The sequence below is a fragment of the Maylandia zebra genome, linkage group LG15 (genome assembly GCF_041146795.1).
Source record: "Maylandia zebra isolate NMK-2024a linkage group LG15, Mzebra_GT3a, whole genome shotgun sequence".
Taxonomy (NCBI): domain Eukaryota; kingdom Metazoa; phylum Chordata; class Actinopteri; order Cichliformes; family Cichlidae; genus Maylandia; species Maylandia zebra.
The window spans coordinates 15,713,521-15,827,504 of NC_135181.1; the positions used below are offsets into that span (position 1 = coordinate 15,713,521).

A 113,984-nucleotide genomic window follows, 5' to 3' on the forward strand; every position below is an offset into this window, starting at 1 on the left:
CCCCAGAAGCTATCTGAACCTCAGTGGGTCATCTGAGTTGCCCACTGAGTTGCTGCCATTTGATTGCTGATTAGGTATTTGCATTATTGAGCAGTTAAAAATGTACATCTAATGAAGTGGCTGGTGAGTGCGCTTTAAACTAAGCACATTCATTACAAAGAGCATACTATCACTTATTTTAAGCCATTCTCAAATACATCATTGCAGTTCTGTAAATGTTCCTATTTTGAAGAAAATGTGCTAAAAGCTTCAGCTTCATTTTGTTGAAAGAAAAAGTTAGAAAAAGTTAGAGACCCATATTTAAAGTCCATGAATCAAAAATGGTAAAAGGTCTGTATTTGTACAGTGCTTTACTTAGTCCCCAAGGACCCCAAAGCACTTTACACTACATTCAGTCATTCACACACTGGTGATGGCAAGCTACATTGTAGCCACAGCTGCCCTGGGGCGCACTGACAGAAGCAAGGCTGTAGGCCTTAAAGCATTAGGCAATGGGTAAAGTGTCTTGCCCAATGACACAGCGACCGAGACTGTTGGAGCCGGGGCTCAAACCGGCAACCTTCCGATTACAAGACGAATTGCCAACTCTTGAACCACGATTTCACACAGATGTTTGCACATAGATATTTCTGGTCAGAGTCTGACATTAGAAAGCCATTTAAACGAAACGGGAAGCCTTGTTTATGGCTCAAATCAAATCTGACAGCAAGCTATGCACATACACGCATGTTCAGAAGCCAGTTATTTTCCCTGACACAAGTGTGATGAATTATAACCTAATGTCTTGGCCAATGGTGTTATCCTCAAAGTCCATTTTTACAAGTCATTTTAAGTGCTTCCTGTATATAATGTTGCTATTATTGTACAAAAGCTCAAATTTAGTAGATTACATATTAGATCGAGGCTTCATAACTTCCATTCAAACAGAAGAAGTAGGCGGCTGTGAGATTATTCACTGTTACGCTGTTAAACACAGAGCTAGTCAGTGCTCCTTTCAGCAAAAGAACTTTTGTAATCCCACATTTTCTGACTGGAATTGTTCCAGACCTCCATCTTTTGTGCTTTTACAGCTACAAAATATTAGACTCAGCCCAACCCCTTTCCTTTCATCTAACCTCCTCTCAATCAGGCCCCCCAGTTCTGTTCCTCACCCTTCTGTCAACATCTATCAGCATCCCTTCAATCAGCTGCTGCACTCTCTCCTCAGCAAGTTGTTTCTGAACATGCTGATCCAAGAACAGGTAATGAGGCAAAAGCGAACAATGGGTCACTATGGTGATTGAGCTGCGGGTGGTGAAAAGCCTCCCGTTTTCTAACAACGTGTTCCTCTGATTGACCTGTGGGCAGTCTGTTATAATCTCTGAAAGCTTTGGCTCACCTCACGGCTCAACTGGCACAGCAATATGCTTTCTCTTTCTCTGTCCCTCCTACTAATCCCTCTCTTTTTACCCCCCTACATTCACTTGTCCTAATCGCAGCCTCTCCGAACCAGACTTTTTCCCTCCCTCACCCCCCTCCTATACTTCCATTCAGTTCATCCCTGCAATTCAATTTCATCTGCTATATTAGCACGGGGCAGGAAATCCTTATCTTGCCACAACATGTATATAGGAAATAAATTAAAAGAACATGAAACAACAAGGCCATAAATATGAATAAGGATTAAAGTTGGTAAGCTGTCAAATTTACTCAGCCAAGGTTGGTTTCGCAACAAAGGATTCATATTCATGAAGCCATATGTGCCACGAGAGCTAAATATCAGTCCCTTGGCTGTAATAAACAACGCTGCCTTTTATATTCCGCTTTATCAGATACACAATCAATATGCAAATTATTTTTAGGGAGCTAATTCTGCCAAAAAATACAAAAAAAACCTCAACATGCTGATCTAAGTCTAGTTTTATCCTGGAACGGGCCCCCTGTCTCTCCACACAGAGTGCCAGGCAGGCTTTTAATGCTCTTCACCACCTCCTCTCATATCAGTGTACACACACACACACACACACACACACACACACACACACACACACACACACACACACACATTTGGCTTCTAAATGCCAAATGCCTGCCTAATGAATACAAACACAAATGCACTAACACAAGCCTAATGACATGCAGCCACCTTCTTGTGCATTCCACTGAAACCCACGTTTACACATTCCCTGACTACAAGCAAGCCAAGGATGCATGTGTCAGACTGTGTGCTTGCCCATATCCACCTCACTGTTAACCTCCTATACTACAGTGTATCGAGAATAATGCTTTTTGACCATTTCTGTTCTTATCTCTGGCTCTTTATCATCCCCCTTTTTACACACTTTACCAATGGCCAAATCGCACCACCTGTGCACTCAGGCCCTGTCCTGCTGTACGTATAGCGTGTTGCTGCCCTGGCCCAACGCCACTGCAGATGGGAGGCACCAGAGAGGAGACGTTACAAGTATGAGCTTTGAAATGGTAAAAAGATCTGTTTATAGTGCAGTGCAGATGAAAGTGAGCCATAAGGAGATGCACAAGGCCGAGGGGGGAGGGGGGGGGGGGGGGGGGGGTTGTGGCAGGATGAGGTATATATGGAAGGAAAGAGAGGATAAGAGAGGCTTGTTTCTGCAGCCCGCACACACCTCAGCTAACCTACTGCCACTTGGCACCTGGAAGGATTAACTCTTTCTCTGTTCGTCTCCTCTTTATCTCTCATCCTTGATTACTGCTGTCATATTGCAAAAGGATAAAGAACATGAAAGGTTCAGGTGGAGGTGAAAATGAGATGTATAAAATGCATTGCATGGACATGCAAATCTGAATGTGCAAAGGTCTGTGTTCAGCACAAATCTACATTCCCCGTGTTGTATATGAGCATTAATATGCGTAACAGTGTGTACTCATGTGCATTATGTATCCGTGAAAAGCAAAAAGCAGAACACTGCGGCCCTCTCCTCTTTACTTACACTGCATTGCTATGTTTTTACACGTTTGTTACACTACACTGCCCAGTCTCTCCATGCAGATCACTAAAGCTTCATCTCACTGTGCTGCTTTAGGTAGCCTCAGTCACATGGGCTCTGCTGAGGTATATAACCCTCAGTGAGGTTTAGTGTACATATTGATTTCAGTGAGCCAAAAGCTAAAATATCAGTATCTGTGAAAAAGTTCAAAGTGAGATTTCAAGGTTTCTTTGCTTTACATTTGAACTTTTTTTTTTTGAGATTAAATATTTCATTTGACTCTTTTCTGTGTTCTGTATGTATAGAGAACATTTCACATGAAAAAGTGTTTTAGTTCAACTGAATTTAAACTACGTAAACCTTAAGAAACTCTGAATAAATCCCAACTCACCTGGTCCAGACAGCTGTGCAGGGCTGGGCAGGCGCGGTGACATCAAAGCACAGCTCAGAGCAAACACAGAAGGGAAGCTGGGGGGGAAATAATAACATGAGGAAAAAGCCTGAAAGCGAGAATAAGCAAGTTGTGTGTGGAGAAAACATGAATAATGGATAGCAAGTAGAAGTCATGCAGATGAGAACAAATAGACTCCCAATAAGAGGGGCATTAAAATAGACTATGTGACACACAGCACTGATAAAGACTTTTGTGGTGGCTTGCACATACACACGTATATTAATGTGAACCAAACAGAGGAACAATCTCCTGATGTGTTTGACAGTAATGAGGCAGAGGCAGAGTGCTGGTTTTGAGGAGAAAAGCCTGCAAGCAACAGACAGGCAAGCAGAGCATGTCAAATCACCCTTATGTGGGACAAAATCATTATGTCACCACAGTCTAATCTGGCAGCTTCAAACCTCAATTGGTCTTTTGGCAAAACAAGGGTCAGTGGCAGATGGGCAGAGGCTGGAACTGTGGAGCTAGCTGCCGGCCACACAAATGCACTGACTGAATCTCTAACCTCATTTACACCAGTTTCTGTTTGGCTCCCGGGGGCGCAACCTAAGTTCCAAGCCCAAGTAAATTTAGGCCAGGCCAGAGGAGACTGTAGCATCAACGCCTTTGGTCACTGGAGGGTCGCTTGCAGCTGTCGCAGCATGCACATCAAGCGTTAAAAGTGCACATTTGCTGCAGGACTCAAGACTGTTGAAGGAATGTGAGAGTGAAACAAAAAAGCAGGGAGTGCAGCATCTGTACAGTTACTTTGCTGCAGAGACAGAAATGCAGGCAGAGATAACAACCTGGGGGGAAAGGCCTGTGCTGGAAGAAGAGCCTTTTATTTGGTCCCTTTAATTAAGATGTCATAATTAAGTCTGTGTTTTGGCAATAAATTAAACAACTGTTCAAAGACTAAAACGCTTTCCCCTTCCTTGTGAATATGAATGAAGATGACAGGACAGGACAAAAACGTCTGCAGCCAAGCGGCAAAAAGTCATCAAATGTTTAATTTTCGCAACACGACAACTGCTCCATAAAAAAGACGCATTATCACTACTATTACTCTTATTATTAATACTTGTCTACTGTAAATCTGAGACTTAAGTAGGCTGATTTTATTTAAATACATTTTTAAAAAGACCCTTAATAACATCAAGTCATTTCAAAAAGAGACATTTTCTTTTAGTTCCTTTCTATTAAGGTAATCACACCTTTTTATATGCTAGTCAGAATTAACAAATGTCTAATTTACCAGCGAAATGCATTGCTAACTCAAATCAATAGATGTGTTAAGATGTGGGCCTGCATGACTGAACCTAATTTTCAGTGTTAAAGAACTTTTGAATTATAGAAAAGGCAAAAATCATTTCAAGATGTAAGTTGCACAGAATTCTTTTTCTATTCAAAGTTGACAAAGCTGGCAAAGTTCCAAGAGAGTGTGTTATTGAAATCTTAATTGTATGGACATTAAGCCTTCAACAATTTTAAAAAAGTGGTCTTGTTTGCAGCTATTTGCAAACTTTTTGGCACATGAGGGGCGCATACCAAAATATCTAGTTACACAGAAACTGCTGCTTTTTGCTGTCTGGCAGAAGAAACTGAAACACCCACATACTTACCTCAGCGAGGCTGAGCCAAGGCTTCTATAAGGGACAACAGATTTATTTTCATCTAGTTCAACAGTGCAGTGCTTTCTGATTAATAATGATACAGATATTTTATTAGTATGTTTACCCTCAAATGCCAGGAACTGTTAGAATGCAACAGTGCGTTTTCTCACTTGTGTACTTAAGTACAATTAAGATGCACTTTACTTAATTGATGCAGCCCTACTTTGTGCTACTTTACATTCTTAATTCACTAATCTTCATAATTTTATACCTTTTGTATACAAGGCACATAACAAGCTAATAAAATATGATACATTAATCTTTTGTTCATGTGTTATGTTCATTTATATATCCGTATTAAATCCTGTTAAAAAAAAAAACAGAACACATCTAAAATGCACATAACCCAAACCATTTACAAACAGGGGTGGAAATCGACAACCACTTTCAGTTAAGACTTCCAAATTGTCAAATCCTCTGGCTTTGTACTTCTCTAACTTTATCTGTCCCTTTCATCAGTGCTGGCATGTCTTACCGACAGTTGCGCATTACAAAACAATGACATCAAATTCATGACGGTTAAGCTTTTACACACTTGAGCCATGAGTTTTTGATTATGATTGGAAACCGTGTTCAGGGATAATAAAACAGCTGTGCTGACAAACTGATCAGAATTAAGGAATTTGGCTGTAAGCCTGTTCTTGTTTGCAGTGGCGATAGACAAGTTGATAACGTGGATGAAGTCAGACAGGAGTCTCAGTGGGCTATGATGTTTACAGACAACATTGTGATCTGCAGCGAGAGTAGGGAGCACGTAGAAGAGAAGCTTGAGAGGTGGAGATATGCTCTGGAGAGAAGGGGAATGAAACTCAATAGAAGCAAGAAAAAATACATGTGTGTGAATGAGAAGGAGACAGGTGTAACTGTGAAGATGCAAGGAGTAGATGTAGTGAAGCTGTCACTTGGTGTTCGCTCGCTCTGCGGTAGAGTATCACTTCCTGTTCCTGCTATCTGAACGCTACTCCAACAGAGGTCGATTATCTTGTTAATAATTTCACCTCCTCACTACGTACGACTCTGGATACTGTAGCTCCTGTGAAAACTAAGGTCTCTAATCAGAAGTACCTGACTCCGTGGTATAATTCTCAAACACGTACCCTAAAGCAGATGACTCGTAATCTGGAGAGGAAATGGCGTGTCACAAATTTAGAGGATCATCATTTAGCCTGGAGAAATAGTTTGCTGCTTTATAAGAAAGCCCTCCGCAAAGCCAGAGCATCTTACTATTCATCACTGATTGAAGAAAATAAGAACAACCCCAGGTTTCTCTTCAGCACTGTAGCCAGGCTGACAAAAAGTCAGAGCTCTTTTGAGCCAACCATCCCTTTAACGTTAACTAGTAATGACTTCATGAACTTCTTCACAAATAAAATTTTTATCATTAGAGAAAAAATTACCAACAATCATCCCACAGATGTAATATTATCTACAGCTACTCTTAGTACCATTGATGTTAAGTTAGGCTACGTTCACACTGCAGGCGAAAGCGCATCAAATCCGATTTTTTTGACCCTATGCGACTCATATCCGATCATGGTGTGACAGTGTGAACGGCACAAATCCGATATTTTCAAATCCGATCTGGGTCACTTTCGTATGTGGTACTGAATCCGATACATATCCGATGTTTCAGAAAGCGACTGCTGTGTGAACGGACAAGTCGCATTAAATCCGTCTTTTACGTCACTGACATAAGACAGACGCCAATTATCAGCGCCAGAGAAGCGCCCGAGAAGACATCGCGAACGCTTCCTGGTCATCCGGTGAGACTGCTGGGAAGACAACGTTGGAGAAATGTGAACATTTTATTTGTACTGCATAACCTGCAGATTCTGACAGAAATCTGCAACTATCCTTTGAAGCACCGCTCCTCTAAAACAGCAATAAGGATCATTATTAGGTTATTTACATTATTATGTAAATAACAAAATAACTTAAAGCAAAAATTGGGAAACATGAAGTCCGAAGTCTTTATATTAAGGGCCATCAGTCAAACAATATAGTTTGCTCTGGGTCTAAACAGAGCGCGTTGTGTGTGACGTCTTCTTTTGCGCATGCGGGCCACTTTGAGCGTTCACACTAGAGAGCGTTTGCTGTCGCATTTTATTTGTAGTGTGAACGAGCAGACAAAAAAATCGGATTTGATCAAAAAATCGGAATTGAGCATTAAGACCTGCAGTGTGAACGTAGCCTTAGACGCTTTTTCTCTAATTGATCTTTCTGAGTTAACTTCAATAATTACTTCCTCCAAGCCATCAACGTGTCTTTTAGACCCCATTCCTACAAAACTGCTCAAAGAAGTCCTGCCATTAATTAATTCTTCGATCTTAAATATGATCAACCTATCTCTAATGATCGGCTATGTACCACAGGCCTTCAAGCTAGCTGTAGTTAAACCTTTACTCAAAAAGCCATCTCTAGACCCAGCAGTCTTAGCTAATTATAGGCCAATCTCCAACCATCCATCCATCCATTCACATCCGCTTATCCTTTTCAGGGTCGCGGGGGGCGCTGGAGCCTATCCCAGCTGTCATAGGGCGAGAGGCGGGGTACACCCTGGACAGGTCGCCAGTCTGTCGCAGGGCCCAATCTCCAACCTTCCTTTCATATCAAAAATCCTTGAAGGAGTAGTTGCCAAACAGCTAACAGATCATCTGCAGAGGTTTATTTGAAGAGTTTCAGTCAGGTTTCAGAGCTCAGCACAGTACAGAAACAGCTTTAGTGAAGGTTACAAATGATCTTCTTATGGCCTCTGACAGTGGACTCATCTCTGTGCTTGTCCTGCTAGACCTCAGTGCAGCATTCGATACTGTTGACCATAATATCCTATTAGAGCGATTAGAACATGCTGTAGGTATTACAGGTACTGCACTGCAGTGGTTTGTATCATATCTATCTAATAGACTCCAATTTGGGCATGTAAATGGAGAGTCCTCTTCACACACTGAGGTTAATTATGGAGTTCCACAGGGTTCAGTGCTAGGATCAATTCTGTTTACATTATACATGCTTCCCTTAGGCAGCATCATTAGAAGACATAGCATACATTTTCACTGCTATGCTGATGACACCCAGCTCTATCTGTCCATGAAGCCAGATAACACACACCAATTAGTTAAACTGCAGGAATGTCTTAAAGACATAAAGACCTGGATGGCCGCTAACTTTCTGCTTCTTAATTCAGATAAAACTGAGGTTATTGTACTCGGCCCTGAAAAGCCTAGAAATATGGTATCTAACCAGATTCTTACTCTGGATGGCATAACCTTGGCCTCCAGTAATGCTGTGAGGAACCTTGGTGTGATTTTTGACCAGGACATGTCCTTCAACGCACATATTAAACAAATATGTAAGACTGAGTTCTTCCATTTGCGCAACATCTCTAAAATTAGAAATATCCTGTCTCAGAGTGACGCTGAAAAACTAGTTCATGCATTTATTACTTCCAGGCTGGACTACTGTAATTCATTATTATCAGGATGTCCAAAAAACTCACTGAAAAGCCTTCACCCCTAATCCAAAATGCTGCAGCAAGAGTACTGACAGGGACTAGAAAGAGAGAGCATATTTCTCCTGTTTTGGCTTCCCTTCATTGGCTTCCTGTTAAATCCAGAATTGAATTCAAAATCCTGCTCCTCACATACAAGGTCTTAAATAATCAAGCCCCATCTTATCTTAATGACCTTGTAGTACCATATCACCCTATTAGAGCACTTCGGTCTCGCTCTGCAGGCCTACTTGTTGTTCCTAGAGTATTTAAAAGTAGAATGGGAGGCAGAGCCTTCAGCTTTCAGGCCCCTCTTCTGTGGAACCAGCTTCCAGTTTGGATTCGGGAGACAGACACTATCTCTACTTTTAAGATTAGGCTTAAAACTTTCCTTTTTGCTAAAGCATATAGTTAGGGCTGGACCAGGTGACCCTGAATCCTCCCTTAGTTATGCTGCAATAGACGTAGGCTGCCGGGGGATTCCCATGATGCATTGAGTTTTTCCTTTCCAGTCACCTTTCTCACTCACTATGTATTAATAGACCTCTCTGCATTGAATCATATCTGTTATTAACCTCTGTCTCTCTTCCACAGCATGTCTTTTATCCTGTCTTCCTTCTCTCACCCCAACCGGTCGCAGCAGATGGCCGCCCCTCCCTGAGCCTGGTTCTGCCGGAGGTTTCTTCCTGTTAAAAGGGAGTTTTTCCTTCCAACTGTCGCCAAAGTGCTTGCTCATAGGGGGTCATATGATTGTTGGGTTTTTCTCTGTATCTATGAAGCGCCTTGAGGCGACTTATGTTGTGATTTGGCGCTATATAAATAAAACTGAATTGAATTGAATTGAATTGAATAGATGAGTTTAAATACCTGGGGTGCATCCATCCAAAGCAAGAGAGGTGAAGAAGAAAGTGTAAGCGTGGTGGAGTGGATGGAGGTGAGTCTTAAGAGTGATATGTGACAGAGGGATAACAGCAAGAGTGAAAGGGAATGTTTACAACACAGTAGGGAGACTTCCTATGGTGTATGATTTGGAGACGGTGGTGCTGACAAAAAGACATGTGGCAGATCTTAACATTTTTGTTGGGAGTGACCAAAAGTCAGTACATCAGAGTGACATCTCAGGCTAATAGCTTTAGAAACAAAGAAAGAGGAAGACCGCAGAGAAGGCTGTAATGGATGCAGTGAACGAGGACATGGAGAGGGTTGGTGTGATACAGGAGGATGATACATTGTGGCAACTCATAAAGGAAACAGCAAAAAAAAAAGAAGAAGAAGAAGAAGGGAAGACGGTAAAGAATTTATTGGCAGTGTTACACTATATTGCACAAAAGTATTCACTCATCCAGCCAAATCAATAAATTCAGGTGTTCCAATCACTTCCATGGCCACAGGTGTATAAAACCAAGCACATAGGCATGGAATGGGTCGGTCTCAGGAGCTCAGTGAATTCCAGTGTGGTACTGTGATCGGATGACAGCTGTGCAACAAGTCCAGTCATAAAATTTCCTCTTTACTAAATATTTCAAGTCAACTGTTAATTGTATTGTAACAAAGTGGAAGTGATTGAAAAAACAGCCACAAAGTGACAGGCCAAGTAAAATGACAGAGCAGGATCAATGGATGCTGAAGCACATAGTGCGCAGAGGTCACCAACTTTCTGCAGGGTCAATCACTACACACCTCCAAACTTCAGATTAGCTCAAGAACAGCGCTTCATGGATTGGGTTTCCATGGCCGAGCAGCTGCATCCAAGCCTTACATTGCCAAGCGCATTTTGCCAAGTGTAAAGTTTGGTGGGGTTTTTTCAGTGTTTGTTCTCTGTCCTGTAGTTCCAGTAAAAAAAAAAACTCTTAAAGCTTCAGCACACCAAGACATTTTGGACAATTTCATTATCCCAACTTTGTACGAACAATTTGAGAATGGACCCGTCCTGTTCCACCATGACTGTGCACAAAGCAAGTCCTGACCTCAACCCGGCAGAACACCCTTGGGATGAATTAGAGCAGAAACTGTGAGCCAGGCCTTCTCATCCAACATAAGTGTCTGACCTCACAAATGTGCTTCTAAAACAATGGTCAAACATTCCCACAAACACACTCCTGAACCTTGCAGAAAGCCTTCCCAGAAGAATTGAAGCTGTTATAGCTGCAAAAGGATGGGCTGCCGTCATATAAAACCCTATGGATGAAAAATGGGATGCCATTCAAGTTCAGATTTGAGCATTCTAGTGTATCAGCGCCATCTATACAATAAAAATAAAAACCAAAGTAAAAACCCACAAGCATCATGTTGCTCATGATAATGAAAAACTGAAGGTTCTGCTATGTTATAGTACATAAACTAGGGGAATTTTGCTCAACCACAGTTACAGCAAAAGGGTTCACACAATGAAGCATTTGTTATAATAGTCCAATGTGCTAATAATATCATTTTCAAAGGGAGACAATTTTCTATATTGTTGCAGATAACTGATTATTTTTTCACCGTTGTTAGATACATTGTTATTATTAAAGTATAGATTAGAGGTGCAAACAAAGGCAATACTTTGAGCGGTTTTAAAAAATACTCCTTTCAACAGCTTTCTTTAGAGGCTCTATTTTGTTCCTTACCGCATTCAGCTGCAATAATAGGAAGAATTGTCAGTGCCAGTTCTTTTGTAAGGATCACATTCAGTCACTAATCACAAATACAACACTGATCTAGTCTAAAGAGACTGCTACAACTCTGCTGCTACCTGTTACAACTCTATCAAACACAGGGCACTACATTGTGGCCATTGTGTCTCCTGCTTTATTTGTATTTTGATGTGGAAATGAGATTGGCCAACCTTACAGTGGTACAGACATTCTAATCTTTACTGTAATTTTAATGTATTATAAAGTCTACACCCACAGTTTTAGTGGTTATTTGTACACTTCTCTGTAAAAACAAGACATCCCAGATAATACTGTATTGTGTTAAAAAATGTGTATTTGTACTCCATATCGCCATGATAATTATAGCAGTCCGTGATGACTAATTGGTGCTAAAGGAGACTATAATGGGATTCTTTAGGAGTGTATATAATGTTCTGAACTTATTTGCATACAAAAAGGCCCTGGTGGATTTTTAAAGTGCTGTGATCCGACTGTGGCTTTCTTTGAGGGACTGCTAAGTAAAGAATAGCTATTTGTATCAAATGAGTATCTGCGGCACTTGAAATTCTTCTGCAGTCACACAGGTAGCTCCAGTCAGCGGCCTTTATAGTACTCACGCCCGTATGATGAAACCAAGCATTACACAGTCAACTACCCCTCCTTAGCAGCTGGTTTACAATCTTTCCCACACCCCACAAAACACGAGGAAAACAACATTACATAACGCTGAAGTTGGAGCTAGAGTCGACTCAACTGTCGAATGAGGGGGTGGTGGGGGATCCTCAATATTTAACACACCTCATCCTACATTCACTTTGACTTGGGCCGAGGAATAACCTTCTGATCTCATCCATCAAAGGTTACTCAGCCAGTCACCTCACATCTCCCTTTATACCCGAGTCTAATCGGCACTGATTGGCTTATGAAAACCCTAATCACTGAAAATTACTTTCAGTGTGATGCCGGTATGTGTGAGTTCTGAATAACTTTAAAATGACGAGTGACTCCAGGAGGGTTTTTCTGTGCCTACTTGATTTTAAGTAGCTGTGCACAGTCACTCTATGGATGTGGTTTTGAAAACTAATGAGACAGAGCAGAAAGCTCTCCTCCACAAAGATGGGGATAGCCAAATCCCTGATGAAAAAACATTACAATGTTCTTGTTGCAAACCTCACAAGCACGGCCTATATACTGTGTATGACACCTCAATCTGGACTTTAGTTGTTCTTGAAGGCATCTTTATCCATACGCCAACTATACTATGTCCGTGTAAACTGATATGGAGTTAGTGACCTTATTCTTTTTAACAGTTTTAGTGCCTCATATTAGCCTTGTCAACTCAGTGGAGAGGACTCATATAAAGGTTTGGACCCAGGCAATCTCATTCCAAGTCTGATATTGCTAAAGGACAACCGCTAATGCATCCAACTAACTCGGCTGTGAACTCATCATTTTATCTGAAGGTATTATGTAATATACTTCATGTTTCATCTGTCTCATACCGTTGTCTGCTATTAAAGAGTTATTTCAGTGACTAAATCATGGTTAACATTTTCACCTGCATGGCTCAGTGGATAGCAAATTTAGCTTGTCAACCACTGTGACTCAGATGTGTTCTTTTCTTTTTAGCAAACAATCATGGACCCCAGAGGATGGGAAACCTCATGATGTTTTATCTTAACACCACTTTGTGTTTGACCTTTGTAGTTTTTGGTTAATTGCTGTAAAATTTTGGGGAGATATCCACGGATCCCAGTGGATCTTAATGGCTTTGATCCTTCTCGGTCTGGATCATAGTTTCTACTTAATCAGTGAAACACAGCAACATACATGGGAAGGGTGAGCAGATAGTCATGGTTCCCAGAAAATCCAGAAAATGCATCCTAATAACTCTGGTAATTAGCTGGCAGCAACACAGTGCATTTAGGCATGCAGAGACGGCATGTGACCTGCTAAAGATCACACTGAGCATCAGCATGGGACATAAAGGTGATTTAAGTGACTCGAACGTGGCTGGTCTCAGTAATTCAGAAACTGTTGATCTACTGGGATTTTCCCACACAAGCATTTCTAGGCTTTACAGAGAATGACCTGAAACCGAGAAAAAGATCCAGTGAGCACCGGTTCTCTCACCGGTGAAAATACCTTGTCAATATCAAATGTCAGCAGGGAATGTCCAGACTAGTTTGAGCTGATAGGAAGGTAAAAGTCACTCAAAGAGAATTTTACAGCCAAGGTTTGCAGACGAGCATCCCCAATGAGACATGGAATCGTGAAGCAGATGGGCAGCAGAAGACCATGTCGAGTAGCAAAGTGTAGTTCAATTGAGGTGAAAGACAAAAAGCAAACTGTGCTGACTGCAAACTGATGCAAAAACTAGACGACAAAAAAAAAAAGAAAAGAAAAGAAAGGGACAAATCTTGAAGAGATACAATAAAACTAGCTGAAAAACACCAGATGCCAAGCTGAAACGCTTGGCATCTGGGTTGAATAAAGACGATCGGGCACTGAACCAAAGAGAAACAGGGGAGGTGACTGATTAGATGACTAAACAAAGGCAATACTAATTGGGGTGGGGAAAGTAATCAAAAGGCAGACAAAGAAAGTAAGTATGAAAACAGGGGCACAAGAAGAAGGGAACAGAGTAATCTGGGAAATGACAAACAGAGAGACACAGATAAGAAAACAGGAGGCGAGTGGAAAGAGAAAACATAAGGGAAGAGAACTAGGAAATAAAGCATGATCTTAGATCAACTAGAACCCGAATCCAGGACACACTTAATGTGAATAATATTAGTCTTTTACTTTCACTCCACACAGAAGGCTTTTTGACTTCACATACTGCAGATAATGAAACACGCTGACTTGATGAGTGTCTGTGTCCTAGCAGTGACCGCATTTTATCGGTGCTCCCAAAAAGACTTTGCCAGTTTATAGTCACACAAATCTCAATTATACTTGTAACACTAATTCTTATAATACTGTTATTCAGACACCTGCTGCCATACCTATTCTAATTGAACCCTCCCTCAATTCCCCCCTTTCCGGTGTTGATGTGCTACTAAAATTTCCTGCAGAAAAACTGTAACACTTTTAAATAAAAAGGGGGCAAACACACTAAATGACAGGACAGGAGGGGCCCGAAACAGATGGCTGTTCCCTCTACATAAATAAATTGACCATAAATTCAATTCATTTCTCCCTGGTGTGTGTGTGTGTGTGTGTGTGTGTGTGTGTGTGTGTGTGTGTGAGTGTAAGAGAGAGAGAGACTTAGAGAGCTTATAAGCAGGAGGAGACTTTTTCTTTTTGTGCACAGTCGCACTGAATTAAATCAAATTGAACGTTTCTTTATCACATCACGACCAATGAGGCTAATTCCAAATGATTTTCTGTTTAAGAATTGGCAGTAATGTCTATTGTAAGCTATACAATACTGGGATACTGGTTTCCTACTTGTCACTCCAACATATTAGAACTGAACAGTGATTGATAGAGCAAGGAGAATAGGAGAGAGAGAGAGAGAGAGAGAGAGAGAGAGAGAGAGAGAGAGAGGTGGTTAAGCCTATCCGGAGGAAGAAGCAACTAGCCAAGAAGCCTCAGCAGTTACACTTGCCAAAACGGTTCTATTTAGCCAGCAGGCTACACTTGCAGCATTCACCGTTTAAATGTGAATGAACAATTTTGCATACGTGTTCGAGCCACAGTCGCTCCGCGTCTCTTCCTGTCTGCGCTGTGCTGGAGAGGCAGCTGGGAATAGGATTTTCTTTAACATAACTTAACGGCGGCAGCAGTTGTTGGACCGGCGTTTTTCTTTTTTCTTTTTTCCCCGGCGCCTCCTCGCAGCGGATTTACAAAGCCTCTCCGGAACCCGCAATGAAATTCAGCACCCTGGACAGAGACTAAGCGTTTCAGCACCCGGGGCAGCGATTCACCGTCCAGTGGAGGTAAGCCAGCAGGAGTTAGCAGAAGCCCTTCTGCCTTGTATCTTCACGGTGGTGACGGGAAAGAGCAGGTTATTAAAAGGAGACCAAATGACTCCTGAACGTGCTATCACTTGTCTCAGCGCTGCTTCGGAGCGGGATGTGCGCACATGCCAGACATTGAAACGGTGATGCTGAGAGGTTGAAATCACAGAAAGCACAGTTTCCTCGCTAGTAAGTTTAAAAAAGATTGGTAGGTGTAAAGCTTTCCCAGTTCTGCCACTTTCCCTCGTTCTTGTTCAGACTCTTTTTGGGGGGCTTATTTTAGGCGCTCCTTTAAAGGAATTCGTGCTATGTGTGTGTGTGTGTGTGTGTGTGTGTCGGGGGTGGGGGGGGGGGGGGGGGGGGGGGGGGGGCTAAAGTAATTGCCAAGCATTACTTGTTTCTACAGCTATTTGAATGATTAGATTTGTCGCCATGCTTCGATAAGCAGGGGGCTTCCGTCCCCCCCTCACCCCCTCACCCCCGCCGGTTTCCATTTAAGGCAGCTGTTTATTTTGAAGAGTCAGCGCGTGCCCGGGCGGCAGCGGCTCGTGCCTCCGGTCTGCGCGGAAAATCAGTCCATCCGTGTTCAGAGGCCCCCAACAGCCTCCGTACCCAACACACACACACACACATAGACGTTCACACCGCCCCCACAGCACGCGACTGTTAATCCTTACGACCCCTGTGCTTTCCCACCTCATCGATATTTGAGCCTTTCTATTTGATAATGGGCACAAGAAAGAAAGGTGCTCCTCCCTTTTAGCACACACGCATTTACTTCAATATTTCTTTCTTTTTCGGAGAGAACAAGCCTCGGTTTCAATTTCTCGCCTCATTTCTGAGTTTTTAAAGCCACCAGCCGTGGCTTTAACCAGATGACTCCAAAGGTTAATCTTGCAGGTGTAACCACTGTGAAGCTTCAGATGATTAAAGTGTGTGTTAGGCCGTATAGTTATAGGTGTGTGATAACCAGTTCCTTTAGCTACCAGTCAGAACTATAGTTTGGTAATTATTGGAGTGTATATAAGAGGACAAAATCAGTCCACGAGCTCAAACTGTAAACCTTTGAAGTTTGAATACATGCTGTTTTCCTGTTATTGTATGTCATGTAACAGTAAGATGTTATTTGGGGGGTGGACTGTGTGTGGAGCTGAGACTAAAAGGCCTTTTTCATAAACTTTCTTACGCCTCATAGATTAAAACAATGAGCATATTAATCATTAACCCACTCATGAATAAAACCCACAGGCCTTGTGTCAAGTGATAGCAAATATTGTCACATTAAAGGTTTTCTCTTTTTTTTTAATACCCATTTAATCTAAGCAGCACATTAGCCATTGCTGGGATTAACCACGTGACCTTTTAGTTTCCAGACTGGTGCTTAAACTTGATGTGACCACCCAGCTTGTTCACTCCATGCATTGCTTGATCTGTCGGCTGCAGCTCTTTTGCACGAAGAAATTAGCTTTCAAAATGTGAAAGAAGAAAAATGCCAGTGTCAGGGCTGCTTTGAATAAGAGGTGACCCCTGTGGTTTTTGGTGGCTTTTTTTTTTTTTTTTTGCCTGCGGCACTCCAACAGGCTCTGATAGCCCTTCAGACACACTCTCACACACATGCATACGCTCTAACTGTGTGTAAACTCACAGTGATGTAAGCCTCAGTTTTTAAAGCCTTGATTTTAATGATGTTCATTAGGATTTTGATTACACTGAATGTGTGATAACTCTCGGCACTGCGTTAAGTGTGTCTGATATGTCGGCTCAGACTCTGAGTGACAAGAATTAAGTGGGAGGAAGCAAGAAGTGTGAATCACAGCGGAGATGTTGCCACGGGGCTCCACTCCTGTGTCCTTGAAAGAAAGAAAGCATATATTGATATGCCAGTGTTGCCTCTGGGTTATTAAGCTCTGGGCACCACTGTATAGAAATTGCTGCTCTATATCATTGGGATGAACTAAATGCAAATTAATCTTTCATGCTCAATTTATTATCCAATAAACAGACCATGAATTTGAATTTTAATAGTGGCCCTACAGAGGGCACACCCCAGAATTGCCTTTTACCTCTCTGTAAACTGCATTTATTTTGTGAAAATTGCAGTGGCTGCAGTGAACATGAGATGCTCTGAGTTCAGGGCAGTTGTCCTGAGGCATTTCATTTTCTTGTACCATGAAAGCAGTGCCAGTTTAACATTCATTTCCCACCTAGAGGGTTACTTCTCAACTGGGGTTGTTCACACTGTCTCAAACCATGCCTCATTGAGAAACATGGCACGGCACAACCACAGCCTTAGGGTCAGCAGTTGGGAGTTCACACTGGCATCCACAACACAGCTTGTTGATGGGCTTTGCTTTAGATTTTTCTTCTTTTTTTCTTTTTTTGCATTACATAGATTGCAGAACCGCGTTGCTTTTCATGAGTATGCATTTTACATGCTCATTGCACAGTGGATCATGTTTCTGCATGCCCGGAATTCCATTTGTGGAGTCTCTTAAAATTCAGGCCTTTGCTAGAAATGCAATTAGATCCCATATTGCTATAAATACACGATGGGCCGATCTGAAGGCCACCGAACAGGCAGAGGCAGTGAACACCCACTCACCCTCCTCACTCCACATCACTCCCCCTTCCTAATCGAAATCCTCTCCCCCTCACCCCGCCACATGGTGAGTTGTGGGCAATTTGAATGGTCAGCAGAAGACAGTCAGGAAGCAATGGCTGTCACACAGAATACTGGGCCACAGTGAGCCTCATCAGTATAAAATCTACATGTCCGCAGAAGTGTGGTTATTCCCTCCTAGGTGTGTTTCTTTTGGTCCTGTTGCAGAGATAGAAACTGGATTCATGAGAGTGCTCTGTCTTTCCTGTGCTAGGCTCTACTGGGCAAAGCGTGCTACGCTAAACTGTGTGGTTCTGTGTTGTGCCTTGCTTTGCTGTGCTCAGTGTCGTTAGCCGAAACACAGCTGCTATTGCATCTGATGCAGTGAGCACACAGCTCGTCTCACCGGTTCCCTGCCACTGGTTTTGCACTCATGTATTGCTATGCTTCGGAGGGCTATAATCTCACTGACATAATGGCACCCACTCCAATCAATAGCCAAATGGCACAGTGAATCGATAGCTACAATACTGTACAATAACGTGGCCTGGGAGAGACAGAGGAGAAAAGCAGCATGCAGCCATCGTGTTTAACTCTGAAAAACCCTTTGAATATATACTCCTTAATTATGGATAAAAAATACCAGCCTTGTTAACGATCCATGCATTATGGATTGCTGCATGACCTACGCTAATATAAGCACAGCAGTTGGAAAAATACTGGCACCACTTTCCAGGCTTGCTTTCCTCACTCTCTAATCACCACATCCCACACACAAACAGCACAAAACTGGAGCCTGAACTACTGTAAAATATAGAAGTTTGCATAGTGCACAGAGGAAAGTCGTGAGTAAATATTCATCATTTGTCGTACTTGGAAGCTTTTTTTTTTTTTTTTTTCAGATTTTCTTGAAAACACAAACCAGTGGGTGTCAATATTAGGCAAGGGGAAAGCATTCACACATTTAGCCTTTTCAATTAACAGTTGTTGGTTTTCCCTGAGGACCCAGAAAATTCATTTGGTTTTTAAGTATTAGTCAAGCTTTTATCTAAACCTAGCTTAAAGAACTGTGCGATGGGGGGAGTATATTCAGAGGTTTATCTGATAGAATCCAGCTAGTATTTCAAACTGTAGAAAAGGCGCCTTTAAATGATCCAGTTTTAAACGTTTTGTCTGCACCGTTCTCAGAGATAATGTTATGCACAGAGAAAAAGACCAAGACGGCTCTGGGAAGAATACAAATTGCAAAGGTAACTAGGTAAGGGTCACAGCTAGAGCTAAATAACGGCTGTTATTCCAGCAGAGAAGCAAATTGCCCTGAATGGAAGATAAGAAGTTTATCTTTCTGTCTGTTCCACACTTTAACACTGCTAGAACCAAGATATGATTAGATCCAGCCTTTAAAAAAATCACTGCCACCCTAAATGGCACTTTCTCTGTTAGAGGGCAATTTGGCAATCTGCTCAGCATCTCATAAAGCAGCTACACTGGACGTTTATAAATCAAAGACTTCAAATCTCAGAGTGTGGCTAGAGGAGAAAACAAATGTACCCATGTGAATTTTTAAACAATCACTCCAAGCTTTGTTGTGGTAGCATAAAATTCCACCTGCACCATCCGTATGGTGGTTAAAGGTTTTATTTTAGTTTTTTTTTTATCTCTGCTTTGACTGTGGATGTTTTTTTTGCTCGCAGCTCACTAATTTGCTCCAGTGGAGGATTGTTGACCAAAAAAAACATAAAGGGACCTGTAGCAGGAGCAGAATGCAAATCTGCCTCTTGTCCTGCGTATATGCAGAAATGTTTGGCATGTCATTACCACAAATGTCACCATGTAACTAGCAGCTAGTGCTGTTCCCCTCACACAACGGCATGCACAGCACACCTACATTTTTTAATGCCACCCATATACCCACCCACGCCCCGCATATACACATGCTTGCGCACTGAATGCTTTAAAGAGAGTGTGATTGTGCGGGTATATAGAAGTGAAATATTGGAGCCATTGCAGCCCTCCAGGCATGCAGTTATCAGGGATATAGAACTGATGGGAAATCAATCAGCTCAAGTGGAGTGGCCTGGCCTGTGCTGAAGAGAATCTTGTCTTTTTTTAGGTGCATGCCTTGATGTCTGCAGCTTACGTTCTAACCACGGGTAGATGTAGAGAGATTTGTTCTAATATATGGTTAAGTATGGTCAACAGTGGTTAGAAAGGGCCAAGAACAGATTGTGGTTTGGGTAATAATGTGTATATGTGAAGCTTAAATAATTATTGGTCTTTCGCAGAAACAGGGGTGGAGGTACTAATGTTGTTTACTGCTACAAGACCTCAGGGGAGCAGAGTGGATGTTGGGGGCATGTCTGTTTTTTTAGAAGACAAACTGCAGTTTGCATCCCATTTCCTAATGTTGCTGTGTTTTACAAATAACGCAGTCGTTGTGCCAGGCTTTGTAGAAAAGTCTATGTATACGTTCTAAACGTATACTTCATATTTTATTTAACCTGTAAACTACTCTATTTAAATTTTATTTTCTGGCGCCTCAGGATGGAATAAGAGTGAGGGGTTTGTTTTTCTTTCGAGAAAAAAATGAATAGGGAAACACTCATTTCTTCAGACCTTGGTATGTGCTTAAAGACATTTCTAAAACCTGTGCGTATTTTGCGTGCATAAGTTAAAATATAATCTTTCATGACTTCAGGGGGCACAAAGAATATGAAAAAGTAGTTTGGTTTAAATTTATTATGTCCAGATATCCTTGTAACCAGCCTAAAAGTAGTGTTCCTTTATCCATGAGCCTGATGAAGAACTGAGTGAAATGCAGTGCTTTTGCTCTGAGTCCTTGATTATAGTTTTACAGACTGAGTGCGCAGTATCTACCGCAAACACTCATGGCTAGTTTATTATGAATATGTTCTGGTCTTGAAATGAACTATTGTGCATAAATACTGTACATGTTTTGCCCTCTTTTTAAGATTCTTTTCCTCTATATAAATATCTATCTCTAACCTTACCTATCCTACAGCCATATTTACTTGCCGCAATATGAGGGGAGTGTTGCAGAATGAAACTCGGAAGATCTGTTACATCTCTGTGTCAACCTCATTTCTAATTCATGCATGTTATTGTTGCTCTGCAGCTGCATATATGTTCTCTGAGGTGCACAGGCCAAACCTGAATCACATACAAAAATGAAGAGAACAAGGTAATGTGCTGTAGCTAGAGGCTCTAGAGGATTTAAGTGTCCATAAACATTAATATGCTATATTATCCCACTGAGACTGTTTCCTTTATGGTGATTTTAAGTAGGAGAGTAAACCCATTTTCACATTTTCATGCAGACTTCTCAATGGCTTTATCTTGTGAGGAGGTAGAGACAGGAAGTGCACGTCTGTATGCGTGTTCCATTTTTACATTTTTCAGGGCACTTATAGGAAACAGCTTACAACATGCACAACCTCGCTCGTTTAAATGCTCGGACTGTCAGCAAAACAAAGATTCACATTAATCTGTCAGCATGTGTGTTTGGCTGTGAATGCATTTGGCCACATACACACGTCCATGGATAACGAGGGTGTCACAGCAATGCTGCAGTTTCTGCTGTGTAATACTATTAAAAGGGAAATAAACAGCAATATTCCATGTTTGTCCACATTTTGAATGTGTTTCACATTTCCATCTTATTATATTATTACTGCGAGTATGCACACTGGATAAGATGCTTTCTGTGTATATTTCTTTACATGTGTGCACGTGTGTATTTTCTAGATGAGTTGATTTCTTCTAATTTGTGAATGCGCGGTATGTGAGTACTGTATGTCTGGATTAGTCTTAAGTGTTTGTTTTGCAGTGTGCGTGTGTGTTTTTAAATGCGTGTTGGTTTATGCCTCTGTGTGACAGTAGATGTTTGCATTTGTGAGCAAAGAGGAGTCTACGAGTGACAGCGAAGTGTCAGCGGGGATATGATTTCAAGAACCATGAATCACTTTGTGCTGCTTTTAATTTAGCATTACTGAAGGCAGGAAAGGTTTTAGTAGAGAAGAGAGAAGGCATTTCTCACATTTTGGAGTTCTGTTATTACACTAGTGAGGGATACAGATGGGTGATGAATGCAAAGAACAGGAATGAGAAAAATGGCAGATGCTTCCATTTAAGATTAAGAGTTGGTAAATAATGTGTAGAGTGTGAATCAGTAGAATCAGTAAGGCATCACTTTTTATTAGCTAAAAAGCAAACCTGGAGCTACGTGAAACAGAAGCTGCCCGGTAGTTCAAACAGCCAAGTTGATCCTCCTTCACACCCACATGACATACTCCCCTAACAGCAGCGTATATCCAATGCGCCCTTTCAATCATGGCGGTGTACTTAAGCTGTCAGTGATCTGCTCACTATTTGCTGCCACACTGCTCACCTGAAACCTATGCTATCATTCTGTGCATGAAGCATTTAAAAGCCCCTATAATCTATTCCACAAGCTTGGCTAACTGAAATGGTTTTCACTCAAGCTGCAACCTCCAGGGCTGAAAAATGAATCCAAAACGCTCAAGTGCCAAAAAGTGCAGTTCCTGATGAGGCCACTTGAGGAATCCCTATAGACTTCAGCCATGAAATCAGTCCCTGTAGTTTCTTTCTCCCAGCAAAATAACCAAATCCCATTTGGATTTTGCGAAAGATAAAAATCGCGAGTGTTTTCTCATTGCCTGGCGGTTGTGCCTACACAGCTGTTTGCTGTGCCACGCCTCTACAAATTCAAGTCACCGAACTGGACCTCTGTTCGTTATTGCTCTTTGTGTCAGTGCCTTTTGAAGCAGTTATCTGACAAACATTATGTGCTGCTTCGAAGTAGAGCACATCCAAGAAGTTTCTGCTCTAGTTTCAAACACTGCGATTGTGTTATTATCTTAGTCTGAGCCTCTTATCACTAATCAGCATTTGTTTCTATCTGTGGGATACAACCATACATCCATACGGTTAATGGATGAAGTCTACTTAACAAGTTTGCTAGTGTTTATATTCATCTTGAAATCCAAATTTTGTCAGTTTAGGTTCTGAAAAGCAATGTTCAAAATGTGGCTATGTACATCTTTTATATACAGGCTACACAGGCTGGCTGATATACGCTACATTTGCTGCAGTAGATTTCCACTGACAAACTATATGAAAAAGTATTACGCTGCACCAACTGCAAGATGGTTTATGTCAGCTTTTGCCTCATTTTTTCTCATTTATAGGTTCACACTAAAGTTGACTTTTTTTTCTGTACTTAGCAATAGTATTTTGCATCAGATTGCAAAAGAATGGTGAACATTAATAATAGCTTTTAAGACATTTTTCATTTGGGTTGAAGAGCTGTTAGCAAGTGAGTGACAGATCAGTGTACCAGTATGACAGGGAGGCTTGCCTTGCTGGTTGACTTGTCTGCCATTGCTGGTTAAGAAGCAAAATGAATTGAGATCATCTGGAAAAACAAACAAAAAAAGACTGTCTGAAAATCTGCCAAACACAGCTTGTGGTGTACATCAAGGGCCTCGTTATGTGCGTCTATTTCTGTATTGTGCAAAGAGTCACCCTTTGTGTAGATGTCATCAAGTTGTTTTCAATTATGTGTCACCATATGTCTGTTTGTACAGCTATATGCTGCCCGCTCATTATGGTGTTGTCTAAGTTGGGCAAGGGCTAGAGGTGCACATGAGACAGATTTCACTCCACTGGAGACATAAAAAGATTATCAAAGTAGCCACGGCACATTTTGCTGACAGTCTCCTGCTGTTCTGTTTTTTATTTGCTCCCGGACAAAACCAGTCAGGGTTATATTGGTTAAGGCGGTGTCCAAACCAAATATATACAGTAGATAATAAGGGAACACCGCTAGATCGTCCTCTAAGCATCCTTATTAGTAATTTTAAACTGTTCCTGTAGGGAACATTGTTTGGACAACCTTTGTAAAGCTGGCAATGCTGTGCAGGTGTGATTGTGCATAATTACAGTTTGTGCTTTTTTTCCTTGTAATTAAGTCTGGCCCATCGAGTCAGCACCCAAGCTAGCCTAGGCTCCATGTACAATGCAACAAAACAGAGGCTTACGTGATTTAATTACCGTACAATCACACAGTTCACACACATGTGCACACAAACAACAGCAAGCCAACAAGGCTCATACTCTCTTCTGCAGCTCTCTGTATTCCCCTCTCGTTTGTCACTCGCTGCCCTTTGCCAGCCCTCTACAAATTCACTGGGTTTGTGAGGTGCAGGAGGATAGCCACCATGGCAGGGAATTAACCCTGCTGTATGGGGCCACCTGACCCGTCTGTAAGACATTATTGCCTGTGTGTTGTACGTTTCAGCCCACCGAGTGCAGTAACTATTGTGTATATCATCATCGATACAGATCAAGCCTGACGAAGGGAAAAGTCAGACACCCTGAGCTGGACTGGAGCCAGGACTGGTAGACTGATTAGTCCATAGTGGCTGCTGGTAGATGTTGCTGGGGGGATAAATTCAGCTCCATATGACTGTTACTCCGGCTCGGAAAAGCAGAAGCAGCTGCTGCTGTGTCACTGCCCCTCGGCTGTGGAAGGAGACTCTGGAGATACAGGACAACTCTCCTCCCCTTTTCCCCAAGCTTGCTTTCTCCCCCCTCTCTGCCGTTACTCTTTTCCTCTATCTCTTCCCACTGCACCTCCCCCTCTCTCCCATCTTTCTTGCTTCCTTTCTCAGCAGCACTTAAACACCAGCACCAACAGGCAGTAGATAATGCAAGGACACACACACGCACCCAACAGTGATGTACTCTCACGTGTACTGCTTCGTTTTCTGTGTGGGCTCAAACACAAAAGATTGGTCCTTCTTATCTTTCCTGTTGTCATACTGCCCAAATGTGTGTGTGTGTGTGTGTGTGTCTGTGTGTTTAGAAACGCACACTTGTGTATGGAAGTGCACTTTTGAACAAAGCAGATGAGAATTTGCCTACATACAAATGTGTGTGAGTGCTTGTGTCTTGTTTTCAGTGATGAGCACTTTTTTTAACTAGCCTGTCTCTCAACTCAGCACGGCACTAATAGGCATTCAGCAAGCCACTCTGCACTGCAATTAGCCGAAAACCACGGGAAAAACATTGATAAACAAAGATGAAACAATTTACGCCCTGCCCATTGCAAAACCCTCAATCGAAGTCAAATGCTATTATCATCCCGGCAATATATTTCGGCAGGTGGAAGCCCGCTCTGCCAAACAGATACTACTATACCCTTGAAACACATCAAACAAAAGCAGATGCAAGTGCCTGTTTGCTCAAACACTTATTAAAATCCCATATAGGCCACTTATGTGGGTGTTGTTACTGGAATCAGAGTTAAAGCAGTGGTGGCTGTTTCATCCTTGTCCCCACAGTGCTATGGCAGAGAGTATCAGGGGCTACTAGCCATAGTTTCATGTCAGAGCCAAAGTCAGGGAATGCAGCCACCATCGTGACTGAAAAGCTCCATCATCCAGCAAACACGGTCATCTATCCTGAGCTGACTGCAGAGCAAAAGAGATAGCTTGAGGAATTTAAAACAAAAAAAATGGAAAAAAGAAAAACATGAATTGTTTGCTCTTTCTTTTCTCATTGGCTTTCTATCTATACCATCAGCCATTGCTATAGATTTCTCTCATTTCGAGCTATTTCTTAGCTGAAAATGTTTACACTTAATGAAACAGACCAGCCCACTCCCTGATGCCTGATGCCTTTGAACATTATTCTTAGCCTCAGCAGATCAATATCAACTATGTTCCCTGTCGGTCTGTTTGCAATCACTAAAACTTGGTAGTAATGAATTTTTTTTTCACCTCAAACTCTCTGGAGCTGTGTGATGAAACCAGCAGCATCTCCATCTCTTACTAGGCTTTACTTGTGAATGCTGTCAGGCCAAATATCTCTCATATCTTGTTGTTTTTAATCTCTTGCCAATAATTGAAGCATGCCAGGAAGGAAATGCTTGTATTACCAATCACAGCAGCCACTTACATTGATGCAAGTTGTTGGAAACCAAGTGGAGGTCGGAAATTGAATAAGGGGCCGGACTGTATCAAACCAGCAGACAGACAGATGGTCTGCACAAATATAGTGGTCAAACAAGTGGTCTGCTGGCACCCTTTTTAAATCTGAGACGGTCAACAGGAGTCAAAAATGTTGACTGGTGCCTTGCATCACTGGACACTGGAGTGAGTTTTACAAGGTCTCAGTCAATGGCCATGACAAGCTACAAGCGACATGTTTGCACTCTAGACGGCACTGGGGAACCCGTGCATCTATATTCTGAAGCTCATCTGTCTAAGAAAAAACAAATTTACAATTCCCACTAGCCCTGAACAGGAGTATGCACATGTACACAGTGAAAATATACTAAAAAGAGGGATAAAGTGCAGCCTGAGGACAAGATAAAGACAGTCTACGTATCTAAAATGATAAAAACTTCAATATTATAGGATTTTACTAGATAAGCCTACTAAACACAAAACATAATTGGTATATTGAGGATCAAAACAGCAGGATTTCCTTAAAAAGGGCAGAAAAAATAAAGAAAAACAGCTATAAACAGTGATAAGAGGACTGAGGAATTCAGAAGGGTACCTGACCTAATGTTAAAACTGTGGCTGTAATTACTGATAGGAAAACCACTGTTATATAGTCATTTCAAAACCACACAGCTAGTTTGCTATAAGCAGTTGCAAAAATAATATGAGCTCACTTCATATGTTTGTGAAAATTTAAAAAGAAAAGAAAATCCTTCATAAAGATTGCATCAGTTAGTTTGATCAATCAATCTCAGTTTTGCAGGTTTGAGAAAGAAGATCATCTGGGCCTATTTTAGGGAAGATTGTGGTATGAGAAATATTTAATTATTTAAAGTTTTAACATGGTGATGCCGTGGTTAGCGCCGTCGTCTCACAGCAAGAAGATCTTGAGTTTAAATCTGCTGCTCTGCCGGAGCCTTTCTGTATGTGGCTTGCATGTTCTCCCCATGCGTGTGTTCGATCTCTCTAGGAACTCCAGCTTCTTCACACAGTCCACAGGCATGCATGTTAGCCTAAATTAGCAGCTGTCGAAAGGTCTGATTGTAAACATCAATGATTGTCAATGGTTGTGCACCACCTTTTGCCCTATGACATCTGCGATAGGCTTCAACCCCACCGATGACCCTAAATTGAATAAAATGGATTGGTGGATACCTCAAATACAACACAGAAAAAATATTACACAAAAATATCAACATCATAGGACACTGTGAAATCATCTTTGATCCAATGAATCCAGCATTGTCTTATTTTTGAAAATGGTTTTTGAAATTGATTCGTTTCTGAACAGAGGTTTAACTAAATTATGCTTTCGCTTTCTTGGTTGCAATGATTGCACTTCCCCACTTTCTTCATGATTATGACATGAAGTATACTTACTTTTGAAACACAATACTTACAAATTCAGCCTCGCTAAGACGATTTTGAGTCCAGGAAGATAAAAAATAAAGAGACACTTTGTTATGAGATTGGTCAGGCTATCGTTACATCCTAACCCACAACTTATGTAACAATATTATTAGTAGTAATAATAATAATAATAATAATAATAATGAATAAATAAATAATATTGAAGCAGAAAATAACAAGTGTTGTAAATAATTTGGGTGTTTTAGACGAACTGCTACTCCCTGCATTCAAAATTCAGTTCTGAATTCTGACTGTTTAATTGTATTCACAAAGTATTCGACAATAACATGAAAAGTGAATAGTGAAAGAGTGAACGGGGTGATTTCAGACAGTCCTGGACTGTACGGTTTGTCTTTGGGCTTTTTATAACCTGCTGACAATGAACAGGACCTACAGATTGTTGAAATGATTGGCAGGGCATCACGGTTTCATCACTGTCACCATTTTTCCTGCCTCTGCTTTCAGTCAGTGGGTTTAAAGACTACAGTCTATTGTTTATTTTTTATCTGAAATTTAGCTAAATCAAATTAGGCTCTGTTATGTACAGTGTGGGCTGGGAGCGCTCTGTGTCTGTATTAAAAACTATTTTGCACAGATACTCATCCCATTCTTCATTCCAGAGCAGAGTTAACATGATTCATGATTATTGTCTAACAGCAAGCCCTGCTTTGTGTCCCCCTCCCCCATTTCTAGCCCTGCAGACTGCTGTGGTTTCTGCCTGATCAATGTGTGTTCTTACCAACTCCATCTCTTTCTAATTAAGATATTTCACTGTGTTCTCCATAAGGATTTCACAGAAAGGTCAAGCTGACTATTTTCCCATTTGGGTCTCAGCACATTTGCAAAGGTCCTGCTCGCCATGACGACTGATCTACATATTTCCACGTGACAAAATACCAGCAACTGATGGCATTACAGATTTTGGGAGGTGTGAGATGTTGGGCTGCTCCTTGTTCAAGCCGCTTCAACGCCATCGGACTTATTTACTGGCATAATCGCCTAATGTTTCATCAGCGCTTTCCGATGGGACAAATGATCTCTATAAAACACAAGGAAACAAATTAACCACCGGTGTCAAGATTTTAATGGTTCCAATTAGTCAACACTTTGGGGAACGTGTATTATTAAGAATGATTGCATGCCACTTACAATCTGCAAATTCCACCTAGTTTGTAGCAGTCACAAGCAATCTTTCCAACAGTTTCTACACTTGTTTTACAGGCCTAACATTACTGTAAGTGGCGTTGATTTAGTGCGGTGAACATCATCTGAGAGCGGGGTATTCAGTCAGGCCGACATTGCCACCCTAAGCCCAAGCACACACAAATCTCCACATGCCAACAATATCAGAGCGGCTTATCCTGTTTTCATGTTGAAAGGGATAGAAGCTAAATATTCAGCCTATTATATATTTTAGGTAAACATGTTTTCTCCAGTTTGTGTCTTTCCTCTTAAGTGTTGCCCGTTCGTAATGATGCCAAATGGGTATTTCACACTTTAACTTTCTATTTATTTTTGGTGTTCCTATAACTTTCTATCACAACTGAGGGCTGTGATTTAAATGCAGAGCTGCCAGTAACTCCTGACTGATTTGTTCCCAGATTACATCCTTTGGAACATTATTCTTTTGGCAGCAACTCGTTTCTCTGCAGTGGTCTGATTCCAGACAGAGACAGTAACCAATCAGTTACCCTTAGCAAGCTTTCCAGAATTTTGTGGAGCCAGCCAGAACAGCTTCTGTTTTCCATTGTTGTATAGATGAAAACAATCCTTTGCTCACTTTAGTACTTTCCTCTGCAAGTGAAACAGCACTTTGCATTTCAAGTGTGTGCCAGCATGCTAGCAGGCTGCAATGCTTATGCTAAATAGAGGTAACCAAAGTATGAAATAAACTGAATTTCTGAGTGTCTAAATGGAGTAGATGACAAGCTGGATCACCTAAAGTTTATGAAAAACCAAGAATTAGTGTGACTAACTTCATGGCAAGTCAACCTGTTGGAGTAGTTCTGGAGAAATTATAGTCTGAGTCGCTATTGTCAACCTACTGATGGCAGTAGAGAAAAATTCAGGAGGATGACTAAAATCATTCATGGTCCTCAGAGATCTGTTTATGTAAATTTTGCCCTGCTGTTGGAGTTAGATAACAATTCAGCAGGTACCAGAGTACACTGTCTCAGCTGGGGACAGAGAATGTTGAGCAAAACTTCTCATTTATTGCATATGCTGGTATGTTATTCATATAGCTATTAGCTTTCATTTACAAACTAAAATAATTATTCCTTGGTTGTAAACCTTCTTGATATGTTGCACTTTACTTCCATCTCTCCTTCTGTATATCTGAATATCTGAATATCAAACAATAGCTGGTTTTCCACTGTTGTTTTATGATGTTCCAATAACGCTCATTGGTCACTTAGGATATTAATTCATGGTTTCAGACAAATGTGTAAAATTTTATCATTATTCTTAGAGATTCACTAATACACCAGGTAAATATCAATAATACCTGAGGAGCTGAAGTATCTCAGAGTCTTTTTCATGAGTGAGGGGAGAGTGGAGTGGACTGAAAGAAAGATTGTTCCAGCGTCTGCAGTGATGCAGACCCTTTACTGCTGTGGTGAAGAGAGAGCCGAGTGTGAAAGCTGACTGAAGTTCAGTTGAAGTTGTCAGTTTACTGGTCAGTCTATGTTCCCACACCTACTTATAACCAGTAGAGACCAAAGGACACCTGTGGAAATTAGCTTCGTCCACTGAGTGTCTGACATACGGGTCTCAGAGTAGAGCTGCTACTCCTCCACATTGAATGCCAGTTGAGGTGGTTTGAGGAAGGATGCCTCCTGGGCATCTACTAGGTGCTTCAAGCATGTCCTACCAGGAGGAGGCCCCGGGGCAGACCCAGGACATGCTGGAGAGATTACATCTCTCGCAGCCTTGGGAATGTCTTTGTGTCCTCTGGGAAAAGCTGGAGTACGTCGCCAGGGAGAGGGAGGTCTGGGTCTCTGCTTAGACTGCTGCCCCAGCTGTGGAAAATGGATAGATGGATTTATCACTGAGAGTGGCTGATTTTTATCTGTTGTGTCACATTAAATTTACAGTGGTCAAATGTTCAAATGCGAGCTGAAAGACTGGAAAACAGTTCAGTTGTTTTTACAAAAAGAACGAATAAATGACAACAACAAAAAATTCTGCATCAGCGATCAGCCAAATTGACCATCGTTACGTCATTATTAGCCTCCTTAATCACTGATGTATGAATTTTCATGCACATTAATTATGCAAGATGTGTTTTGTGGGGCTAGAATGACCTTTGACCACAAAAACCTAACAATTTCATCCTTAACCCCCGTGAACATCTCTGCCGTAATATTGGCAAGATATCGAGTTCACAAGAATAGAACAGATGGGCAAACAACTCAAGCACATAATGCCTGTGGCCACTGCAGAGGCATGTAAGAGAAAAAACAATGAGACACAAAAAGAAAAGCATCACACCACAAAGAGAACCAATTAGAAAAGAAAGAAAACAGACATATATGAATCAAAATGATAATTTAAAGATATTTAAAAAAAAATAAAATAACCAGCAGGAATTGAATGGAAACATTCAGCAGGGAGAAAAACAATAATAAGAATTCAATAGACAACAGTAAGGCCAATAGAAGAAAAGAAATGTATTGTCTTTGTAGAACTACGTACATATGTTAAATAGATCTCTCATTCCCTGCCATTGCTTGAATCTGCCAATTTATTCTTTGGATAAACATTAGCATATTTTTTCTAGACATGCTGGACCCGTGTTAGCAGAATATGAGTAATCACTACCGCTGTTTACAGGAGATATTACACACCAAAGGCTCATTAACCAAACGGCTCCCAGATAAATGCCTGTGCTCCACTAAGAGTCAGCTGATTTCGGAAAGTCTGGAAACGGCAGGACTGCAGAGAATCCATCTGACCTGTCCTATTGATTGTCACAAAGCATGTTTGCCCACATCAGGTCTCAAAGCTAAACTCTAGACTAAGACCGTCACCTCATGCACCCCTTAGCAGCAGTAATTGCAGAGCTTTACACTTCAGGCAACTGAGGCTTTGTCTTTCCAGCCCCAGCCCTGCTCCCATTGCCTGTCTTGGTGAACGGGCTTGCCAACTTGCTATGTCACCATGGGATCTTAGAGAGTGAGGTGTTGCTTGTCCTATATCAACCCTCTCCAGCCCCACCTACCTCTCATTTTAGGAAACAGAGGAAGTGCAGAGCAGACAGACAGTAAGCAAGCGTGCGTGCATACGATAAGGGGAATGTGAGTTCTGCTTGTGAGACCTTGTTTTTGTCTTTCAGAGTTCTGGCATGTTTGCCTCCAAATGAGAGGCATGGTATGTCAGATATAAGTAAAACTGCACAGAGATAAACAGAGAAAGAGACTTAAAAGCACGCCGCCGCCAAAGGTGTGCGCCTGTGTGTGAATGATAGAACGCTTTTGTCGCTCATCGTCTTTCTGCTCACGGCTGCGGTTAATTATTCACCAGGGTTGCGCTGCAGAGATGAACTGAGGGGCTTTGGGATAAAGGCATTGGAGGAGGAAGATGAAATTATAAAATCCTAATGACGGAACTCCGGCTGAATGGTAATTTCTTAAATTGATTTTGAAGAGGTGCCCAGACAGAACTGGCATGGAGAGACATTGAGATGGAGCGAGGGAGAGGATTCCTTCCTCGCTCTCCTTGTTTCACTCTCTCTCTGGACATGTTCCAGCCCTCTACACCTCTGGCCTCAGCCGCCTTTTTATCCTGTACTTAAGTTTCATCGCCACACATCTGTCCTTTTGTTTCAATCTCTCCTACTTAACCTCAACTTCTCACCTTCATTTACACAATCTGTTCACATATCTCTACGATGGGATCATCTTATGAACTATTATCCCATTTTACTCTTCACTCATATATATGCAGGACCCCAAATTGCAGGTCCCTGTCGTCTTTGAGGTGAACTGGAGTCTAAATTCTTTGGACTGAGAATGCAAACCGAACTTAAATGAGCATGAATGGATTTCAGTAAGGAAATGGAAGTTGACATCTCATGGTTAATGGAGTAAATCCAAGGACAAATCTGTAGTGATCTGTAGTCACATATTAAATTATACTTTTTCAAAGTTGCAGTGGTCTGAAGAGAGAGAGAGAGAGAGAGAGAGAGAGAGAGAGAAAACAACCCTGTGTATTGCATTTGCAGTATTATACCAAGTTTATTTACATTTTTGCATTTTTCCACATATTTGCTGTTTAGAAGAAATGTTATCGATGAAAAACAGCATAAATATCCACATAAACAATATCAAAGATATTCACTGTCAAACTGAGGGCCCTTGCACCTTATGTGCATGAACCCTTATTAGTCATTATAACTCTGGAGGGTCTGTAGTTGACATTGACCAAATACAAAGAAAATAAAATCCCCGGGAGAAGTTTAAAAAAGCTGCACCGGTCCGTCGTGGTGAAGAGGAAGCTGAGTGTAAAAGCGAAGCTCTCAATTTACCGGTCGATCTACGTCCCTACCCTCACCTATGGCCACGAGCTGTGGGTAGTGACCAAAAGAACGAGATCGCGGATAGAAGCGGCAGAAATGAGCTTCCTCCGAAGGGTGGCTGGCCTCTCCCTTAGAGATAGGGTGAGAAGTTCGGCCATCCGGGAGGGGCTCAGAGTAGAGCAGCTGCTGCTCCACATCGAAAGGAGCCAGCTGAGGTGGTTCGGGCATCTGACAAGGATGCCCCCTGGGCGCCTCCTGGGTGAGGTGTTCCAGGCATGTCCCACCGGGAGGAGGCCCCGGGGCAGACCCAGGACACGCTGGAGAGATTATATCTCTCGGCTGGCCTGGGAACGCCTTGGTATTCCCCCGGATAAGCTGGAGGAGGTGGCTGGGGAGAGGGAGGTCTGGGCCTCTTTGCTTAGGCTGCTGCCCCCGCGACCCGGCAACGGACAAAGCAGATGAAAATGGATGGATGGATGGAAGTTTAAAAAAGTATAACCCCTGAAAATGACAAAAATGGCATCAAACTTTTCTCTTCAAATCAAACTTCCTTTGGGGTTTAGGTCATGGAGGCTTTTTTGTCTTTTCTGTTATGTGTGTACTAGAGATGGCACGATACCACTTTTTTATGTCCGATACCGATACCGATATCATAAATTTGGATATCTGCCGATACCGATATGAATCCGATATAGTGTTTTTTAATCAACAAAACTGTTTTTTAAAATATCTTGCTGCATTTTGCAAGTCTGCAAGTTCATACTCAAGTTTAAAACAACAACTACACTAAAGCTATTCTGTTATACCTGTATACAAAAAAAATATTTCATAGTTCAGCAATACTGATCAATCTAATAAACTTAAACCTACACCATCCTCCCTATTCTGGTATTTTAAAGAGTACTTAGCGTAAATATTAAGCAACCTAACTAATAGGGTTCCAACTCCCAGCAACAACAAAAATAAATAAATAAAAAATAGGGAACCACCCCTCACGCTCCACCTCATGATGCTTAATCAACGTAATCAACCTTAATTTGATGCACTGTGAAAAAAAATGCACAGAAATCAATTATTTTTCAAGAAATATTAAATAGATTCAACATCTTTCTTCAACAAAATTGCAGACTGCACAGATGGTACCTTCCCAAAGGAAAATGTACTATAGCTTACTAGGGTATATATATTAGACTTAATAGTCACTATATACAGTAATTGACTTCTATTCATTTTACATCAAATTAAAACTTTGGGTGTCAGATAATTATTTATTAAAAGCTAGACATTTTAAATGAGAATAAGAAAGAAAAGTATGTCTTTGTGCCCCCTTTTCCCAGTTAATGCCCTATCGGCCCCCCTGGCTAAACTTTGCTAGATCCGCCCCTGCACAGTTACCAGCCGTCAGCTACGTAGAAAAAGATCCTGGTGTAGAAAGTAATATTAAATAAATTGTAACAACAGCTTATCAAGCTTAAACGTGCTGCTGTTGTTCAGCCGCTGGTTTGCTCTTTCTGGCGCAAAGTGGACCAAAAACAAACAAGAGAGACTCACAACAGAAAAGCCGATCAGCTGATCATTAGCAGTTTCAAGATTGAAGTAGCAGCCGGAGAGCGAGAGGCAGTCGCTCGTTAAGCTTAACGTGGGAATGCTTTACAAACATTCAGAGATGGACTTACACACTTGCTTTACTTCTCTCGGGGATAACTTTGTCGGAGATGAAATGCCAGGTTGCTAGCGAAGCTCCAAATGCTATCCAGACCACCGACAGGTCTCGCATGCCACAGCTGCTCTATCACGTGATGCATACTGCTCCGACGTTCTGAGGCGAGTTACGGCGTGTTGCAAGTTTTGTGAGGTGCTTTCGTGATATTTAGTGGATCGGATTACATTTTTTATTTTTCTCCGATATCCGATCCAGTAATTTAGGTCAGTATCGGACCGATACCGATACGTAATATCGGATCGGTCCATCTCTAGTGTGTACCAAATTTCAAGCACAGCTCCTGTTTACGTACATTCCCTGTACTTTCAAGAGAGTATATGTCCTTGTAAAGGCTGCAAATAATCCTACTAACAAACTGGACAGACATAATAGAGCCTCTACACTGTCAGCACTCGGGCCTAAATAAAGAATATATCAACCAGGATAAAATTCTTTTGCATTTTTTATCAATAAATAAAAACCAGATGAACTTTCTAATAAAAAAAAAACATTGGAATGGACAAATGGACTATGCACTGTTTAAAGTCTTATTCAGTGGTCTGCAGCATCTGGAATCCCACAGTTCAGCTCCTGATTAGAATAAGCTTCCTACTGCTATACTGGCATTAATGAGAGCCTACTTACATTCATTAATGTGTCTGCCTGTGTGAAGTTACTGGTTCTTGGAAAAACAAAGTGGTCCATGAGCTTAACTCGTTACATCGAAAGAAATGCCAAGAAACAGCTAAGGGAAGCTATTACATGCAAACAGCATCCTAACATTTGTAAAAAGGTATGCTAATGTTAACTCAACACTGCTAAATGTAGTATAAGTGAAGTGGATTTAATGTGCTTTCAGTTGGACATCTTTTGTGTTCCCGTCAGAAGAAATTAGCCACCTCCAGAATTAATAACGGCACTCCATATAAAGTCTATATCATGGGTGCGAAAGCCTGAACCAGCCCGTCACAGGTTTCAGTCCTGCCGACTGGATGGCTTTGTACAAGAAACAAAGAGGGCATAATTTTCCCCCCTTTTTTCCCAGTCTTAATGCAGCGTTGTGTTGCATTAAGTATGGATCACCTCGTGAGAGTGAGAAACTGTTAATTTCATAGGAGCCACAGGTCTGAATCATCATCAGTTTTACAGCCTTCCTACTGTCAAAGACATTACCCACGGCCTGCCATCAGCTCGCAAGTAAGATGGTTTAAGCCAAAGAGCCGTGACGGCATGTTTTTGATTTACCACGCTAGCATTTCTTTGTAATGACACTAGACTGGCTGAATGTGGAAAAAACATTTTTAGAGTATAGCTGTACTTTTTCATAAGAAAAGGAAACATTTGGAAGTTATTTAAATAAGTCATTATGCATTGGCTTCACCGGTTGGGCCCACTTGAAATCAAATTGAGCTATTTGTGGTCCATGAGGTAAATGACTTTGACATCGCGGCTCTATGTGACGACTAAAAAAATACTGCCTCTTTTTTGCCATCTCTTCCCAAGCTAAACCAAACAGTAAACAGGATTTCAGTGAACAAGTAGGCCAAATGAATCATCTTGTGAAAGGTGTTGCCGCTCTGTAGTAGAGAGGAAGTGTTGTTGCGGTAATGCTGATTCTAGGCTGAGCAGGGCAAAGAGAAAGAGAGCCGTTCTGCTCAAGAGTGTGAATTATATCGTCAACGGGATACACTGTGGAAAGTGCATCAGTTGAATCAGTGCCGAGAACTGAAAAAGAGTATTTTCCACTACCCTCGACAAACAAGAATAAACCTGTAGCCTTCGTAACATCAACAAGGACAAGGGTTTCCAAATTTTTGATAACCGAGTACCAGTTAAGGGAGACAACGTATGATTAAGCTCCACACAGGAAAAATTCCCACTTCAAACAATTTTTAGTTGGTGTTTGTTCAGAAGATGGTCCTTTATTTGGGCTTTTTTCTTTTGACTTTTAGGGGGGGGGTTGTTGTTGTTGTTGTTGTTTTAAGAAACCAGCTAAATTCCTACATCCTCTGCCTCCTGTATTTTTCAGTTTCTAAAAAGGCTGTCTGATGGACAGAACAAGAGAGTTGCAATTAAAAAGAAATTTTGCCTCGGTCTCGTTCTGCAGTGCTATGTCACTGTGGAACTGCAGATGGATAAAATGTACAGTAGTGCATTTCAGCCAGACATTAAAGCACCATATGAGGGAACGATCATCTCTTATCACACCTGACAATCATCGACTCATCGAATAACAAACTGAAAGAAATGATGATGTATGTACGGTGGCCCTGAGAGGCCAAACGGACTGCAACTTAAGAAAACACTAGCAATAAGAAAAATGCTGCAAAAGCACACAAAACACAACAGAAATAGGAAAAAAGAAAACAGAAATAGGAAAAACAGATTTCCAAAAGTTCAAGGGAAGTGTTTCTGGGGAGACAATAACCTGACGGACCAGTTGCAGGAACCAAAATAAGAGTGGAGGATCTATCGGTTTTGTGAGGAAAGAAAAGATGAGAGGTAAGTGTGTTAGCCTAACTATTAGCCTAAAAATCTGTCATCAGTATTATATGAATCATGATAAAACACACCTACCATCTTTTGGGTTCCTGCAACTAGTCCGTCGGGTTATTGTCTCCCCAGAAACACTTCCCTTGTGTTTTTTCCTATTTCTGTTTTCTTTTTTCCTATTTCCGCTGTTGTTTTTCCTATTTCCGTTGTGTTTTGTGTGCTTTTGCAGCGTTTTTCTTATTGCTGGTGTTTTCTTAAGTTGCAGTCCGTTTGGCCTCTCAGGGCCACCGTATGTATGTCATAAGAATAGAGATTGTCGAAGTTCTGCATCAGTAACAGGTCAACATACAGAAAACACTTACAGAATAAACTAAACCCTGAACATTTCATAGAGTCTAGTGACTATAACCCATACCCATTATAAGAAAAATGACCAAATGTCTTATTCTGTGCCACTGTGCACGATTGCCCACATAAATAAACTGATTACCCCAGGACGTCTGATAAGGAATACAAGACATCTCACTAAAGACAGATGAAATACTGAAATAACGAGAAACACAAAAATTGCTCTTTTAATCCTGCAGGATACATTGTTTGATGATATATCCAACAGGCCTCACTTGGAAGAAGCCTCCCCTCTCTATTGTTGCCTTACTTCAATACCCCTGAACCATACATAGCAAACACTATGTCCAACAGAATGGAAAAACTGTAGCTATGTGAGATCCCTCGTTATTATTTCTAATGTTACTCTTGTCTTCTCAAATCTCCAGTAGTCTTCTCTGCATAACAAAATCAACATGTTATTAACTCAACTACATACTGCATGTGGCCCTGCATGAGATTCTTTGAAGGCTTTTGGGGTTGTGGTTGCTTTAATTGTGGCATCATAGTTCACACAGTTCAAACATGGAACATTTCCAGGGGAAAGAGGACTTGAAAGATGGGACTTTAAAAATTTATCTCTGAAATTACTCGATTGCTTTGAAGCGAATACTGGAGAATTAACAAACTCTTTGACAAAAGTAGGGCCAGTAGACAGGATGTGCCAGTGTTTTATATAACAACATTTGTAAGAGACTGGAGGATGGGTGAATAAATAGAGGTCAAAATCACAACTAGAATTTTTTATGAGTAGGGGGACGAGAGTTTATTTCTGTCCATTTGCATGACCTTAGATAGACTCCTGCTTAAAATCCTTTGATCATATTTATTTTTCTGAGAAACAGCAACACAAATCATCAGATTTTTCTAAAACCCTTCCTCAGAGAACAAAGTATTTTTATCTGCGGTAGTTGAGTGCAAGATAAAACCTTTCCTTAAACTATGTGGATGATAACTTGAGGACAAAATAATTTGTATTAGAAATGCCGAGCAAAGCCACATGCTGATTTCTTTCTCATGTGATGTAATATTAGAAATAACAGGCTCTGCATATGTTAGGCTGTTTAAACCTTTTGAGTTGGGCCGCGTCTGCCTTTTTGTTTAGGTTACCACCTTCAGCCCTCATGTTACAAGCTCAGCTGAGCAAAGAGTGTCTCAGGCAAAGCTCATATTTAGTCATTAATCCTCTCGTGTCACTCGCTGAACAAATCCAAAGCAATGTTTAAACATATGAAAAGCAGCATTCCTCTTGTCAAATACAGTTGTGCTTCTCAAAGAGAAATTCAGTGTTGAACTGAATAGTGGCAATATAATGGGACATTTTTAATGAAATCACAATGCCCTTTTAAGCCAAGTTTTTACGTTTTTATAATTGTTTTAATATATACATTTCTTATGGATGGAGCAGTGAGTCCAAAGCTCACTATCTATAGGAGATTATCTATGAATTTTGATGTGATTGCCCAGGATAGTGACATCATTAGCATGTTAAACCAAATTTAACTAGTTTTTGCCTGTTTAGTCCCATATAAACATATAAACAGTAAATTGTGGTTGCAATTGTATCATTTTATTTTAGACTTGGCAGTATCCTCAAGGGTAAATAAATGCTCCTGTGCCTGACATCCATGAGAAGAAACTAGAAAAATGTGGGAGGAGAAGGTAAATACACTCAGTGCTGCTCTCAGTCAATAGCTGCTGTTGAGTTACCATTGAGCAAAGCACTTAACCTCCAACCGAGCCAGCGCATTCGCTCAGTAGATCTGTATAGATGGATCTTCGAAAGCTAGGCTTACTTGAATTAAAAAGACATTTTCCATCCTTACCTCCACTTTTACAGTTTTACACCACCCTGTGCAAGCACAGCACACTCACACCTGAGCACACACGCAGTGACATACAAACACACATCGTTCTGATCCTTCCTCTAGTTCTGTCAGCCCCCTGAGGCGTTTCACCCTCTCGTTCCTGTCTCCATTCGTCCTCATCCTCAGTGACACCGTGCCGTCCTGACCAGGCCTGTTACCCTGTTATCCGTGCAGCGGGCCGCAGAGGAGAGCAAAAGGCACTGTGATTGACAGAGATAAGGCCTCTAATTAAGGCAGTGATTGGGGGCTCTGGAGGGGGCTTAGCTTCCTGGCAGGCAGAGGAGAGGAGACGTATCCAGGGCGCCCAGCCCCTCTGCAATTAGACGCACATCTGCTATCAGCGATCAGCTCGTTGTCCCTGGAAAAGGGAGACTTTCTGGAGCACATTGCCTGTCAATGTCATTCATTGTCCCTTTTCCTTCCCTTGTACAACCTGCTTCCACCACACCCGATAGACTGTGAAGATACTGATCATGCCACGCAGACGCGAACACAAACAGTACAGGAGAGTGCACTGAACATTCACAGAAAGTTTTTTAGTCCTCATACAAAAGCAGTAGCTAGGCAAATACCCATTCATGCATATACTTTACAGTTTATTGTGCACACATGTGTTCAGTCATCATGGATGAATACATGCAATCAGAGCTAAGATTCCTAAACGCCTCTTGTTTTAGGTCTTTTAAATCCTGCATATATAAATTCATGCAGACCTCATCAGAGGATGTGTTTGAGTAAATAGGATAAATGCACGTACACTACAAATAAAAGTGAACACACCCAGTTGTACTGTGGCCACAGACACAAATTTACCATACCATTAGCATGCACAACCCTGTCTCAGTGCTCTTACTGCAAGCTTTGGATTTACACTTTGAAAGCATGATCAGCCTGTGGAGATTTTACAGCCTGGGTGAAATGTCAGATCATCTAAGCACCAAGTTTTATGACTCTAATCTGGACAGCTGACACAGACACAGGGCCTACTAGCATGTTCGAAATGGAATAATAGTACATTATGACACACAAGAGCATACATCACGGGAGTTCTTTGCTGCTGGAGAGGGTTGTCGGATCGGGCCAATTTATGAGCCGATATGTCTACAGCCTAATTCCAAATATGAGGGAGCCGTCATTTGAATAATCTACACCGAGAGAGCGGAAGGCTAAGAGATATTTAACATGATGAATATGCCTGAGCTGTACAACTTGTGCTATCTGCTGAAGTCTTAAATCTAGACTCCTCGCGGGGTGAGAATATGGATGGAGCAAGCTTAAGTCAGTCTACGGCTTTCACAAAGAGAAAGGAGGAGAAAGGCCACACACTTGAATTGAAGAAACTTCAGGAGAGAGACACAGGGGGCCAGTTACGCATAGTCACCAACTAAAGAGATTTCTCAACAGAGACGTCTGCTGAAAAGGCAAATTAGTCTAGGACCAGGCATAATCCTTGTCTGTGAAACTGGCCACGAGTGTTTTCTCTACAGGGAACCAGGTCTTTATTATATCCTTACTCTTCAATATTGCACCCCAGACTGCCAGGAGACAGGTCGCCTCTGCAACAAAGGAATTTTGCTTTGACATGGTCTGTTAAACACCCTGGTTGGCTCCTCTCATCTGTGCATGACTGTTTTAAGTCATTAAAAAAAGTTACTGCAGGTTGTGTAGGTTCAGTTGGGATCCCAAGCAACTGTTCTTGGTGTCTTGGAATTTACTGTTAACATGAAGAGAGCAAACTTAGCATTGAATTAAAGACGCATTGCAAGGTGTGCACCGAGAATGCTCAATATAATTGGGAGCACAAGAAAGTCCGTTGGCTCTGTGAGAAGAGAGTAAGGGAGAGATGGAGCCCCTCAGTGCAGGTCAAACAGGTTCTGTGAAATAAGAAAGAAATCAGGACAAGGGAGATGAAGAGGCAGAGAGGGATCATAGTGGGAAGGAGGGGAGGAATCTGTGAGCTCGCTCAAGGAGAGAAATGGGAGAATTGGAGCATTTTCCCCTTGTGGATACTCAACGTTTATGACCAGACAGACAGAGACAAAAGAAGAGAGAAAAATATATATGTGCATTCTTTATACCTGCGTTTAGCCCTCGCATGGCTAAATCCTTCTTCTAATGTTAACTCGTTAAATTTTTGTCCTGCCTATCAAGTCCAGCTGTCAGTCAAGGCAGAATTGACCTGGATTAAATAATAAACTCAACATAGATCTGACACGATCATTTAGAAATACACAGCTCCTTGGCACTTTTCAACTTTTCCTTGAATGTCTGATTTAGGATCATAGATCATATTTAAACAAAGGCACAGTTTGGTAAGCTTTTCTGATTTTAAAGCTTTGAGTTAACCATCATGGTTCTCATAATGCTATATTTTTAGAGCCAGAAGTGACTACAATTAGCAATAATTGTAGTGATCAGCTAATGCTAGCAATGTTGATTAGTAAGCATCCATCAGTTGTAGTGGTGCATCTGCTAATTAGTGTTAAATAGCATACAAATACAATGGTAGCATTTCAGTCACCATAACTGGAGCACAGATGGCTTGGATGGCTGTAGAGCTAACTGCAAAGCGTGTCATATTACTTGTTAGATAAGTGCATTGAAAATTCTCCAAAAGCACCAACACCACAATCATGGCAGAGAGCACGTTCAGCCAGTTGTGAGTTGTTGAGTTATTTTATGAATACTGATTTTGCTCCTAAAGCAAAATCTTTAGGAGCAAAATTATGCTACTTCTGTACTGTAAGGTCCGCAAGTCTTATTTACTTATTCAGTAGGTTTTTAGACTATAGCCTCCATAATGTATGCATGTGAACTGCACATAAATATTGTTAAAATATGTTTTCTGTACTGACATGCCTTCATTGCATTTAGCTTTTCTGTCTAAGGTGATCCAATTATTCCACAATATAGTGGCACACAAAACCACTTTGCTTCAGCATTTGCAGCATTACACTCTGAAAGTGTCTTACTGCTGCATGCAAACTGAATATATCAGCTCTATGAAAGTCTCATTATTATAGCCGGGGAGCTCATGCATGTTCTGTTGTTAGCAGGCACTTTGGTGCTGCCTTCTTCTAGCTTCTGCTCTTTTTCTCTTGTCAAGATGCATTTTATGTCTCTAGCATTTTTGTGTTGTGATAATTTAAAGCATTTCTTGTGATATGCCGAGGCGCCGGAGTCTGATAGAATCTGTGAATGTGAGGCAGAGTGAAGGCTGAGTATTTATGAATGGCCTTTAACAGCAGGGGAGAGATGAACTGCTGGATTTTCCCTGCTCTTGTTTCTTCGCCTGCTCTCTCCTTCTCCCACCGCGAGTCAGTGCGTGCCGTCCTATTGTGCACAACATTCAGGCTTAGTGTGAAAATCAGCAGATGGGTAATTTTGTTTGTATGATTAGTGAGGACGCGTGGGTGTGTGTGTTTCTGTCTGTGTATGAAGAAAGAGAGCGGGTGAGAGAGAGCTAAGGAGCAGGGAATAATTTATGACCGCTGTACCCTATAATTAGCAAAAACTAAATTGCGTGTCAATGTAGGAGGCAGTTAAATAGGGCTCAGCTTCTGTCAGAGGACATTACAAACCTCAAAAAGAACTGCAGTAGCAAACAACACTGTTTCCACTGACTACCGCTCTAAGCTCAAACAAAAAAAAAATGTGTCTGTAATAGGAGCCTATGGCCTGAATGGTTTCAGACCCAGTTTGGCGAGACCAAACTGCCAATAACTTTCTGATGAATTGCTAATTCTGATTACTTTTTTTGCCTTTAATCTGTTAATAAAGGCAGAAGGCACAGCCCAAAGGCGGAATCAATTGGAAAACACGGAGAATATTCTGGAGAAAAAAACACCAATTGACGTTTTTTAATTCTTCCTCTATACACTCTGTTGCCTATGAAGGTGCAGGCTTGCCCGAGGTGTGTGTGTGTGTGTGTGTGTGTGTGTGTGTGTGTGCGTGCGTGCGTGCGTGCGTGCGTGCGTGCGTGCGTGTGTGGTATGCACCAGCGTAGCATTTCCACAGATTGAGGCTGTTCACGTCTGAAAGGGCTGACAGCAGTTGGCTGATTGATCAGATTGACTTTTTAGCTTGCAACAGCACCACCTCCCACCCACCCGGCTTCGTCTGAGACCTTGAGTTAGGATGGGACAATATTTTTTCGCACTGTTCAAATTGATTCACAAGGCAGTGTTCACAATAGAGGTCAAGCAGCATAACATGTAATATCTAAATCAAAACCTAAATTGATTTGTGTAATTCTTTTGTCTTGCTGCTCAGCGGTTCAAGAATGGGATTGTTTGGTGAATTCAAAAACGTCAATGCTACCTATGTAAAAATACAGCGTGTACCTTAGTACAAAAAATGAAAATGGCCATGATAATAAATGTAAACCTGAAACAACTGATCAGTGTTGTTGTTCACACAGTGCAGTTCAAACATTTCTTATTAAAGTAAAGCAGCTTTATAAATCCAGTTAAATCATGAAATACAGTGATTTTATCTTAAAATTAAGAAATATGTAGACGACTTAAATAATTCAATTGAGTTTAATTTTATTTAGATTTTATTGGCACCAAATCACCTCAACATTCACCTCAAAACCCCAACAATAGGATGATCCCCTTTCAACAAACACTTGGTGACAGTGGGAAGGAAAAACTTCCTTTTAACAGGAAGACACCACCAGGAGGCTCAAGGAGGGGCAGCCATCTGGTCATAACCAGTTGGGGGAGAGGGAAGGGAAGGCAGGACAAGACAAACTGTGAAGAGAGAATAGAGTAATAACAACTAGTGACTGAATGTAAAGTGGTGTAAAAACACATAGAAATGTTCAGCATTTCATGGCAACCCCCCAGTAGCCTAGACCTATTGCAGCATAACTAAGGGAGTCTTCAGGTTCACCTGATCCAGCCCTAACTATCAGTCCGGACCCAAATGCAGGACTCGAAGACAATGGAGTGAAAAAACAAAGATACAAAAAAATCCAAAAACTAATACGAGGTGGAAACTAGAACAGAGAGACTAAGGAACTCACAGATAACTCCTGAAAACATAGGATGAGGAGATAACACAACAAAAAGAGGAAGACAGAGGACTTAAATACACAGGATAACGCGAGGATGGGAGGGAACACAGCTGGAACTAATACAGACTAACAGAACATTGGAAGCAAAACTGAACACACTGAACACCAGACGAGAGACTGTCAAAATAAAACAGGAAGTACGGAGACTAAGACTAAGACACAGGGGCTTGACACTGAGACCAGGTTGAAACAGATACAGGGACCTGAGTGACTGGGGAGACAGGAAGGGAGCACCGAGCGCGGAGACTCGAAATACACAAACATGAAAATAAGACTGGCTAAGCGTGGAGCGTGGATCACAGGCGAGGCATGGAAACAGAAACCTAAAAAATAGATGAAAAATCTGAGATCAGAAAAAAACTAATATTACAAAAATCTGATACAGAACTAAAAGAACCAGAACTGTTCTGTATGTACTACAACAAAATCCAAAGTATTTCACCACAGAGTATTTTTCTACAACAACATAGCGTTTTTTATTACTCTATATTGTATTATGACTTATTATCAGATGCTGGTTGTTGAGCCAGGAAACAGCCCTTTAGCATTCACTGGCATCCTGATGTCCTAAGACAGAAGGCTGACAATGATTAAGGTGGCTGGGCCTTGGCCAGCTTAGCCCGCCGGGTGGTTGTATTTTCTGTCTTGATAAAGCGAGGCCATCAAATTAAATCAACTCCACAAGTCATCACTTGCAGTCTGATATAACTTTCAGGCTTTTTATGAAAGTTTCTCTCTTCATTCCACAGCTTAATTGTCACGTAATTAATACCTCAGATTGAAATCGCTCGTCTTAATGGCGCCTCTGCATTGTTTATGAGCATTGTTTGAAAAGCGTGACATACCAGAAGTTTATTAGTGTGCCCCATCTGTTTGCCGGGCTCTGCGTGTACATGAGACAACCTGATGTCACTCTTTGATGCCTTTCTTCTGATCTCCATAATTAATTTAAAGATGCCTGCATTAAGTGAAACAGAATATGCTATTTAAATAGATGCCACTGTTGCTTGACAAAGCTTCTGCAGAAACGTGGTGGTGCACCAGCTCAAATTGTTAAATTAATTGCTCCCTTAAATTGTATTAATGGTGCAATTAATCAGTTTTATTAATTCCATAATATTGCACCCACTATAATAAATTTTAGATTTGACATGATTATTTTCTAAGCAAATAATAGAATACTTGTGCACTAATGGTTTCTCATTGACTCTAAGGCTTTCCATCACAAAGCACTATGTCTGGCGGTAATGAAACATTTAGCTGTGATTGTGGATAGGGATTCACAAGTTAATAAAGCTAATTTAAATTAAAAAGCCAGGTCTTCTTGCTCAGAACACTCATAGGTAGTCAGTATCTTTTTTGTAACTCTTCTTTAACAGAAATATTTAAGTTTGTGGTGTTAGCCTTATGACTTTTACACCAGGTTAGAGGAGCTTCTTTCCCTCTAATTCAAGTAATTTTCAAAGTAAACTGCCATGAGAAGCTATAATGTAAAAACAAAGTATAAAAATATAAAACAAGTGAAAATTAATTGCTGTACCTTTATGCCTTTTTAAAAAAAATCTGCTAACATATTTTACATGGGTTGTTCTCCAAAACTCTAATTGGCGGTGTGATTACCACGCCACTGAGTTGAGTTAGTTTGTGTACTTCAAACAAAGGGGACTGATCTGAGCTGTTACGTTGGAGTCGGTGCTAATAAATGTTGAGCAGCAGTTTCTTTCGCTGAAATGATTGCAATGGCAAAAATAGAGAGCACCAATCGAGTCTATACACAGACTGGCAGAGCTTTGAAAACGAGGAAATAGCAGATGGCTACGGCAGCAGATTACCGACTATTGCGTTAGCATTATGAGGAAGCCAGAAGCCGCAATTACATCCCATTACACGTTAAATTTTATTTCACAGAAGAAATATCTTTGAACAAGTCAGTATGTTGTGTTTATATTGATTTTCACGATTGCATGCCATATTGCTACCAAGCACAGGACAGTTGTTGCAGTTTGCATGGCGACGATGTTTACAGAGAGAAGCGCATCTGGCTTAGGATTGGACACTCTGCACGAAACTCCCTGGGCTAGACAGACAGGTCATAAAGTCACATGATTTTCAGTGTGGCTGTTGAAACTGAGATCACATTGCAAGACATAGGATCTGTGTTTGGATCGCATATGGAATCAGCCTAAATCAGAACTGGAAAAGAACAATCTGATTGCATGGGATTTGTGTTGTCTCCACTGCACTAAAAACAGATCTGAGTCACATATGAGAGAGGGAGAAAAAAATTCGCTTTGTGCCATTTCTGCCTGCAGTCTGGACATCAAACAGCGTGAACAGACCCTGCTGGTGTTAGATGAGTAAAACACTGAGTCACTGTGGATGTCAGAAGATCCTTAATTCAAGCAGTCAGTGTTTGTCAATGTTTGCATCCTGGTTTACACTGTTTAGCAAATAGTCCATCCATCCATGCTCTGACCACTTCTCTGACTAGAGTAGCAGAAAGACCTGAGCCTAACCCAGCTGACTTTAGGATACAGAAGGCTTGCCCCCTGGACAGATCAGCAGCACGTCAAAGGAAGCAAGCAGTCAGTGTGCACAGATTCTCTCAGTTGGTTGGTTTTTTATGGTTAAATTAAGCATTAATCTTACTGGACACGTACGCACTTAGAGGCATTGGAGAGTGCAGCAGTTAAGACCTTTTTTATTCACCATTCATAGTCTTTATATGTGAGAAAACTGAAATATAAATAATTTTGCATTATCACTGATCATATCTTGTGGTCCATGATTGTAACTTTTGCAACAGTAAATAAAGGGTGTAATGTAATGAAGCTGGAGATGTTAGCAGAAAGTTGTAGGCTGGACAAAGTTTTATTGTGAAACAGTGTGTGCCCATAGCACACCTACATTCTGGAAATTCAACTAAAGTAACACACAGCAAATATAACTTCAATTTAATTTTTAATTTATTTTTTTTATATAGAGCCAAATCACAGCAACAGTTGCCTCAATGCCTTTATATTTTAAGGTAAAGACCCTACAATAATACAAAGAAAACAGAAAATCCCAACAACCATATGACCTCTATGAGCAAGTAGGCGACCGTAGGAAGGGAAAGAAACCTCCAGCAGAACCAGGCTCAGGGAGGTATGGCCATTTGCCAAACGGTTGGGGTGAGGGAAGGAAGACGGGACTAAACACATGCTGTGGAAGAGAGCCAGAGACTAATAATAAGTAATGATTAAACGCAGAGAGGTGTATAGACACATAGTGAGTGAAGACTAAACACTCAATGCATCATGGGAATCCCCCAGCAGCTTAGACCTATTTCAGCGTAACTTAGGGAGGATTCAGGGTCACCAGATCCAGCCCTAACTATTTCGTTTCGCAAAAAGGAAAGTTCCTTCCTGTAGTGAGTGATTTTTTTTAAAACATAAAAGTTTATCTGGCATTGCTGTGCTAGTGTTTGTTCTTCAACATCACACTGATCAAAGAAACACGATTGTACCTGACCAGTCAGGCTGTTGGGGCGCCACAGCTGAAGAAAAAGTACTAAAGTAAGCTTCACTTATTAGAAGTAGTTGTACAAAGACGGAGGAAGTCTGTGCAGGTGGATGAATGGGCCGAACATTTTATTACTTTTAGACTTACCTTGTGCTTTTGTCAGGAGTAGTTTTAGTTTTAGGTTTTGGAAGAGATCACTGATGATAACCACTTCTTAGTAGGTTTTTAGGCAGAAAGCTCTTTTTTTGTTTTTATATGACCATAACATTACAAGTTATATTAGTCACTTAAAGTGAGGGAGTTTTTCCTCAAGTTCTCACTGAATCATATAACATACTCAAAATCACCTGTGTGGATCTGCATGGTTGTTACATATTAGTGTAACATGATTAACCTTCATACGGCCATCCAGTAATGTTGGTAGATGGCTCGTTTTTTGTCTCATAAAGAATTAAATGAGAAGTTTTTATTGGAGAAATGGATATTGAGATGGATTCACCAAAATAGGTGAAATGTATTCATGTCTCGTGTATCTTTTGCGCACCTGTGTCTTCTAAGCTGGCTAGCCGACTACTTGTGGGCATGTCTTGCAGAGTTACCTGAATTTCATTCAGACTTGAAATATCTGTGAATCCCAGAGCTTCTGGACAGATTACAGATAACACAGTTGAACTCTGGGCAGTTTGTTAATAATAACAGCTCTTCCTCCCATGTCTTTGAAATGAAGGTAGATCAAAGCTGGTCCTCCTGTGCTTCTCAGGGAGTTCAGCTGTAACTCAGCAGGGGAGCCGCCAGGGCTGTAGCCGGCACTATCTTTCCTGCCATCGCACTTTCAAAGGTTTGTGGTCAGCATCTGTCCATCTTCAGTTTTAGAGGTATTAACACTTGTTAGGAAGCTTATAAAGCACTTAACGGAGGCTAATACGGTGGCCTTGAGTTGCAAACAACAACAACAAAACTAAAAACACAGCATTTTTGACTGCATTTTTTTTTTAGGCATACAAGTTCTCGCCAACGCCGTCTCTCCTCTCCTACTCTTCACCATCCCCCAGCACACACATACACACACAAACACTGTGACATAAACACAGTCAAAAGAGAGGAGAGAAACTATCACAAGGGTAATTGACAGCAAAGGCTTTCGCATCCAGATGAAGTGCAACAAGAGTGCATAAATTAGATAAATAACAAATGAAATGTTTTGGTTTATTTTAATTTACTGCTTTTTTTTGCCTATTTGGAGGTGAATCTCTGGAGCGCTGGAACTATTGATCAGCAAGATCCCTGTACACTTTAAGCTTGTCACTTTAAAGCCACAGTCTTCTTTTATATTTCCAGGTAGCCTGCTGTTATAGTGGTTCGGAAGAGGTTTGAAGACGCCTTTGTGTGATTGTTAGTAATCTGAGTCACAGGAAATAAGTACTTGCTTTTAGTATGCTGTGTGATACTGCAAAAGTTGCAGTCTTTGCATTTTATGTGCTCTTACTTTCCGTTCTCAGCTGGAGGATGTGTAAAATGGACATTTCTGCTATGAGAATAGCATTTTGGAGTGCCGTGTACAGTCACTAGGGTACAATAAGTACTCACCATCTGAATATATTCTCAAGTAATTTTCCCAGCATTGTCGTAATTGCTTATGTCCAGTGTATGTGAAGGCTAAAAAGCTCCAGCTTCACAGTTGTATTATCCCATTAAAAATTGCACACTGCTGTGTAGAGTAATAACAACATGCCAAAAGCTGCAGCAATCTCTTCACAATGAAACAACTAATAATCACTAGTAAACCTTAGTGAACAACAACCACGGGGAATGAAGACGAGCAAAATATAAGGCCATTTAACAGACAAAAGCAGCCGCGGCAAACAGATTAAGTATTTCCGATTTTCTAAAGTTATAGTCAGTAAATATAAATTGCGTGAATCCTTCACTCACGCCACGCATAGGCACTTGTGAGCACTGAAGTCATGCCCAAACACACCTCGGTATAAAGCAGCTGCCAAGAAATTCGACACCTCTCAGTGTGTCGCACGGCAAACAATTGTCTAATCCTGAGTGAAATATTGTTTTCCATTTCATTATCATAGAAAACAGGTGCAGCCTTCAGCAAACACCGTACCCATGAGACTCATTCAAAGCTTTGCAACATTTTGTCAAATACCGCTTCAGTCATAATAGAAAGCACACGAACAGAATCTAACAAAGATCCTCTTTCTCTGCCAAACTCCTCTTAAGGTAAATGATTTTATATTCCATTTAAAAAAGCAATCATCCTTAAAACTGGGGACATTTCTCACATCATCAATAGATTTTCTCCACTTACTTCATGGCAAATTATTTTTTAAGACTGAACGTTAAGATTAAATGACTTGTTGAAAGGGACAATTTTTCCTGTTTTTTTCCTCCCCCCTCTAATCATGAATCCCTAGCTGCTAATATTTAAATCAGATTCTTCTGCAAAGGATATCCGATTTAACTCCTTGCTCATTAGCAACACTTCAAATCCTCCCTGTATCACATCTCTTTTTGCTTTTTAGTCGATCCCGTGGAACAGCAACCCTTGCTCCCCCCTGAGGACAGCGCATGAAGGTGACTGGCCTTGCCCTTTTACCTACCAACGCATATCTGTTTTATGCAAAGTAGTAGCAACAGCAGGTTGAGTGGGTGTTTAATTGAGATGGACAACAAAGTAAGCTTTACTGGTTACACCGGAGAGAACTATCAGGATTGTCACTTCCTACATTTTAGCCAGTAACGTAATATAGGACCTGTGAGGGTTTGATGTCTTTGAGATGTCATTTTCTCCATAAGTGGGATAAAAGCAAACAGAACAGTGCTTGTTCTGGAATGAAGCATGACTGGAATGAAGCCATCTCCCTTAGGGTGGCCAGATTAGAAATTGCAACACTGAACACACGGGGAGGAATTGCAAAGCATGGCAAAAGAGTACGCTGAAAAAGGGAGATGGGAGCGAAAGGGGGTTGGGTTATTGACACAAAGATTAAATGGATCTCCCTGTAAAACTGCTGGATGAAAATCACTTCTTTCCCTGGTTGATCACACACCCAAATGATCGTTACTGAAATAAATATGAGAGTTTGGATCACATGGGTAAATCAATATGCTTGTTAGACTCAGAGACATCAGAGAATTAAAAGCTAGAGGAGTGCGTAATAGCGTGTTACCAGGGTACAGCTTCAGTGCCATGCCACAGATGTTTGTCTGAGTCTCTGTGTGTGTGTGTGTGTGTGTGTGTGTGTGTGTGTGTGTGTGTGTGTGAAGAAGTGGGGTAATGATAATCACTGCGGTACTTTATGCCCTTTTGTGGCCCTCAATTTAAAAAATTAAAAGGGAGTCACACTATTGCTTAAAGGGACAATCCAATTATCAGCGTGAGAGGAAGGAAAAGTGCTTGAAGGTGTGCCTTAAGAAAAAACGTAATTATTCAGGAATCACTAATTGTTATTGCTTGGCTTTAGTTCCACAAAGCCCAAAGCTGGGGGATTTGTGTGCAGGATGGTGCTGCTTCACTGACTGCCATTTGGGAATTTTGGAAAACTGAGAGAAAATGAGGGGCTATATCTTTAGGGATGAGGATGCGTTTCTTTGATTAAAACTGACAGCAGCATTAGAGGTGAAAGCACACTTGGGTATAAGGTATATTTTGCAGGTCAATTCAAATGTCCTAAATCACCAGTATAACCAGCAATATTATTTTTGGAAGATCAAGTTTGAACAGAGAGCAGTAATGTTGAGACCCAGTGGATTTTTCTCATTTTGTTCTTTGGAAATAATGGAAAATGGGGTTCTCGTTCCCTGCAGACAAAGTATAAGCTTAAAAATGCCATGCAAAACTGGCAGAACATTGCATTTTCACCTTAAATCTGTTTTTATATTAAAAATGTAAAAAAGAAATGGGATCACTTGCATTGACTTTCACTATGCACTTCAGAGACGTTTTAGTTTCTTTCTCTTCATTTTTTTAGTTTTCAGTTTTATGACCCACAACTTTAGTGTTTGTTTAATTAAATTTAACATTTACTTTGGCAGACAGCTTGGTGTATCCCGCGTGGTATAAAGCGTACTTGTTTCTGTTCTGCAAACAGGAAAAGACTATAGACTAAACTAACTACGTAATTTCATTCTATGCACTGCTCTGTATTAAGCACAATATGCTTAATTGGATGCACTTCTTCATTACACTCTATTCCACTTCCTGTCAGCTGCCAGTTGAAGACAGGTTACCATGGTTACCCACCCTCGTTTGAGATGAACCAAGTAATGATTAACAAATTTCAAAGTAAAGTATATTATGCCTTGCAACATGAAGCCAATTAAACTCTCAGAATGAAGAGTTATTCACATTAGAGCTCAGCTGCCTTGATCACAGTCCAGCAATAGTCCACATTTCACTGTGGGATATTTATGCTGCCATAATGTCCAGTGCTGCTTTCCTATAAATATAATGGCCTTTGCACAGTATCAGTCACACATTGAGGTTCCTGACATATTAAAATATCCATATACTCATTAGTACATGACTACGGAATTTTACAAGGAAAACTATTCTGCAGCCTCTAACACTTCACACACTATTTCAAGGCCTTAAACTTCAAGGGTTTGGGTGTCACATGTTTGACAGACTGAGGCTAATTGAGAGGTGGGGTATAAGAGTACAAAGTTTTAAAAAAAGAAAAGAAAAAGAAGCAGAGAGAAAGAAGTGAACATTTTTTTCCCGTGGAATACTTTTGCTCAGCTTACTTTTTCCTTTGTCTAAAAACTTAAAGCTTTATATGTTGCCAACATTTCATTTCATCTTAAATTAGATTGTATCTACTACTGTATATGCAATACACTAACAAACATGTTGGCATGATTTTATAGTCTGACTGCTATTACAGAGGCTACTAACAATACAAGGTGGCAGGGAGGTGCAGAAGTCAAACCTGTCAACTCACCACCTAGGGGCCCTGTTGTGTGGTGTTTTCATGTTCTCCTTCTGCCTGAGTGGGCTCTCTCCAGGTGCTGCTCCCACAGTCCAAAGACATGCATGTTAGTTTAAATGGCAAATTCTAAATTCACTGCAGGTGTGAATGTGAGTGCGAATGGTTATTTGTCACTTTGTGTTAGCCCTGCGAATGAGACTGGTGACCTCTCCTGTGTACCCTAACTTTCACCCTGTAACAGCTGGGATCAGCCCCAGCACCCTCAAGACCTCGCAAGTGGCAGAAAGCAGATGGATAAAGTTACAATGATATTTGTTATTAACTTTCAAACTGTAATTTGATATCATGTTCATACAAAGGCAAAAACTGAATCTCACTCAGCTTGAGTTCCGCATGAAGATTTGGATCCGTGTCTCTGAGGTACTTTGATATGTTTGAGGTTTTTACTTATTGCCTGAGTGATTAGAGATAAATTATCTCGATGTATGACTCGTCTCACTCGCTGTACTTGCACTTACTCCCCAATCTCTCCAATCCGTGTGGTACCTATGATAACATATGCACCCACAGTACAATAGAAAAACACTATCATCAAGCTTTTATTGATTTGGCACTTTTGCCATCTATATTGTGAAACACCAATTACTTCGACACATTTAAATTGCACTGAAATCAAATTTTCACCAATATTAGTCACACTGAGTAAAAATAAATGCTGTAAGCAGCACAAAATTTCCAGACCTACAATTTCTTCTTCCATAAATGATGTCTGTTAGCTCAGTTTCCTGTTGTAATGATCCAATTTCATTTTTATTATGTTTCGGGTATTATTATTCTTATTTTTTAATTAATTTTTTTGTCGATTTCTAACCAAAAATCAACCAAAATTTAATGGCGAATATTCCTTCTAAATTTCCAAGTACTGCAGTTTACCTTAATATCATGATCCTGCATCCGTAATAGGAAAAAGTTTTATTGATGTTACACAAATCAGTTATTGTTTATCTTTGTTAAAACGAAAAATGATAGAGATGGGCGGCATAGCCGATCAGTGGATAACACCGTTGCCTCACAGCAAGATGGTCCAGTCTTGGGCCTTTCTGTTTCCATGTTCTGCATGGGTTCTCTCCAGGCATTCCAGCTTCCTCCCACACTCCAAAAACATGCATGGGATTAGGTTAATAAGTGATACTAAATTGGCTGTAGGTGTGAACGTGAGATGAATCGTTGGCTGTTTATATATGCTAGCCCTGAGACAGACTGGCGACCTGTCGAGAGTGTATCCTGCCTCTCCACCCTGGTTAGGTTCCAGCGCCTTGCGACACTGAAATAGATAATCGTTAGAAAATGCATGGATGCATGGATGACAAAAGACTAGACCTCAGAATTCGCCAATCAGAGGGAATTAATCAACGATTGGCTCTTACTTCTGCCAGAACTTTGAAAGTAGCACAGTAATGCAGTGTTTACATTTAATATGATCCCTGTCTAAACTGGTTATAGAAGAATTACAAGAATATCAGGTTAAGATGTTTGACGGTAATGACCATTTAAACTGCATCTTCTTTGGACGGTACCTCAAGTGTCTTGTGTCTTGCCTCACGTGTATACATTAGGCAACCAGTCATCTTCGCCCCCTGTGTCAGTGACTAAATGCTGGGTGGGATGTCAGAGGGCTGCTCTTCACTTTGATGATGATTCACTGTGGCATGGTGCCTTTGATCCTCTCCCCAGCTTTGTGAATAAAGAATACACTTTGATTGACGCTGCGCACATTATGGCCGTTTGAGAGTTGGCAGAGGAGAAAAAGACATGTCTGTCATGTTGAAAAGCCCCTTGTCTCTGCTGCTAAGGGCCAAGTTGGAGGAAAAACACTTTTGAGCTGCTTTCAACATCTAACCCTATACAATGCCTATTATTGGAGCCTATCCTGCACAGCAGCTATCTATCCTTTGTCATGTGCAGCATGTTTGATTCAATAGTGTTTGATCAACACCCACGGCTATTTAAAAGCAGAGACAGCCCAAATACAGATTGGGTTAGTTACAGTTATGGGCTGAAATGAACCCTCAGTGCTTATCACACACACACAATGTGACATGGCAAAGTAGAATAAGGATCAGCCTTAATCAACCATAATGGGTGATAAAATGAGCTTAGCTACTGCTACAAATCACAGCCTTCTTCTTAGTTTCAGATCCTTCTCAGTATTCTAACCCAGTGCAACCTTATAAGCAATCACAAGCATATTATACAGGGATAACAAGAAAACAAGAGAATAGCAATATAAGAGCAGCTAGTAACGTACAAACCTAGTGTATTGTGTTTTGACTAACTGATGTCTCTGCTTTGAATTGCACAAAATAGATGGAAAAGGACTAAACCTGCCAAAAATGACAACAGAAAGCAAAATAAATGTGTTCACAATTTGAATTCACCACCACAGCAATTCATTAGGAATAATAGAAATACACTGTAAATAATGTATCGCACAAGAGCTTAAGCCTCTGGTGGTTATAGAACATTGTGTCACACGGAGTCTTCAGCGTAAATGGGGAAATCAAGCAGTCAGCTTTGAATGCAGCTGGGTTTGTTATTGGTCCCAGTAGGGAACGTGAGACACGTTTTAACATGTATTCAGGGATCTGGGGATTTAATACCTTTCTGTGTTATAATCAGCGCAGGATATATTCGATCAGTGTGTGGTTACCAAACATTGTGAAGCTGTGAAATACGGGATAAAGGTGTGACCTAGAGATTGCAATCCTTTCAGCAGCCTTTCAGGCAAGAAAAGATGGAGTTTTCTGAGAGCTTTCGTGCGTTTGCACGTGCTCACTCACATACACAGTGCATGTGTGTTAAGTTACTGTGTGTGTGCACAAGCATTTGTTCAGCTGAGCTGTGCTGAGCTGTACCCTGTGTACTGAGAAAATTCAAAGCAATCTGCTATCTCTCCTCAACCTAGCCAAGCGCTGACTGTAACACAAAGGACAGCGCAGAACACCTGCTGAGATGATGGAGATGGCTTGCAGCCAAGACAGCATATGGGTCTCATTCTGGTCCTAATGAAGACAACCTGACATAAATATCGGACAAAACGGCCCACTCTCGAGACCTGCGCTGTCCCACTGCAACGTTGCTGACATCGACGTAAACATTTGATCATCCTTGAGGTTTTGAGGCAGGAGGAAGCATGGAGAGACAACGACACTGGCAGTGTAATGCGATATGTTTAATGCATAACAATACAGTTTCCAAAAAGCATAAACAGCTCAGTGTTCTTTGAAACCTACAGGTAAGGGAGAACGCCATCCACTGTCGCAGGATGAAATGTTTTTGCTGCTGTAAACAAGTGCAAGCCCACAACCTTTACTGAGTGTATGAAGTGTCAGAACACCTCAGTGTTAAAAGAGAAGCTTCTCGGAGCTTGAAAGACTTTACTTTTCTCAAGCTCTGAATCTGTGTCAAAAAAAAGACAAACATCAATCCAGCAGGAACATGGGTAATTAAGTGAAGTCAGAGCTTGAAAAGGTTCTGTTTTCAGGCTCATTTTCAAAAGCAGCACCTGCACACTACACCATTTAAAACGAGTATAGGGTTTTGAATTGATTTTTTCTTCTGTTTTGTTTTTTTCCACATGGTAGAGAGTGAAAGAATCCTGTGCCAATGTGCTGTTCTTGCAGCTGCACTGCCCTGTTCTTTGGCTTAAACTGACCTCCTTCACTGATTTTTAGGACAAACAGAACAGCAAAGCAAACATGTCACTTGATGCCCCAACCTCTGGTCCTGTTGTGATCAGTGTGGACGTCTGCAGCCAGTCAGAGAGGCTAACTGTTAAAATAACTGCCTGACAAGGAAGCTCTGGCTGTTTAGAGAGATAATGGCCTGGACCACAGACACAATAATAGCCTCCCTCTGTGAAGAAATGTTGTCCTGCCAGTTCACAGCCCCCCGTGGTGCCTATTTATAGTAAACCATAATTAATACGCAGTATAATTGAAGCCTCTGAGTAGAGCTGAAACATACAGACTCCTATAAATAGAGGCCCCCTGCGCCAAAGGGAGGGGAGGAAAAAGTCATGCAGAGATGTGAAATCGCAGCTGTCAAATCTCATATCAGTGGACATTTCTTTTCTTTTTTTTCTAATTCAGCGTTAACTAATCTTCAGCCTTGAGAAATACATTATAATTCTGAACGGAATATGCTAAGCAGAGCAGTGCGCCTCTGTCATCACTTCACGCAGACAAAGAGATTTTTTCACAGTCTGTGGCAGATGGGATTAATAATAATCTAATATTGTCAAAGTTCATCAGCTTCCTGCTTCGTAGGGCGCACCAGCAGCAACGAATCACAGCGATGACATCTTGGGATCCATGTTTCGCAGCTCAAGTCATAATTCCTCCAAGGTTCAAACCATCCAATTTGGCACTCTCATATTATCACTCCGGCCGTAATCCGTTCATTAGCGAAACAATCTCAAAGTCTTTTTTGATAATTAATGGCATTTAAATGATGATTCGATGTACGGTATATGTGGAAGCAGTCTTCCTTATAGCATGTTAATGATCCACAGCATTCTGCTAATCAGTCAATTAATCACCATCTTATGAATTTAATCTCTTACTTAGGCCCTGTTCTACATAATGGGTTTTAAACATTCAAATCCATGCTTGGATTACAAATGAGGCGCACTCTGGTACCGTGCACTCAAACTGGGCTTCCACTGGCAGTCCTTGATTTGACATGTTATTAGATAACATGTTGTTTTTGTATTCTTCAACGAAATGGGGGTATAACCCAGTGCACCCTTTTAAATTCTTGCAGGGGTGCCATTAAAGCTGTATTTTTCTGTATGTGCTTTTAGGGTGTACACGGTGCAGTTCATGTTTTCTAAGGGGGGTATTTTCTGATGAAAAACAACCTCTCTGCAATCTTTGGATCTCATTCAAAAAGCTCAAAAGCCCATTTTTGCTTTAGTGATTTCACACAGCGGGTGTGAAAACAAGCTCATGTTTATTTATGTCATACTTAAATCTCTCATATCAAGAGCACAGTTAGTCAAACTAGGAGTAAAGTCCCAGTTTCTAAATTACAATAGTAAAGTCCACAGTGGTGGATCACTTTTAATGCATGTCTCGATTGGCTTTTTGCAAAGAAGGTAATCAATATCACTAAAAGGCTTGCCATTGTTTTGCTAAAGTGGTCAGAAAGTGGCTTGGGCAGGAAATTTAGGCTTTGACTTTCCATTTTTGTTAGAAACACAGTTGACATATTTGAGGTTGGAGTATTTCTTGTTTTAGTGTTTTTCCAATTTTGGTTCTACTTTCAAAGGCAAACTTTTATTTTAAAAAAAGACAGTTTAAGAGTGGCTGTTGAAAGCACTGCTTTTACTAACTATTTTATATCATGTAGGCTGTGTGAAGGGCAAAGGCAGTACCCAAATGCAGGACTCAGAATAACATTACCAAAACAAAGAAAATCAAACCTTCAGCTCAACAAGGACCACATACTGCAAGTGAGGACACAACCAGGAGGGACAACATAACAAAGAGGAAAGGAAGACTTAGAGAATATATACATACTAGGTAATTAGGGAAATGGGAAAACAAACACTGAGACTAAGACATAAGAATTTGACAGAACTAAACAGGGGCATGACTGGAGAGACAGAGACATAAACGAACAGGGAGACTTTTCACAGGAGACGCTGAGGACAAGACACAGAGACAAAACTAGGGCACGAAAAGAAATTAACATAATCAAATATGAAACCATCAACTAGAAATATATAAATAACAAAACTCTGAGGCACTAGGAGAGTACATCATAGACAGAAGGTCACGGGACTCAAACATAAACCGTAAAGACCTATGATAGAACATGTGCACAGAACTATAATACAACGATAAATAAAAATGAGAAAGACCTAGAAAAAACTCAAACTCAAAACACTTGGTCAATAACTCAGGGACCATGACATTTTCATAATGATTTACTAATGCATTATACACTCAAGTTGCTATTTGTGTTAACGAGCAGTTGAACAACCCACTACCACCTCTTAAACTGCTCATAAACCCAATAATCAGGTGGCTGTGGGAGAGCGAGTCATCTACTAATTGCAAGGTTTGTGGGTCAGTCCTCTGGCTTCTCCAGTCTACATGCCCAAGTATCCTTGGCCAAGATGCTGAACCCCAAGTTCCTCCTGATTTGTTCATCAGAGTGTGACTATTGTAGATAGAAAGCACTTGGAGAAAAAGTGGCTGTATGAGTGTGTGTGAATGAGACATGTTGTATGGAAGCACTTTGAGTGCTTAAGTAGAGTAGGAAAGTCCTACTTACCATTTACATCTAATCAGTCAGCTCAGTACTTTAAGGATGTAGTAATGCTTTAGATGAGTTGCTAAAGTTCAGAGCATTAGATGATTTATGTGACTTCAAACGTGGCATGGTTGTTGGTGCCAGACTGGCTGCTGTTGTAATGCAATTTTCCTGCCTCCACATTCACCAAATCTCAATCCAAAGGCATACCTTAGGGATTTGGTGGGATGGGAAATTCACATCATATCCAGCTTACAAATGAGCAGCATTTGTGTGATACTATCATGTCAATATGGAGCAAAATCTGCGAGGAATTGTTCTGGCACTTTATTGAATGAATGTCAGAAGAATTAAGATGGTACTGAAGGCTTGAAGTGTGTAGTACCAAAGAATATATATGACCCAACAACTTTTAGGTGTCCAGATTTGGGAGAATACTAAACAAACCAGACAAAACCTACTCATCAATAACATAGTAAAGTATATAACTGAAGACCTAATGACTGAGAACATGAGAATTCATCAGTTCACGTATTACTTCTTTATAACAACAGAAAAGAAAAACAATCAGTATCGGCTGGTACAATCTTTTTCATTTCTATGTTATTTTTTTATTATATTGACATTTGTTGAAAATTTAATGATGCAAAGTAAAATCACACCAGTTGTGTTTTCTGTTTTCCTGACAATAACAGGATATTTTCCACACTGCAGAAATTTTGAGTTAGACTTGCGTTAGCCAAACAACTTTTGTTTGTACGAGCAGCACATATTGAATGTTGCAGTCGTCTTGATTTGAAGCATGCTTGGGCTGACAGAAACACTAATGTGATTTATGTGCGTTCTGCCTGAAGGATCCGGTGACAGGAGTAGGCAGAAATGAACAGAACAGAGCGACAGATAAACACTAGTTCCCGCTCAATGTGAAACTCGACAAACTCAAACTGATTGAGACGTTTCTGCTCAATTAGCACATTTCACTTTCTTTTCTCAAACCTCGATTTTTCCTTTTTTTCTCTTTTCTCCACGCTAATATTTAGACTTGTTGAGTTATTTATGGATGAGGTCAGTGCAGAAGTTAAGCTCCTGCTGGCTAGTTAAGTGCTTGGCATCTGTTTTTTTTTTTTTTTTTTTTTTATTAATTTTTTTATTAATTTTTTTTACTTTTCACAGATGAACACACAGCCTCCCCAAACCGAACCTGTCACACGCTCCGACACACACATCAGCTCAAATATTAAACAGGTCAAAACAGAAACACCTTGAAACATCATTCAGCAAAAAAAACAGAGTGTGAAGAGTAATTGTAACTGGAGCTTAAACTGAAGGTAAAATGAAACATGGACAGGGTTATTATTATCAATATCATTCATGATGCACTTTTTTTTACACAGAGAACGCATGAATGATAGCTGAAATCTGTTCTGCAGTCACTGAAACAAAAGTCACCATAGCCGCTAAAAAAATCCTGCTGCATACATGCTGCAATCGCACTTTCCTCGTTTCCTTGAAACTGCACCGAACTGACTCAGTATATGTGCAGGAAATGAACTCTTTGCCGTCGTTTATCCCATTTACCCTTGCCTAGGAAGAAAATGCAGTGCCAAGCAATGTTTAAAAAAAAAGAAATAAATGAATGGGGGGGAAAAATGAAAGAAAGAGGCGTAGAGCAGTTAGCTACTGTGTGTGACTTTAAAATTGGCTTCTACAAGTTTCTGTAATAAATCCTCTATTAATTTAGCTCCAGAATTAAACTACAGGGTATTATGGCCCCAAATATGCTGAATATATTAACATTTCCACGGAAGCATATTAAGTCGTGCAACCAGATGTCATGTGAGATATCACAGACAATAGAGAGGAAATAACATCCTGAAGCAGTTTTACATGTGCAATATGCTCTGTCCCATCAATAGTGAAACGGGCTATATTTGAGCCAAGCTGACACATTACTTGGCTCCTCATATGTGGAAGGCCGTTGGCAATGAAACTGTGTTATATGGCCCAGTAGTGCTGACAGGTTTCTTTCTCCTTCTCCTCTACCCCCCCACCCCCTCTTTATTTCTTCCTCCTTTAGGCTTTGGAGAGGCCGGCACGTGGCAAGAAGAGGAGGGGGTAGGATGGATCTTCAGCCCGGTGTAAGAGCCTCCCCCCGGGGAAGCCGGCGTCAGACGCAAGACCTCACGGGCCGTTGACCTGCTGTCTCCGTGATTTATGGCGGCTGGGGGCCTCTGGCCACTGCAGACTCCTCTCCTCTCTCTCCTCCACTTCCCTTCACGCACACTGCAGGACCGCAAGGAGCCACACACACTGCACCACCGTCCACAGGAGCATTCAAAAAGGGATTCCTTGCACATGCCAAGCTGCACCACAAGCGTGCATATATCCACTGCATACAAAAATAAACACCCCCATAAACATTCCTACACTGCGGCACCGTGCCCCGCCATCCAGTCACATGTCCATTAGACAAAGCCTGCTCTCAGAGTCGGCTCCATTTGACGGCGTGTGGATTACGATCAGTTATGGTGTGTCAGCTGTGGAGCCCTTGGTGTAGCTACTGCTCAGGGGCAGAGTTGGATCAATGGAAGTGCGTTGAGTAACGAGGAGATGTCCCTGTTTTCGCGTGGTCTGAGAGCAATCAGCAGTTAGCGTCGTACCCCACACAGAGCTCTGCTTCTACGCTGCAATAATCATCGTCCTCTATGGACTATTAGTGCAGTGACTTATTTTATTATGAAATAAACTGTAGCAGGATATCTGCTCCTGTGCACACAACATCTGTCAGAGCACCTTAAATACCATTTTTCCCCCTCCAGCCTTAAAGGTTTGGAGTGTCCAGATTACTTTATTTTTATTTTCACAAGCTGTGGCCTGACAGTGAGAGCCAAGAGGTGCCCTCGCCATGGTGTTGCCACCCCCAGACAAACGCCACGTTTGCCTGACCACCATCGTCATCATGACCAGCATGGCCTTCATGGATGCCTACCTGGTGGAGCAGAACCAGGGTCCCAGGAAAATCGGTGTGTGCATAATAGTGCTAGTCGGGGATGTGTGCTTTCTCATAGTACTACGATATGTGGCAGTTTGGGTCGGTGCTGAGGTGCGCACCGCCCGACGAGGATACGCCATGATCCTGTGGTTTCTGTACATCTTTGTGCTGGAGATCAAACTCTACTTTGTCTTCCAGAATTGCAAGGCTGACAGGAAAAGTCTGGAGACAGTAGCACGGAAAGCATTGACGTTACTATTATCCGTGTGTGTGCCTGGGTTATACTTAGTTTTAGTGGCTCTGGATAGCATGGAATATGTGAGAACTTTCCGAAAGAAGGAGGACATGAGGAGTCGTCTCTTCTGGGTGGCTCTGGATCTTCTGGACCTGCTAGATATCCAAGCTAACCTGTGGGAGCCCCAGCGGACAGGCCTGCCCATCTGGGCTGAGGGCCTGATGTTCTTCTACTGCTACATCCTGCTGCTTATTCTGCCCTGTGTGTCGCTCAGTGAAATCAGCATGCAAGGGGAGCACATGTCACCCCAGAAAATGATGCTGTACCCAGTCCTAAGCCTGGTCACCATTAACGTGGTCACTATCCTAATACGTGGTGTAAACATGGTGTTGTTTCAGGACAGTCGGGTCTCCACAATCTTCGTCGGGAAGAACGTGGTGGCCATCGCGACCAAGGCCTCCACCTTCCTGGAGTATCGCAGACAGGTGAAAGAGTTCCCCCACCCACAGAATGCAATGGCACTAGAGCTGCAGCAGAACTCAGTCAGCCACACACAGCCACTGCCCAACGCCACCAGTTTGCCACACGAACCCTCACCGGCGCAGGATGTCATCGACACATGACCGCCAGCGCTAGACTCAGCAACAGTACAAAATAAGTGAAAGCTCTAGGAGTGGAGGACAGAGAATAGAGAAATCAGCTGCATGACAGGATGATATTCTGCTCTTGTCAAGCCCACACGAACTGCTGTGAAACCATAAAAGAGATTTCTAGCATCACCTGCCTGTCAGAATATACTGTAAACCTACACTTGACTGAGTGCAGCGAGCAGACTTTTCAAGTCAAAACAAAAGTTTTTATCGTGCTGTTGTGTTTTTAATTGTCTCAAATGTTTTAAAAGTTCAAACTTTATTTAGAGACAATCTCCACACGGCTCTGACCAGTGACATTAAGTCGTGTAAAATGGACAGCTGGTTCCCCTTCAGTGAGTATCTTGCATTTTTTTTTTTAAAGGTCACTTTTATGACAGTGCATCTGTGGCATTTCCTTTGAATTCCAGCACCAAAGGACATACCACTCAGCGTGAAGCACTGATGGAAAAGAGGAGCAGAGAGTGACAAGGGTCATTCATGAGAGGCGATCTGTTCTGGCTATCTGTGCTAGAGCAAGGTTGATGGCTTCTATGTTTGGGTCTGCTGAGGAAGGTTCTCTGTGGGAAATGCTACAGACCAAAAGTCTGATCAAAGCACCGGTGCAAATCACTATACCATCCACTGCAGGCATCCCAGAGTGCGTTAAAGTGAAACGATATGTGTTTGTGTGCATGCGTGCACGCGTGCACGCGAGAGTGTGTATGTCTGAAGGGCTTGCGTGTTGACCATGGGAGGTTTAGCCTATTTCAAGCTGTTTTGGAGCAGATGAAAGTGTTTGATGGGTGTGACGAACTGCAAATGAAACAAAAACATGTAGATGTCAGAAGCGAAATAAGATGGGGAAAGATACTCCTTGTTTCCTGTACTGTACATTCCTTTAAAACTATCTCAAGCCTTGAGAATCCCAAGTATGCCTCACAAGAGAATTGACAAACATAAAGAAATAAAATAACACAGAAAAAAGACATTTCAGATGTTATTCAGTTCATTATTATTATTATTATTATTATTATTATTATTATTATTATGTACATTCTTTACATGTTGGAGGTCAATGATGTTTTAATAAAAGTAGAAATTAATAATAACAAGATGGTGGTTTCTTTATTCGGTGCTGAGTATAATTAAATAAATATAGGGTTTTTTTATTCAGTTAAAGATTATTTGGTGCTTGTGTTATATTTTGAGAGCAACAGCTTCCTAACATCAACATATTTTTCACAAAACAATCCACACAGCACATAAATATTTAGACTGTGCAGCCTTTTTCTGGGATCTTGGAGCATTTTGTCCCTAAGGCTACCAATTTTGGGGGAATGCAGTCAATGAATTTATTCTCAAAATGTGATAATAATGTATGAACCTTTTGTCGGTTTCGCTCTTTTCCTCCCAGTTCTCATTATCACCTTCCAGCTTTTTTTTAAATTTGTTTTGTTCTATTACCAGTTATCACCTCTTTATTGACCGGGTATCAGTTATCAAACAAAACTTTTTTCAGCCAACGAGAAGCCTTCGTGTCTCCATAGAGACTTGTATCAAAGGATCGGGGTGTTTCAGAAGAAGGTGGAGAGGTCAGCCACATGAGGAGATTCATTTTTTACCGTCATCAGGTCATCTAACTTCTGTTAACTGCTGATCTCAGCTCAAAGGGACACACTCTCAGACGCTGAGTGGCCCAACTCAATTAACGATAACTGTCATCCGCAGAGTCGCAAAGAGACTGAATGGCATTTTCTTCTTACAGTTTTCAGAAAAAAGGTGAGAGTCTGCGTAAAATGTTAATAAAAAGGAATACATGGTTTTGCAAAGTAATTAAACTTAATTGACGGCAACATGTTGAAAATGTTGAAACTAAGAAATCTTAATGCTCTCTGATTTTTTTATGCCAGTAAAAAAGTCAGTGCAAGGACATGTTTGCCACTGTGTTGCATCACCTCTTCTGCTAACAACACTCTGGTAAGCGTCTGGGAACTGACGAAACCAATTGCTATAGTTTTTAAAAGCAAAATGGTTTCCCATTCTTGCTTGATGTCGAATTTCAGCCACTTCTTTTGTCATATTGTTTTATTCCATGATGCATAATAGATTTTTTTAATTTAAAAAAACATACTTATTCCATACCCGGTTCTCAAATTGTCCTTTGCGCAGGTAGTACTATTTTAATAAAGCTAAATCAGATTGAAATAACTGCAAAGACCAAGATAAATATTTGTATTGATGGTATTTAAGCTTAATTACAGCTTAATTCAAAAATGGCATTGGCTAAAATTCCTATTTGAAATTACTATTTGCTAGCAAGGACACACTCCACAAATATGAATGAAAAACAGTTATTGATAATGAAGCAACAAGGTCAAAGGCTGCGATTTGGGCAAAGCCTCACTGAGGATTGACGGGACCTTTGAGAGAAGGTAGAGAAAAAAGCAGGGAAGGTGCGGCACAAAAACAGGAACACAGAGGTGTTTTGCACAAGCAGCAATTACAGGCGTATCAAATTCAGATCAATTATCTGTGGAAAGATGTAATTTGCTTTGCCTGTTGCGTTACTACAAATCCCTTGCAAAGCAGCGGTAATAATTCTAAAACTCAGGTAAAATTGTGCTTGCTTTGCAAATTGGTACAAGTTGTGCTGCATGTGCTTGCATACTGACTAGGGCCTTGTTTTAGCAAAATATACAAAATACGCAAAAAGGCAGTTTTCCAACTACTGTATGAAAAAAAGCAAAAGCTATTTGCAGAAATGCTTAATTACTTTCCGATTTCCTGTGTTGTTACTTTAGATTCATTACTTAATACAGAACGCAGGGTTCGTATGTGACTTACGGTATTAGTTGCAAACTGACAGTCTCTTCTCATGGATTCTCCTCTGTAGAAACATATTGATTGTTCTTGCTGGTAGAGTATGAAATATTTCTGAGACGTGGAGCACGCCCACTTCATTCTGGTTGAATGTTTTCTGTTCAGCTCCTGTCTGCATTATTAAGGCTGACAAAGAAATGTTAACTTTGACATGGTGTGTTATTGCTGTTATTGGCAAGCCATTTCTTAATCTAATGGATCAGGTGACCCTGAAGCATCTCTTGGTTTTGGTGCGACTGGTTCAGTCTGCTGGGGGGCCTCCCATCATGCATTGAGCAGTTCTCCTTCACTCTCCATGTATTTATGTGCCACTGTTGCATATCAGTAACTTTGTGATTCCTGTCTTGTAGCTTGTACTGTTTGTTCTGTTATGCACATCTGTGCTTTTTTCTCTGCCCCTCACACAGCAAATTGTTGTGGAAAATTGCTACCCTCCATGGGCCTGAATGTGCTGAAAGATACTTCCTGTTAAGAGAGATTTTTTCTCAGCAGTTTAGTCAAGTGTTTACTTTAATTCCTTCTTCAGCATTTTAGGGTGTTTATGTAAAAATAGATTAACTACATCTCCCACTGTTTGAGAAATATACTATATGCTAGACCTGCTAGTGTGTTTAGACTAAATATTTATAATCATAAAAAGCAATCATTTGTAGCATATTTAATCAATCCATTATGAAATTATTATGAATTTGGTGGAGGGAGGAGGCTTGTCATCCATAAGCCAATGTGCTCCTAATGACAGTGTCAAGCCAAGATAAATGGGGAACATGGGAAGGGTTGCAAATGCCCAGGAAAGGCATTCGGTATCAAATCTTTGCCAAATAAAATATGCAGATCATTGACAATGAGATTTCTATACTGGATCTGTTGAAGCCTGGGTTAACAAGACTGCCACCAGTGCTGCTGATCAGCAGGGTGTCAACGGAAGCTGTGCTATTGTTAGGCAAAGACAAAGGAGGAGAGGGGGAAAGCATGCTCGGATGGAGAGAGAGAGTAGGATGTCATGCAGGAGGGCATGCAAGAGGGTTGGTGTGACCAAAACGGATTAAAGGTTGGGGTGAGACAGAGGCACATGATCCTCTGTGCCAACCCCAAAGACATCAGCCTGAAAGAAAATTACACTGAAATATGTCGTTTCTCATATTTTTACAATCAAAGTGTCAAACATCACTTCCTAACAGAGACGAGCCAGCTAACTTTTTTTAGATAGATGTGGTAGTAGAGCGGCGCTAAAAACTACTACAAAAGTTTACACTCAACAACTGGCCATTTCAACAAAATTAATTGTTTGTAGTCTCAGTAATAGCTCAGACCCAACAAATCGAGGCAGTCAGCCACATATTACAAGCTCAGCCGCAAAACCACTGGAATTATTTCCGGAGAGCACAAACTACAGCAGCAGCAGATTTTCAGGCATGTTTTGCAGTAAAAGCTTAACTTTACTTCAAACCTAAATACACCCACCTCCAAAACATTTGTGGAGGTTGCACTTAAAGAAGGCTGACAACATCAATTTCACTGTGGCGTAATGTGGAGGATAAGTTCAGTTTTCGGCGTCTAAGAATTTAACTTTAATCCTCAAGCCTTCTGGAGCTGAAGAAAGCACGAATCGTAGGGAGGTTGATGATTGTCATCGTTTATATTTTGTTCCAGTCACAGCAGCCTATAGTCCTTGCACTGTAGGGTGTGCAAATTATTGCATTTTTAATGGGAGCTAGTCTTAGTTAAACTATCCTGCTTAGGAAGCATCTATCGCAGCTTAAAGACATACTGTACTTATCTTCTGTTTCCCACTGCAATGAGGGATCATTTTCACATTTTAACATACCAGCATGCTAATACACATGCTAGGTGAATCTGTCTTGCGCAAACAGTTTGCAGTAAAATATCACCTTACACTGTTTACTGACAATCACCTGTCACATAGCGGAATAAATATAACTCCCCCCAAATCAATAATCCTTCAAAATCGTGTCACCTTACACTCTTTAATGTCATATCCAGCTTCCCATATTCACAGCATGCTTGTTAGCAGGGACAGCAGTTAATCGAGGTTTGACACCGCTCAACATAAATAAGGGGATTTCAAACATCTAATTACACACCTCATGTACTGCAAAATTAATTATTGCATGTAAACAGACCATTACTCTAAGTGTTGGAATGACACTGCTGTTATTTTCTTCAATTTGAACAGACTTCTAGATGCCTTGTTGGCTTTCTGATGCAACTCACGAAATGAAATCTCCACTCGTGTTTTTTACACGGTAGAGTCAGAAGAATGAAACCGAGAACGAAATCCTACATTTAATTAAAAACATCCTCCTGAATATGAACATAAGCTACAGAACCGTTCCACGGTACTAGAACTTTTATATGTATGTCCAAATCTTTTTTCTTTCTTATTGTTAGACTTACAGCATAACAGCATAATGCCGCTATTGTTTGAATAAATCTTGTCAGCGCAAGTGGTTGGGGTGGGGGGAAGTAAATGGCAAACTTGGGAATAGAATAAATTACCTGTGCCTGCCTCTGCAACAGATCACCTTTCCGAGACCCTCTGAGCGAGAGACTCATCTATAAATCACCAAGACTGCACATCAGGAATGTAATTGTGCTCTCTCCATATGTAATAAGTTGGTAAAAGTGCCTTTTCTCTCTCTGCATCTGATTTACTGTGTATCCACGACTTCCTGCAGCACTTAGTCTCAGCTAATTTAAATCAGAACCAATAAGATGAGCGTAGCATTACCGGTACTGCAGAATTTCTCTGAACCACCTTTGTATTTGCTGACTTGAAGGAGTTTCTTCTCCGGTGGCTCTTTCGGTGTTTTACTTGTTAGTAAATGTCTCTGTTCTCATTCCATAGTCACTTCTGTGGCTACACAACGCTGCTGCTGCACACCCCATTGTGCACAGTAATCTGTATGTAAATCACTCACTGACTCCACCATATAACTGCACTGTATTTATTGCCCACTGGACAACAAACAGTCACCTTCAGTCTTGCAGAATCATGCTAAAAGTTTTGCAAGTATTTGTTTAATACTTAACATTTGCTTAATTCACAATAGAACATAAAAAACATCAGATTTTAAAACTTGGAAATTTTGCTATTTCATGAAACATTTTAGCTCGTTTTGAAGTATTTTGAAGTCATTTGGTAGTAACTTGTCTCAAAATAGCCAGGATAGGGGCCTGGCTGAACCAGACCTTAACTAAATGAAAACATGACAAAATAAGCATGAAATACAACAATGTTCCTCTTTCTTCTGGTCCATCAGCTGGTCTCCTCATTTTTCAGATGTTTCAGTCTGTTGGTAAAAGAAGAGGGGATGCCACACACTAAAATATGGATCTATCCCAACTTTTTTAAGACATGCTGCTGCCATCAAAGTCGAAATTGCCGTTTTTTTTCTATCAGTTAAGTTTTACATTTGATGTGTTTTCCATATTCTGTTGTGAATAAATATGGGTCTGTCCCTGCATTTCTCAAATTGGGGTTTGTGCCTCGGATATTCATCTTTCTATCAGAGGTCAGTTTGAACACTTTGTTGAAGTCATCTAATAAACTGGCAATTAAACTAGATTGCAAGTCAACATATTCATTCAATGATTTGTATTGCCTTTAATGGAAACGTTTGACAAGAAAATGATTGGATATGTTTTTCATTTCATGGCTTTACATAATTTTTATACCTTCTAATCCTTTTTTTTTTGACAAAGTAAATATTACCGTATTACCAGAAACTCTAATGTTGACTTACAAATTCATGAAATTTGATCTGCTTTCATAGGCCAACCGCAGCCAGTGTTTAAATAAAGGTTAGATAATTGTTTGTTTAACTACATGCAGCCAAAGTCCACTCAAACATAAACCAGAAAAACAGTAAAAATATTGTCCATTGCATACAGATTCTGCAAATGAATATCCAGATAACTGTTCATAGAAATGAGTCAGACTTAAATACGGATACAAACACGCAGGTTTCTAAACTTACTGTTGAACATTTAAAGCCTAAACTGTGAAAATAGGATTTAACCATTTCCATAGCCACCCAATCTGTAAGCACATGCCCCCTCGTGTTAAACAGACACACGGCCCAGTGAAATTCTCACAAAAAGCCAGCACTTTGCTGCTACAGTAGCTGGTGAACACACTGGAGCATTTAGCAGCTAAAGAGCCAGATATTTCCCTCAGGAGTTCATGGAAACCAAAACAAAATTTCAAAGGAAGTGAATATTGGACTGCTTGACATTTGTAAAGTGGACAGAAATGCACTTGTAAATGAGCGCTAATGCTGATCAAGGCTGCTCTGTGTTTAAGCATGTTTACTGTAGTAAGAGGTGAATATGCCCGTCACAATGTGAAAAAAAGATGTAAGAGGGAAAAAAACACAGCAACTGCTACAAAGGAACACTTAATAATTACTTAATGCTAGTGTCCTTGTTCAAACAAATAAAAATTAATTGCACTTAAATACACAAATAGAGGGAAAAAATGAATGGAAAAAAAGAAGAAATAGTTCTGATTTATTTGTTAATCACTTAACAAGCTGAACAAAACATAATTTTCCAACAAAGGAGGCTGTACCCCATTGTGATACCCTGAATTATGGATGTGGTTTCTTCTGGCAAAAAAAAAAAGAAAAGAAAGTGATGTATCTGAGTCAGCTTTCCTGTTTTTATTTAAAATTAGATTTGACTCTGGGTGTGAATCTATATTTCAGGCAACAAATGAAAGCCTTGGACTCCTTCCAACACTAATGTGCTCTTTTAATGATTGATCTCTGCAGAACGGCCTAACAAAAGTCCTCAACACTCGGTGATCTATTACACATACTGATTCTAACCTTGATTAAAAGGGTTCAATGCTCACTCGCCATTAGTGGATGTTTCTAGGTGGTCTTATCAAAACTATCAGTCTTCATTGCAACATTGCTGGCGTCACCAAGGCTGGCTACTTAATATTCATACACAGATAGATAAGAAGGTATTGTGTTACCTTCACGAAGTGTACAGCGTGTGCAGAATGGATTAATCACTGAGTCACAATGCACAGGGGAATAGACTGTGGGAGCTGTCATAAACAGATAAGCATAAATGAAAGCTGAGCGTGCGTGGCGGTAGAAAGTCCTGCTGCTAGTTGTGAAAAGAGCTGACTGTCCTCTGAGTTTATGGCTTGATTTCTGTGCTTTCTTAAAAGTGACTTCATTATCAGGTGGATTGCTAAAAACAGCCAGTGACCGCAGGTTATGGCTCTGATAATATCACTGTCTTTATCATTATTCAGTGTATTTTAATTTTATCTAGTTATAAAGTTTGCAGACGATTTTAAATACCAGGGAAAGGTCACATGGTTTTAGTAGAGTACCACAGCGATGTACCACTTAAGGGTTGTGAACTGTTAGCTTAAAAATGTTATATGCCTCCCCCCCCCCCAACAGAGACACAAGGGAGTCAAGGATTCAAAAAGACACTAAAGAAAACCATTACAGTCCAACTTGACACATCCCAGTGACTAAGAAAGGAATTCCTCTTAGAGGGAGGGGTCTTTACCTCCTTCTCCCTGGCCACTTTCTCCAGCTATTCTGTCACTAAGGCATTCCCAAGCCAACTGAGAGATATAATCTTTCCAGCATGTTCTGATGCTACTCTGGAGCCTCCTCCTGATGGGACATGCCTGGAACACATCACCTAGAAGGCATCAAGGAGGCATCCTGCTCCATCTCACCTGGAGTCAGAATCTTTTGTGGTAAATGTAATTGTCCCTGCGAAGTAGCCAGACTCGAACGTCAAGGAAGGTGGTAGGGAAACAGACGCAGACATTTCAGTAGTGATGTGACGTTCTGTATCGAGGCTTCGAAGCTTGTGTCGAGTAATGGAGGGGGCGTTTCCGCGATGCGCGTATCGAGGCTTGCTTCATTTATGGGAGGAGCTGAAAATGATGACGTCCGAAGCCTCGCTGCCCGGCTGTACCACGCGACTGGTTCAGGAAGTGGTTCGAACTTTGCCGCGAGATATGACAGCGATATAAACCCCTCAGACTTCAATCAAAATGTGGGTGTTTGATGGAGAGTTGCGGTTAGTGAGAGTTTGGAGACCGTTTGGAGGTTTATGAGAGTGAGGAGAGAAAGTCAGGAGAGAATGGAGCCAGCTAAGAAGAGGAGGATGTCCTCCCCTGTGTGGGAACATTTTGATCTTATTCCTCCCAACAAGGTATGTAAATTTCTACAGAAGATGTATTTTCATAATACTGATGGTGCAATACAATTTATGTTAAGCTGTTGTTACTTTTGTACAAGGTGAAGTGTTTGCTATGTGCCAGGGAGCTGGGATATAACAACAACACCTCATCCATGCTTAGGCACTACAGAGCTTTGCATGAGAATAAGGGGAACACCGATTGTGGAGCAAGACCAGCTGAGCCATCAAATGCCATGATAATATAGCATGCAGTAATGTTACTAAATGATATAACAATATTATACAGCTGTTATAAGTTACATGTGTGATATTTATATTTGTGCTTTGTCTTTATTGTCTTTCCTCAGGAGAACAATCTCAAATAGATGAAGACCTGGTTACCATGGTGATTGAGGACTCCCAGCCATTTAGCATTGTGGAGGACAAAGGATTCAAAAGATTTGTTAAATCATTAATGTTCTCCCCACTAAAAGGTCATAAAAGCAGTAAAAATGTAGTTTTTACAGAATAAAATGGCAGGCAGGACTGAGGCTCAAAGCCTCAGTGTGTAGCTGTCCATTCCTCAACGTTACAAAAGCACAACTACTGTCCACACCCCAACCACACCTCACCTCACAGTAAATGATCATTTCCATTTTAAGCATTTCCAAATATTCATTTTCCATACTGCCAGTATAAATATACACAGTATACTGCCATCACTACAATATACATGTTTTACACACTCCTTTTGTTGTTGACATTTACAGGCTGTGTGCAAAATGCCACACTCTTCAAATTCATGCCAACTAATATTTTTACATCCAGTAGGTGTCCTACTAGAGCAAATGAAGCTTCAAGAAGCTTTGCGCTGGGATGAACCAATTGGATGAAAAGCTTCAGTGCTTCATGACGCTTCATCTGCCCATCACTACATTTCAGGTTTCCAGAGGTACGCAACACTCCTCTCTCCTCTGAATCTGGCAGAGACTGGCTTTAAATAGGGCCATCAATTTCCCTTCAATTAGCCCAGCCAGTACCACTCACTTGAACTGAGGGATCTAAAACGCTACACAGATGATTAAAAAGACACAAAACCTCTTCACACTTCTAATTGGCACGTTTAAACAACTGTAAACTAAGGCTGTATTAACGAAAAGAAAAAGATCCAACAAATCCCTTTAAACCTTGAGACAAACAAAAGGAAGCATTTCTATGGACAAAGAAACCCCTCCACTTGGTTCGACCTGCTGATGTCATGTGTGACATCATCAGGACTTTAAAATGAGGAAATGCTAGGCGGGCGTTTCCCCACACCTGACCCTGAAGACTGAAAAGAAAAACCAAAGTAAGTATGAACAAATGACTTAATCTGTAACATAATAAAATATAAAGAAACATGTAACTGAGTATTTGCCTTAATTTGCAGAATGTTTGATTTGCCGGCAACAGAACGCTTACACAAACAAACCCGGGATAGTGAGTGCAGCAATGTTACTGGACAAATAGCAAATCATAGCAAATAAATAGAAACAGAATAGTGTGTATAATGTGCACAGAAAAAAAAGGTCAACACATATGGGACAAATGGAGAGCATTGCAACTGCTCATCTACTTTGTCACCGTCCCCACCAGACACAAACACCTATAGAGGGTTGTAATCTCTGTCCGCAGCAGCATAACCGCTAACCTCACCTGACACAGTAACGTGCAGAAAAGCTACAAATTAATGCCTAAAAATGCCGCAATTTAGGAGTCTGATGCTCACACCCAGACCGCCCATCTTCTCACTGATTTTAAACTGACAACCAATAGCAGTATTACTTTAGTGGTATAATAATGTTCCATGACTCCAATAATTTAAAAAAAAAAAATTGGCTGATCTTCTCTACAAGGTAGTGTCCTTGAACACACCTGGCCTGGTTCCAGCACGCCTGCTGTTTTTACATCAGTCCCTGAAAAGTCTTGTTCGGGCAACTTGCGTTTTAGCTTCTGTGATGTCTGCTGGAGGTCCTCCACTTATAATTAGAATTTTGTTTTTCTACATCGCAATAAGTCAAGTCTGGCAAATAAACTAAACTGATGTTCCTAGATCTAAAAATACCATCCAAGCTTGAAGCAACCCAGAACTGCACGTGGAGATGGTTACGAAAGAGAAAAAGTCCAAAGTGAAATCAGATTGTTTTTAATTTGGCATGTGCTGAGTTTCAGAATTCTATATTCACACTCCACAAACACTAATATTGAAAATAATATATATGCTAATTTAACACTGAAAAAACTTTAGAGTATCTGAAATCTTATTTTCTTCTAGGTCTACATGTCACTATGTGGACAAGCTCAGGTCAGCCAGATGGAATTGTGATACTCAGGGGGAGCATGCAGTGATTGTCCAGTGAAGAACAGACATCAATTAAAATGTACCAAAGTGAAAATGGTGGGTTTTGGGGTTTTTTTTTTCTTTTTTTGCAGTGACTATTGTCTCTGGAAGCAGGCTCGACTATGTTTCCATTTAAGTCAACTTCACGCATTTACATGTCAGCAAAACTACAGGATTTAAGAAGAGCTATCAAACTGTGTTTGTGTTAATATTTAGTTAGCATTAGCAAGTAAACAAGCTTCTGTGGCTAAGGAGCAAGATGTGAAAACGGGTGTGGATCACAATCAGCCAAGGTTTCAGGTGAACCTATTGTGAAACCTAGCCCCACCCTATCATGTGATTTACTGAGGTCAAATGGCCCAGGATGTGAGTGGGTGTGAAGTCGTCTGATCTCAAAGCCGAATTATAGATGACATACAGTTAAAAGACAATCAGCTCAGAATCATAACATGGTATTTTTGGCTTTTTATCTGGATCTTGTTAAACAATTAAGAAAGATTGTTTTTTTTTTTGGGGGGGGGGGGGGGGGGGTGTCTCTGTTTGCCTTTTTGTACTATGTATGCCACTGGACTGGAAACTCATGGCAAACATGGAGACTACATGTTTTTTTTTTAAAGCTACAGTTTTTTCAAAGCTGTTTTTTGTCAAAATTGTTCACAACAATGTGTGCGGATTATGGAAACCAGTGTGTTTTTGCAAGAACAACAAACTCCCATATGCCTTCATTTAATGAGGCAGGGATGGTGTCTCAAAACTTGGCCAAAATAAAAATCTGCTTGGCTGTTAAATATGACTGGGTAAGTTACAAAAAAAAAAAGAAGCTTCTTTTGTAATTTGGGTGCACTGTTCATTAAACAGAAGTTTATGGTCAAGGTTCAAATGCTAATTTTAGTATAGGGGAGTACAAACCAAACCTGAGGCTGTAGAAGCAACGTACACCCATTGACATGCTAAAGAATGGACGTAGTCACCTCAACATTACTTAGTGGTTTTGGCCAAAGCCATGTTTTGTTGAAGCTAGGAGTGGCTTAATCTGCCTCTTATCAACATTATTAGCCAGAGTTTTCTTCAGTTCCCAAATTCAAACACTGCAGCATTACTGAGAGTTAAAATTGCCTCAAATTCTTTCATCTCCAGTAAATTGTTTAGTGTGGCTGCTCTCCTAAGTGCTACAATACAGTTTAAGATACAAACATTAATTAAAAAAGGCAAATTACAAAGTTCAACAGTTACAAGTTAGCAGGAAGTTAGCTCGCTAGTTTCCATCTAAAGATGATATACCATGTTATGACCAGAATTTCTAAAAAAACTGGAACATGCAGCCCTGCTATCACCTTGGATAAATGAAGACAGAAAAAGATGGAAAGCAAAACAGCATCAGTCTTTGTATGGTTATTGAAGTAGAGCTAGTTGGCATATAATGGTGTGCTACCTGGTAGTTAGTAAGCTGCATACATAAATTATGGCAAAAATAAGGCAAAGACACGTATTGGCTAAATGGATCCAGCAGATCACAGGAAAAACACCCAAGAGCTCTGTTCAGAAGGACAACCAAGATGCTGCACAGCATCCTCAATCTCCCAGGCCCGACGCTGGCATTGACGCTCAAGGATGTTTTAAAATAAAATAAAATAAAATACTCCAAACTATCTATGAAAGCCAAAACTGCTTTTGACAAGAACTGCAGTTTCTGGCACTCTCGCTTGGCTCCTGAGGTTACCATTTGCCCACAACACCTTGCATTCAGCAGTACAGGATGCCCTTATGAGCGAATGCAGCAAGCAGCAGCAACCCAGTTTGCTAACCATCCATCACTGCAGCACAGCCATTTACCCAAACAGCAACATGGTGTCAAAAATACTGGCAAAGCACAAACAAGGAAAGAAAATGTCCCCAAACTATAGCTGTGGAGGCGGCGGGTGAACAGATAAACAACTTTTCAAAGCAGGATTATGGTGCTGTATATGTCAAGGCCAGGATGCGTGGGCCTTGACTCTAAATGTGGCACAGCAAATGGCGGAGAGCTAAGCCGGCATTCAGGGGAGACACAGAGTAGCTGCCCAAACGGAATTGTTAGGGGGCAAAGAGGGAACTCATCAGTGCACAAGATCACGGCTGACAGAGGAGCTTGTTAACTGTAGTAGGGTAGCCAAGAGGTGGCTCATTAGGGAGAAGCACCAGTCGCCTGCATGGGCCTTGCTGGCCTCACCAGATGGCTGTCCGTCTGGATGAAGAAGGTTATCGACATCCATCATTAACAAATGATGCGCAGTATATTTTTTGTGATGGAATAGTATAGAAGGCACTCATTGTGTGACTTTGTCACAATTTGATAACTGAAACTTTATATCATAGAGTGCCAAAGTCTAATTCACTGGGGGGAGAAGAGCTCTATGTCAGTTTATCCTGAGCTTCTGTTTTGCAAAGTTTGTTGGTGGCACTGAAACATAAATCCTGTTGCAACATTGCCCCCTACTGGTGCTACTGACTGTAACTCCAGATTAATGGAGGAGAGATACAATCAAAATGGTTTTTTCCCCGTCACTCGCCGCTCAATGGACTCTTCACATGTTGCCAGCTGTCATTGTAAATAACACATTGTTTGCAATCACCCTGTCTTAATAAGTACAGCCCTCTTCAGCTTGATTATCCCACAAGACAAGTTTCAAGTGATGACCAATAAATCATTACTCGTCATTCACTGAAGGAGAAACACACGCTGCAGCAGCTACATCTATATCAGAAGTGGGACTCATTCATTTAGCGATTCTTTGCAGGGATGCTTCAACCAAGTAGCAGATGATTTATTTGCTTTCTGTCTGAACACATATCCCAAAATAAAGAGTATTGTTGCATGTTATTACTTTGAGGGTTGATTGAGTGTGAATTTATCAACTGCTGATGTGACTGGAAGATGCTGGAACTTAATTAAAAAACTGTGAATTCTGTAGTGAGGAACATCAGTGAGTAAGATGTAATAATTGAGAATGCAATCAAGCCATAGTGATGTAGCCGGAATAATAAAGAGGTTTTTTTCTCCAGACGACCACTTTTGTTTAAAAGAGCATTAATCGTGGTTGTGCAACAGCAGCTATGAGAACTACAGAAAAAGTCTACTTTTATCTTGAGGGGTTTTTGAACAAGAAAGAATCATTATATATGTTAACTGTGGAAACTGCACTTATACAATTGGCTCTTGGTTTAAGGGGAAAATGTGATTGATTCAGCAAGTCTGAAATCGTCCTCAAGTGCTGTCACTTCCAGTTAATTAAATCTTATACCAAGAAATTAAAATGAATTACTGGAAAATCATTTTATGCAAACTTTCCAAACCTTAACTAGAAATAAGACATCTTCCAGAACAAATACCAGTAAATGCAAAAACATGTGAAACTCGATGTGATCTGATGAGGGTTAAACCAAGCATCAGAGTGGGAAAGAAAGGTGATAGAAAATTATGAGTAGAAGTTTACAGACACACATCAAGGGCATGAAGGTCATGGTGAATTTGGGCTTTTGCTAATTTCTTTGAACTGTTCTTTCTCTGGGCTAGATCTCTTGTACAGCATACAACTTCAATAACTTTCTAAAATATGAACTGGGCAAACTTCTGACCACAACTCTAAGTGTCTTTGAAATTGGCATGGTTGCTGGCGCCAGATGGGCTGGATTAGGAATTTTAGTAACTGCTGACCTGCTCGGCTTTTCCCACATAACCATCTCCTGGGTTTACAGAAAGTGGTCAGAAAAAAGAAAGTATCCAATGAGCAACGGTTCTCTGAGTTAAAATGCCTTGTTGATGCCAGAGTGCTTTGAGTTGAGAGGAAGGTAACAGAAACTCAAATAACAACTTGCTACAACAAAGTTGAGCAGAAGAGTATCTCTCAGTGTTGTGCCAATGGGTTACAACAGTGAAAGGCCACACTGAGTACCAGTCCCATCAGCTAAGAAGAAACTAAATCTACAATTTAAACAATCTCACCGAATTGAACATCGGAAATTTGCCTGCGTGATGAGTTTCTGCTGCGACATTAAGATGGTAGGGTCAGAATTTGGCATAAATGTGAAAGCACGGTTCCATCATGCCTGTATCAACTGTTCAGGCTCCTGGTGTGAGGAATATTTTCCTGGCACACTGTGGTCCCCTTAGTACCAACTGAGCACCATTTAAAAGCCACAGCCTTGCTGAGTGTTGTCGCCTACCGTGTCCATCCCATTATGACCACAGCGTACTTATCTTTTAATGGCTGCTTCCAGCAGAATAATGCAGTATGCCACAAAACTCTAATCATCTCAAAACTGGTTGGTGTGGTGGAATGGAAGCTTCACATCATTGATGTCCAGATGGCATATTTGCAACAAATGTGGGATGCCATCATCTCAACATGGACCAAAATCTCTGAAATGTTTCCAGCACCTTGTTGAATTTATGCAGAACTGGGGCAGTTCTGAAGGCAAAGGGGGTGTAAGTTAGTACTAGCGGTGATCCAGATAAAGTGTACCTAACAAATTAGCTCATGAGTATACAGCTGAAAATCTAGGTGAATTAGTTTCTCAGAAATAATCATTACGGGAATACAGTATAAAATAAAGTGGAAATCCTCAGTACAACCAGTATCATCACCAGTGTGTGATAAGCGTTATATAAATGCAATCCATTATTATTATTACTACTACAAGGACTTTACAGCGGGTCATCATTAACATGCTCGTATTAGGTCATCTTGACACCCGATACAAGCAGACAAGTAAAACTACTTCTGTTCGGCCCATTTTTCCAGATAGTGATTTATCCCTTCACTGTGTGCAGGCTCTGCAGGATGTTAGCACCTGACCAAAATTGGGACAATACTGTAAAATACATTTTTGCTAAATATCAGGGGAGTATATGCAAGTATTAATTTTCCACAGAATGAGTAATCCAAGCCTTGTGATTTGTAAAATCCTGAAATAATATAACAAGGAAACTGTTGTAGCTGCTTGCAATCTACCTCATTCAAACTACTACTGTTCTGTCCAGTGGCTCATGTCCTAGCTGCACTCTCTTATGAGTGGGCACATAAGAAAAAGGTTCACAGAAGCACCACTTAATTTACTGAACAGTGGGTACAAACAGGCAAAAGGCCCCTTAATTTGAAATTTGAGTTCATGCGGCGAGAAACAGAACAAGCATCAGGTACATGTACAAGTGGCTTCATTTAATTAACGCATTTCACAAACAGTAACTTCTGAGACAAATGTACAGGAATTATTTTGCCATTTTATTATTTTTTTCCTCACATTATTGCTTTACAGTAAAATGCATTGGTTGGATATGTCCAGTATAGCAAGACAATACATTCATATAAGTTATACAGATGTCCTCAGTAATGTTTTGTAACTAACTTTACATTAAATATATTTGTAATCATTATTACTCTTGACAAACAACTCCCACGTCACATTGAGCTCACAGTGCATCAGGTCGCATTCAGTCAAATACACACAAGCCGTCTCAGTCTGTTAAATGTGTGCCTGAAAGTTTGTGCACTTATGTCCCCCCCCCCCACAGGATTTCCATACAATCTGGATTTTCGCAGAGCTACAACAAATATGGCCTCTGAAGTCTACTTTCATCCCCCCCCCCCCCCACTTCCTCCATTTAAAAAAAAACAAAAAACCAAAAAAAAAAAAAACCAAAAAAAAAAAAAAAAACCAGAAAATTAATGAGAATGTACACCGTGTCCAACAAACAGATGAGCTGTTTAACCCTGGTGCGCCCTTGCCCACTTAAGTGGGCAAAGACTATACACAGAAAAAGAAAAAAAAAAAAAATAATTTCCGAATCAACCCAAGTACAGTACAAATATGCCTTCTTCAAAGAAAGCATAAAAAATATAAATTAAAAGAAAACAGCGGCTATGTATATATGTACAGAGTTGCCACTAAAAGTGTTGGGAGGGTCAGAGGATTGTTGTACAAGGGTAGGTGATTGGCGGACTCCCTGTGTGGTCACCTCCAGCTGATCCACAGTCATTGAACCCTGACAGACTAGCAGCTTTTGGGGTGGGTCTGACTTTTATTTTTTAAATTCTTTAAGAGAAAAAAAAAAAAATCCTTTAAAGCCTGCTCTCACTCTGGAATTTAAAGGGGGGGGGGGGAACAAAAAAAAAAAAAAAAAAAAAAAAAAAAAAAAAAAACCAAAACGACAACAACTGAGAAAAGCCATTCATGCCACCATCCCATGTTCGCTGCTGCCCCCGATCTCCTCGAGCCAGGGTTGGCGAGGAGTTAATGCGAGTGGCGAAAGACGACAAAGGATTGTGTGTAAGAGGAGACACCAGACTACCCACAAAGCCACTGCTCCAGACACTTCCACCCTTTGCACCGAGTTCCTCAGCTGTCACAAACACACTTGTGAGCTCACACATCAAGTACTAGTAGACAAACTGACATCACATCTTCAAGGTTCCCCCCTCCATCCTTATATGGCATTCTTGCAGGGGGGAGGGGGTCCTTCTGTCACAAATTCTTTACATTGAGATTGCATATACAAGTGCCTGCTGCCAACAATGGGGCAGAGGGATATTTTCAACACTTAACACTCTCCACGAACATAGTTTTTAAGTCTCTGCGCCTCACTTGCGGACTCCTCACAGGCATTTTTGCATGATGTCAAAATGTCTGGATTGCAGTGTGGCTCGTAGCTGCCGTTTTTTGTAAAAGTGGGCAGGGCGGCATCCGTTGACATGCCCAGAGGCCCTCAGCCTTTCGCTGTGCTGTGGAGGAGCTGCTTTAGATGTCCCAGCATGCACTGCAGACAGGTGTGCTCATGTTGTTAACGAGGTCCCGGTCTGTTTTCGAGTCCGGTGTGAGAAACGTAGCGTGGGCCCGCACACATGCACTCAATGTTCTCTGGCACACACGCACACAGTCACACGGACACTTATACACTGAACATACACACGCACATAAGGAAGCACTAGTTGATTCAGAATGAGAGGACGGCTGTTAAAGTGCAGTATCTACATGTAACTCAAAATCAAGAGACCATCACCATCTCCACCTCTGTGTTTCCCTGATAACTGACAGCTGTGGTTGCCCCCCTCTGCCCTGGGAAGAGGAGCTGCAGTAGTCCCTACTGGCCAGAAGGTGATATAGCAGACAGTGTTGAGAACCATCTGGTTTCTTTGCATTTTCTGTTTGGTTCTCTTTTGGAACAAATATCTTCATGCGGATGCAGTCTCAAAATGAGAACGCCACCTGATGAGAAAGATCAGATGTGGAGCCAGTCGTCCGTTTGTCTTTCTGAACTTGTGCGGAGGGAAAAGTGGATTGACACATTGCTAAACTAAAATAAAGCTGGAGTGGAGTCGCCACTGCCAGCCAGTACCTCTGAGTGGTCAAATCTCCTTACAGCAGAAAGCAACAAAAAGCATTTCCATGTGCAATTTGTTTCAGTGAAAAACAGGCAATGTCCAATATTTGCAACAAGCTCTCTTCTGTATTTCATACTAAACAAAACCTTGTTTTGAAAAAAAATACAAAAAAAGTGTTTACAAATTTACATTGTGCAGTGCTGCATATGCATAACACCTCTCACAGTCATCGGATCTGGACTGTGATACAACTTGACACAAAGTGTCCAGACAAAAAGGTCTTTTTTTTTTTAAGAAAACAAACATTTGATCAAGCAGAAGAGGGTTGGGAGTTGCACATGGCAAGTGAGTGAAGTGTAGCACTAACTGTAGCTGCTCCCTCATGCCAAAGGCCATGCCAGGAGAGTCAGGTCCAAGCTGGAGGAGGGGAGCTGCCAAGGACAAGACCCTCCTCCAGAAAGCTGAAGAGCGAGTGAGTCTTTGGGTTCTTGGGTAATTGGTAAATCTTTAAGGAATTACTTTAAGGAAAGCTCTCTGTGAGGGTTTAGATTGGGATCAAGGTTTGTGGTTTGTTAATTTTTTTTTTTTTTTTTCCTTTTTCCTCGACAGACTCTTTTGGTTTGTGGAAAGGCTTTGGAAATGGTGTGTGAATCTCTACAACGTGAACATTGAAAACACACCAACAATTAACAGGGGCACTTATGATTTCTGAAGGTCCCCAACATCTAAAGGCATGCTAGATGGGTAGAAAGATAGCAGGCGCACAGAGGAACTAAATACTTTACTGCAGTAACAGGCAATGCCCCAAATAACGGGCATTAAGGACCGGCACTGTGTGACAAGGAGACAAATTTGAGACGTACAACGGCATCCATTCTTACAGCTTACTGCCTCGTAAGTAAATTAGATTCATATTTGGGACAAGAGGATTACAAAGAAGAGAGTGCAAAGGAGGAGGAGAACAGTCTGCTGATAGGTCCGTGTTATTGTAGAAAAGAAAATTGAGGGTTGCTATGGGAGCCTTGAGGTTTTGGTATTCGAGGCATGCTGCTGTGCTCTACTCTTCCATACACATGGGAAGGTTGACAAAAGTGAAGACGTTGTATTCTATCATGATAGAGAAGCAGAGGAAAACGGCATACAGGACGAGGACGTACACGCCCAGCTTTAAATCCAGCCGCCACTTGTTGAAGTGGATCCCCAGCACCTGTGTATACACACACACACACACACACACACACACAAAACATCAAAAGGCTCGTTACTGAATCCTGAGCATGAGAAAAAGAATTTCAAAATCAGTTTCTCTACCAGATAAAATGAAAACAAAATTTCTCATTTATGTAGCAGCATTATCTGTTTAAACAAAACCAATTAAGCAAGTTTCACCAACAGAAAGTTGTATTTTTTTGCTGGCACTACAGTAAAGAAACAATCTACACCGTCTACACCTGATCAGTGTTTAAAGCTCACCATTAAGCAAATAGAGCTCTAGTTTCCACTCTTTCCTTTGTTTACTCACTGCAACGATTTCCACTCATGATTATGTATTTGTTTACATGTGCATGCTGACGATTACTAACATAAAATGTGCTAAAGTGGAAAAAGACACACACGCACCAACAGCCAGAACTCTGCTGTGCACAAGTGATACTGCTACAGAAAATCTATATGGAGGGGGACCACGCACACATTTTGTAATAACTACAGTTTGTAGAAGTAATATTTGTTTACCACTTACTGTGTGGGGACTCATGTATATTTGATGTCACACTGTGAAATTTATGAATGTGTCTGACTGGAGCTCAGAATTTTCAAAGGATATCAAATTTCAAATTATTGCCAAATGCAGCACAAGGTTATCACATTGTAGAATTCTAAATATTGAATGAACCAATTATCACAGAACAGAGACAACACTAACCGAAGTGCGATCTTAATTCTGTAATATTACTTCAGTTTTATTTAAAACATGTACAGCAATTAACTAGATCATCTTTCTAGAAGAGAGCAACGTGTGAACACAACATGTAAGCATTTTATTCTCACCGTGAGGGCCACAGAGCCCAGGAGAAGCACCACTGAGTAAAGCAGCCCCTGACTGTTAATCATCACCTGAAACACAAAGAAGACTCATGTGCACGATTCACCTGGATTTTGGTGGTTTCATCCATTTAATAGAACAGAAACGATCAAGTACAAACTCTTGTAGAGCAAACTAGCCTCTCACCACTGATCCATAGTTAACGCACATGGTCTGCATCGCCCAGGGAACCCCAAGTCCCACTAGAATATCAAAGACATTACTGCCAATGGTATTGGACACTGCCATGTCTCCCAAACCTGCAAGAAAAGAGACCAAACAAAGTTGTTTAAAAACTTAAGTTTTCTCTTCTAGACTTTTGGGTAAAATAAAAATGCTTCACTTCCAACAATTCTGCTGTTCTGTAGCTTCTGGTATTCACAAGGGCCCTAACCTTATTCAGCAGTGACGCATGCCTGCAGAGTAACATCTATAAACAGCGCTGTACTATTTCCTCTTGTTTCTGTGATCTTGAGTACTTCTCCACTTGGAAAAAAAAAAAAACCTTGTGTCTATGTACATAAAAGACAACTGACAGCTTTGAACATATACTGCACTAGTTCCTATATCTAGCTATTTACCAAAAAAAAAAAAAAAAGCAGTATTTCCAGCTTTGCATTTCTAAATTCACGCCTGTATACATGCAACACATACAGCTTCCATCTGTGGGTTTCATACAATTCTACATGTAAATAGATTACATCCTTTTTAAAAGAAAGGGGGGACATATTAAGCATCAATGTAAAAACTAAATGTTAAAGATGTTATATTTACAAAAGTGTCAATTCTATATCTGAGCAGCATGTTTTTTTAAAAAGTTGAGAAGGGTAACAGCACTGGAAAAGTTGCTCACGGGGTTGTGCGTTTGAGGAAACCCCAAAATAAATCAGAGGCAGGACTGGGCCCTTAAGTGCAGATGGGGATGGATTCATCATTGTGACCGAATGCAAGGGCAAATATTTCAATTTAACAATGACATTTCACAACAACAAAAAATGCAAAGAATTTAGAGCTTTCTTCAAACCCAATTTAAAAAAAACAAAAAAACAAAAACAACTTATTGACAATCCAGGAACCCTGATGCTTTCTCTGAGAGGTGAGATGAGGTCATGTAGCACAGTGGTTTTGATGCATGTTGCTAGCAAATGCTTATTCAAATTTTCTTGTATGTTCAATATACTGTCATGGTAAAAAGTCCTCTTTAGGTCTTAAAATTAGGTAAAAGCAACCAACATAATGCACAGTCATTTTTAACAAAAACACAAATGAAGAAGCAGAATTTGGAAAAACTTCACAAGTCTTTGCAGCATTGCTTCGGTTCATTGAGGTTTCCAGGCATTCATAGATAAACAGCATTTCAATGAGGCTGATGTCTAGACAGTCATTTTTGTAGATTTGTGATCACTTTGTTACATAATTCACTGTACACTGTTCCACAGATTGCCTCATATTCAACTCTACAATCATTTGGGCACCTTGTAGTAATCAAGTTTAACATATACTGCTCTGTATACCAGAGGACTGTTCTACAAAGCAATTTCCAAAAAATACTCAGGCAATCTTTCCATTATCCTCATAGCCAAACTTGGGGTAAGTTAATCAAGATAAGTTATCAGGGTTTTCACTGTGCATTCACATGAGAGGGGTGGCACTGGCAACATCAATTATGGTTAAGTGTAATGCAGGCAGAGCAGCTGCTTTTAGGATTGGAAAAGAGCCCTTATATGAATAAACTTGAGCCCATTTAAAAACCACAGAAGAGGTGAAAATACCTTGCCGAGCCACGATGAGACTAGCTATGCAGTCTGGGACGCTGGTTCCTGCCGCCAAGAAAGTAATGCCCATGATAACATCAGGAATTCCCAAAGTGTAGCCGATTATGGTCACCTGAAAGTATACGTGGGAGGCAGTGCTCAACAAATGGCAACACAAAGCAAGACAAAAGATAAATGTCAAAAAAATATGTTGAACCTTAGTATGAATCTTCAGTCCGTTCAACATTGTTAGGAATGATTTCAGTTGACTATGCTGTTGCTTATATGGTAGCTAGACACATGGCAAGAACAGTTAATATAACCAGTAGTGTTTGCTTAACTTTTAGCCTTTGTAAAATATATACATAAAAAATATCAGCTCCCCAAATGAAATCGGAGCATCATCTTGTATCTATGTTCCTTGGATTGCAAGTGTTAGATTGCTGCTGACCAAGCTAGCAAGAAGCCATTCAAAGCTAGCATGTAAGGGTAGTCCAAGACATTTTTAGGTTAAAATACAATTTAAAACGCCTCTATTCTCATAGCATAGTTGTGTTGTATTAAAAAGGGGTGACAGCAGTCTTATCCAAATGGAAACCTTTCGAATTTATGGATTGCAGGCTACTAAAAGCCTCAGCTTAAAACAGGACTTTAAGTAAACTCTAAGTAACCCTATTTGCTTTTGTAGCTGCCTTCATGGTTGCAATTTATGCTGCTGTGATTCATCATATTTAATTTGGACTGGATTTGGAGAATGTTTTGGGCTTCCACTCTCCACCATTTCACCCCATAATGGGGGCTTAAATTTCTTTGCGTTTTATTTTCCCACAGCAATAGAAATTCCACTTTCAATTACATAAAACACAGTTTACACCAATTTTCACTTTTCTGCTTTCATATTTAACAGTTTGGTTTTTTTAATCAAATAATTACTTCAGCAGCAGTCAAGCAAAATTAAAATGTTTCACTTTGTGCTTTGCAAATGATCTTTGGCATACAAATATTACACTCACCATCCAGACCATAAAGTAGGAGAAGACTGCAATCCAGACAGTAGACAGGATGAAAGAGAGCATGAAGTATTTCTCCCAGCGAGGCTTGGCACAGTTTGGGACCGTAAAGAACAGCAGCAGGAGCAGAGGCCACGAGATCAGCCACTTAAACTTACTGCCTATACCCCCTGCAGTGAAACAACAGCAAGAGATCAAAATTGTCAATTTATTTTGGCCAGGCTTCATTTATAAAAAATGAAAAATAATTATTAGCTTTAGCATCACATGCCAACAAAAACAAATCCATTCCGTTTAATGTTTTTTCCTGGCCTTTTTTCAAATGTTTACACCTTTCGGTGAATTCGGTCATTTTTTGCTTTGACCTTCAAATTATTTGTGGTATACTTAGAAATACACATCACTTACAGCGTTATATGAAGACTGTTACACGTACAGCCTAAACAGTCTGCAACTGCGAATTATTCAGCTTAAGGTCACACTGAAAATGACTGTCAAAACTGTAGCTCCATTTGTATTCAGTTCCTCTTTGGTTTTACTAGTGAACATAAACATGTTGCCTCATCTGTCATTTACCACAAACACAGAGCATCAAGCTTCATTTCTTTTTTAAATGAAGCTCTCATACTGACAGAGCACTCCATTTTGAGGAAAAAGATTTCAGTGTGCCTTAAAGCACCAAAACCTTTACTCTTCCATGTCATTTATAATCTAACAAGATGCAACACCAATTCCACCCACTTAGATTCGTCCGTTTCATGATAAATCAGGATAATCAGATTCAGTCTTTTCACATGAGCAGACACTGACTGATAAAAGGGCAGCCCTGCTTAGAGATGTCAAAGAGGATAATCATTAGTTGGTATACAAGAACCTACTGCCCAATTTAAGCAAGGACATCAATAACTGCCGAAGCAGAAATAAATTCTTGAGCAGACTGAGCAGCGCCATCCAACTAAGCATTCCTCTAAGCACCAACAGCACCTCTAGTTTTTAAAAATCTATACCTACAGGAGGCTGCATAGCAAGTTTTGAAATATGACTGGCATGTCTGTGTGTCCCCAATTACACGCGTTCATCAAAGAAATACATCAAGCACGTACTTGGAATATGAAAAGGTGAGATGGTGTCATTTTCCACCACCTCGCTGGGTTTGTCCTCTGGCACGTTTCCATTCTCAATTTCAACCTTCCCGTCGATCACTTGTGTCTCCACACCATTGGCAGCTTGCACCAACTTCTGGCGCTTTCAAAAGAAACAAACTAAGTCAAAGAGCACATGAGCGAACGTGCTACTACTTCTGCTTTTAAAATTGATTTTGTTCCTCTAGTTGTACAATAAAATTATGTAAGTGTATGATGACATAAAACCCTTCAGGCCTTCTTAGAAACACAAAGCTGAAAATAGTTCCCACCTTTAACCTGTAAAAGGCAGCTAAATCTAGTTACTGGAGCACCAACGGCCAGCTGTACCTCTGTAATGATGAGGCGACTGGCCATGCGCAGGCGGGTCTTGGGTCCAAAATGGCTGGTCACCATGACACGGAGGCCAGCCTCTGGGAACCTGAACTTTGAAGGGCTTGCATTCATGATCTCATCCACCATCACCACAGAGCCGCGGCTGTAAGCTTTGCTAGGCTTGACTAAAGGGGTAGAAGCACACATTACAGCAATAAATACAAGACAAACCAATAATGGCCCAAACCATTACAGCATATTTAAAAAAAAAACAAAAAAAAAAACAAAAAAAAAAAAAAAAAAAAACCATCTGCTATATAAATTTGTAGTCTCGAGACTTCCAAGCCAAAATAAAGCATTACTGAGAGCTAAGCTGCCATTTAATTAGTGTCAAACAGAGCTGCACTAGACCATATTATTATTCTACCACTCCCCAATCAGTGTGAAGGCAGTTAGATGTCAAATATATCAAGTAAAACCATCCCAAGATGAGGAATACCTTGCATCTACAAATCTGGATGCCTTCCTTTTCGAAAAATCCATCATTTCTTTCAAGCCATCTTTTTCTGTTGGTGCCTTTATGTCACCTGCTCTCTCAGTGACAGGGTAAGTGCTTCTCTGAATCCAATTGTAAGGTAACATTGTTGGTTTGGAGCACCAGGATGCCAATCTTAGCACATACAGTTCAGTTCAATTCGCTTCAAATGGGTAGACTGTAAGAAAATGCCAAATTTGATATTTCTCAGACAATTCAACTCAACTTTTTAGATTATCCAATCATATTTAAGTGGATTTACAGAGATGAAAGTTTTATATAAAATTGTATACAAAATTCTCCAATGTGAAACTACAATAAAGCTATATAGAAACTGATCTCAAGTTGGTGATTTACTGACGCCTCAGTCAGACACGTCTAGAGACCAGTTGGTGCCCTCCTGGCTACCCCCGTTTGCCATGGTAACAAAATGTGTACTCCAAGGCAAACTACCTAGCAAAAGAAAAATAAGAATTTGTGTTTTTGAGAGTTGAATTTTTTTATTTTTTTATTTTTTTTAAACTTGTTTCGATTCAGATTCTTGCATCACCACTTAGGAATGATGAATCCTATCAGCATTCCTCTTTCCTACATTAGTTTTTGCACATTATGATATTTCTTGGATATAAATGGATGGAAAAAATGTAAAACTATCACTAAGAATGTGTGTGGCACATGCTAGAAAAGCAAGGGCCCATTACAAACGCTTCTCCATAAATGCTCGTAGTACAAAAATATGAATTTTTTGCCTTTCCTGGACTTCAATCTCAAAGTTACTTGGTAGAAGAGGAATGCTTGTGGAGAAAAGGAGATGTTCAAAAACCCTTTGATTCCCAAGTGTTTCGTGCTTCTGGAATATTGACAGGAGAGTTTTACACAGCAACTGGGTTGGTTAAAATAAGTGTGCAGTTCATATGATTTCTGGATACTGAACTTCAAATAGCTCTCCCATATTGTCTTGTAAAATAAATTTTTTTTAAATATTTAAAACTAGCAACCAAGACTGATTTCAAAGGGTGCATCTTTGAACATGTAACCGCAGGAACCTTTGACTCAACTCTAGCTGTAATTTGGCCGACACGTTAAACAGTCCGCTTCAGACTTCAACTCGGCCTGCTTTATTGGCACCCAGCAAATCCACATTTGGTCTTTGCATGCAATTAGTACTAAGATTCAGTGTGTGGGGAATTAAAAGTTCTACAGTCCACTTATTAGTTTTACTCAGCCTTAATTTGACTTATTATACATGCAAGAATGCACCTAAATTAAATATGTAAACAGAGCTGGCATAAACATTTCCTCTTGTGAAATTCATTACCACTTCAGGAGCGAGTGGGTCTACACCCCAGAGATCAGCAGAAGAAAAGTAGTATGCAAGCAGAAAGAACTGGCACACAGCAGCACAACACTGTTGACAACAAGCAAGAAAAACTTTAGTAAGGCTAAACAGACAGGCATGTTAGCACTAATGCAGCCAAAGTAGGAAAGGTTAGGTCTCTCAGAAGGGTTACATGTCTAATTAAAAACCTTTGAGAGTTCAAAAAGAAGGAAGAAGTAGAGGACTGTGGCTATAAAGTACTGTAACATGACACCAATGGTATTATTTAAAAGACTAATTTTTCTCCCAGAATAACCTTGAGACCTAAAACATGTTGTGTGACATTAAACTAATCTGAAAAGATTTTTTTGAACTTTATTATGTTGTTGCCCTTTTAAAACTTCATTTTGTGCCTGTTAAAAAGCTACACTTGGTTATCACCCAAAGGAGAACTGAGAAAATGAGTTTTGGAGGGGGGTTTTGGACATGACAAATCGTCTCTTGTGAAGTTTGCTTGTTGTGCTTCTGAAGAATTATTAAAAGAAATAGTTGACATTTTGTGAAATGTCTTTTTGATTCCACTCATGTTTATATGCCAAATAAACTCACCACCCACTGGTGTACACCTTGCTAGTCAGAGTTGCTTCCGTTTTTTGACCGCATATCCTTGATATGAATCTTCATTCCGCCGCATCCCAAAGGGACTGAGATCTGGTGACCGTGGAAGCCATTTGAGTACAGTGAACACATGTTCAAGAGAGCAGTTCGAGATGGCGTGAGTTTTGTGACATGGTGCAGTATCCTGATGTAAGCAGTCACCAGGAGATGGGTACATTGTTCATAAGGGGATGGACATTGTCAGCTACACTACTGAAGCAGGCTGTGACATTTAACATTCTTCTGCAAACCCTGGTTTTAATGAGCGGTTATTTGAGTTGCAGTTCCCTTTCTATCAGCTCAAAGCAGTCTGGCGATTCTCAGACTTCTGACACCCAAAAAGCATTTTTAAAATCACAGAACTGTAGCTCACTGGATATTTCCTTTTCCAGTCTCTGTAAAACCAATGTGGGGAAAATCCTTTCTTCACCATTCTGATGCTCGTTTGGTCGTCTTGACCGCATGTACACGCATAAACGCATCAATTTGCTGTTATGTGACTGTGATTAAATATTTGCATTAACAAGCAGCTGAACAGGCGTTAATAATGAAGTGGAAGGTGAGTGAATGTAGGTACAGCTGGGATAGCCTACTGTTTTACAAGAACAAAGAGGGCAGATGGCTATGTGACCACTGGCTAGCAGTTTTAGTTTGTAGGCTATAGCTTCACATTCTTATGAGTGATATTGATCTTCTCATCCAACCACCAAGTTGTAAATGAGTTCATTTCACAACATGTTTAACTACTGTTCTGGGCATATTTTTAAAAGAACAAAGCAGAAGCTGAAGCATTTCAGGTTAGTTAGCCAAAAGGAAGCAAAGATCAAAGCCACAGCCCTTTTATAACAGGAGGAAATACCCACAGTCTTCCATAGGATTAACCACGTTGTTGCCTTTTCAACATACAGTCTCTCATTTAGCAGAGACTAGTCATGGGTATGCAGCCTGTCTGATTAACCTTACCTGGAAGTAAAGGCGATGACGGGTCGTCATCCCAAACATAGCCATAACTAGTATTACCGTCCTCCATCTCACTGCTGGCTGCCGCGTTGCCATTTGCCACATTTTTGTTTGACTTTCCCATGAAAAACTTCTGCATGCTGGAGTTGAATCTAGTAAAAAGATTAAACATAATACATGAATCAAAGATAGTGCAGGAGAGAAAAAAAAAAGTCACAAGATTGATCTGCAAATGGGTTTATCAGCTTTAGATGAAAGGCACCAATTTGTTTGAAATATAGCACGTATTAATTAGCCGGAATAATCCTCTTATTTCTCCTATACAATTTACAACTCAGGTGGCTCACTTTCTAATAAATATCAGCACATTACATTATACATAATGAGCTGCTCTGCATTGGCGTAAGAGAGAAAGAAAATATCCCCAGAAGGCATTAACAAGCTTTTCAGCCTCAGACTCTCAGCAGGACCATTTGAGTGCCATTACATAAAAATGGATCAAAAAACAACACCGCTGCCTTTGAACATAATTTGCGTAGAGGTTACACTGGCAGCATTACAAGAGCTACTCTAGCCCCTCGGCACCTTTGGAAACATTAAAAATTAAAATAGTTTGTGATTATAGGCTGCAGTTTGCAAGAGAAGATCCAAGGGTATCATTTTTGTTTTTCAATTTTTAAATTGTGTTTTCTGTGTTGCCTTTTTCCCTCTCAAATGAACTGAGGACAGAATGGGAATAAAAGACTACCTGAGGACATCAATAAAAAGCCCTTCTAGTTAAACACGACATGTTGGGGCAAGACATTTTCTCAAACATTCAACAGGTAAAAAGAGGCTTTGTGCATATAATTACAAGCTCATGCACATACTTGATATGTGTAATATACCATAGTGCATAACTACTGAATAACTTTTAAACATAATCTTAGCTTTCAAGGACAAATGACTAATTACATCTAATTTAACAAATCCTTATAAATGTTAAAGTATTTATAGTGATTTATTATTCTTACATTTTATGCACCTAACTTCTCCATGCTGTCATTTAGCAGCATGTGTGCAGCTTGCTTGTGAAAAATCACAGCCGTGCACTACAAGGTCACCTCAGTGCACAGACTGTGCTATATAAAACCCACTTTATTCCATTTCAACTGGAATAACATGACAGCATATCCTAGAGTAAGCACTTCTTTCCTCCAAATGAGAAAGAAAAGGAGTGATCTGGTTAAGCCTGTGCTCTTAGCCACTGCAGAGGGGGGGGAGAGATTAAACTCTTATGGCAGCGAGAGAGCAGACTGCTGCTGAGTGTAACACAGATTACCAGCTGGACAGAGAAAGCAGCAGAGGACAACCTGGTTGGCATTATTCACTTTGGTCTGGAAAAACAAAAATTGAGTGCAATGAACTCCAAAATCTGAAATGCCTATGATTCCTTTCCTTTTCTCAAGACAGCATCCTATAAATAAAGCTAAAATTTAGACACATTAACACTGTTAATTGTAATTTGAGCAAGTTTTCCTCCACAAAGCTCCCGTGTTGAATGAGCTTGTAACACTAGTCAGACAATACGAGTAGCTGGAAATCCGCTGCTCATTTGTGCACGCACGGTTGGTTATGCAGGTTGTTAGTGCATAAGAGCGTGAAGCAGAATGTGTTATCATGATTCCAGCCTGATTCAACAAAAGCAGCTGTAAGAAGAATTTGCAAGACTCACTTCATGACGAGGATGTATCCTGCATACATGAGCACCAGCACCAAACTCTCCCACCTGATGGAGAGACAGGATGAGGAATAAAATTAAAATGGCTCGACTTGTATATAAGAAGTTAAATAGGAATTCAGTAGGCTATACATTTTAGCTTATAAAGCTTCGAGGTATTACATGACTGTAATACAGCGGCCCCTCCCACTTGCTTTTCAAACCTGCCCTATGAGGGGAAGCTAATCAAAAGAAAGATGTCTTAAAGAAAAGCAAATAATGGGTGTACTGAGGAGCTACACCAGGGACGTCAAACTCATTTTACAGCATCACACATACAGCGCACTTTGATCCCTAGACCAGTAAAAATCCCATCAAGTTTAGATGCACATTGAATCCCAGCGATATTTCAAAATAAGGAATAGAAATGCAATTTCAACATGATAAAGACATGCTGCTCTATTTTGATGACTTTAATCGTAAGAAATAAATGTGTAAAATTATGGGGGGGTGAATGCAATAACAGCAATAAGACAGTATGAAGCAGAAATTTTTTCTTAATTCACAAAAAAAAAAAAAAGGTGTAATATGAAAGACTGTGGGCGAGGTTTTCATGAGTAAGACAACAGGAAAATCTATGAAAATCCAATTAAAAGTCCAAACTGTACGCTCTCCTTCACATTTACCAGTAGGCCGGACTGGAGTGGGACGATTCCGGCCCCTGGGCCTCATGTTTGACATCCTTTGTCTACACCAACCACCAATGTATAACAGCAAAGGATTGTTGCAAACTGAATCAAGCAAAGCTGTCCTAACTGAAAAGAACTGAAAAGTTGGAAAACTTTAAACAACCTCACTATAAATATGGTTAAATGCACAGCTTACCAAACTATCTTCTCATCATAGATGAACTGAAAAATAAAAAGAAATTATTTTTTGATTACAGCACAGTCATGGCAAGTACTCATTAATAAACACATGCAATAACTTACTGCAATCAGAGCCACAACAGACAGGATGTAATAGAAGGAATCCCTGAAAACAGCCCACCAGGTCAGCATCACCACCTAAGAATTCACAGAAAGTATCTCTTGAGTTACAGTTAACATATTTGCAGAACACTTTCTGATTACACCTGCAGTTTAGTTCTCCACTTTCACTAAAACCAGTTCTAAGAAAACTGAAGCAGATTGCTTCATTTCCCCTCAAATGCGACACATGTGATGCTCTGCAGTCTATAAATAAACAGAACGATACAGTCACAGCAGTAAGTCACTCCTCTCTCTCGCACACACCTGTCCAGCAAAGATCCCGCAGACACCAATGATGCATAGGATGTTGAAGACCGCTGAGCCAACGATGGTCCCCACCCCCACATCACCGTGGGTGATGAAGACACCTGCACACAAGGAGGCAGCCAGTCAGAATTAGTGGTGACACCGACCATCTGGGAACGTCTGAGTGGGTGCACATACTGCTTGTATGTATATGCATGAGTACCGATGACAGATGCAAAAAGCTCTGGTGCAGAACTGCCAGCTGCCATGAAGGTGGCTCCTGCGACATCTTCACTTAGATCTAGTTTCTGCAGGAATTAAGCAAAGATGATTGGTTTTACATACACCGTAAAAGTGTAACTTGGGAAGAGAGGATGACAACCACCACGTACCTCACAGATCTTCTCCAGTGATGTCACAAAGTATTCATCACATGTTATAGCAAGCGCCAGAAACATGTAAAGAGCCTGGAGATGGGGGGGGGAAAAAAAAAGTTAATTTGTAGAATTTTTATGTGACAAGGGGCAAGGATATAGTAAATAAAGTGTGCATGGGCTTAATGGATATATCCTTAAATCTGCAGAAATTAGCTAAGTTAATAAAGCACCAGTTGCTAAAAAACAGCTGAAGGGGAAACCGCTTTAAATTTTAATATCAAATCAGTTTTAGGAAAAAAAATATAAATATTCCCCACCACCATTCCTAACAGGCGGCTGGACAATGTATAAATTATAGATCATGTGTGACATCATCAGGGCCTGGCAGCTCTGACAGGCGTGCTCTGCTCTATGCTATCCACAGGGGGCAGTGCAGGACTGCAGTGTGAGCAGACTCTCCACACATTTACTTCTCAGCAGTAAAGTCAGAATAGACATTATTAGTTAAATTTAAATGTGTAAATTGAAGCTCAGGAAAATTAAAGAGGTTATGAGTGTATTGTCTTGACTGCAACTCAAATCAGTTTTGAAATATCACTTTTAATCAAATATGCTCAGACATTGAGAAATCCAGCAGTGATAATGACAGAAGCAATAAGACAGTATGAGCTGCTCTCCATATCTAAAATATCCCAATTCTTTGTACTAAGGAAAGCTTAAGCAGGAAGCCCAGTTTCAAAGCAGCCCTCCATCATTATTTCTTTAAATCCAAATACAAAAAAAAAAAAAAAAAAAAAAGTTCAAAAGACACCCTAATCAGAGCATAGTCCTCTTATTAAATGTAAAAAAATAAATAAATAAAAAACCCACTTCAGAATTCCTGTGACCCAAATTTTAAATTTCACTTCACAGATTCCAGTCCTGGGTGTGTGCATTCACAAGTGCATAATAACAAGCAACTCTTAAACTGTCTTTATGCAAAGTCAGAGACATCATGACTCACTGAAGGCAAAACTTTTTAATATGGAATAATAAATAAAATACATTAAAACGCACATGCATTCTTACGAATGATGCCAATGTTAAAGCTTGGACCAAAAATACAGCACTGGCATATTTATGAAGCTTTCCATGCACACTCCTGAGCAGGGACACTTTTATGACATACAGAACCATAAAATGAAATGACTGCTCCAGAATCTTACTGTGTGCATTCGACACATTCAAAAGACAGTTTGACATATTAAAAGGCTGACCTATTAATGTAAATTGCCTTTTAGATTGTTTACCAAATTATAAACCCTAACAGGAAACAATCTTATTACAATTGGACACAATTCAAGGGTACTTTGCAACTTTTGCAAGATAATCCAACTGCAAGGATTGTTCAGATCTTTCACTGTTTAACTTTAAAAAAAAAAAAAAATGTTATATTTGACTAAAGTGTCCTTCTATGTCACATTTTGGATTATCATCAGTTTTTGCAACCATTGTTTGCAGTTTAAGTATTTGTTATTTTTCTGCTTCCACCAACTGTACAAATAGTAAAGCGACACTGGAAAAATACATTTAAAAGAACATAGCACTGATTTGACATTATAGTAGAGCAAAAATGTGACGTGTTTTACACTTTAAAAAAAAAAGTTTATCATGTTATTCCCTTATCCCCTTTGTTCTGAGTATATATATATTAAACTATTTCTGAGTTTGAATTTAAAGATATTTGCAGAGAAATGGGTGCATACTTATTTTAAATAACATGCACTTGAGCTAAAGAAAAGCACCTCTGATCAGTTTAAAATCTGGCAAATCAAACAAGCCACCATAATCTCCCTCTTAACTTTCAGGCTTAGAAAGCTGAAAACAGTAGTCGGCTATGTGAAAAGCCTCCAAATCTTCCTACAACCAAATGAGTCACCGACTGGAGACTTGTCATGCAGGTGCAGATTCTTTTAAAAAAGTAGTCTTACCGCCGCAATGTGCAGCAGAATGGCTCCACTCTTCCGTTCATCGTTGGTGAAAAAGTCGTCGGGGAACTCGTGTATTGCTGAGAAAAGAAGAAATGTCACAATCACCACACATCAGCAGCTTGACTGCGAAGTACACATCACTGTCCCATCTTCAGATGGCTCACACTACACTACGACCACGTTATTCTTTTTCTTCCTTCCCTTTCCCCTTGGCTACCTAATATCGAAATGTGTCTTCCATGTTTAAAACTGGGCAGCTTTCAAGACTTTGTGCAAATGAAATAGTTTCTGATCACCAGCATCCCAGAACAGCTTTAAGGAACAGGAATAGCTCAGGCAAAGGAATAGTTCAAAACACCTTCAATATCACATCACTAAGGAACCAATTATTTCATACCTACTCAAGGGGGGTGGTCTCAATCATCACGTCCTCTTATGATGTGAAAAGCTCGGGCTATGATAAGAGGCTGAAGTCATACAGAATTAAAGCAAGCAGGCAGAAAACACTCCCATGCTGAGGACTCGTCATTCATCATCCAGAACTCCAGCTGGCCCACAGTGTGATCACGATACGAGCATAAGGCTCAGATAGGGGAGCACGGCCACTCCACGGTGCACCTGGCTGAAAACAGAAGCTAGCCATCTCCCTGACAAGAACAGCATCTGTGGGGGGGAACGGCCTCTGTCCGACCCATCCCTGCTGGACCTGAGCTGCAGGTTCACATCTCAGCTTGCAACAAGCCTGCTGTATTCCAAGTGTAATACTTACAAAACTAGAGCATTCCCTAAACTCTGTATACTGCAGGTGGGAGGCTAGACTGAGTTGGAGCAGTGCTTGGAGTAGATGCTAACACATTGATGTAGAGCAAGGGTAATATTTACATATTTTTATCCTATTAAGTTGAATACATTAGCAAGCTAAATACTTAATTCAGTAATTAGCACAGTACAGGTGAGACTGACAGCGGCACTGTATGACAAAGCCACCGAAATTGATCTTGAGAAGGAACTTAACAGACATTAAGTGTTATTTAAGGGACATCAATGCTGTTGAAAACAGGGTTTTGCCCCATTCATGGTTCTCTGCCAGTGCTGTGAGCACATTTTGTTTGTGAGGGACAGCCAGTCAGAAGAGGGCTGGGCTAAAGGCTCATTAAGAGGAAAGAATGGGAAATCTTGAACTGTGAATCAAGCTAAGCTACTCCAGTAGAGTCCAGGGATTTAAGAAAAAAAAAAAAAAAAGGAATTGGAAAGTAGTGTGATATAGGCCAAAATTAAAACAAGTAAATGTACAAAATTTTTGAAGCGATTATTTTGTAACAGTTGATACATTTCACTGTGCAAGTGAACACCAGTGAAACTAGGGAGTGTATGAGAACATGGAGGCCATCATTTGGATCCTTTGAATTTTTTTGCTGTGAAATTCAGTCAATCTGCATAAAAGTGGTGCTTCAACTTACAGACCATCCCTACATCCCTAGAATTGGGAAAACACCTGATTGGGTTACTGCAGTGCAGTAATCATTGCTCTATCCTTCAGTAATCCAAATAAACAGGTATTGTTAAAATAAAACACTACAATCCAAGCCTGCAGAACAATGCCGTGTAGAGCAGAAAATAAGGACAAAATTCGGGCCCCTGTCACATATGGAGTCGTGAAGTGGAACAGTGCTCACCTGAGACTTGTCAATGCATCTGTCCCAATCTCACAGACATCTTTTTGCAATGATATTTTATTGTGTGCACATGTGACTGAGTTAGCATTTGAAACCGTGCACAGGGAAAATCAAATGCTGTGCAGGATGCAGTCCAAGACCTCTTAATCAACTGCGTGCTTCCTTCTTTTCATTTAATTACATCACATGACTGGTAATGTTGGTTCATTATGCATCGGTGTGTCGTACAATAGCTCCCTTTAGTTGCAAAATGAAAAAAAGAGGCATGGCCCAAATAAATTACTTTCAAATTAATCAAACCTCGATTTGTAGATTTTGAAATTTGGATAAATGCACCCGATTAGATTAGTATATATGATAATAAAAAACTGATTAACCTAGAGTGTAATATAGACTAACATGATGTATAATGAAAAGCCTAAGGTGGCATTGAAATCCAACAGTGGCATTGACTATGTCAGGAAGCTTTAGCTCATTTCATTTCTGACAGCTTTATATGGCATATGAAGTGCACCGGAAAACTGGCTGCCTCGAGTAAAGGTGCAATCAATTACAGGATTTGTCAGCTGTGCCTTAGAGGTGATTGAAAACAAACTTATGCCTTATGGCTACAAACATCATTCTAGCTGTTGAAGGTTACCCATTAAGCTTCTGAAAAGCATGGAAAGGTGTGAATTTCCCAGTCCTTCCATGTTCAGTTGAAACAGTCAATAATTAAGTAGTTATTTGGTGACACTGTGTCCTAAATATGAAATCAGCTCTGGCACGGAGAGCGTTTACAAAAATTAAAAATAAAAATGGAGGTGTCTAAAAGGGTGCTGGCACAGTGACCGCAGAGATGACAGGTAGGCAGGGGTCACCTCTCAGTCCCTGTAAACATATGAGCAGACAGTGTCTGCAGGGTTCGTCTGCGTCTCCTCACAGCAGAGGTCAAACAGGATGCAAACATGCTTCCGTAGCCAGTTCCCATATAAGGCCAGAACAGGATGTCCATACAAGAGTGGGACAGTGCACACACTGCTTTAGTGATCCTTCTCAAATGAGGTCCAAAAATAGAATGAAAAATATGTACCACAGCTAAAGAAAGTGGGGTTTTTTTTGTTTGTTTTTAAATATATGTATACAGAAAATGAGGAAGCAGCTTGGGGTGATGGATTACTAAAGTGTACCGCAAATATAGAATGTTTACCTCCAGATCAAATTTTATGACTTTAATCAAAGAATCAGTCGATGTTTGCAGCTTACAGCTTCACCGTTTAACTATTTTAATTATTCTTGATTTGCTTCACTTCATCCATTTAAAGCAACAACAACAAAAAAAAAAAATCAGTTCTGTGCTTTGGGCCAGGGTAACTTATCTTTTTTTTTTTTTTAAATGAATGTAGTCACAAGGTTATCATCTTCCAGAAATTTGGCCATTTTTAGCTGCAGATATATAAATGTTATTCTATGGAAAATGTAGGTTGATTTGTGATTAGTTGGTCATAAACAATATAAGTACTGATTGCCTTGTGTCAAACAAGGCACTCAGCAGTCTGCTGCTTTCTGACTGTAACAAAATTTTATGTTTACATTGTATATCTAATATAGACCCAGCTGACTTCACATTGTTGAAGAAAATACTCAAGCAGCTGGAGGTCGTCAGCAACCTGCAGCAGACAACTGAACCCAGCATCACCAGTTCTCTCAGTCATGTCTTTAGCACCATCCTGCAGCACAGCATGAAGAGTTTTTTGTTTGTTTGTTTTTTGGAAATGCATCACATCTGAAGCCATCAAACAGACCTGATGAGGCATAGCAGCATGCAAACCTCCAAACAGCTCTGCATGTGGTCCCACGTGAGACACTGGGCAAGCACTGCTGGTCTAAACATCAGCTGAGGACTGAAATGCTCTTCAACAAGCTGCTCATATGCCTTCTTAAAAAAAATTTAAAAAAAAAAATTGATGCTGCTGTGTTGGTATGGGGTCTAATGTGGCTGACAGCAAGGAAATTCATACTTTGATTCCAGTGCTCTGAGAACTGCTAGCCTTCGAGAGCAATCTCCTTCGTAAGTGCTGTTGTCTTTTTTTCTTTTTCTTTTTTTTTTTTTTAAATATAAACGCAGAATGGATCATCGCTGTACATTTTCTCTCAATTCCCCAGTGTTTGCTGCAAAGCTGATGTTGGTTTAAGGAACCATTTTTCACTCCTGCACAGAGCATAGACGGCTGGCTGCATCACATTTGTCATCTTTGCCTAGCCTAACATACATTACCAAACTGCTCACTCAGTGTACAACTAATGAGGTTAACATTACGTTGCCCTAAAGTGGCATCGGTGTATTTGCACATGAGCAGGTCAGCGCATCTCTAAACATAATGTTCAGCCCTCCTCTCGACCCTCAAAATTTCAGTACAGCCCTGCTTTTATTCAAACAAGTTTAACCTTGGTTGCATTGTGAACCAGATAAATCCAAGACTATGGTTTATTCACAGTCTACAGTTTCAAGACGTGCAATATAGCAAACCTCCCCTTCATAGAATCTCAGTTTTTTTGATGCACTAAAGCCAGAATGTGGTAGAAACTCATGCATTTCTGCAATTACTATTCCATAATCTGGTAATATTCCAGATATCATGGTGCTGTTACATAACACAGCTCAGTATTGGGTGCCTTCTGTTGTCCCAGAGAGATGATTGACAGGATAGTGCAGAGAGCAGGCCAGTTTTCACCCAACACTTCTGGACACAAAAACACCCTATTACAGATGCAAGACTGACAAGGAGCCCTGCAAAGGTCTGTTTTATAATCCTATCAATAGCCCTACTTCTGAAAAACAAAAGGCTATTAAATGCGATACAACCGAATTAAAATCTGTTTTGGCAGAGTGCCTGGTGAGACCTGTCACTGCTCGCGTACTGACCCACGGACCAGCCAGGTCATTAGCTGACTACAACTGACACGAGAGCGCAGAAGTCAAGAGACTCTTCAGAGGAGAGTGATTTCTCTGGGCCATTATTAACCCATTAGATAATTAGCTTGCTCCAGCAGACATGACTCAGCTGACAGCTCAGTCCTGTAAACATGACAACAACATCACGGGGACGACCTATGGGAGAAATCTCCAGGTCACACAGCAACAATAAGTTATCAAAATTGAAGCTGCTTGTTTGTCCAGAACACACATGCCCCGATTATCCTTGTTAGGTTAGTATCTTCTCAGGCTGAACCACCACATGTTGAAGCACTCTCACTCTCGTTTGTGTGAGAGCTTGACACATGCAATTTTCACCCGCATGAGCATACTCGCATACCTATTACACTTCTGCTTTAAACATGAATTGCCCCGAGCCTTTAATAATCAAATTGTTGGTGCAGCAGATTCACAGAGTCCTGCTTTGACAACTTAAAGGGGACACCGATATAGAACACATGCATTTAGTTGGGAAAATGCATTTAGTTGGAGGGGGAGGTCAGATGTGTTTGAATTGCACGGTACTAAAGACTGCTCTGTGCAGGTGCTCGTGCCTCTCCTCTGCGTTGCGTTATTTGCTGGCAAACGAGAACCAAAGTGAGGTCAGTTTCCATTATGCACAGTGGCATAATCCCCACTTGTGTAATTCCCTTTTAAAAAGCCTCCTTCTGGTGTTTCCCAGGAGTTGACGAACCAGCAATCCAACATGGACGGGCCTTTACTCACTGGCAGCTTCACCCATCATGCTCCCGCCAAATTTCCTGCCTCTAAATTGTTGTGCCAGCAGGAGAACTCAGATTCTTCTCACTAGCAAACATTTACACTAAAAGGGAAGGCTGCAGCTTTTACACGGTGACGCTGCTACTTCTTAGCAATATAGATTCAGTCACAGCTCCCCCTCACCAACCCCTGCTTTTCATCCCTAGCGTGAAACATGTGCGGCCAGTGTCTGTGAGCAGATTAGTACCATATCTAAAATAACTATAATCCAACCCATTTTGAACCTTTTTCTTTGTTGTTCACTTCCACTTTTGTGCTGCCATCTGCTTCAACCAGGACAATCACGCCACTCAAGAGGGAGTTCTCAATAAAGGGCATTAGTAGCATGTTTATTAAAGCCAAATTATTACTCCTAGAGAACATTAGCTATGCTTTTCTGCTCCCTCTCCCATTTTGTGCGCTCTAAAGTTGGCATAAGCACTCGGAAACGGGATACAGATGAGTGTATAACCCAATTCTTTTTCTCCCACCACCAAGTCAACCGTAAGCCATTTTTCAGGCAACGCATTACTGATCACGTTTCTTATAACAGCCTGAAAGAGCTCATAAAACATTTAAATCCTGAAATAAACCAGTCATTCATTTCTTCATATGTGGGTGAGAAATAGGAGTGCATTTGTTTCATTTGTCATGGGACAGCTACAGGAAATACTCAAGATCTGCATGTGATAGCTGGAAGATTATTCACATGTTGTTTCAGAAACTGAGTCATTTGGTTCTTTGTGGCTTGGAAGGATGCTTTCTAATCAAGAATGGACCCAGAAAGCAGTTTGGACAGCACCTTGTATTTGCCTGGAGTTATTACTGAACGCCTAATAAAACAAGCACTTGTGCTGCCTTAGCAGCACTTGGGACAATCAAAAACAGCATTAGCACCCTGTGAAGCACAGTGATCACAGAATTAATGAGGAAAAGGCAAAGACCAAAAATGGCAGAGAGAGAGAGTAATCCAAGCAGCCCACCAACAGACATTTAAGTGAACAGAGTATCATCTGTTCCACAATATCAGCATAAAGCAGAAGCCTCTAGAAATAATAATAAAAGTACCAGTCCTGGCTCCAGTACAAGCACTGGTCCACTGCTGGAGGAGCAGCCCTGGAAAACACATCTGCGAGGAATAGGCAGAAATGCAAAGATCTGACACAAACACATGCTTCCCTTATTGGGAGACTGGTATAAGGCTATTATTTAAGAGAGATTCCTCACTAAGAAGGCACTATGGAAACTCAACCTGACAAGTGCAACAAAACAAAAGGGTTATTCAATTTTAGTCAAATTACAAAATAGGACTTTTTTTTCCCCCCCCAGCATTCGTTATTTGAAGAGGCCATTTTAAATTCCATTATCAAGCCATTTTTAAAGGTACATACCTGTCGAAACCACAATTTTAATGGTAGGGGATTTATATTTGCTTTAGCCTTTAACATGAAAAAGGCACCCTGAATGGTTGCACAGATTTTAAAGCTTGGATATGGAGGGGGGGAAAGAATTGCAGTATGAGATGTTACAATGTTTGTGTTTAATTAAATTAACATTACTGACCTGAAATTTTGCACAAATCCTATTAAGGCGTTAAAAACCTGAGATTGTCAGGTAAGACGCTTGTGATGGAGTAATGTGGACTGATCCAAGTTAACTGTTGTCAATCCCCCCCCCCCCCCAAAAAAAAAAAAAAATTACCCCATTTGCTTGTATTTCTCCATTTTTTAGCCATGTTTGTACTGAATGTATACTATATAGTATATATAGCATGCATAGTGAAAAGTGGGTGACCCTTTTAGAATCATCTATACGAGCGCAGGTTTCTCTTAAAGTTTGAGAGTTCATGTCAACATTAAATAATTATCACACTAGTTACAGTGAAAATTGGATAATGAATGTGAAACTCAACAAAACCTAATTGGAGTCATAAGGGAGGAAACCTGGACTGTAATCAGTGAGACAAGACTTCAAGTGTGGGTTAGAGCTACACTGACAGACATTTGAGCTTGCTTACAAAAAGCTTATGTTCTGATCAAGACAAATTATATGCATCAAGCTGGAATGAGTTACAAAGGAATCCCAAGAGTCTTGATACTCATCAGGACACGAAACACTGTCTATAAATGGAGAGTTTAGTAGGAAGAAATTAATGGAGTTTGTCACCACCTCCGAGCTTGCAGTCATCCATACAAATGTCATAGTGCAAGGTTGCATGGGCACCACAGAGCATCTTGACTCATGTGGAACAGGGTTGAACTGCTCGGGATGAGCTTGCAGCCTAAGAACCTTCTGAAATTTGATGCCAGAGTGCACCAAATGCTCAGCTTTGTGTAAAGTCTGTCCGTGCTACAGTTAGGACCACACTGCCCACAACATTGGAGCAACCTGTCAGCCAGGGGGGTCTGAAGTTTAGCAGCTATGACAGGATTATTCATGAGACAAAGACTCAAGAACAAAGAGTCATACGATCAGCTTACTCTAACGAGGCAGAACACTGGTGGGAAAATAGGGAGGACTCCAGCCGATGAGAAATGTGTGGAATGTCAAATCCAGTCAGGTGCCTCCAGTGTGGAAGTCATTGGAAAAACAAAAAGGCAAAAGAAAGGCTTCCAACATTATTTAGCACTTTTAACCACAGCGAACTGTCTGGTATTGTGACTGGTGCAAAAACGTTTGTTTACATCTAAAAATTGCAGGTTGCAACACTAATGATTTGGATAATCTCTGAGGGATCTGCCTGCTGTGACCGGTAATGAAGTAATAGCCTGTTAGCTCTGACTGGATCACTTGTGATGCAGTAGAGTAAAGAGCATACATCACACTTGAAATTACTTCCAAATTGTCTATGCCCTAGTGTCACAACTTCTGTGCAACAAATACACAAAACAAAGACAAAAGCCAGTATGTAGCAAAGCAATTACTTTTAAGGCTTTAAAATCCAACCACAACCACTGCATTTCCAGACATTTGAGAGTTTAGTAACGGAAAGCACAGCTAGTCCCCAAATCCTGCCCAGCCAGTTAATCACAGCTCCGTAAGTGTATATATGCAACAAATGGCCAAAATGGACCAAACCTGTGCAACCCTGGCAGTCTTTGATGGCTCCCCTCTTCCCACTGACTCATTCAGAATCACAGAGCGCTCATGTGAGTCAGTGTTTGGGAAGAGCAAACTAGTCAGGACTGAGGCAATTCAAATGACATGGAAATAAATAAACAAATGCACCATTTCGTGACATTGCCATCACTGTTTATGTACCGTTTAAAAATCAATAACTTTGTGGTAAAAAACAGTAAATCTCTTTTTGCAGCACAATGCAGATCTCAGCAGAGAGTCAGCATATACTCCAGTGTATCTAAAGAGAGTGCTGCTTCCTTTAAGTACACCTAGGATGATGTAAGCTAATCAATACCCGACGCTGTTAATAGCCCTTTTGTTGCTTATTACTGTGCAAGTGATCTAAACCGCATCCGAATACAAACCCAGCAGAGATGTGAATTAAAAGCAGAAAATCAGCTGAGAAATACCACAACTCCCAGATGTCTTCATGCTAATCTATTGATATATTAGGTGCTGTAAAGCCCATTTACTACATCTTCTGAGCTGCAACAGAACTATCAGCCTCAAGGATGTAAATGTTTAGTTCAACAGAATTAATTTGCAGTTCCACCGTTTGAATAAAGACTCGCTTGTCAAGATCTCACTGTGTTCATAAATGAAGCCAAACAATATAACTGGCAAAAGAAAAAAGTGTTATCTTGTTATTAGGTGATAAATTCACTGTTCATAATTGCAACATGAGATCCAACAGTTGGCCATTTACACATCCAGCAGATCTGGCGTAACATTATGATTCAGATGTAGTTGCGTTTATCTCTGAGGAAACTATAAGGCTCCTCATCTGCTAAATGTTCATCCATGTCATCAAGTAGTTTAGTTAGCATTTGTGCCAGAGAAGCAAAATCTTCCAGGACATTCTGTTCTCAAAGAACATCCTGCTTTGACTGAGGATCATGAAAACATTGCTGTCAATATATTAAAAGGAAAAAAAATTACAATGGATTGTTAAGGAGAAACATTAATTCCAAGATGGTGTACCTGGCGCTGAACAGTTCTTCTCCTCAGTTTCATTTTCTGGTACTGAAGCCATTAGCCGTCTCCCCCAGATTTCATGGTCGGGATGTCCCTCCACAATCATCCCATGGCCTGAAACAGTATTGAAACAGCTTTGATTATCACATATTAACATAATAGTAATAATACTAATAACAACTTTTTATTTAAATCCTCTTTTGATCAAGACCTTAAAAGTCCATTATACACACACACACACACACACACACACACACACACACACACACACACACTTCAAAAATGCAACAAAACCCAACATGGCTGCTGTTACACAAAGTATGAGCAATGACCAAAAATACCCATGTTCTGAATTATGTGCAATTTCCCGAAAGAAGGTTGCTTTTCTTTAATCCCTTAAAAGTTTTTATTCATGTATAAATGACATGTTTATCCAGCAGCAACCGCCGCAGGAGGAATAACGCATCAAAATGTAGCTGTGCCATTATATTTTGGAGGGGGGGGAAAGAATGTAATTTTTCATTAAACTGCTCTTAAGCCTCTAATGAGAACAGGAGGGGGAAGAAAGAAAGAAAAAAAATAGCAGTCACAAATCTATTATGTAAAAATCATAACAACAAGCTTAGCAGTGCTTTAAAATTGCAGCTTTCATAAAATGGTGAAGTGAGAAAGTGGTAACTGACGACATGATGATTTAGTAGTTCTACTGTTACACGATTATGAGCAGATTACTAAAAATACCACAAGGAGTAATGTCTACATTCATTCATACCGGTCGTTTGTCAACAGACCTACTCTTTTAGAGTAATAGATCACACAATGACTGGGACAGGGTCTGTACAGCAGCAGATTCACATGATCTCCATGACCAAAGTCTAATTACTGATCTTTATGACACTGAGCAAGTAATGTTTAAGATAAAGGAGAGAACATAGTGTTTTAAGCTTTAAACAAACTGCATGTGTACTAAGCCCCCCTAACTCTTTTAACCAGAAGTCCACAAAGTGCTAAAAATAACACCGATTAACAGATTTACAGATAATTACTCCATTTGCCTTTTTATTAGATTAAAACAAATTAGACTACACAGTGCACTACTCAGATCTGATTATCAAACCTATTCATCCACCGGTCCATTTTCTTATCCAACGTTAGGTGGTTCTCAAACATCTTAACTGCACAAGGTGACCGGTGGGTCTACCACATGGTTTAAAGAGTCAACCAGTCACACTCCTACTGGAAATTTGGAATCACAAATTAACCTAATATACAAGTCTCAAATTTCTGGGAGGAAACCCATGCAAGCATTGGGAGAACCATGCAAGAGGCAGAAAAGCCCCTGGAGACTAAAACCCAAGATGGTCTTACTGTGTGGTGACAATGCTAACCACTAGCAGCTAATCATTTCAGCTAGTTATTAGCCGCTAGTGCTGAATGTTCATAATAGCAACCCACACTTTAAGGAAGAAGTCAAGTATTAAACTGTTAGAAATTTTAACATGAGGTGGCATATATTAATGTAAACCAAGTAAATGTTAGCCAACTGTTACCTGACAGCCATATTAGCAGTCTGTTATCATTAGCATGGCAACTAATGGCTTATAACAGTATGGGAGAATAGTTGTTTTCCCCCATGGTGTTGAAATGGTATAAAGTATTTTTCCAGTGTTTCAGCATTGAGTTTGAAATTCTAGTATTATGATAACTAGTTTGCACCATCCATTTAGCCTAAATTTTAAAGCTAAAGGACACTGAAGTACTGCTGAGCCAAGAACTGCATCAGCAGTTAGTTTCAACCCAAGTGCAGGTTAGCTTTTCACATTTTCCTACCACAACCCTCTTCCAATTGCCATTGTAAAACAGTTCTACCTGGCTAGATTGTATTTCCAATGTAGTGATACAGAATTATTTGCCACTTTCAATCCAGTAGAGTTAGACAGCCTGAAGATCAGCAGGCACTTGACAAACAGACTGTACACAAAGCAACTGCAGCTGCTTCCTACAGTTCTCCAATCCAAAAGACCAAAACCCTCCAGTCACTGCTCCAACCTGTTCCGTCTCACTAACCAGCATGGTTACACTCCCCTTCTGCCTCTCCCCTTATTGCTTGATTTCTTTTCAAGCAATGCTCGCATTAAAATAAACATGGTTTAATTTGATATCAGGGTAGAACATGAAGAGTCTGAAGTTTGCAGACACTAAACATGTGGACATTTCATGCCAAGAACTGCTTTTTAATGTTGTATTAATGAATAGGCTGAACTTTCAGATTTACACAAACTCCAGTAGACCTGGAGAATTTTACCCTTTAGAAATGTATGCATAAGATTTAAATACAATTTGCAGTTTCAGTTGTGTGGAATCACTTAACCACAACTATTAAGTCTTATGACCAATGATTCTTGGAAGCCTAAACAAGATAACTGCATGTATGTGCATATGCACAAGCAGTTCAACATGCTTTCTCAGTGCCAAGCATCTGAAAAGAAGAAAACAGTGAAGACATGATTCTATCAGTACATCGAGGCAGTGGGATAAACTAAGGATGCAAGCTTTTGTTTTGCACAACATTGCTGGCTTATTCTACATCGCCTTCTCCCAGTTGACCTGTTTTGATTAATTGTCTTATTCTCTGTGTTTAAATCTTCATGTTCTGACATTCTGAAGCTCTTTAAGGTTGGCAGTACCCCCCGATTAATCCTTGTTAGTTTGTTAATAGGAAATGTCATGAATTCAAGAGGCTGATTAGAAATTGGTTGAAAGGCAAATGAGCCAGTAATCACTTCATTTGTCTTTGTAGGTCTGAGATCAATAAGGAAGCATTTTTTACTTATTTAAACAGCTCAAGCTGCTAAAAAATTAGATTTTTACATTTTAAATACAATTCCACCTGTTCCTTCTCAAAATTTTAAAGTTGATCACTTTGATGATAACATGCAGGTCAAGAAATACATTTGCAGTTCAGTATAAAAGTTTGTCACATTATTCAGGCACTACACCAAACTAATGTTTGATGCCAGTTTATTTTTACATTTACAGGGTCAAGAGGTCAACGAATCTTGAGTGGCTAAAAGAGGATTTTACATTAGAGCTGCTAGAAATCAATTAGTTAGCCATTACCCAGAAAGCATTCCAGCCTTGAGCGATTCTTATTTAGGAATCCAGTCAAGATGTTGTGATATGATATAAAATTTTTATCAGTTATCAGTAGTGGCCTTGGACGCTGTACACTAGGTTTGTAGAGTTTGACTAAATGAGTAGTGGGTGTAGGAAAAAAAAAAAAAAAAAAAAAAAAACCATGCCGCTACTGATAAAGTGTCAAATGAACCAAAGACAACATTTAAGTAAGAAAACCCATCCCTGGCTGCAGCAGTAAATGAGAGGAGCAAAGGAGGAAGTTGGGGGATATAAAAACCAGTTGATACAAAATGACTGTGGTGGATGAACTCCGCCACAAAACATCAAATGCTAATACAAGAGGCTGCAGTTTGAGTTCTCTTTTGTTTTTGTAAACAAATAGTCCACAATGAGTGTCTTAATGATAGTCCCCTACCCACATTTATCATGGCTACCAGGAAAATCAATAACCTTAAAAATAACTCATTTTAACTCCTACTATGATCTTTTCCTACCACTTTCTTTTGTCTCCAAACATTAGCCCCACCAAATCAGTTGCACAACATGAAACTTGATTTATTTTCTTTAAAATCAATTTATCAGATTGTCTCAGGTCTGCTAACCCTCTCAAACACACTATGTTGGATAACATATGAAAAAGCACATCTGTCATTCTGTGCACGTACATACAACATGTAAATTAAGGATGTCACAATCATTATAATAGGTTCAGAAAATTCAAGAAAATAGTAGCAATAAGGTTATCAGCCAAAAATGTTTCTATAAACTTGTTTCTTATTGTAATTGAATTTAAAATGTAGTGTAGCATACAAACAGTACAACTGCCATTAGTGCATCACTGCGTTGATATTCATGGTTTTTGAAAACCATGTGTATTGTCAATACAGATTCATTGTGATCGGTACTGTAAAGTGAACTCAGATTTATAAAATTATTCTCTAAAATTAGGGATATCCAGCTACTTTAGGCAAAACCAAAATGGATACAATTGAATTAAAAAAGATCATAACTTCACTTCTAGCTGAGCACGCAGACAATAATAGCACTGTGGTAATGTCCTCTATCCAGGCAGATCGACCAAGGACAGCCATCCATCAAGCTCACAATGCTTATGGTTATTCACATTCCTTTAGTCAAAAATGTCTCCGGGTTATTTACACCCACACACAGACATACGCATCCAGCACAATCAGCCCCTCTGCAGCTACCTATCAGAGCTCAGCCCTGCTTCTCAAAACACCTGCTCTACTCGCCCATGTGAGGTTTCCACACACACACACACACACCACAACATGTTGCGCCCCACCCCTCTTCATGAAGATGTAACTCAGGAGTAGTACATCAAATCCCATCCATCTGGAGCATTCAGCATTTCATCACACTCCTATACTGCCATCAATCAAATGGATGGCAAGCACACAGACTTTCCTGTGACATGAGACATGCTGGTCCCTGTTGTGATTGTTGAAATATGAGAAAGGGCACAGCTATTGAATTAGACAGATTTAGTTATGCTGAGCTTTGGGTCTCCTCGTTCTAAAAGGAAATTTCTTTTTCATACCCCCCTTTCATCAAGCATGTCACCTTGAAATTCCACTATCCACCACCAAGGATGCAGCTGCTTGTCAAAACGGCTGAAACCCAAGAGGAAGCCTCCTGTCAAATGCCTTCATGTGGACAGTTAATGTGTAGGTCAGGCAAACTTGATTAAATGAAAAGAGGGGAAGCCACTGGTGACCAAAGGGAGCTTACTTTGTCTCCCAGAGCCTGTCTTTCGAGATAAGAGATTTGCACCAGCCTGTATGATATCGCTCCAGAATAATCTTTTAAGCCTCTTGTTGTTTTTAACGTAATTAATAAAACTCCCTGATATGTCTTTAGGGATCCACAGTCAGGCAGGAGCTGTGGTGACTTTACAGCTGCTTTCAGCACTGGGAATTACTAAGTGGTTTCAGATGGACAGATCTCACGACAGGATCTGACGCTGAGGCTTACAGCGTTAGAAGCACAGCAATCCCGCTTCTTTCATGTGAAAAGTCCTGAATGGAGCACCAAGTCTCCTTTGCGATTAAAAAAAAAAAAAAAAAAAAAAAGCTAACAAAATCCCCTTTGGCACTGAATGCAGTCTCGATGTTCCCTCCTTGTGAACAGTACTGGCCTGAAGGTGTGTTCCCATCTAGTTAACCCATGATCCCAGTGGTGTGTCGGATATTCTTCACCAGTAAAATGTCAAGGTTGGCGGTTAGATTATATAACCGTGTGTGGCTGTGTGGGATGCTGTGCGTGTCAGTGTTTGCGCGGAGTTTTGACATGTGTGAATGGGAGGGCATGTAGCTTGGAGTCTGTGTGTTTGCGTAGCACAAAAGCAGCCATCTAAATGGTTTGTTTCAGCCCACACTTCAGACTTTAACTATGAATATTGTAACATCCGGCAAGATAACGCATCCCCGCTGCTTACCCTCCACCCCTCCCCTCCAAGTCATAATCAGTGGCCTCTGCGTAAAAATCGGCATCCCTCGATCGCCATGTGGAACCTGGGAGCGTAATGATGCTCGTGATCCGGTGTGAGCAATGGTGTGTGAAGCCCAGGGGCAGACGTGATAATGCCAGCGTTAACGGCGATCCTGAGCGCTAATGTAGTGTGATCGACAATACATCTGGCACCAGAAGAAGAAGGGGGAAAAAGGAGGGTGGGAGGATTTTCTGAGAACAAAGGGCATAAATGCAAAAAGCGATCATACTGGGGTCGGAATGTTTTCTGAAGTGTGCACGTTATGCATGGAGTGCGCGTGTGCCGTAATTATGAGCCTGGCTTTCAATTTCAAAAACATGCCAATGCCACGGCGCGCACACTGCGGCATATACTGTCAAACAGACGCGTGTATACGCCTGAACAGATTCTCTTTTTTCCCCCTCAAATGTCCCACAATTATATTTAAAGCCGACTTTCTAGGGAGTGTGATGGGTCGGTAACAGCGGATGCCAAATTCTTTTTCCATGGAAACGACACGGGTATGAATGAATGAATGAATAAATGATAAAAGGCAACAAATACGCATTTAGGGTCTGAAAAAAAATACATATTTTGATCTCATGCCCTTGCTACTGAAGCCTGATGGTGCTCATGTGACAGATCTTCGGGGTGCATGATTACAGTGCAGATCTGTGAGCAGCTCTGCTCCGTCCTCTGTTCTCTACACCCCGGTGGATCCCTTCACACTCACCTGTCTTGGTCAGTAGTGCCGACATGCTCCACGCTACGAACAGGACACTGCAGATAAAGCAGACCTGCACGAATAACATCTCTCTCCTCTTGCGAACTTTAAATATCTTCGCAATTATTGTCTTTTTGGAGGGGGTCGCGGTGTCAGTGTCGTGCTGCTCCATGCTTCGCACCTCGGCCGGCGGCCACTTTTTGCGTCCTTGAGCCGAAGAAACTGCCACCTCGCTTGCCTCTTCACACGGAACACAACCGGGATGTGACCCTCATTTCAAGCCGTCCAGTGCGCAAATGGAGAGTAGTAAAGCGGAAGGTTTTCCCCCCTTCTTGTCTCGGATGCTGAGATGATGCCGTTCAGCTGCCCGGGACTGGTGAATGGACAATGACAAGGCGGTCAAATTCCGATATATGTCTCCAAATCAGTTCAGTGGCGCCCCTGAATTCGGATTCTGCAAAAGGACGTGTGTCGGATGGGTTCCTATTGCAACCTGCATCCTGTCCCGTGGAAAGAGAGGGGAAAAAAATCAGCTGCAATTGCTATTATCTATCCGTGGCAGCCTGTAGTTTCTGTGTTTAGCATAAAATGCGTCAGTGTTCAGTCACAAATGTGGAATCGCTCAGCTGCGCCGTTTTGCAAACCACACGCACCTGCGCCTGTTAAGTGAAAGCAATCAGTGTTCATCAAGGTTAATTGTTAAATTCAGGCAGCAGTCGTGCCGCTCGCCTCGCTTGGGCGCCTCCCCCTCCGCATGAAGTCCTCCTCAGTGCAGGAAAACCGTGCTGATAATGAGAGAGGACCATCAGCTTCCCTCCTACTCTGTGCCCTTCATCCCCTCCATCGAGACCGTGCTCCTTTAACTTTCCTGAGTACTGCATGTGCAAACAGCCAGTGGGGGAAAAAAATCTTCCTCCTTCACTGTCCACTTTAGAAACAACGGGAAGCTGCTGATTGATCACGCGGAACTCCAAACTCACGCGATCTCTTACATTATTTGACCGTCGAGTAGGCAAGCCCAATCATACTGTTTAAAAGAAAGCCTACACAGAAAACCCCTATCCTATCCCAACACTGCTGTGTTATGAAACCAAATCTAATATCTTCTGGGTCCCTGGCACAGCCCCTTTAATAACTGCCCTGCAAGTCACCTGCTGTCCTCATTTTGACACCACCCTGAATAAGTGAGGTGATGGATCTTCTGCTTCTTTCTCTCAAACATCCACAAATACAGAATAAATTCTTATTTTTTTAAACTTGCTTTTGTGCCCAAAACACCCATAACGGTTTTTGCTTCTCATAAATATGGGGAGCATTCACATGTACAGCACTGTGCATAAGTATTGAGCTACCCCTCATATCTTTATATT

The 113,984-nt window shown here is 40.6% G+C and overlaps 2 protein-coding genes across 4 annotated transcripts; one reads left to right on the top strand and one right to left on the bottom strand.

Annotated features, from left to right (window-relative positions):
* Positions 1-14,668: 14,668 nt before the first annotated feature.
* tmem121ab (transmembrane protein 121Ab) lies at positions 14,669-63,940 on the top strand. 2 transcript variants are annotated; one of them, XM_004550461.3, is made up of 2 exons: positions 14,669-15,118; positions 61,093-63,940. In XM_004550461.3, exon 2 carries the CDS (start codon positions 61,921-61,923, stop codon positions 62,863-62,865), a length of 945 nt encoding a protein of 314 aa, XP_004550518.1. In that variant the 5' UTR covers positions 14,669-15,118; positions 61,093-61,920; the 3' UTR covers positions 62,866-63,940. The 2 variants fall into 2 exon arrangements, with proteins under 2 accessions (XP_004550518.1, XP_076730110.1); XM_076873995.1 differs by lacking the exon at positions 14,669-15,118 and adding an exon at positions 36,875-36,921.
* Positions 63,941-81,778: 17,838 nt separating this feature from the next.
* slc24a4b (solute carrier family 24 member 4b) lies at positions 81,779-113,625 on the bottom strand. 2 transcript variants are annotated; one of them, XM_004550463.4, is made up of 17 exons: positions 112,624-113,625; positions 106,268-106,375; positions 96,776-96,852; positions 94,821-94,895; positions 94,652-94,736; positions 94,447-94,550; positions 94,144-94,218; positions 94,037-94,062; positions 93,167-93,220; positions 91,513-91,604; positions 87,998-88,167; positions 87,629-87,764; positions 86,529-86,695; positions 85,534-85,648; positions 83,909-84,021; positions 83,728-83,793; positions 81,779-82,885 (listed from the first exon to the last, which is right to left on the bottom strand). In XM_004550463.4, the coding sequence occupies exons 1-17, from the start codon at positions 112,784-112,786 to the stop codon at positions 82,736-82,738; spliced, it is 1,776 nt and encodes a 591-aa protein (XP_004550520.1). In that variant the 5' UTR covers positions 112,787-113,625; the 3' UTR covers positions 81,779-82,735. The 2 variants fall into 2 exon arrangements, with proteins under 2 accessions (XP_004550520.1, XP_004550519.1); XM_004550462.4 differs by having other exon boundaries at positions 87,629-87,770; positions 112,624-113,623.
* Between the last annotated feature and the right edge of the window lie 359 nt (positions 113,626-113,984).

Coding starts and splice junctions, on each gene's coding strand:
- tmem121ab (XM_004550461.3), top strand. CDS start 61,921: ATGGTGTTGCCACCCCCAGACAAACGCCACGTTTGCCTGACCACCATC.
- slc24a4b (XM_004550462.4), bottom strand. CDS start 112,786: ATGGAGCAGCACGACACTGACACCGCGACCCCCTCCAAAAAGACAATA. Junction 96,853..106,267: donor GAAGAACTGTTCAGCGCCAG/GTACACCATCTT, acceptor TTCTTTTCTCAG/CAATACACGAGTTCCCCGAC. Junction 87,771..87,997: donor GTCGCCTCATCATTACAGAG/GTACAGCTGGCC, acceptor TTCTTTTGAAAG/CGCCAGAAGTTGGTGCAAGC.